This window comes from Columba livia, chromosome 4 (assembly GCF_036013475.1).
Source record: "Columba livia isolate bColLiv1 breed racing homer chromosome 4, bColLiv1.pat.W.v2, whole genome shotgun sequence".
NCBI lineage: Eukaryota > Metazoa > Chordata > Aves > Columbiformes > Columbidae > Columba > Columba livia.
The window spans coordinates 22,043,363-22,187,541 of record NC_088605.1 but is presented as its reverse complement, the minus strand read 5'-3'; the positions used below and the strand labels follow the sequence as shown (position 1 = coordinate 22,187,541).

At 37.4% G+C, this 144,179-nt stretch overlaps 1 long non-coding RNA gene across 1 annotated transcript; it reads left to right on the top strand.

Moving 5' to 3' along the window:
• Positions 1–56,970: 56,970 nt before the first annotated feature.
• Positions 56,971–127,488, top strand: LOC110357999 (uncharacterized). Its single transcript, XR_010472187.1, has 4 exons — positions 56,971–57,272; positions 70,297–70,325; positions 114,484–114,534; positions 124,371–127,488. It is a non-coding gene; the product is annotated as an uncharacterized LOC110357999 (long non-coding RNA).
• The last annotated feature ends 16,691 nt before the right edge of the window (positions 127,489–144,179 follow it).

Genomic DNA, 144,179 nt, shown 5'->3' with positions numbered 1-144,179 from the left:
TTTTTTATTAGTTTTAGTTGCTGAGAGAAGATATGTATGCGTAAGTATTAATAAAACATATATGTGCACAAGTGTGTGCTGTTAATTAGTGAATTCAAATGAGATGAGAACAACATAGTACCAAATCCAAATCACAGGAGGATGCCAGGAGTTTATATTGTATATCATAAAATTTTTGTTATGAATTGGCTTGTTCTATTAAATGAGAGAATAGGTTTTTCACCTTCTGAGTGTTGTACCATGGGTCTCATCAGCACTGTTCAGAGAAAACCCCCTTCTGGTTTGTCATCTTTGATTTTTGAGTGCCTACATTCTCAGTCCAGCTTTGAGATGACAGATTAGGTCTTTTCTTTCTTCTGCTAGCAAAAGGCATCAAGAGAATAGAGCTTCAATTAGGTAGATATTCAAAAGTTTCAGGCTTTAAAAGTGCTTGGATTAATAAGCCAACAATCAAACAAGTTTTAGAGTCCAATGAGAAAACAAATGCAGCATGGGGTAGAAGCAAAGATTTGTTGCTGATTTTAAGCCTATGCAATAATTGCACAGAAATATTAATAAGATTAGAACAAATTCTGCATTTCTGAAGACCCTGAAATGAGACTTCGTGAATACTTCATATCAGTTAATTTCTTAAATTGCATGACCATGCCATTCCTCAAACCCAATATCATCTCAAAATTTTTTACTTTACCTGAGTCTGGTCAAGAAGATGAACTGGAAGCTCATGTATAATGGCTGTCCATTTTCTAACACAATTAATTTGAACAAGAAATCACTAGGACTAAATATATTCTCCTTACAATCAGAAAGAAATTGAGTTCTTCAGCTGAACATCTTTAAACTCAAATCCCCTGTGGATTGCTAGACAAAGTGAGTTTTAGAATATAAAATATTAAAATTATCTGTCGGTGAATGTCATACGATTTCCAGCAGAAAAATGTTGGAGGAAGACATATTCAGTACGTGTGCTGAAGGTTAAATTTCACTAAAGTTGATATTGAGATTGTATTAACTGTTTACCCATCCCTCTCCAAGCTGAGAAACTCTGACCATGAAACTGGTACTTCCTGCAGGTAACTTTTCACTGGAATTCTCTAAGAAATAGAATTGTATTGGACCTACAATACCAAGAAGCAAGAATGGGAACAGAAACGTATTTGAAATGCAGCATTTCTTTGAAATTGCCCGTGTGTTCTGAAAAAATTGATAAACGTTAATTCTGGAGACAAGCCAGTATCTCTTTCATGAGAGAATCACTTCTGTTAGTACTAAGATAAATTTTTCAAGTGAGTTGATATTTGCATTTGAATAAACCACTTCACTTTTAGCACCAGTGTCACCAGGACCTTACTCATATGAATTAATTGTCTGCAAAGCAATCTGAAGGTATAAAATGAGGGTTATTCAAACCATTAGTAATTTTCATTATTTTCAGTTTTGTACGTAATATACAAATTTGCTTTTAGAAGAAGTATTAATAGTTATTTTTTATTTCTATATGGAAACATTGTGAAATAGTATTTTATTAGCATTATACACACATGCACACTTATTTTAAACAATTGCAGATTAACAGTGCTAGGAATTATGTTAACCCTATGAAGTGAGACTACTTTTGCTAAGAAAAAAGCAGAAAGAAGAAACTCGGCCTAGGGCAGTTCCTAGGGATTAATGAATTAATTGCCATTTGGGAGAGCTAGTTGCTTGAGGCAAAGCTGTTCATTAAATCCTTAGGAAATATGCTGGGTCGTTTTAATTCTACTTTTTTTTTTTTTAATTCATTCACAGAGCAAACTCTTGCAACTTTCCCTGGGAGAAGCTTTATTTTTCCATTCTGCCAGGAGCATGTTAAGTTTGAATGGATGGTACTCCTATATTGGGTATTCATGCAATATTTATAGCAAGCACAGCAGTACGACAATTTTTATTTTAATTCTGAGTATTCTGTCAGGAATTATAATGCTAATATATTATGTTCATAGTCCTTCGCTGACAAAACATTTAGAACACATTAAATAATTCCATGATTCATTATACTGAATCCACTGTGCAATGTAGTAAGACTAAATAAAGTGGATTCCAGGACAAAACCACATGGCTCATCTGAGAAGGTGCCAAAGGATTCACAATTAAATTTGTTATTTTAACAAAATTAAAGGCCAGTTGCTGCAACTAAACCAAAAATATTTGTGACAGCACATTTCCTGTATAGCAGAAGGGTATCACTCAGATATTCAGAAGCATGGGTAACACAGGAAATTGTACTCAGCAGGAGCTAAACATAAATGATTCATAATTTAAATCTCTACCTCTAACCTGCAAAATTATTCTGTTTTAGGAAAGGTTAGAAATCATATTGAATGAGATCAAGTTTATTTGCCTTCTAAATAAAAGTAAAAAGTAAATAGAAAGCAATCATCATTATATATCTACATATATATGTTAGGCAGACGTGTTTTTCTTATAAACTAGATAAATTAATATGAACATCTTATGAAACAAAGTTTTCATCTAACAGTTGTGGTTGCTTTACAGCACTATGACAACAAGCAAAAGTCACTCTGCTGGAAGATTTTGTATTTTGGTTGGGAAAAGCGTTCACATTTCACTATTTATTCAGTTTACCTTAACTGTTTGGAGTTTTTTTATGTCTTACCATAAGTTACATGCAATTTTAGTGAAGTTGTACTGCTTTAGTCCCTGCTGTGAACATCTGAACATAGGAAATTTTAGGGAAAATAAAAGAGAAAGTGTTCTTATGCAGATCAGATTACACCTAATAAAATAAACTATCACTCAGTTATTTCATTATCATGTCCTGTTTCACAGTTTTGCGTAGAGGTTTGGAGGGAAAAAAATAAAATTAAAAAAAAAAAAAAAGGCCAGAACTAATCATGTATTTTATATTGCAATGTCTTTTGGTGATATATGCTGACTTGAAAGTAAAGAGAGAACACCACAGCATGATCACCATGATTTTAGGAATATATTGAAAAAATACCTTATAAGAAAGTAGAATCATAGAATCATTTGGCTTTGAAAAAACCTTTAAGATCATCACGTCCAACTGTTAAACTAGCACTGCCAAGTCCACCACTAAGCCACGTCCCTTGCAACCTCATCTACACATCTTTTAAATACTTCTAGGGATAGTGGCTCTACCGCTTCCCTGGGCAGCATGTTTCAATTCCTGATAACACCTTCAGTGAAGAAATTTTTCTTTATATCCAATCTAAACCTCCCCTGGCACAACTTGAGGCTATTTCCTCTTGTCCTATCACTTGTTACTTGGGAGAAGACAATGACACCCACCTTGCTATGATCTCCTTTCAAGTAGTTGTAGGGAGCAAGTACTTTCACATGTTTTGAAAAAGTTTTCTTTTTTTTTTCTTCTCACTTCAGAACTCTGTAATCATTAGACTGTTGTGGGAGCAGATACTAACCTTTTCAGATATTTTGGCAATTTTTCATCCTTAATACTTTGAATTATGAGGTAAATCTTCAATGCAGCCTAACCACTAATAATGCACACACTTAAAAATCAATACAGATTATTTGTTTATGGTTTACTAAAGAAATTCTACACAGACAAAAACAACATACTGCTCAATTTGAAGACCAGGTCATCTGTCTTTGGCCAGGTGGTGAACAAACAGAGTCTCTAATGCAATATGCAAGTGTCCACACTTCTAAAAAGCTGCCAAGACCCTGATAAGAAAGCTTCTCTGCTGGTGATGACTTTTAATTATGTTTCAATTGAGTGCAATAGAGATATTGAAATGATTATATTTCATAATTTTGGCTTCTGGCCCTTTTATTGTCCATTCCTGGATATTTCCTGCTGCCCTCAGAGAACCCATCTGGACATAGTCTTAAGAAATAATTAAGAAGTGTGGAAGTATTTTTTTGCAACATTGTGAGAGGAATAGAAACCTAAACTCACATAGTCCTCTTTAATTACATCTCTAATAGGTAAGTTTTAGTAGAATTATATTTTGTCCTAGAACAAGGAGACCATGTCATTAGTAAATGTTCCCTTTGTTTATCTGGAATATTTTAATAAGACTCTTAGGTTGATAAGCCATCTGAAAGTTTAAGTCAAACCACTGTCAAAAAGAAAACTAATCACTAGTAATATTTTCATTCTTCAGAAAATTTGAACATAAACCAGTTTATTTGCTGTTGAAAAAATTCCACAGTTTTGAAAAGATGAAATCAATAGGAGGCTACAGAAACGGGTTGGGGGGGATGATGAAATTTTTATATATTTTTATATATACATATATATGTATATATATATGGGAATTTCTCTAAACGCCAGCAGAAAATAACAGAGAACATCAGCCTTTCTGCGTGTTTTATTTATTCATCCTGTAAGATCATATAAAAAGATTGTAATTCACTGGAAAGCTTATATTATGCTAGTCACAACAACTGAGCAATATAAGCTAACAAGGATCAACCACCAAATGAGCTGGTATTGTATATTCAGAACTCAGTACCATTGCACTGGAACTAGTTAAATGCTCAGAAGATAAGAGCAGGAAATGGACATTTACTTCTTCTTTCACAGATTAAATTAATTGAAAACCTGCATTTACCATTGGTTTACTTGAAGAACATCTGCTCCCCTATTTTCCTAAAAAAAATAATTAAAAGCTACTGCGTTTTGCTTGCTTTTTTTATAGTAATGTTAGACATCATGTCCATTTGAATGTGGATCCATATTACTTAGCATATGACTGATTTAATCAGGCATTGCCTACACAGAAAAAATGGATAAATCAGTGTCCCATAAGCACACACACATTCTACCTGTACAACTCCAGATTTGACATTTCAACACAAAAGTATAATTTTTGGCTCAACATCAAACTTTAAACAGCTCACTTCTGGAATAGCAGTATTAAAACAGCTTCAGTTAATACTATAAGAAAGAAAAATTAATTCCACAGTATTCAACACCTCTTGAGAAGAACATTCTATAGTGAATGACAATTTCACTGACATAAGTCATGTATAGAAATGTGTCAATAAAGGTGTGGAGATAAATGATTAAATAAGGACAAGAAAGGTGTGGAATCCACAAAGGTGCAGTAATCAGACTTTAAAACATTGGCATTAAAAGACTTTTCAGGTCACTGGACTCCAGCCCAAGTCCCTGGGCTTCAATAAGAATAACAAGAATAGAGAATGTATATAATAATTACTAAAAGATCAGGAGTAAGAAACTGGATGGTAACACCTCTTGCATAGTACTAAGTCAGACACTTTTATGTCTAATTAGCAGAACAACCACTAAAAGAATAGTAGAAAGAAAAAGAAGTGGTCCTTAATTTAGAATAAGTTGAGCTAGAGAGAAGGGAGAAAATTGAAAGATGTTACAAGAAAGGAAATTATTTAAATATAATTATAGTAATTAAAAACACACTGTGGAGGAACTGTTTATAGTATTTGTCACTCTCTATTCTTTTTTTTTTATTATTATGAGTTAAGAAGACCATGATGAATTTTTATAGATTGCTTTTTGATAGTATTGATGGTATTTTTGAATTTCTGGAACAGTTCTGGAACTTCCTCTTCATCAGGTTTAATATCACTGTGTAATTTGCTTTACTTGAATTACTCCACCTGAGTGGAGGGCAGATTTTCAACATTGTTCACAACTAGTTATGTAGTGTTGGTACCTGATGAGTGCTGCGTGTTTTTGAAATTCCATTCTCAGCTCTAGGCTCTGACAATCTGTCTCTGAGCTTTTCTTTGTTGTTTTGTTTTGTTTGAGTTTCTGTTTTTGTTTTTCCCCTTTTGCTGTTGTTATTAATCTGGACCATGCAATAAAAATAGTGTGATAACCATAGTTGAACTCCTGTAAAACACACTCATTTTCCTGATTAGAAAAAAGCTTGGTCAAAAGGTATTTCCTTTAGAATTTTTCATTGTGTTTACTTAAAGTATCACAGTATCACAGTATGTTTGGGATTGGAAGGGACCTCAAAAGATCATCTAGTCCAATCCCCCTGCTGGAGCAGGAACACCTAAGTGAGGTCGCACAGGAACATGTCCAGGCGGGTTTTGAATGTCTCCAGAGAAGGAGACTCCACAACCTCCCTGGGCAGCCTGTTCCAGTGCTCTGTCACCCTCACCGAGAAGAAGTTTCTTCTCAAATTTAAGTGGAATCTCTTGTGTTCCAGCTTGATCCCATTACCCCTTGTCCTATCATTTTTTGCCACCGAGAACAGCCTGGCTCCATCTTCATGGCACTCACCCTTTATATATTTATAAACATTGATGAGGTCCCCCCTTAGTCTCCTCTTCTCCAAACTAAAGAGACCCAGCTCCTTCAGCCATTCTTCATAAGGGAGGTGCTCCACTCCCTTAATCATCTTCGTTGCCCTACGCTGGACCCTCTCCAGCAGTTCCCTGTCATTCTTGAACTGAGGGGCCCAGAACTGGACACAATATTCCAGATGTGGTCTCACCAGGGCGGAGTAGAGGGGAAGGAGGACCTCTCTCGATCTACTAGCCACCCCCCTTGTAATACACCCCAGGGTGCCATTGGCCTTCCTGGCCACAAGGGCACAGTGCTGGCTCATGGTCATCCTGTTGTCCACCAGGACCCCCAGGTCCCTTTCCCCTACACTGCTCTCTAAGATGTAATTTTCCAACCTATACTGGAACCTGGGGTTGTTCCTGCCCAGATGCAGGACTCTACACTTTCCCTTGTTAAATTTCATCAGGTTATTCCCCGCCCAACTCTCCAGCCTGTCCAGGTCCCGCTGGATGGCAGCAGAGCCTTCTGGCGTGTCAGCCACTCCTCCCAGCTTGGTGTCATCAGCAAACTTGCTGATAGTACACTCTATTCTCTCGTCTAAATTGTTAATCAATATATTGAATAATATTGGCCCCAGTACTGACCGCTGAGGCACTCCACTAGATACTGGCCTCCAACTAGACTCCGCACCATTGACTACCACTCTCTGGCTTCCCTCCTTAAGCCAGTTTGCAACCCACCTCACTACTCTATTGTCTGGACCACACCTCTTCAACTTAACTGTGAGGATGCTGTGGGAGACTGTGTCAAAGGCTTTACTGAAGTCAAGGTAGACCACATCCACCGCTCTGCCATCATACATCCACCTTGTTACATTCTCATAAAAGGCTATGAGTTTGGTCAAGAATGACTTACCCTTGGTAAAGCCATGCTGACTGCCCCTAATAACCCTCTTATCCTTGATATGCCTTGAGATGGCAGCAAGGATAAGCTGTTCCATTACTTTCCCAGGGACAGAGGTGAGGCTGACTGGTCTATAATTACCCGGGTCCTCCTTCTTGCCCTTTTTGAAGACTGGAGTGACATTTGTTTTCCTCCAATCCTCGGGCACCTCCCCCGTTTCCCAAGACTTGGCAAAGATGATGGAGAGCGGTCCAGCAATTACTTCAGCCAGCTCCCTCAGCACCCGTGGATGCATCCCATCTGGACCCGTGGATTTATGGATGTCCAGACTATTTAATTGCTCCCTAACCCAGTCCTCATCAACTAAAGCAAACTCCTCCATTGACCTGGCTTCATCCGGGGTCTCAGGGGTACAGGGCTCCCCAGGAAAGCCTCCAGCAGAGTAGACAGAGACAAAGAAGGCATTCAGTAATTCTGCCTTCTCTGTATCTTCTGCCACCAGGGCACCCGCCCCGTTCACCAGTGGGCCTACATTGCCTCTGGTATTAGTTTTATCTGCTATGTATTTGAAAAAGTTCTTTATGCTGTCCTTGACCCCTCTCGCCAGCTGTAATTCTAAGGAGGCCTTGGCTATCCTAGCTGCCTTCCTACATCCTCTAACAGCAGCCTTATATTCTTCCCAAGTGGCCAGCCCCTGCTTCCACAACCTGTAAACTCTCCTTTTCTGCTTGAGCATAGCCAACAGATCCCTCTTCAACCACGCAGGCCTCCTGGCTCCCTTCCTTGACTTTCTTCGTATGGGGATGCTCTGACCCTGAGCGTGGAAGAAGCAATCTCTGAATGCAATCCAGCTATCTTGGGCCCCTTTTCCTTCAAGCAGTCTTGCCCATGGGATTTCCCCCAGCAATTGCTTGAAAAGGCCAAAGTTAGCCCTGCTAAAGTCCAGGGTTGCAATTCTACTTGCTATTCTGTTCCTGCCACCCAAGTTGCTGAACTCCACCATCTCGTGGTCACTGCAACCCAGGCAGCCCTCAACCTTTACTGCTTCAACCAGACCCTCCTTGTTAGTGAGATCCAGCACCTCTCCCAGTCGGCTCCTCCACCATCTGCATGAGGAAGTTATCATCAATGCACTGGAGGAACCTCCTGGACTGTGGCTGGCTGGCTGAATGGTCCTTCCAGCAAACATCAGGGAAGTTAAAATCCCCCACAACAACCAGGGCCTGTGACTGTTAGGCCACTCTCAACTGCCCATAGAAGGCCTCATCAACTTCCTCAGCCTGATCTGGTGGCCTGCAACAGACGCCCACAACAGTGTCACCCCTGCCAGCCTGTCCCTTGATCCTGACCCATACACTCTCAACTCGCTCGTCATCCACTCCTGGGCAGAATTTAGTACATTGTAGTTGCTCTCTCACATAGAGAGCAACTCCACCACCACGTCTGGCTGGCCTGTCTTTCCTGAAAAGGGCATAGCCATCCATGACCACATTCCAGTCATGTGAACTGTCCCACCATGTTTCTGTAATTGCCACCAGATCATAATCTCCCGAGCGAACACAGAATTCTAACTCCTCCTGCTTATTCCCCATGCTGCGCGCATTGGTGTACAGGCATTTCAGGGAGCGAGCAGAGCACACCAATTTCTCCCTAGGGGCATAGGAGGCCACCTGGTCCTCATCAGTTTTAGAATGCTGCCCCACTGGGACAAGCCCAGCTACAACTCCATCCCCCTTCGAGCCTAGTTTAAAGCTCTCCAAATGAGCCCAGCTAATTCCTGCCCCAGCATCCTTTTCCCCTGCGAGATAAACCTTTCCCACTTGACACTGTCCGGACTGCTGACTTATAAAACCAACCATTATCAAAAAATCCAAAGCCCTGTCTGTAGCACCAGTCTTGGAGCCAACCATTAAGAGACTGAATTTTCCTATTCCATCCCACATCGTCCCTTGAAGATGGAAGGAGTGAAGAGAAGATCACTTGAGCCCCTTTATTGTTATTACACAACAGTGTGAGCAGGAGATGGATAATAGAAAAAGTGACATGTGAGTCTAAGCCATGTTCAACTTTTCTGCTTCTCTTTTATTCCCTTCACACAGATTGCATACCATGAGGATTATCTTCTGAGAGCTCAAACTTCCAAATTTAGTTCAGTGATCATAGCTTATTTGAAAGTATTACTGTCACGGAGGCACCCCGAGGTTAGTTCAAGGGACAACAGGGTCCAAAACAACTTTTATTAAACTGGTGAGAAACAGGGTTTTAACACTCCAAAAGTGACTTTAAAGGTTCAGATATCAGTTGAGGAAAATTATTAAGGGGCAGCAACTAATACAACAGGCGGTCCACAGAATGCATGCACGTGGCTTCACCAAAACAATGCTGGAGCCGTCCCTGAGTCCGAGACGAATACACACTTGACTGAACACGGTGCGGGATTATTTTTAAAGAGATACACGTACTCGTAGTGAGTATGGGAAGTGTACACTCGTGATTCCGCGAGGGTAAATTTATAATACACTCACAATCCTGTGAGGGTTAATTTGCTTACATGTGCAAATGTGCACGGAATACTACACATGCTTATGTGGAAGCACGGGAGGAAAATACACTCACGATTGTGCGAGGAAATAATTTATACACGTGCTCGTATTGAGCATGGAAAGTTACACGTGCAAATGTGCACGGAAAGTACACGTGCTTGTATTAAGCACGGAAAGTAAGTGTGCAAATGTGCATGGAAAGTTACACGTGCAAATGTGCACGGAAGGAAAATACACCCGTGATTCTACAAGGATTAATTTTACACGGGCTCATATTGAGCACGGAAAGTTACACGTGCATATGTGCACGAAAAGTATAAATACACTCGCTATCCTGCGAGAAGTTTTACTCACACCCGTGGCAGCAAGGCAAGTGGAGTCTCCATCCCGGGGACGGGGGCTCTCAGCGGCAGCATCTTGCTCGTGCTCCGAGAGACCTGCGACAATGGGCGGAGTCTCGACGAGAATCCCCTTTTTATATTGGCCTGATCAGATCTGACTGTAGGCATTCTAGAAGCTTCTCTGCACCCCCACACTGGCTGTGGGTGCCCCTGAAGCCTCCAAACTTCCTCCACACTGGCCGCAGGTGCCCAGCGGCTCAGTGGTGCCTCGGCACTCCCTTCTCCTAATGGCCCTGGCCAGGGTGCTCTGGGGCCAAACAAAAGAAGCTGTTAGCCTCAAGTAGCAGAGAGAGAGGGAGATGTGCCTACTCCTTCCATACTGAAGGAGGGAGGGGGAGAGAGGGGGGTTTGCATTCTGCCACAATTACCATTGATAAGTAAAGGCCATGCATTTCATAAAGGAACTACATGTACTCTTCTTACTTGTTTTTCAACAAAAACTTCTGCAGAAAATTATTAATTTCTGGTTGTTTTAATTATTTCAGTGACAACTATTATTTGCAGATATTTGAATTTCTTTTAAATAATGATAATTTCAGTCTTCTTTTACTTGGTAAAGGTTGAGTTATTTATGAGAAAGTGACATAATAACAAGCTACTCCTTATCAGCTTTGTCCTGGTGGTATCCGAACCTTATATTATCCTTGATGTTACCCTATTAGACTGCTGCATTCAAAATAAAATGTTCTTGATTTAAACAGTGTGATTTGGCAGGTATAAAAGAAAAATACAGCATCTTAAAAGAAAATAACAATGCAAAAAGAAACTTTCCAGTAAAAATATTTGTGGAGCTAAACAAAGCTTCTTATGCTCTGTTCTGTTCTTATGTGCGTAGTGAATAACCAAGAAAATTATGTATAAATTCATTGTCGAAATTGCATTCACTTTCTTATGGGTACCTGCAATGAATGTATTTAATACAACATTCACTAAAAAAGTAGCAAATGAAATTCCATGTCTGAAATGGAATGAGGTAACCTAGAAGAGGAAAGGGATGTGGCATAAAGTTAAAAGATAACATAAAAAATAAACATTCAAAGTAGTTTCACCAGTTTATACCCAACAGGCTAATGGTACGGTACCAGCCATATGTTGGTACAGTATAATAAGTCATAGGCTCAATTGCAAAAGGCAGCTATGTTAATTTGATCTGCATTTGTGTATAGCAAAGAAAAATGAAGATGCATAATTTTGTTTAGAATGTACATTTAATGTTGACAGACAATTAAAAAGAATCCTGTAAATGTCAATGTCATCTTGTTTACATCTCCCTATATGCTTGACTTTATGCTCATACTCTCTTCAAAACTTTATGTGATTTAAAACCGAAAAATATAACTCATTAAATTTTCTATTTTTTTTTTTTTTTTTAATTTTGAGATATTTAGATATAATTTAGGCAGTTGTCTGTCTAAATCTGAATTGCAATGAAAATCTAGACTGGAGAACAAGCTGCTCAGGACACACATAGCACTTAGGAATCTTGGAAACTAGAAATCCAAGAGGACTCCCTGATGGGTTTGGAAGTAGAGAATTCTGTAACATAAAACTGAGATCTTTCTTTGGGCTTCAAATGAGGTTCAGATGCCTATATCTATATCTCCATTAGGTGAACTATATCCCATCTTAATTATCTATGATGCCCTAAGCATTTGATAGAAGGTACCCTCCTGGCTTACTAAAAAAACAAACAAAAACAAACAAAACCACAAAAACAAACAAACAAACAAACAAAACCCACCACAGCCGACTTGCATTGAAAGCAAATTTCTCCAATGGATTTTGTAAGTTTTAGGTGTTTATTTCAAATGGTTGAACCAATCTAGTTTTTCATTTCAGTATTGCTTTAAGTTAGTTCTGACTGAAGCAGACCTGGGTGATTTCTGTTCCGCATCAGTAACATATCTTTAAAGTGCTTTGACAAGTCTGTTCTGGAGTTTTACTCCATTAAAATGTGGGGGAACACTAGTGCTGGAGTACAGGTACTCTTTGTTTCTCAGAACAATATTTCAACTTCTCTCCAGTTTCCTAAACCCAGAACATGGGAGACAGGGACATAAAGGTAACTGAAGTGTAGCGCTACGTGTCTATCAATGCCATAATAGTGATCAACAAAAGTGAAGGGAACACATATGGGGACTCTCTTTTTATACTCTGCAGTTTCCACAGCACATGAATATGGTAATGCATACACATGCACAGAGTGTTGTTCACCACTGTGAGAGCTAGGACAAACCTTGGAATGACTGAGTCTTAGCAGGATCTTCTGACAGAAACAAAGGTAGTTGCCCACTGCAGAAGAATGAGAACACACTTGGAATACTTTACCTAAAGATCTTCTAAGGAACAAAACCAAGACAATACCAGGCTAAGGTAAAGAAAGATAAGGTACAAACTGCATACAGTGACAAATCTGACTGTGAGACAGAGAATTATGTTTGGATGAAAAGGCAGATGTTGCATGAAGCTGCTCTGCAGGCTTTAGTAAACACAGAGACTTCATGCTGACTCAGATCCTGCCAGAAGATGTCAGTTTTTAGTTGAATCACTAACTGGACAAGCGAGTTATGTTGATCTCTGATTTCGATTCAGCAACGACTTCAAAATATCTCTTAACCTTCTTTTTGACTCAAGAAAAAATAATTATTCAAGTAGATTTCTAGTTGACACACATGTTATTTCAAATCAGTTTTCCTTCTAACAATACTTCTTCTAACCACTGAGCTGGAGAGAGGCAGGCGAATGGCACAAAGGACTAGATTAATGTGTGAATAGTTTGAGAACTGTTTAAAAGTTCAGTAAAACTGCTTTTATTTTTTTAGCTTATTTATTTAACGTCTCACTTCTACATTTTTGTTTCACTGAAAGGGTATTTTCCAGCATGGAGTGGCTGGTGCTTCACTTAAGCCGATGTACCCCTTCTTAGAACAATAAACTCGTACCCAAACAGTTTCAGAGATTTCAAAAAAAAAAACAAAACCAAAATCATACAAATAAACAAAACTTCAAGGCTAAAATAGTTTATTTTTTTTAGTTTATATTTAGTTGAGTTATAAGCTGGTATATTCCATATCTTAGAATTAATTATGAAAATATGAGAACATTCTCTTAAAAGAGAACTCAGTATTTCCAATTGGCCTTCTAGGCATGTTACTATTTGTTCATAACAATGAATTTGCCACAGCAAGTGTCCTTAGCTGCGAGTTACTGTGATTATAGCACTAACTGCTGTCTCCTAAGACTGTAGAATATTCACCATGGAAATGTTAGCATGTTAACATTCACAGCTTTAGCTACATAGAATGTTGAAATACTTGTGGTGTACTTCGTGAATTCAGTTAAAAATGCTTTAATTATTTCAGGGATGCTGGTTTATAGGATTTCAGCATTTAAAAAAGCATAAATATGACTTTTAATGGTAGTGCATATTTTAGTATTCAGTTATTCCTTTTAAGTGCTATTTCTATCTTAATCAAAAGAATTAAAGGGACAGCATTATATGTTATCAAGATTTTAATTTAAAGATAGCTTTCTTTCAAAACCTTAAAAGCAGTATTTGAACAGTCTCAGAAAATTTGCTCTGAAAACAAAAAACCCACTACAATGTTCACTGTAGCATGAAAAATTATGTTCTCAAGTGTATTAAAATATAGTTAGATCTTTAAAAGTACTCAGTTTAATGTTTTAAACTACATAGTTTAAAATCTTTCTTCTGTGTGTTTGAAGAACATTCCAAAAAGGAAATTTTCTCTTTTCCATTGCCCTCTGTTTAGGTACAATATCTTGGATGGCATTTGTATTGGAACTATATATTTCCAAATGGACTGTGAGATTTACAGGAGATAGTAAAGTTGTCTTTTACTAGTTAAGAGTTTGTTTCATTTAACTACTAAATAAATGAGCAGTTAACCCCCTGACAAGTGTATGCAGATAATTAATAACCACCCAAAGAAACCACCACTAGGCAGCCAGGTCAACTCTTAAATAAGGGTTTGAGATTACTTTCTGGATAACATGTTTCTTTTCAATGTAGTTTTTTCTGAAGAAGTTTGATTGTGCATGTTCCCATTGTCAGCCATTGGGTGAACAGTTGTTCCTTCAGCTATCTTAGAAGCACTTTAAGTTAGCATCCTAGAAATTCCCAGTCAAGAGAGAGCAACTTTATTTTCCTTTGCTTGCATGTTTGTTGTACCTTGTGTAGAAAGCCCAAGCATTCACAATTTTTCAATACAAAATTATTATGATAATCTAGTCTTAACTGCACTTTAACACAGGCTACACTTCAGTAACGTCTGTATGTCTCTGTATGTTTACAAAAGGGTACTAGGTGAATATTTTTGAGAAATACAACATTGATTTAAATTTCTCCTGTATAGGAGGTGCCATATCTTCTATTATACATTTGCAAAGAAATTTACCACGAATATGAGGAAGTTTGGTATAGTGTTCCTTTTCCTGTGCAACAAAGAGAACTTTTGTAATGAGTCGCTGATAAATTATGTGCAACTGTCAGTTTAAAAACACAATTTCCATTAGATTCTTTCATTTTACTTATGCATGCAAATGCATTACATAAAATATACGTACATATAAAGTTAAAACTCAAACTGCTTCTAAGGGAAAATCTTTCCTATTTAATTTAAGCAGTGACTTTGGACAAAGGTCATTCAAGTATGTATGTGATTTCAGTTATTTGGTGTGGGTTTGTTTACATTTTTGAATTTTGGTGATGTTATTTAACACAGTTTTGAAAAACTTCATGCTACACCCTATCTTGACGGAAGATATTAAATTTATTCCCTATATTCTCTCTTGTTTTATTAGCTCATCATATTGTTAAAGGTTACGTTGATTTTAGGTGGTGTGTTTGTTTGAAAACAGTAGACTTCAGAAAGATTTGTTTGAACACTGGATATCTATTTGCAATAAATTTGCTGTTTAAGCAAATAAACATATTGCAGATCTATCTGGAGAGTAATGTTTCGCCCTTTGTTGGAATTTGTAACAAATATTGACTTAAGTTTAAGATTTGAGAGGGGGGATATCTGACATGGTAATGTTTATTTTTATTTAAAACTATGCTTCTGTTGAGAAACTGGAGTATGACTTGGTCAGACCACATGTACCATAATGTTGCATGATAATGTAACCTAAGAAACATAAACCTGAGGTTTGGATGTTTTAGATATTAGTATTATTGAAAAAAATGAGTAAGATATAAACCTAAATAGTGAGTTTAATAGTCAAGAATTTGTGTGTATCAATTGAAATTGAGCACATGAATTAATATCTGAAACATATCAATCTCTGTGCCAGTTACCATCTTTGAAGTTATCTTTAGCAGCTTGAAAAGTAGACAGTTTACATACAAAAATAAAGGAGGCTGAGGGGAGACCTTATCACTCTCTACAACTACCAGAAAGGAGGTTGTACTATGGTGTCACTCTCTTCTCCTAAAGACCAAGAAATAGCCTAAATAGAGGAAATAGCCTAAAGTTGCATGAGGGGAGGTATAAATTGGGTATTAGAAAAAATTTCTTCACTGAAAAGGCTGTCAGGCATTGGAACAGGGAAGTGGTTTAATCACCATCCCTAGAGGTATTTAAAAGACATGTAGGTAAAGTGCTTGGGGACATGGTTTAGTGGTGGACTTTGCAGGGTTAGGTTAACAGTTGAACTTTATGATCTTAAAGGTCTTTTCCAACCTAAACAATTCTATGAATCTGTGATTCTTTGAAATGTACTAGAAGTTATCTTTTGTTTCTGTCACAGCTAGATTGTTTGAAGATATGTTTGTAGTTCTCATTTTCATACATATACGGCCACATTAGACAAGTACAAACGAGACAAATTGCCTATTTCTTGAAATTATGGTCAGTAGATATAATACACTTCAGAGGAATACATTTGATTCCTTGTCATCTAGAATATTAGTTGATTTATTTTTCATGCACTAAACTGGCTAGTGAGTTTGCTTTACCTGAATTTGAATTTGTACATTCCAGGTTATCATAATAGTTTTACATTTACTGTCATCAAAAAACACTATAAATTTATAATACATATTTTTTTTCAGTTGAATTCTTTTAATTAAGCATAAAACTGTTAAGTTGTATCTATACACTGAGTATTGTACTTTTAAAAGTCTTCAGAATTAGTGGTGAATATGTTACTGTTACAAATGCATATAATATATAAATGTAAGAAAATGAGAGAAGTCTATGAAATATTTTGCACTTTTCAATGATCACATGATCTTCTTGTTTGTAATATGGAAAAACACACAAACAAAAACTGGAGGAAGTACGATTTGAGAAATTAAAAGACAACATAAAAGATAAGAAGATGGAATGAAGAAAAAAATCAATTTTCTAAACCACTGTCTGAGAAAAGAATATGTGCAAAACCCACTATGCAATTTTACAAACTGTACTGTACCCTGCAGAGGGCCAGATTTTTTGGAACACAACAGAAAACTAATTTGTTCTTGGATTTAGTTCAGAGAGAATCATGAGAACAATTTACTTCTGATGCAGTTCCAGTAAAAAGCTATTATGTTGGTTACCATAAAGTTCATCAGTTTAAATATGTAACTTTTATTCCTGACTCATTATTTAGGTAAAAATACTCATTCACTATGATAAAAATGTCCAAAATAAAGGCAACAATTATTTGAAGATCTGCCTTCCAGTTGTCTACTTGTATTAGCCAAGTAAAGGATGTGAAATACAGCTCATAAAATCTGATGTCTCTTAAAATGAGAGTGGTTTCAGAATTCCTGTACTTTCAAACAATCAATCTCATTTCATTAATATAACTGGCAATACTTTAGTCTTCTGTCCAGTTATCATCACCTCATCTCTTCAGATCTTTCTCTGATATTATTTCCTATTATTCAGGTGATCAGTGATTGATGTGTTATCATTTTAAATCCTGTGACAACTCTTTCATTACCCAAGTCATGATCTGCAGAAAATACTGGCGGTCAAGTAATCCCACTCTGAATCCACATGGGATAGAAATAGGGTATTATGCCAACCCTCTCACATAGTTGAAGGCAGATAAAAATGGCACAAGAATCTCTAACAAAATCATTATGAAATTTCTAGTTGTTTGTTATCAGATTCCAAGGACTATCCGTAGTTCAGTAGGGCATAGATAATACACAGCGAATCACTGGCTAACACCATAAAGAGTATAGGGTATTCTCTGGATAACCACTAGTCCAGAAGGAGATGGAGTAACTAACCTTTTTTGGAAAATACTTTCTGCAAACCATCCAAAATTATTTTGTTAGAACATTTCCAGCAGTTTGATTCTTGCTTTCTGATTACACTACTGACTGATCACAGCACAAACAAGCTTATAGACTGCAACTATATATTGGACTTGAAGTTACATCTCTCTAGAGCTCTGTATTAGGAAACAGGACATCATAACCAGGTGGATTAAAGTGATTGTAAGGTTTTATAAAGACTTAAAGTATAGAAATATCAGCAATGCTATAATCTACATAGGGTAATTTTTTAAAATGCAAGATTGTGTCTGAGAGGGGGTTTGGATTGTTTAGCCTGGAGAAGAGAAGGCTCCAAGGAGAGCTTATTTCATACTTTTAGTACTTAAAAGGGGCCTATAAGAAAGACAGAGACTTTTTACCAAGCCTTGTAGTGACAGGACAAGTGGCAGTAATTTTTAAACAGAAAGAAGCTAGATAGATATAAGGAAGAAATATTTTACAATAAGGCTGGTGAGAGACTGAAACAGGCTACCCAGAAAAGTGGTGGATGCCTCATCCCTGCAAGTCTTTAAGGTCAGGTTGGATGAGGCTTTGAGCAGCCTGATCTAATTCATTACTGTATTCTGATTGCACAATTTCTAATAGTATGTGAATAATTCAGGGTAAGAAATCAATGAGGTGATGCATGTTCAAAAATATACATGTAATTGAATGCTGTGCTGGAGAATAACATACTTTCCCAGGAATGTGCAGGATGTTGAAAGGTCCCTAAGCACATACCCATGGAGATTTGGCTTACAGGGATGGGGGCCAGCTCAATGACAGCATGGCTGAAGGTAGCCCTATCCTGCTGGTAGCTGTGATGAGAGAGCCTCTTGGGCACCCTGTGGGGAAGCTGCTGCCAGAGCCAGCTCCCTGGTCATGGCTTCTGCTTTTGGCCAAGGTACTGGTGCTGTGGCTCTGACTCAGGGTAATGCAGTGCCAATAATAATCTTTCTTCCTTTAGCATTTGGCTAACCATTCTGTGAAAACCTCTTTGCTTGCCTACATTCTGTACTGTAGCTAATTTAACACTGTAATTTTTCTCATCATTATTTTCCCTTTGTGAAGAACAGTTATGCTGGTAGATTGATATCTATCTGACAAAATACTTTGGAAACAGAAGTGTTTACCAGTAAGTAACTATGTGTTTCTGAATTTGTGTGTTTATTATTTACAAAGATTGTCAATGGATTTGACGGCCTAATATTCAGAGCAAATTAAGTAAGCTCTTCCATTCTAGTAACAGTTCGTCATAGGACAGAGATAAGTGGGACAACATAAACTTTCATATGCTGGAAAAATAATTCCAAATCATGGCAGACAGTGAGTATTTGGAACACTTCAATTTTTCTATGAAATATATTTGAGACTGCTAAAATTATCAAGTGTTGTAATCAATAATAGTATTGTCTAAATATCAATGGATATTAATAGCTTTAAGTTAATTAATAATATACAAATAGTTCCTTATGTCTGAATATATTTTTCTGCAGTTATTGAGGCAGTGTTAATGTGACCACATAGTGTAAATACCTAAGGCACATTAAAGAGAAAAGGAAACCTATGATAAGTTCCTGTCAGTTTCAGTACTTGCTTTTAAAACTTTCACTTTTGGGTTTGTTCTCTATACAGCCATAGTTGACATCCATCAAATAAACTATTTATTTTCATTCCGGTTTAAATTTTTTTCTTAATATATCTGTAGTTCGTAGAGATAATGAAAGGTTCATATGGCAATAACAAGAATGCCTAGCTGTTATAAGGTAAGATTTATTACTGAAAGTTATCTGCAGTGGGATGTTTTGTTTTACTGTAGGCATAAAGAACCTTTCATGCTGCATGAAGCAATGAATTAGGTACAGTATTGCATTGAATTGCATTGTTAAGTGCTACAGTCATTAAATGCTCAACAATAGCCCACACATGCCTTCAAACAGTACAGTCTGCTTTATTAAGAAACAGAATATTATTAGGACACCTCACTTAACCACTACAGGAAGTTCCTTGGACGTTAAAAGATCCAGTAGAAAAGAAACATGTCATAGTTCAATGTCTTTCAATTGCACTGCAATGCCAGCACTGGACCTGTGCCCAGGTCTCAGTAAGTGTTCTCTAAAATGCACCATAAACTATATTTTAGTTTAAAGTACACACTTCCAGTGTTATTGAAATGTTATTACGCTCAAACAAGGTTTTTTAGTAAGGGTAGAAAAATGTGTCAGAATACAAAAAAAAATACAGGGACAAATTCCACCTCATTTTTTGTACTCTGTAATTTTATTTGTGTCTTTGCTTTGAATGAGATAGAAGTCAAGGCAGTATTTGTCAATGTTTCTTTAAATGTACTAGTAAAACCTGATATTCCAAAATCTACAGACCTCATTTTAGAAATTATTTCAAACTCCATCATCTGATCCTTCTCTCATTTGAACTGTTTAGTCAGATACAGAGTTCCCTGCTTATCCCCCCACCTAGTATCTTTAAAATTACTTCGGAAGGCTCTGCCACAGTCAAAAACAATAGATTGAAGCAATATATTAAAAAGAACAACTTTGTATTTCAAAGAATGTCACTATATTAGAACCTATTGTTTTCATTAAGACTTCTGACATAATGTTGGCAGTCACCTAAATTTTGCTGTCTTTTCAAAAAATATTATTCCTTCCACTTTAGGACATGCCATTGAAATGTCATTAGGATCCTAATATTCTTTTTTCTATATATCTACATTATCTTAAATTATATTTCTAACCCCCCACCACCACCAAAACAACAAAAACAACAAAGAAACACAAAAAAACCCCACACAGAAACATTTACATGTGGAATGTAAAAACTATCACTTGGTGACACAGTATATCAGCTGATTCTACTAATTATTTCATATGCAAAAATCAGAAATAAAAAGAAATTCATGTTTCACATCAACTCTCTTTTACTGAAGAAATCTAGTAGAACATATAAAAATCTTTGTAAATAAAAGCAATAATTCCCTGAATTAAAAAATGCTCTTATTTGTCATTACTTTTGTAGGATGCAGGATAGGATGCAGGAGAATGAGTAGATGAAGGAAGGAGTATGAAAGTTTGGTATGGAAAAATATAGTGTCCTGTGAACATATTTGCTCATCTCTCTTGTGATGGATGAGAATTTTTAATAGTGATTTATTGACACTTTATTTTGATCTGGTTATTGTGGAGTTCTGAAGTAAAGACTAGAATCAGCTGAAAATGTAAAAAGAAATTACATTATCTAGCAAGATCCATTGTAAATACTTGGGAATTTATACCAGGCAAGTTTACAGGCAGTAAAGAACTTAAACACTTCAGCTACAAAAATGGCTTAGTCAAGGAGGAAGAGAAAAAGAACAGTTTCTGATGTCTGGATTGATGCAAAGGTTTCTTAAGAGAAACTGTTGAGATCTAATAACCTAAAAAGTTCAGGCCTGCTTAGATTATTATCAGTAGACAGTCTGTAACACCTATAGCATTCTACTTTAGACTGAAAATGTCACCTGATCACATACCTTGTCAAGAATCAGAAAGAAAAATCCAACCCTCTCTGCAATAATAACATCCCAAATCCATCTGGATGATTACAGCACTACTCCTGGGCATCTTTCATTCCATTCTCTTTGGTTTTTTTCACCCAAATCACACTAAAGCAATTCTTGCTATACTGTAGTGTTAAAAATTACAGGTGATTCCTGCAATGCATGACACGGGATTTTAAATTTCTATCTGATCCTATAACTATTATTACACTGTTATAAGGTAAGATAGATCCCTTTACAGATTGCTTTGTGCATGCACACAGTGCTATTCATCTAGCGATGCCTGCAATATATCCCCTCTGTCTTTTGTAATTAGAGCAGGACTGTGTTTGCTTAGAACTTATTTAGCTCTTCCATTTGTTATCATGGTTTACACTTGCATGTCTAAAATTTACTAACATTACATAGGATTTCTAGAACAACTGTTTTAATCAACAATGTTTGAAGTGATGAGGGGGAAAGATGAAACAACTGACTCATTTATAGAATATTTGTTTTCTACTGTCATTTGTGAATCACATTTAATCAACAAGTGAAGAAGTGAGATAATTGGTTTGATCTATTATTGCCCCTGTGTAATAAACTATAGTCTGAGTACACGTTTTTTAAATTACTTAGGTCTGTTATATTCACATTGATTCATATACTTTTCTGATTATTTGGAAAATCACTTACTTGGTTCAAACAAGCAAATTAAATATACTGTGGCTCTTAACAAATTTGAATGTAAGTATGATTATGCCTGTGGCAATTCATATGTAGTTTATACAAAAATCTGATAAGAAGAATCAAAATGAAATCAAGAATCTTAGATTTTGATATAATTTGATTCCTTCCGAAAACATTGCAGGTAAAAAAACCATATGAAAAATGAAAATTGTTTTAAAAATAAAATAAAAATATCTGCAATACTGATTTTGTAAAGCTGTTATACAAATTAACATATATAAAAATTAAACTTCTTTAAAATACTATAATTTTAGATGTTGGTGTGGACATTCAAAAATAAGATAAATATCCATTGGAAATGTATCATCTTTCACTCAAAAAAATCTTCCATATATTCTACAACTCTATCATAATTCTTTTTTTAAAGAAACTCATAATTTATATGGACATGTTAAAAACAGTAATTAGAAAAACTAAAGTTCAAAAACACATTTTAAAGAAGTATTACAATATTTTCTGACACTGATTAATATGTAATAATTTCTTGGATCTTATCTAGAACACCTATTAAAAAAACTCATAAAACAAACCAAACAAAAAACAAACACACATTAACAAACCATGGAATAGCAGTTTTTTCTTAATTGAGAATGTATGCACTAAAATAAATTGGGGGGGAGGGAGGATTAAATGACATAAAAATTATGTTTCTTATAACTATTTTTCTACTTCATACTTCTAGTACCTATGGTAACAAATCTCTGGAGAAATATGATTAAAGGCAATTAGATCGAATGTGAATCTGACCATAACTTAATAACATTATGCACCAAAGAAATTATAAACGTTTTTAATGTATATGTATTAATATTATGCCATTGATTTTAAACAAAAAAGAAATTTTGCCCATCGATTCTTTTTGTTTTGTTTTGCTTTGTTTTATTTTTTTACTTTTCATCACCCTTAAATAAACAAAACAAAACAAAACACAAAACAAACACTTGGTAGTTTGTGCTTGTAGGAAGTCATTGGAAAGACACTTGCTGTCAGTGACCTTTTCTATAATTGCTGACTGAATGTTGGATATTTTTTACAATTGTTGTGGAAGAAATATACGAAACCAAAAAGAAGATCCCCATGAGGGTTATTAGCCAATATTAATCATATTTCTCGAGTTCTGAAGCTGAAAAAGTTCTTTAGTTGAGTTATTCTTTACAATATTCTTTTACAGTCTTTTGAGCCTGAAGACAGCTGACTTTCCACCATATCTAAAATCACTTACTTTTCATCATGAAAAAAAATATTTTATACTCTGATTTTACAGCATATTAAAAAGCCTTCTCTGATTAATACTTAATAATAATATTTTCTTAACAGATTATCGTAGCTAACCACAATCTGTATATATTTAGCTAATCTTTTAATTATTTATGCATATACGTTCTAGTTTCTGTAGAGACTCACATATTTATGGTATGTAAAAAAGAAACTCCAAAATTATTATTGTTAAAATAGTTCAACTGAAATAGTTCAATAGTTCAATACCCTTGGAAGACTGATATGTAAGACTAATTTCAGGCTAATTAAGAGGGTGGATTATATTTGCAGTTACAAGACTCTCTAAATCTTTTTTTATGTCATTGAGAAAAAGTAGAAAACATGTTTGTGAAAACTGTGAAGAAAGGATAAGAGGTCTGCGAAAATATGAATATCATGTGCTTTAGATTCAGTGTAGTTGTTGTGAAGAGTTCAATAGAGAAAGCAAACAAAAACATGGGGAAAAATGCAAAATGCTAGCTTTGTGATGCTGTTTTAGAAGAAATGTGTTTGAAGACTATTTAAATAGAAGTGTACACAGAGAATTAAGGAACAGTTTGATAAAGGCAAGAGATCGAATATATGAAACTTAGTTCACAGTATCACAGAATGTTTGGGGTTGGAAGGGACCTCAAAAGATCATCTAGTCCAATCCCCCTGCTGGAGCAGGAACACCTAGGTGAGGTTGCACAGGAACATGTCCAGGTGGGTTTTGAATGTCTGCAGAGAAGGAGACTCCACAACCTCCCTGGGCAGCCTGTTCCAGTGCTCTGTCACCCTCACTGAGAATAAGTTTCTTCTCAAATTTAAGTGGAACCTCTTGTGTTCCAGCTTGATCCCATTACCCCTTGTCCTACCATTGTTTGCCACCGATAAGAGCCTGGCTCCATCCTCGTGACACTCACCCTTTATATATTTATAAGCATTAATAAGGTCACCCCTCAGTCTACTCTTCTCCAAACTAAACAGACCCAGCTCCCTCAGCCTTTCTTTATAAGGGAGGTGCTCCACTCCCTTAATCATCTTCATGGCTCTGCACTGGACTCTCTCAAGCAGTTCCCTGTCCTTCTTGAACTGAGGGGCCCAGAACTGGACACAATATTCCAGACGTGGTCTCACCAGGGTGGAGTAGAGGGGAAGGAGGACCTTTCTCGATCTACTAACCACACCCCTTGTAATACACCCCAGGATGCCATTGGCCTTCCTGGCCACAAAGGCACAGTGCTGGCTCATGATCATCCTGCTGTCCACCAGAATCCCCAGGTCCCTTTCCCCTGCACTGCTCTCTAATATGTAATTTCCCAACCTATACTGGAACCTGGGGTTGTTCCTGCCCAGATGCAGGACTCTACACTTTCCCTTGTTAAATTTCATCAGGTTATTCCCCGCCCAACTGTCCAGCCTGTCCAGGTCCCGCTGGATGGCAGCACAGCCTTCTGGTGTGTCAGCCACACCTCCCAGCTTAGTGTCATCAGCAAACTTGCTGATAGTACACTCTATTCCCTCGTCTAAATCGTTAATGAATATATTGAATAATATTGGCCCCAGTACTGACCCCTGAGGCACTCCACTAGATACTGGCCTCCATCTACACTCCGCACCATTAACTACCACTCTCTGGCTTCTCTCCTTAAGCCAGTTTGCAACCCACCTCACTACTCTATTGTCTAGACCACACCTCTTCAACTTAGCTGTGAGGATGCTGTGGGAGACTGTGTCAAAGGCTTTACTGAAGTCAAGGTAGACCACATCCACCGCTCTGCCATCATACATCCACCTTGTTACATTCTCATAAAAGGCTATGAGTTTGGTCAAGAATGACTTACCCTTGGTAAAGCCATGCTGACTGCCCCTAATACCCCTCTTATCCTTGATATGTCTTGAGATGGCAGCAAGGATAAGCTGTTCCATTACTTTCCCAGGGACAGAGGTGAGGCTGACTGGTCTATAATTACCTGGGTCCTCCTTCTTGGCCTTTTTGAAGACTGGAGTGACATTTGTTTTCCTCCAATCCTCGGGCACCTCTCCCATTTCCCAAGACTTGGCAAAGATGATGGAGAGCGGTCCAGCAATGACTTCAGCCAGCTCCCTCAGCACCCGTGGATGCACCCCATTTGGACCCATGGATTTATGGATGTCCAGACTATTTAATTGCTCCCTAACCCAGTCCTCATCAACTAAAGCAAACTCCTCCATTGACCCGGCTTCATCCGGGGTCTCAGGGATACAGGGCTCCCCAGGAAAGCCTCCAGCAGAGTAGACAGAGACAAAGAAGGCATTCAGTAATTCTGCCTTCTCTGTATCTTCTGCCACCAGGGCATCCACCCCATTCATCAGTGGGCCTACATTGCCTCTGGTATTAGTTTTATCTGCTATGTATTTGAAAAAGTTCTTTTTGCTGTCCTTGACCCCTCTCGCCAGCTGTAATTCTAAGGAGGCCTTGGCTATCCTAGCTGCCTTCCTACATCCTCTAACAGCAGCCTTATATTCTTCCCAAGTGGCCAGCCCCTGCTTCCACGACCTGTAAACTCTCCTTTTCTGCTTGAGCATACCCAACAGATCCCTATTCAACCACGCAGGCCTCCTGGCTCCCTTCCTTGACTTTCTTCGTATGGGGATGCTCTGACCCTGAGCGTGGAAGAAGCAATCTCTGAATGCAATCCAGCTATCTTGGGCCCCTTTTCCTTCAAGCAGTCTTGCCCATGTTTCAACAGAATATTTTTTGTGACTCTTATCTAAAACCATATAGCCAATTCCATTTTTTGTTTGAAGTGACTGATTTTTTTTAGTTTGTATTGATTATAATGATTCACAGTCATTACAGATTAAGGCTGAATGGCGATAGTGCCCTTCATTGCCAGTTTTCTAAGAGAAAAAAAATCTTTTATTTTATTATCTAAATTGATTATTAATAATAATTATTCTGGGTCTTGACCTTCAACAATATCAGAAATACATGAGTTTTCTAAATACCAGTTCTCCCTATTTAAAATAAATCATTTGAAGCATTCAGAACCCTGGAAAAAAATGTGGAGCTCATCATTAAAGCTGGTCAGGTATGGACATGTACTGCTTCCAATATCTCCTATAACATCCTGAATTTAAGTTGCTTAATATCACTTCCTTAAAAATCTATAATTTGTTTCCTAATATTCTGTGAACAGGTAGAGACTGCTGGCAGAAATAAGTTTTGAATGGCTTAAGGAAGAATTGTTTTTGGTCTTAATGGGCAGAATTTTATCTGCCTGCAACATCAGAAAATGTTAGAGTTGTATCCGTTGTGCATGTTGTCATTATGGATGTCCTAGTAAATATTAACTACTTTATTAAGATTGTCTTTGCAGGCAATGGGACACTTGGATAAAATTTCATTTGCAGCACAGGTTTATCCATGAGAATATAGGTCTATTTGCTGCAGGTGGGGTGATAAGTTGAAAGCGCTACAAACTAATGAAGATTATGAGACCCCTTTTCATGTCTGAAATGCTTAAACAAGATACCAGAATGCAAGTTACCATTACAGCAGAGTTATGAACCAATTAGGGAGCTCATGAGAAAAGCTGGGGAATTATTGCTTTTCATGAATTTCAAAACCTTCAATTTCGTAGCCAGAATGGTGCCCTCAGTGGATATTTTGCAGCTATCAGTCTTCTGCCTTCTCCCTCAATTTATCATCAAAGTCTAATTAAAATCAAAAAGTCATACCGAGTACTGTGCAAATCTTCAGTTAGTGCAACAGCCTCTTATTCAACAGAAAATATGGGATGCTAGATTCAGACATGGTGATTAACAGACATACACTGGGGATCATGCAGACTTACTGGATCAAAGGAGATAATAAAACTGTGCAGAAGATCTCCTGTCTGCATGGCTGATATTACTTGCAGAAAGAAAGAGGAACAATAGAGGAGACACGGAAAACAGTTACTGCATTGAAATGTATCTGGATACATAGTAAATCATATGTGAGACCAGAAATGAAACTCATAACTTGACACTAAAATCAAATATATAATTATTACTGAGAATATAGGATCCCTTCACTTCAATAAGAAGTTTAGAAGGAAATTATTTAGACAGACTTTTGTAATTTAGGGGTCTCTTATACAAAGTACAAAATATTAAAGGTATGAGCTCTTTGAGTTTCAAATAAAGGAATAAATAAAATAGATATAAAAATATATATGGTATTACAGACCATTTACCAGACAAAGCGATATAGAGCCACTCTCTGTCATAGTACCTTGTCTGTATCTATCAGTTTGTTTTTTTGTTTTTTTTTTCCTAGATAAAATTCAATATTTGGAATTATCTCAGAATAAGAGATTTCCAGCTATGGCAATGTCACAGAACTTGTATTTCTGAGGGATTTCTGAAGTTCAGAATGAGAATTCATTCAAGATACAATGGTGATGACATTTGACTGAATTCAAAGGTTCCTGCTGGAAGAATAGTTTATAATTTTATTCTTGGGAAGGAAGCTGTCAGCCATTCCTTCACTAATATCAGTGGCACAGGAGAAGATAACAGTTGTTGATATACAGACAGAATGTTGTGGCCACAGTGTAAACCCAAATCGGACTGGTTTCAAAGATGGTGCAGCTCAGTGTTGAGTGGTCATGGAAGTGAGCAAGGAAAAGAGCTAAAATTGGATCTGGATTGATGCTCTCAGAAAGCACATATCAAGGTTCAGTGCTGTGTGTGCTTATTGAAGAAGACTGAAGTTGGAACAGGGAAAGATCCAGGAATCTGCCACCCGAGATTATAAATACATTTGTCTTTCTACCTGAAAAAATATGTAGAATCTTGTTAAAGGTTTCACTTAATCATCAGGGTACCGAAAATTTAAATAAGATCCAAAACTTGTCCTCAAGATCGCAATCAATTACAGTAGATGTTATAGCTGGCAACATTAAGAGTGCAAGGAGGAGAATGAATTATAGGGAATGGGAGAGCTACTAATTATCCACAAAATTATTATACTGAGTAATGAGTTTTTTTTCACTTAACCAAGTGGGAAATTTAATATTTTAGACAGTGAAACACATAACTTTCTGGAAAACTGGCAGGTGTCCAAGCTTACTGTAGATGGTACTTTCTGGTAACAGATGTTTTGTGAAAGATTTTGTCCTGTGAGAATAAGTCCAAATTTTAGCAATACTGAAAAGTGAATTGTCATCAAAACCAGAAGCTACAGAAGCTGAGGAACAGGGAAGAGTTCAAAGTTTTCAGGTTAGCAAGAATACAAACTTTTTTACCTCTTTTATTTGGACAAAGTGATGGGCTACCAGCAACAATGAGTTTGGTAGAAAAGGGACATGTTGAACGGCCTTCACAAATTGACTGCATAACTGAAGAATTAATACTAACATAACTAACATATACTATATCAATTATTACTAGCTAGTTCTCACCATGATAAAGTTACAGATCTTTGTGTAAGGTCTTGCCACTCTTCCCATTTGTCTGAGATAGCATTTCTTATTACTTTTGTATCAGTTCTTCTTTCATTTTTTTTTCTATTAGTCTTACAGGTATAATGGTTGTTCTGTCATATTTTCAATTAATATAGTGAGAGAGTTTTCATTCTAGAAATGACAGTGACAACAGTTTATTACTGCAGGTCTAAAGGTTTCTTTCTTTCTTGAAAAGGAACATTAAACAGGTATTACAGTGGAGATTCTGACTCCTTATTCAAATTTGGATTTCTTGTTTTTTTAGAAGGATCACTGTTATACTTCCTTTAAATATGTGAGCTGTAGACAAACATCAGGTTTCTACCTTGAACCCTGACCAGTCCAGGATTTATGTCTTGCTGATAAATCCTTTTCAGTCACATATTTGTCTGTGGGGTGTATGAAGCATAACATAAGCAAATGCTCAGCAGTATTATTCACTTGCGCTGTTCTATATACCTGTCTGGGCCTGTTGATGGTTCTTTAAAAGGGATCAGTAAAATGTGTTTCAAATTATCTGGGAGAATTTGTGTTTTACTACCCTAGCAACTTGAGAGGAAAATAGTGTTATTACTTAAAATCATTGTTATATTTCACAAGTTTCTAGCTTGGATTTAGTTATGGAAATATCAGTGTAGGTGTTTGATATTGACATAAAATAAATTAACGAGTATACTCATTAAAAATTTGAGGACAAGGACATATAGAAGGAACAGTAAGCGGAATGCCAAATCCTTAATCACAGAAAGAAATAGTACTGTTTTGAAGACAGATACAAAGAAAGTAATTCATGGATTGTCTAGGGAAGGGGTATCAAACTCATTTTCACTGGGGACCACATCAGCTTCACGGTTGCCTTCAAAGGGCCAAATGTGATCTTAGGACTGTATAAATGTAGAGATAGTTGCATTCCTACATTCCTGGTCTAGGGTATCTGAAAGATGCTGAAGATTATGTGCCATGGAGGTTGCTGTATGACAACATGACAGGCACAGTCAACACGGGTTCACAAAGTCCTATTTAACTAATTTGATATCCTTCTGTAACAGAGTCACCTGTCTAGTGGATAAAGGGAAGGTGGTGGATGCCATTTTTCTGGATTTTAGTAAGGCTTTTGATACTGTCCCTCACAGCATCCTTCTGGACAAGTTGTCCAACTGTGGAATGAGCAGGTACATGATGTGCTGGGTGAAGAATCATTTGAATGGCAGGGCTCAAAGGGTTGTGCATGAGACAAGGATCATTCCAACTTACTTCTCAGAAAAAATAAGGTATTGCTACAATAAAGAGAGCAAAGCATTCATGTGCACAATCTATTTTGTACAGTTGTCCTCCAAAGACCATGTCAAACATGGCAAATGATAAAAAACACCAGCTATTCACTTCAACCTGTAGGATAACAACACAAGAAACAGGAGTCAGGTATCTTATGGAAGGCCACAACAATGAAGATACGTGCTGGTTTTGGCCAGGACAGAGTTAATTTTATTCATAGCAGCTCATATGGTGCTGTCATGGATTTGTGACAAAAACAGTGTTGATAACACACTGATGTTTAGCTCTTCCTGAACAGTATACACAATGTCAAGGCCAACTGTTTCTTGTACTGCCCTACCAGCAGGTATGCTGGGGGTGCACAAGATCGTAGGAGAGTACAGAATCAGGATAGCTGGCTCAGGTTGACCAAAGAGATATTCCATATTATATGATGTCATGCTCAGCAATAAAAGCTGGGGAAAAAGAAGAGGAAGCAGAAGGAGAAATTCTGAATGAAGATGTTTAGAATGATGGTGTCTGTGTTTCCAGGCAACCATTACTCATGATGGAGTTCTGTGTTACTGCAAAAGGCTAAAAATCTGCCTGCTGATGGGATGGAGTGAATTCCTTATTTTGTTTTGCTTATGCATGCAGCTTTTGCTTTACCTGTTAAACTGTCTCTATCTCAATCCCCAAGTTTTCACACTTCTACCCTTCCAGTTCTCTCCTCAGTCCCACTGAGGAGGAGTGAACAAGTGGCTGTGCTTCCTACTGGGGTTAACTTAAAACTTCACAGAAGGTAGAAGTTTATGGTAGACTAAGATATTTGGGAATAGATCTTGGATTCAGACCTGTGCTTTGGTGTTTTTTCTCACCAATCTCATTATAGAACCCATTTGGGAAAGCAAGTAACCATAAGAGATTCAAGATTGCTTCATTAATTCTCAAGTTGTACTACTGACACAACACAAAATCTTATACAGTTATTTTGAGTTCTGAGAAAACAATAAAAACAGAACATGCATTCTTCTGGCTTTTTCATAATAGTCACTGTAAATTCTCAAAATTTGTATCCACCATGTCCTGAACTCCTGCTTCTGTTAACCACATTTTTTCATGCTTATTTTGAAATCAAATAATTTGTTATTTTCCTTATTTTCCTTGATTTCTTTTGTTTCTCGGGTGAACACAGAATCACAGAATCACACGGAATTACAGAATGTTAGGGATTGGAAGGGACCTCAAAAGATCAGCTAGTCCAATTCCCCTGGCAGAGCAGGAACACCTAGATGAGGTTACACAGGAAGGCATCCAGGTGGATTTTGAAAGTTTCCAGAGAAGAAGACTCTACAGTCTCCCTGGGCAGGCTGTTCCAGTGTTCTGTCACACTCACTGAGAAGTTTCTTTTCATATTGAAGTGGAACCTCCTGCATTCCCGTTTGTACCCGTTGAGCCTTGTCCTATCATTGGTTGTCACCGAGAAGAACCTGGCTCCGTCCTCGTGACACTCACCCTTTAAGTATTTATAAACATTAATGAGGTCACCCCTCAGTCTCCAACTCTCCAAGTTAAAGAGACCCAGTTCCCTCAGCCTTTCCTCATAAGGGAGATGCTCCACTCCCTTAATCATCTTCATGACTCTGCACTGGACTCTCTCAAGCAGTTCCCTGTCCTTCTTGAACTGAAAGGCCCAGAACTCGACACAATATTCCAGATGTGGTCTCACCAGGGCAGAGTAGAGGGGAAGGAGAACCTCTCTTGACCTACTAACCACACCCCTTCTAATACACCCCAGGATGCCATTGGCCTTCTTGGTCACAAGGGCACAGTGCTGGCTCATGGTCATCCTGCTGTCCACCAGGACCCCCAAGTCCCTTTCCCCTACACTGCTCTCTGATAGGTCCTTCCCCAGCTTATACTGGAACCTGGAGTTGTTCCTGCCCAGATGTAAGACTCTACGTTTGTCCTTGTTGTATTTCATTACATTTTTCCCCACCCAACTCTCCAGCCTATCCAGGTCTCGCTGGATGGCAGCACAGCCTTCTGGCATGTCAGCCACTCCTCCCAGCTTAGTGTCATCAGCAAACTTGCTGATAGTACACTCCATTCCCTCATCCAAGTCGTTGATGAGTACTGGTCCTAGTACTGACCCTTGAGACTCCACTAGATACAGGCCTCCAACTGGACTCTGCCGCATTGACCACGACTCTCTGGCTTCTTTCCTTCAGCCAGTTCACAGTCCACCTCACTACCTGATTGTTCAGACAACACTCCCTCGGTTTAGCTGTGGGGATGCTGTGGGAGACTGTATCAAATGCTTTACTCAAATCAAGATAGACCACATCCACTGCTTTGCCATCATCTGTGCACCTGGTTATGTCCTCATAAAAGTCTACAAGGTTGGTTAAGAATGACATCCCCTTGATGAAGCCATGTTGACTGCCCCCAATTACCTTCTTATCCTTGATATGCCTTGAGTTGGTACCAAGAATAAGTTGTTCCATCACCTTTCCAGTGATGCAGATGAGGCTGACTGGTCTATAGTTACCTGGGTCCTCTTTCCTGCCCTTTTTGAAGACTGGAGTGACATTCACTTTCCTCCAGTCCTCGGGCACCTCTTCTGTTTCCCATGACTTAGAAAAGATGATGGAGAGTGGCCCAGCAATAACTTCAGCCAGCTCCCTCAGCACCCATGGGTGCATCCCATCTGGATCCATGGATTTACGGATGTTCAGATTGCTTATTTGGCCCCTAACCCAGTCCTCATCAACCAAGGCAAACTCCTCCATTGTCCTGACTTCCCATGGGACTTCAGGGGTACTGGGCTCCTCAGGACAGCCTCTGGCAGTGTAGACAGAGACAAGGAAGGCATTCAGTAACTCTGCCTTCTCTGCATCTTCTGTCACCAGGGCACCCAGCCCATTCATCAGTGGGCCTACATTGCCTCTAGTGTTAGTTTTATCTGCCATGTATTTGAAGAAGCTGGAAGAACGAGAAAGATCAGACAGCATGTAAATTCTATGTCTTCCTCTGTCACATGTTCAAAGTTGTTTCTCATAAGGAAATAATGAATGGTTTGGACACAACAAAGTAAAATCTGACAATTATTCTCTGTCTGATATATGTTACTATATCCCAGCTACACTGTCCTCATGGACTAATAACGAGACCTTGTTTAACAATCAGTGCAACTCAGTCATGTTTTATGTCCTCCCTGGAGGACCAATTCCTTATCTCATCAAAAGGATTATAATTCCCTCTGTCTGTCAGTTGATATGATCTTTATCTGGACACAAACTACATCAGCGGACTGAGCTGAGCTTCCAGCCTTGCTTGTGGTAAAGGGATTCAAAATCTGTGTTTATCATATGTAGAAGATAGATGCAGTAGCTAGCTGAAGGCATTGCATTAGCACTAAAGCCCATTAATTCTAATTATGTTTTGCATATATAGAATATTAAAATGTTTAAATTAATAAAGGAGAAGGGCCATCCCCTTAGCACAATTTCTATATATTAATACAGTTTTCTGCGCACAAGGTGATCTGCACACGTAAAGGGCATTCCTCAGGTCACTGGAGATGGAGAACATAAAGCTATTTAGGGAACGTGTGCCCAACACAACCATCTCATAGCATCTCTGTTCATTAGTCCATGGAGTTTTATTTTTATAGGTTTTGGATAAGAATGAGATCATCAGCTTCTTGAATGAAAGTAGGATGAAAGTGATGCAGTTCAACTGTGCATGTCATGAATGGTTATGCATATGAAGACAACATAAAACAAATGCTACCCTTACTTTGTGTCTTTCATGTAAGGAAATTAGTTGTTTCAATGGTAATTCAGCTCTTACACGGGAACAGGGAATGGCCCAGAATGATTGGAGTAAATCCCTTGTAGTGATTGAATAATTTGCTTACATTTAATTTTAGAATTTTAGAATTTTTCATTATCTTTCCTGATGTAATTTTGTTTGAACCTACAAAATCACCCTGCAACATTTTTTCCCCTTTGTTGTCTTTACTGAGTCTATTTATTTACCTTCTATCTCTGAAAAGTATAAATCCTCTACTCTCAGACTTTACTTTCATTATTTAATTAAATAATAGAAATGTGTGAATGTTCAGATCTTATTAAATAATAATGGATGACAAAGTCACTTTCCTGCTATACGCTGCCAACAATATCAGGGAAGAAGTAAGAATGAACGGATTAACTATCACTGGAGCCTCTAATCCTAGCCCTAAAGAAATTCACAAAAAATAAACAACAACTTTTAACCATGTTCTAAAATATTAAGGTAAGGAATGTGGTACTAATACTAGTCGTGGTACTAATACTAATGGAAACAGCAGCATATGGTTTTAGAGCTCTATCAGGAAGTCCTAAAAAGTCCTAATAAATTCTTAAGTGTTATTAATATATCCAGCTCTTTTTAAAGCAAATGAACCAATATATGTGATATCAGGCTTGGGCCTTTTATTAAAGCAGTGAGGTGTAACTGCTAAAACTTAACAGTAGGTCACCATGGTAAAATTACATTTGTACAGATCACCTGGAAATTTCAGACAGTCTTCAGATCCCTTCAGGAATTGTTGGGATTTAACACTTTTTTGTTTGTTTGTTTGTTTGTTTGTTTTGTTATTTTCAACTGTTAATGATATTTTCATACAGTTTTCTGAAAGCGAAATAAAACCTTGTTCTGCTTCTCTCTTGATAGATGGAGAACTATGCAACACTCCTCAATATGTTATCATACGTGATCTAGTAATCCCTGATGAGAGACAAGTACATTAACTTGCACTCTGTATTGTGATAATGTAGCGGTTACCCTGTTCTGCTGGAACCACAGGCCAAACTGAAGTGTTGGCAGAGGTCACTAATATCTGCATACAAAAGCCTTTTTAGATTATCTAAATGATCTGGATGCTCTGTGGTATGTTGAAAAGTTAACAGCCTATCTTGTCACTCCATTACAGCATCCTTTTTCCAGCTGTTTTATCTTTTTAAGCTCTCTGTATGAGTATGTTTTTCTTCCTGTGTAGCATGAAGAATACAGGTTAATTAGTCTGCAACCTCTCCTCACATATTATTTGCCAGCCAGGGCTCCTCAGACAAGAGACGTCCCTAAAAACCTCCTTCAGCTGGTTGCTCATCATGAAGATAAATGAGGTTCATATACAGTGTTCAACAAAAATGTTGTGGTTTGTTTTTGTTTTTTTTTTTTCTGGGGAAAAAGTACTGAAGCATTCTTTTTCTCCATCATCAAGACCTTGGAAAATTTACAGTTACCTTTGGTGCTGTTTGTCATGCAGACTGCTTGCCTGGTTTTTACTGAAAGACTGAGTAGTCCTTGATGCAGAAAAAGCCCACAAAAAATATACAAGTGGTTTGCTTTGTATAGGACTTCATTGTACTGTCTCTGTCACAATACAGCACTTTGTCCTTAGAGGATATGACTTCATTCTCTTGCTATACAGATTCTTTATTTTCTTATATTGTAAAAATAATGTATTTTTCAAAATTATTTATTTTACCTCCTTTTCCCCAGTCTGCCAAATCTCTTACTCTTCTAGCACCTCACCAGCCTCTCACTGCTGTTCCTGTGTACCTTTTTCATGTTGTACTCCAGTCAGGCCTGGACAAATGGAGGGAGAAACTAAATGTCCAGTTTAATAAGTGAGTGCTGGTATACTTAAGGAGAATAAATATGGAAACATGAAACTAGAAATACTATTGGGTATTAGAGCCTGTTTGTTGGCAGTATGCTCAATAATAATGCTACATGAATGTACTTCTTGGTTTAGTTTTATATAGTTGAGAATTTGATAAGTGAGAGGTACAAATTCAATACTTCTAATGACTTGTTTTGTCAAGAATTGGCAAATATTACTCTTTCACAACACCATAACCCTAGAGAAAAAGTATTTGAAGGAGATATGGTAAGTTACCAAAGACTGATTACAACTTCCAACTAAATTTAACATTATTACAGTAAGAATGGCATGCATCATGGTAAGCATTACATGCTCTATGTCAAAATGAAACCTGCATTGCAAAGTAACTAAAGTAGGCCTTTCACAGTGTTTTAAAGATATGTTCCCAAGATGTACACCCAAATGTAAGTGTTGGGCTGCACATCTCCCATTTTCTTTCTATAGTCACTGGAAATGAGCATTTTAACTCCAGCCAAATTGAACAAGATATTTTTGGCTTGTATTATTCAAAAACACCCTAGAGGAAAATACTATGGCAGATATACAGCTCATCTACATATTAAAGTAGGAATTTGGCACTTAATTTTAAGAACTGCTATGTATACTAGCAAAAAATGCTAGCATTAGGGAAGCTAAAGATTGGGCTAACCAAGTAAAAAAAAAATAATATATATATATACACATATGAAGTAATTCAACAGGATAATACTATTTACAGAATAATCTATGCTTGAGCATGGTGTAAAATAACAAAAGCCTTTTTAAAAATTTCATATCTCAGCTATCAAAATACCTAAAAGGAAATACAGTTAAATATTTTTATTTAGAAAACTCTGGGGAATGACAAGAAAATGCAGAAAGACCTAAGCTTTTTTTCAGATGAAAAACAAAACAAAACAAAACAAAACAGTAAATAAAATGTCTCTCTCTCTAGTAACAGTGGCTCAAAAATGAGGCTTCCAGCTGTTAAAATAGCTTGCAGAAGCATTACACTGCATCACTTCATTTATATAAGTAGTTACCTTATTTTAGTGTCTTTAAAGGCATGCAGTCATACAGTATCAACCTTATAATGGAAAACAATTTTAAATTTTGACTAATGCAAGAACTCGAACATTGACTGTGTTCTTACAGACATTTTACCTACAAATCTCTAAAACTACTAATAAGCAGGAAGTGGGAGGTGGGGAGGAAAGTTGTATTCCAGACATTTAACACAGTTTATCATAAGACCTTGCTGTTTAGGGAGCTGAAACTAATTGAGGGGTGGATAAATAATACAAGAGACTGAACAATATTGATGTACAAGAGAAATGAGACAGAATTTTAAACCTTTTCCTTTTATGTTTTTTTACAGAATCACCATTTACTGAAGAAAAAAGAGACGTGCTATATGACCACACACAACTGAATAAGATTCAGAAACACTGAAAGAGTTTTTCTTCTGTTCCAAATGGTGTTTTGTTTCTGAAATTGGTACACCTTTTATGCAATTAATTTCAATTAAAATGGAAAAATTAGTTTTGGAGTCACTCAAGCTCATGAAGTAATAGCAGAAGATTCCAATAATCTGCCCTGGCTAAGGACCAAAATTGATTTAATGCTGTGATTTCATTTCTGTGTGGAAGCTAAGACCAAATTTGGCTGTAGCACTGAAAAAAAAAAAATAAAAATCTTTGTAGGACTCTATGGAAAAACAAAAAAAAATACTAGATAGAATTAAAAAAAAGTACTTTTTATTTTCTTCAGACTAATTAAATGAAAACCAAGAATTTGTTGCATTATATGATCATCACAGAGGCACCCTAAAATAAGTTAAGGTGGACAACAAGTTCCAAAACAGACTTAATTCTAGCCAAAAGAGTATAGCAAATAAACCAACTAGAAAGAGGGTTTATACAAATAATTTAGCACTTTGACAACATAAAACAAATTTGGATATCAGCTGAGGAGATTGTAGGGGTATAACCACATAAGAATAGTGAGGATCCTCAGTGCACATGCATACACTCAAAAGAAACAAAACTAGTGGCCTCTCACTCAAGGGTACACAAAACAAATAATCACTTGCCTGTGTTAGGCAAGGGCTCACTCAAGGATATATCCAGCAGAGAAAAACAACCACTTGCCCAAACGAGCAGATGAGGTGCACTCAATCCTGGAAGTCTCCTTAGACAGTTGTCAGAGACTGATAAGGATAACCGTTCAAACATTGTGGCAAAACCAGTTCATCCATAAGGTGAATTGCGGTTTATGTAACGACAAGCTAACGAGCCACAGACAAGGCCAGCTGGCTGATACAGGAGGTGGGGAATGTGCCAGAGGGCACATAGCTCCACCTTCTGATGTGCCCAGCGTGTCACAAAGGGAAAAGCTGAGACCCTTCAAGATAGCCTGAGACTCGTCTATCTTTTGCAATCACCCCCTCCCCACCCCCACCCAGACTTTTCTGTTTTTTGTAATAACATCTCAACAAAAGACCAAAAATTACACAACCGGGCAACCCGGAGGGCAATAAAGGCTTACCTTGTGCAAGCACCGACGGCACCCGCCCACCATCCTGAGGGCCACTCCACCCACCAGTCTCACCATAGAAACTGAAAAAGACACAGGAGGACATCGCACATCGCTGGATCGAGGCTGCGAACTCCATCATACATAAAGCAGAGCCATAAGGATGATGAAATCTTTCTCTCTCCTTTCTTTCTCATACATCTACTTTTTTTTTTTTCTTTCCTTTTCATAAGTAGCATAGTAACATAAGATTTACAGCCCTGCATATGCTGCAAGCTTTTTTATGTTCACCAATTGAACCTACAATAATGTAAATCCTTCTACCACCAAACCATATACAAATTGGGCCAAGCTACAACATAAAAGCCTTTTGTTTATGCACCTTAAGTACTGTGCATACTGTTTTCCAACCAACGGGACCCACCAACCTGAGTCACTACTCCCCCGCATTCACAACCCTGGACGGGACATGACAGCAGTGTCCAAATCTAAGGGGAGGGCTACAGTTCACAGTCCCACTGCTTCGAGAAGACCACTCAAAGTAAAGCATTTGATACAGTCTCCCACAGCATCCTTAAAGCTAAACTGAGGCAGTGCGGTCTGGACGATTGATTGAGTAGTGAGGTGGACTGCAAACTGGCTGAATGAAAGAAGACAAAGAGTTGTGGTCAATGGGGCAGAGTCCAGTTGGAGGCCTGTATCTAGTGGAGTCCCTCAAGGGTCAGTACTGGGGCCTGTATTATTCAATATATTCATCAATGATTTGGATGAGGGAATAGAGTGCACTATCAGCAAGTTTGCTGATGACACTAAGCTGGGAGGAGTGGCTGACACGCCAGAAGGCTGTGCTGCCATCCAGTGAGACCTGGACAGGCTGGAGAACTGGGTGGGGTTGAGTCCTGCATCTGGCTTGGAACAACTCCAGAAGCTGGGGAAGGACCTATTAGAGAGCAGTGCAGGAGAAAGGGACCTGGGGATGCTGGTGGACAGCAGGATGACCATGAGCCAGCACTGTGCCCTTGTGGCCAGGAAGGCCAATGGCATCCTGGGGTGTATTACAAGGGGTGTGGTTAGTAGGTCAAGAGAGGTTCTCCCTGCCTTCTACTCTGCCCTGGTGAGACCACATCTGGAATATTGTGTCCAGTTCTGGGCCCCTCAGTTCAAGAAGGACAGGGAACTGCTTGAGAGAGTCCAGCACAAAGCCACAAAGATGATTAAGGGAGTGGAGCATCTCCCTTATGAGGAAAGGCTGAGTGAGCTGGGTCTGTTTAGTTTGGAGAAGAGGAGACTGACGGGTGACCTCACTAATGTTTACAAATATATATAAAGGGTAAGTGTCACAAGGACGAAGCCAGGCTCTTCTTGGTGATAAGCAATGGTAGGACAAGGGGTAGTGGGTTCAAACTGGAACACAAGAGGTTCCACTTAAATTTGAGAAGAAACTTCTTCTCAGTGAGGGTGATAGAACACTGGAACAGGCTGCCCAGGGGGATTGTGGAGTCTCCTACTCTGGAGACATTCAAAACCCGCCTGGACACATTCCTGTGTAACCCCATCTAGGTGTTCCTGCTCCGCCAGGGGGATTGGACTAGATGATCTTTTGAGGTCCCTTCCAATCCCCAACATTCTATGATTCTGTGTGAAAGGGGGTCTTCAGCATGGACCACGTTTTATAGCCAGGTCAGATATGGCTGTGGTCATTACATCTGGGTTCAAAAGCTTGTCAGCTTCAGTGGAAACCTCCTTTGTTGAGGACTCTGTCAATCAGCTGAGGGTCCCACTCCTCCTGCCCTGCCTCCAGCTGGGTAGCAGTAAAGTCAGGTTCACCTAGAGTAGATTGCACAGGAATAGGTCCAGGCAGGTCATAAGTATCTCTGGAGAAGGAAACTCTGCAACCTCTCTGGGCAGCCTGTTCCAGGGCTCTGGCACCCTCAAAGAAAAGAAGCTTTTCCACATATTCAGATGGAACCTCCTATTATTCCGTCTGTGCCCATTGCCCCTCATCCATGTCATTGAACACCACTGAAAGGAGTCTGGTCCCGTTGTCTAAACATCCACCCTTAAGAAATTTTAAACATTGATGAGATCCCCTCTCAGCCTTCTCTTCTCCAGGCTGAACAGACCCAGCTCCCCTCATAAGAAAGGTGCTGTAGGCTCCTAATCATCTTTGTAGCCTGTCCTTGGACTCCCTCCAGTAATTACTCATCCTTTCTAAACTGGGGAGCCCAGAAGTGGTTGCAGTACTCCAGATGAGGCCTCACCAGGGCAGAGTAGAAGAGGAGGATAACCTCGCTTGATCTGCTGGTCACACTCTTCGTAAGGCATCACAGGATACCATTGGCCTTCTTGGTGTGTCAGCGCTTTTTCCCAGTTTGCGTTCATCAGCAAAATTGCTCAGAGTGCACTCGGTCTCTTCATCCAGGTCATTGATGAACAGGTTGAACAGGACCAGACCTAATACTCCACTAACTACAGCCTCCAACCAGACTCTGCACCATTGACTACAACGCTCTGAGCTCTGTCATCCAGCCGGTTCATGATCCGTCTCACCATGCATTCATCCAGCCTGTACTTTCTGAGCTTGCCTATGAAGATGTTGTGAGAGACAGTGTCAAAAAGCCTTGCTGAAATCAAGGAAGACATCCACCGTACTTCCTTCATCTACCCAGTCCGTCATACCATCATAGAAGGCTATCAGATTGGTCAAACATGATTTCCCTTTGGTGAACCCATGTTGACTATTCCTGATAAACTTCTTTTCCTCTACATATTTGGAGAAGACATCCAGAATAAGTCATTCCATCACTTTTCCAGGGATGGAGGTGAGGCTGACTGGCCTGTAGTTTCCTAGGTCATCCTTCTTGTCCTTTTTAAAGACTGGAGTGACACTGGCTTTCCTTCTGTTCTCAGGCACCTCTCCTGTTCTCCAAGACATTTCAGAGATGATGGAGAGTGGTTTTGCAATAACATCTGTCAACTCTCTCAGCACTGATGGGTGCAGCCCATCTGGGTGCACGGATTTGTGGATGGCCAGTTTGTGTAAACAACCTTTAAGGTGATCTTCCTCAATCACAGGAAAGTCTTCCTTTTGCCAGATTTTCCCTCCTAACTCTAGGGTCTGGGATACCTGACGGCCAGTTTTAGCACTAAAGACGGAAGTGAAGAAAGCATTCAGTAACTCTGCCTTCTCTGTATCATCCATCACCAGGGCACCCTCCTCATTCAGCAGCGGACCTACATTTTCCCTAACCTTCCTTTTGCTGCTGATATACTTGAAGAAGCCCTTCTTGTTGCCCTTGACATTCTTGGCCAAATTTGTTTCCAAGTGGAGTTCGGCCTTCCTCACCGCATCCCTGCATACTCTAACAGCCTCCTTGTATTCCTCCCAGGTGGTCTGTCCCTTTTTCCACATTACAAAAACATCCTTCTTCCACCTAAGTTTTGACTGGAATTCCTTACTAGTCATTGTTGATCTCTTACTCCCTTTACTTGATTTCTGCCTCATAGGGTTGCATTGGTCTTGGCCTTGGAAGAAGTGATGTTTGTATATTAGCCAGCTCTATTGGACACCCTTACCTCCCTGGGGTTCTTCCAAACAGGACCTTGAAAAGGCCAAAGTTCACCCTGCTGAAGTCCATGGTTTTAGTTCTACTTATTGTCCTGCTTCCTCCATGCAGGATCCTGAACTCTACCATCTCATGGTCTTTGCAGCCAAGGCTGCCCCCAACCGTGACTTCTCCAACCAGTTCCGGGTGTGGACTTGTTTCCATTAACCCCTTTTCCTTGACCTATTGTCTTCAGTGAGTCAGGGAGAGAGAATGGACTCTCTTGGTCTTGGTTACTTGGTGGTGGCCTTTTGTGTCTCAGGGTGTCCAGAGCTTGATCCCACAAGTCTATTTCCTTCTCCACCTTCCAGATGCTTTGCAACGTCTCTACCTCCTCTTTTAGCTCCACCACCAGGCTGAGAATGTCATCAACCTGCTCACACCTCACACAGCTGTTCTCTCTTACCATTCCATGCCAGTGAGAAACTCTGGCATTGCCTGCAGCCTGAGGTCTGGATGGCTACATGTTTCCTTGGCAGCTCTGTCTGTGTTGCTGCCTCCTTCACGGCAAATGCAGGGGACTTCCCTTTCTTCTGAGTGGCTGCCATAGTTAAATTCCTCCTGCATGGCTGATAACCACTAACTACACTTATCTCTTGATCTGGCAGAGCTTCATTGCCCTTCCATGTGAACTGCCATGCTAAATGCCTCACCCCTGTTTGCTGGCCCTGTCCACTGTGCTTCTGGCCACCTGTGCTCCCTAGGGACCATTTAAATCTCCTGGCAATGCCCCCTCCATTTTAGCTTCTCTGGAGAGATCTGCCGCTTCAGTGCAAATGCCAGAAACGCTTCTTTCTCAGGTTTCCCTGCCTCTAGGAAGCCTGTTGTCCACTCCATTCTAGCACTCAGATGTGGGAACTAGCTGATCTGGTGCTCAGCCACAGGAATTAGACACTGCCACTGCTGAGTGCCTTGCTGACCGACTGCTAATAATAAATGTCTATGAAAAAGGACGAGAAGTGAATAAGCACTGAAAATTAGAAGAACACAGCAAATAAAATGATGATTTCAAAGGAATATGGCATGCTTCAAATATGTCAAGTAAGTTTGATTCTTCCTTCTGTAGTCTAATGCAAACGCCACCATGTATTTTAAATGGTGCAAAACAAGAACTTCACTAATTATTCCAGAGTACAGAGCAAGTTAAGTATTTCCCTCAGTTAATGTTTTCATATCAATAGTTTCTGCTGTATACAGGAGCTGTAAAAAATAATATTTCTCCACATTTTTGTTTTGAAACAGTCTACAAAACCACTTTACCACAATATACACAATATATTGCAAATAACCAAAGCAAAAACTATTAAATCTGTTTTTAGGAAGGGAATTATGTCTTCTACCTGCCTCTTCAATGACAATGGTTTGTAGTCAGTTTCATAAAACAGCGACATCTTAAAAAAAAATGTTACACACACACACATTCGTTTTTTCGAGACCCCCATGCTACCTGCCCAAAGGTTTGCTCATTTCTTAGGAAGAACTTTGTATTTTAAGGCATTGGGAGCAAATTGCCTTTCTGTTGCCTCTACAGTCACAAGGCTGGGCTCTTCAATTCAGTTTTCTTTAACCTGTCCTCTTATCCATTGTGCAATTTTGCATGGTAATACTCTCATATTCTTTTCTCAAGCAGCTAGACAAGCCATGTTCTCAACCCATCAATTTTGTATATTCCTTTAGCAAGAAGAAAAGCTAATCACTATAATCCTCAAGATTTGCCCATTTACCTTCTCTAATCTTTGGCTTTCCAGTATTTCTGGTAATACATTGGTTTGTGCACAGGACTCAAAAGTAATTGCTTTTGCTCCAGTTGCTTTTATGAAAGTACTATATTCATCTTGTGTTACAGTATTGTCTATTTTTCCAACAAATAACTCACCTTTTAAAACTTTATGTGCATTCTGTTCTGCTCTTCTCTGTGTGAGATGAAGTGGCAAGCTGACTAGTTCTTAAGATCTGTTGACTGTCTGTCTATAAAGGCATTAATAATGAATGCCCAGCTGTGACGGGCTGGGTACATGGTTAACATAAGAAATAGATTAATGCCCAAGTAATTATTCTACGGTTAAATAGGGTATAGAAAAAACACAGTGCATCTGCCTATAAAGACACTTTGAGGATACTTTTGATCACACTTGGTTTAGTGCCAAAGTTTTTTATGTCCTATCTTCAAGTAAACATGATTGAAATACCATAATAACAAGACATTTTAAACAGCATCCCTTGAGCAGTAATCTATTCAAGACAGAGGGAGGAGATGGCTGCAGACTAGCTCACTACATTGCCAGACTGTGTGCTGAAAGCACATGAGATTAAAAGTACTTAACATGTGGAACCCATCTAAGCATCAACCAAGTATAACTCAGCAATCAGACTGTCATTTATAAAATGACTAGAAAGAATGCCATCATATTCTATTGCTTTTTAGAGCTTCTTACAATATTATTTAATTAATTGTATTCTTGCAGCCTTTTTCTAGATATTACATAAAATCTACTAGCTAGTATAATGTGCGAAGCTTTTTGTATCTGATGTGAATGATTCTAGTTCACTTGCCTTTATCCCTCAGTTTCTATTCTCAGTCCTGTTCTCTATGTCAGATTATTTTTTCTTTTCTGTCAGATTCTGTTTGGACCCTATGACCTCTGCTTAGAAAATGTTAAGTGCTTCTTCACAGGTCCATTTCTGTGATCTCTTCCTGACTTTTCCATTTCATGTCATGTGCTCATTTTAGGGATTTTATACCTTAATGTTCCAAAATTGACTCAGCAGTTCAAATCAGGCACAATCTCTTTAAAATGTTTACTTTGTTAGAATCCAGTTCTGACACCTTTAAAGTGTTATCACTGTGCTGCAAGTGAAACTCCCTTGTCATCCTTAGGTTGCAGGGGCCTAGAGTGTAAGTTCCCTATTCACTACTGAAGTATGTAGTGTAATGATCAGATTCAATGTAAAAGTAATGTTTACCGTTCCTTCAGCTACATTTTCTGAAGCAGGGTGGCTATGGCTGCTGTGATTTATATTCTATAGGGAATGCTGATGCATGTTAAGCATGCTCCAGTGTGCTATGACAGATGTTATCTGTTTTGTTTGTGGGTAGCTTAACGTACAGACACTGTATACTTTGTTTAAAAGACAGTTTCTGGACAAAGGAAAATAAGACTGACTTTGTCTTGTCTTAGCAGCTGTGCACTGTATGATGAGAATCATAGTGCAGGAGGAAAATATTTTCCCTGAAAATAATTGAGCACGTTCAGAAAGTGAAATATTCTAGATTGTGAGAAATGAGGGCACCCAGATAAAAGACATAGCAGGTAGTGAAACTGCAACATGTGCAGAAATCCAGATGCTCCACCGGTGTATTTCTATGAAAAGACTGAACTTGGTAACCATGAATGTGGCAAACATGTTGTAAGGGCAGGCTTCAGCATAACCAAGAGATATTTTCTTTCAGTACGGTGATGAGTTTAGTTCATGTTTAAGTAAGTTCACACTGTTAATTCACAGAAATTGTTACAGGCAGCCATGTAGGGTACATAAATGAAGCACATAGTCTTTTGTTAGTCTGTTCTTTACACTACCATAAAGATTTCTCCTGGGATCTGGAAAGAATTGTGTGAAGTTACTTCTAACCTAAAAAGTGATTGAAAGTTGCTTGATGTTGAACAAGCCAGAAGAAACTACCTACTCCATATAGAAACATTGAATAAGAGAAAGCTGGGTTTACAAGCACTTTATTTAAACTCCAGCTTTCTCACAGATCTGAGTCTTCTCTATTTCAAAGGCCACTTTTTTTCTGTGTCTTAACATAACATAATGCTATCTTTTTTTAATTTGAACTTTGTATGAAACAGTTGCTAGTAGTTTCACTTTAATTTTCACACATACAACCAGAGGTTTTATACTGGTCAGTCTTTCTTTTGGATTGTTGTAAAAGTTATTTTCTCACATTTTGGTGCTTTCATATATGAACTGAACACCCATTGTCTCTAAATATTAATGTATGAGCATCAAATTAATATAAGTGCCTAATGGCTTTACAGATAGAGGAATGAGAGCTTTCTGGGCCTTTTTTGCACTGCCTGAATGATTTCTGCAAATTCATTAAACTACTTGAAGGTCACTTTCTGAGTGTCACCGTTAATAACTGTTATTAACGATTAATCTAGTTTTTTACTACCTGCAGAACTTAATAATATTGAAATGTAAATGAATAGCTGTCTTTAAACACAAATAAAGATATTCAGTTTTTCACTTTGATCATCTGATAATGTAGGGCTCCTGGACAACCAGACAGCTGCATGCTGGTAGTATTTCCTCTGTGCATTTACTCTTATGAACTGATTCCATGAATCTCTACCACTAGTAGTTTCAAGTATTCCCATTCGCTTTTTTCCTCAAAGTTAATCTTCTTTAAATTTGAATTTTGTTAGAAAATAAATTTAGAGCTTTAAGCTGCAACCAGTTCAATCTTTCAAGTTACAGTTTAGTTGGATTGGACTTCGCAGGAGATTGCTCCTTTTCTTACTATCGCTTCTCCAGCAGAGGTTCAAAGAGAAATTAGAAATTTCTTTCTTCCTCCTTGCATGTTCTACTCATTTTTTGAACAGTCTTGAACTACTTTTCCCTGAGCAGGCTTTCACTGTTACACACTGAAATCTGGAAACTAACAACGACAAGAAAAAAAAAAAAAAGCTCTTTGAGATCTGAAAGAAGAAACAAACTTCAACACTAAGAGTAAACTGAGATTCAGGCATGAGTGTTGCTTTGTTAATTGTTTTAGCTGTTATATTAGGAATCAACTACTAACTGCTGTGGTTTTTTTCTTTTGTTGTTGTTGTTTGGGTGTTCTTTGGTGTTTTTCTTACCTTATACTTCCTAAGATCAATTAAGCAGGTGGAAATCAATTAGTATCAGACACAAGGTACATTATACCTCAAAAAGGGATAATCATTACTTACTTTACTTTTTTATACAGAAAAATTAATCAGTTTCAGCTATGGTTTTTCTACAAATTGCAGTATAAAGGTGATGTTTTACAAAAATAAACATTTCACACTCAGCTGAAACTGAAACAATAACCTCTTAATATTTAGAAAAAAAAATACAGTTTTCATAAAACACAATGACTTACAAATATTTTCTATATTTACACATATTGGTAGCAACAATCTATGCAAGTCATAATCTTTTATTAAATAACAATTTTTATTTAATCATGCAAAGAAAAACATATGTTCTCCTATCAACTTAAGTCTTTTGGCCAGGAAAGTTTGACATTAATTCATCCTAAAATAATATTAATGCAAAGAACAGGAAGTAATGCAAGGGAAGGTATATATTTGCCAGTATTTTAGTTACACGTTTTTATATGCTGTTAAAGGGTTAATACAGTCGATCATTTGCATGCTACATCCAAGAATAATGGAAATATTTTAGTGAAGTTTATTTATGTGCTATTATCTAAACTAATATATTTATTGGGAAAAAAATTCTGCTTGACATTTTATGTTTTGACTGGCATTTGCCAGTTGCCAGCTGTCATAAGGAAAGGACTGCAATGCATGCCATTAGCAGCATATGCTTTTTTGGGCCCTGAATAGTGTTTTCATACAAAAAAATCAAATGATCCATAACATATTATGCTGTCATTTAAAAACCGCATCAGAACTGAAACATTTTTCATGCTCACAATAAATTTTGTTCCCTAAGGCTCAATCTAGCATTTTCTCACTATGTGTAGGGATGTAATGAGGAAAACATTTATTCTATTAGTTTGCACTACATTTTTTTCAGTATGTTAATGATTTTCTCAGAATGGAGACTTCTTGCAACTGTTTTTAGAAGACTTTGATTTCTGTGTTTTACAACTCTGTGTCAGATGGATCTGTCTGTTTTTTCCTACCACACTATCTTCTCCATCATTCATCACTGGCAAGTACTTATCAGATGAAATAAATATTTTATAACCAAGACAGTTTTTCTTTCCCCAGTCATTGGTTTGTTTTTCTATGATAAACTCTTGCAGAGATTTTTTAAAATGTGTGGGTAAATGAGATATTGATTAATAATTTTCTGATAAAAATGCATATTTACTGTACTAATTATATTACTCTTTAACCTTATTTTGCTGAGGAAACAAGCATCTCACTTTCCCTCAAAGAAAAAAAAAAGAAAACTAAACAGTTTGCTTCCTGGGAAGAGAAATTGTAATTCCTGACTAATATAGAGTCTCACCGGTATCTGGATTTCTTAATCAAATATTTGGCTCCTGATATGCTTAATCTAGGAGAAAAGCTACTGTAAATCCCCTAAACAGTCAAAAGGGAAAAATCATTATTCTCTTGGTGGGTGATTCAATATATTTATCTTACTCCCAGGACTGTTTGAGAAGCTATTCAAATCATGAAGCTAACCTGAACAAACAGATATTGAAAGAAGATGAATGTATTCTTGAATAATTAGGAGCAATAGATCACTGTTTTCTGAGAAATAATTTACTATTATTACTTACTGAATATTACTGAATTTCTCCAAAACCACAGAATCAGAGAATCAGAGAATCACAGAATGTTTGGGGTTGGAAGGGACCTCAAAAGATCATCTAGTCCAATCCCCCTGCTGGAGCAGGAACACCTAGGTGAGGTTGCACAGGAACATGTCCAGGTGGGTTTTGAATGTCTCCAGAGAAGGAGACTCCACAACCTCCCTGGGCAGCCTGTTCCAGTGCTCTGTCACCCTCACTGAGAAGAAGTTTCTTCTCAAATTTAAGTGGAACAGTGTTCCACTTTGGAACTATGTTCCAGTTTGAACCCATTACCCCTTGTCCTATCATTGGTTGTCACCAAGAAGAGCCTGGCTCCATCCTCCTGACATTCACCCTTTATATATTTGTAAACATTAATGAGGCCACCCCTCAGTCTCCTCTTCTCCAAGCTAAAGAGACCCAGCTCCCTCAGCCTTTCCTCATAAGGGAGATGCTCCACTCCCTTAATCATCTTTGTGGCTTTGTGCTAGACTCTCTCCAGCAGTTCCCTGTCCTTCTTGAACTGAGGGGCCCAGAACTGGACACAATGCTCCAGATGTGGTCTCACCAGGGCAGAGTAGAGGGGAAGGAGAACCTCTCTCAACCTACTAACCACACCCCTTCTAATAGACTCCAGGATGCCATTGGCATTCCTGGACACAAGAGCACAGTGCTGGCTCATGGTCATCCTGTTGTCCACCAGGACCCCCAGGTCCCTTTCCCCTTTTCCTTTCTCCTTTCCCCACTGGAATTATCTATTTTTCCCCTTGAAATTAGTGAAATCAAAAGAATCTTTGTCTTCTGCTATATTCTGACTTATCTAGGTTCATTATTTACTGATCCTACAAAGGCAAATTAATATTCATCAGAAATCTAAGTTATTGAATTTAATAGCACACTAATGCTTTATGCAGTGTACCAGATTTGTGGCCACACTGTTCTTAATCTTTGCTCTGCTCATGGTTTAGATGACAGAAAGATTATTTTCAATAGTATAGCCGGTATATTTCAGAAGCTTTGATACTTATGTTGACCCTAGGTTATTTATACATCCATATAAGTATGTTACACACAGAGAAAGAGAAAAAGTAATAGATTTCTATAGTTTGAAAATGGTTAGTTTAAACATATTTTGCTGTAAGATTTTTTACATAAAACCAGTACCTATAAAATTAATACAATGTTGAAAACAAACAAACATCATAACTTCAAAAATGTGTTTTCTAGTGATACGTCTGAGCTTTAGAAGAAACACAAGGAAAAAAATATTGTTTCATTAGAAATTTGACCAAAAAAAAAAAAAAAGTCTAGATACTATTTAGTCTAGACACTCCTGTTTAAATTAATTATCAAGTTTAAAAACAATACACAAACAATAATATGATGAAAAATTAAGGTGAAAAGAGTTCCTATATGCATGTTAAGCATATACATACATACTAATAATGCATAGGCAGAGAAAGTTATCCGTATTTAAGTCCAGATAGGAGAAAAACTGATGGGTGTGATTCAGAAGGATGTCAGTTAAATTGCTGATGGTATCTGACTTCTTTACCTATAAGACAGAATTTCAAGGGAGGAGTATGTGAGGAATCAGCTATGGAGGTCACATTTCAAAGTCAGGTTTCCTAACCTGTTTCTCTCTAAAGATAGAAAACTAGCTGCACAGAAATATAACTTACAGAAGGAATATTTTCACTGTTCTAGGTCCTCTCTGAATCTGAAGTCATAAAGAAGTCCGAAATGAAAAAAAGTGTAGCCATCTGGTATAAATCAAGTCACATGTGTTTTGTTTAATCTATACCGTTGCTAAAATTCCTACTAGTTACTAGATGTCAAGGTTTAAGACAAGGTGACAATAAACCATGGCAGACCCTCTCTGTTACCCCCTCACCTTCCCTCCACCCTCTCCTTTAGATCAGGAAGATGATAAGGAAGATAAGAAGGAAGGGAGACTTAGACTTCAAGTCGGAAGGTTTTAAAGGGTTTTGCTAATGCTACTAATAAATAGAGGACATATACAAAATACACAAAACCAATCTTGAATGCTTGATATGGAGTTGGCGTCACTCCAATGGCAGTGGAGCAGGTTGGGTGGAGCTGGCATGGCTCCAGCAGCTGTAAGCCTGGGTGTGTGGAATTCTTGGCTGTCATAGCAATAAATCTAAACATGAGGCTTCTTCAGCATTCCGTTGGTCTTGACCTTGGCAATATCAACACCAAACACAGTGTCTGAGAAAAACATGCAGGCAAAAAATTCGGAAAAGTACGGTTACTTAGAAGGCACTTAGCTGAAAGGAAAATTCACTGAAAGAGCAACTGGTCTTGTTTTTAACAAAATCAGGACACTAGTCAATCCTTAACTACTAGTGTTCAACTGCTGTAGCAATTATCTGCATATGTAGTATGTAACAGACATTTTTGACACAGTATCTTTCAAAAACTAGCTAATTAAATAGTTCTTTTTAGATTTTTTTTTTTTTAATATGTAATTTGCCACTGTGTGTATATTTTCCTACTCTCTGGCTCAGATGCCTGAGATTTTTGGTCTATTTTTTTATGTACCACAGGAAGCCAGTAGATCACCAACTAAAACTTAAGATGACATAAAAAACTATCGCCTCTATCCCTGTATATTACCATTCATATTTTTAATTAAAAAAAGACAAAATAAGTAGTAAAATTTTGATGTAAACATAATCTAACTTTGAATTTTGTTATAAATGTGTTATTGAAAAAAGTATGAAACATGATTTAATACTATTATAGCAATTTTTCACATCTATTCAAGTCTATTATTTCTTCTGCCTGACTGAGCAGCTCTAAATGTAACTGATTGCTTAATAAGTATAGTTTTGTTTTTATCATGTTTAACCTTTGTATCAGCTGTATAATGAAACAGGCAAATATTCTGTGTTTAGCTCATTTCAGGCATTTGAAAATGTGTTCCTTTACACTTTACTTTCCTTCTTATATATTGAATTTATAAGAAATAATGCTAATTATGTGCTAAGTATTTTTGTGTAGTCTTTCCTTTGTGAAAGAATAATTAGAAAAAAACCTACACAGATTTAGAATAACATTTGAGACAGAATGAAGGAGCAGTGAATGGGAAGCCTTCTCTGGAAGCTTTATTTTTCTCTCTAAAAATATGGGAGGTTGTGGGTTTGTGGGCTTTTTTGTTTTGTTTTTTCCTTTGGATGGCCTGATTTGCTGAAGCAGAAGTTCCTTACAGATTCTTAATTGCCTTTGCATAAATTTCAGTGGGAGTATTTCTTAGTTGCAACATTGAGTTTCTAGTGCGAAGAACAAAATAGCAAAAATAACAGGCAATTCACACTATGTTGAGGGTAGCAAATTATCACTATAGAGACCCATGTTTGTTTTTTTTTTCAAGTAAGATGTAGTTTTTGTTCCCGAACAAAAACCAGATGCTGAATAATCAATATTTTGTGACAATTTCTAGTAAATTATGTACTATATAGTGAAAAATTTCATTTTAAGGGTTTATTATGTGAAAATAGAGGTATTTCTATTTCATAAAATGAACTTATGTTTGAAATAGAGTTCATTAGTATTTACTTTACAAATATCATTAACATTAACAGCAAAAAATCCACAGTATGAGAATGATGTTAACAGCTCATCTTTTCACATGAACATTGTGGAACAGAATATAAAAACTTAATAAAGATGCACTATGTACCAAATTAGCTTTCAGCTGAGAGATGCAAATTCTATCTAGAAACTCACTGGAATGAGAAATACCTCTGTTTTTCAGCCAGTTAAAAATGTCTTTACTACATTGCCTGTCATCTTGAGTCTTCTACAAGGATTCTTTAGAGATTATTTGGTTTTGGGTTAAGAAACTGGAATCAAAAGAGACCAGTAAGACCATGAAGAGTATCAATGTGGACAGCTGAATGAATAACTGTTATTTGAACCCACGCATAATAAACATGAATAAAGATCTACAGTTCATGAAACAATCTCTGTCAGTTGGGAAGATAATGTGAGGAAAAGACCAGTAATTAAGCAAAGATGTTATCACAAATCCTGATGACAGTCACACAACAAGAAGCCACATCTTGCTCAAATGTGGAAGTTTGTCTAATCTGATAGAGTCAGAAGGACTCATTGGAGCATAATAACCACATGCATGCAAGATTTAAACTCTGCTTGACAACTTGATCACTACTAAGTTAGTAGTCATTTCTGCAGTTCTGCAGAAATTTTCACACTTCTTTTAGAAATTCATTTTCGTGTCATTAAACATGGCTGTTTTCCTGTTCTATGCAATGTTAAATATCGACATTAGTGTTTCATTGCAATACATTGTAGCAGTTTATATAGCACTAAATATTATTTTCTTCTGGAAAAGTTCCATATTCTATATTCCAAAGAGAATCACATTATTTTCTATTCACAAGTGAGGGAAACAAAGTTCATAATTTTTTTTCCATGTCTCATATTTCAGAAATAATAACACAAAGTAAAATTCATCTGAGAATCTTTATCAGGATTATCTGACTTTCAGCAATTTCGCTTTTAAAATGCTTCAGTCAACTAATTGGAAATCTTTCATCTTTGTAGTGATAAAGGAAACATAATATTTGACCTAACTGTCCCATTTATGAATATGTCTACTGAATAATAAAAATAAGTGTCTGGAACATTTTAAATAGTCTCTAAATAATTATATCAAGGGTTTTTTTTTTAAATGATAATGCATAAATATAAAATTAAGCAATGAAACTCTGATGACTAGCTATTTTTGACTAATACGTTCCTTAAACATCCTGCTCACATAATAGAATACTCACAGAACAACAAAAATGACATAATTGTGTAGGTCTTTTGAAGTATCTATCCCAGGCCACCTGGTCAAATGGGGTCAGCTAGAGAAGGTTGCCCAGGACTATGTCCAGTTGGCTTTCGAGTATCTTCAAGAGCAAAGACCCCACAAACTCTCTAGGAAACCTGTTCCAGTGTTTGACCATCCTCAAAGCAGACAAGTATTTTCTTGTATTCAGCTGGAATTGCATGTATTTGAATTTGCGTCTATTGCTTCCTTCCCTTTTACTGGGTACCACTGAGAACAGCCTGGCTCCATATTCTTTTTACTATCCCTTCAGATACTTATACATGTTGATTATATCCCTCCACATTTTTCTCCAGGCTGAAGAATCCCACCATCTCCCATTCACTGCAGCCAAGGTTGCCTCCAACTTTCACACTTCTGATCAGTTCTTCCCTGTTCATAAGTGTTAAGTTCAGTAAAACACCTTTCTTTGTTGGCTTCTCAAATACCTATGCCAAGAAACTGTCATCAATGCACTCAAGAAATCTCCTATATTTCTTAAGCGCAGCTGACACCATGGTGGTTAAAATCATCATAAGGACAAAGAATGCACAGCTTCTTCCAGTTGTTTAAGTTATTCCTCTGCTTCTTATTCCTAATCAGGATGTCTGTAGTAGACACTCAGTGCAACAGCACCCATGTAGGTGTGCCTTCTAATTTTCACCCATAAGCTCTCAACTGCCTCCTGACTCCTTATCCATTGCAAGGCAGAGTTCCCTTCAATCCGTTACAATAAGATGTATATTTAAATCCTGGATCCATAAAAATAAATGATGCTTTTGTCTTCAAATGATGGTTTTACATTAATTGCTTCCTGTGATCCAGAAGTACATCCTAAATATACAGTGCTACATTATTGAGTGGGAAAGAATCACAAATAAGTTAATTTTGCTAAACACATTTTAACTAACTAGTGTCTAGCATTTAGAATGAATGTATATTTGGTTTTCAAGTGAAACCACAAACTAAAGATGTTATTTTTCAACATAAAATAAATTTTTTAGTCTATTCTTGGGCTATCAGATATGTAATGGTTTTCAGCTACCTGTATACAGATAAAAATATCTGTAAATCAAATATATCTTTTTTTCTTTACACACATTACATTGTAGAAGAAGCGCTAATTCTCATGTTTAAAGTAAAGCATTTTTTATTGACAGGTTGGGACACTGGACTGTAAATACCTTTTTTGTGAATTAGAATGTCAGTTCTTGTATGTGAATATATAGCTTTGTCCCAAACAGGCTTAGCAGGCTCACTAAGAAAACTGCAAATAAATTTGAATGCATGCATTCTTTTAAGCTACAGGTGATATAAAACTTAAGTTTATACCTGTATGTAAAAATTTCAATTTAATGTACAGTGCCATACAATAACTTCAGTATCTCTATGTAAGTGTCATACTGCTATTTAATCTGGAAGGATTTATTTTGTCATTTGGTCAGCTACAACAATATTCTGAGAGGGTGACAAGAAAAAAACAGAAGGTTTACCATGTATTTACTTATTTTATAATACATAATCCATAATTTTTATTATCTCTGAGGGTTACAAGTACACTGTGTTTTCATAAGACATGCAGAGAAATAACACATTCATCTAGTGATTGGTTAGTGTCTTTAATTTGTTGTCTGCTTCTAATGATAAAGGCAAAAAGGTTGCGTTCAGATCTCACTCATTTACTGGTTTTGTTATTTTGGTTGTTTCCCAGAAACATTGTTTGCCAAGGGCTTGTTGGTGTACAAAATGCCTGGACTTTCATTCTGATATCCCATATGGTTGCTTTGGTTTCCCAAATGCCTACTACAGTGAAACCTATTTTCCTGGCATCCACAAAGGCCTTTAAGAGTCTGTTCTACCCATTTTCCATTGTTCAGGGATGGTCTGCATTTTTCTTATTATTTTGGCATATAATTTTGAACAGGTGTCATTAGGTGCAAGGAGGCATGTGGTGTTAGTATAGCAGGGCTGTCACAGAAGATGGACTTCCCTCCTCTTTTCCTGTAGAACAGATGTCCTTTGCAATGTTCAGCAGGCCTTCCTATCTCAATCCCATTGATACCTGGCATCTCTGCTTAGTGGCAAGGGCTCTACCAACTTCTGAATGGGCACCCAGCCATCCAAACAGATGGTCCTAGACTCAGGCAGCCAAAAAAATTTGTGTAGATGTAATATGTTTTTAAAGGCCATAATCCCAGCTGTCCACACTGAAATGGTTGTCTTTTTTCTGCTCCTCTGATTATTACTCAGACAATGTGCTACTGCTACTTTGTTTTTGATCTGGATTACTATTACAAATTGCATTGTATAAATTTCATTAAACATTTATTTTTCTCGTATATACATAAATATATACATATATATGCATACTCAGAGTCAAATGAAATTAGTATTTATACCTGTAGCATTTAGCAAGAGTGAGTGACTTACTACTTATTTAGGTGACAATACTTAGCAGTTATACAATAATTTTACATTCAAAATCCTTAGCACATTCAGCTCACATACTCAGTAATTCATATTCAATGCATATAATCCATCACGGTCAAGGTAATCGATGTAAAAACATACAGCAGAATAAGTAAAATCAATATGTGCCAAAATCTATGAAAAGTTTCATTTGAAAGCTCATTTGAACTATAACAGAATTTGTTGCCTTCTTCATATTCTAATCATCAAACAGAACATATGACATGAGATTCTGTATAAACCTTTCTAAGGAAAAGAGCATTAGATTCATCTGAAAGCACCAGCATCTAAAAAAAAAAAATAATCAAACAAACCACAGTTTGAGTAATTCAGTGCAGTGTCCTGTAGAAACTTGCCAAGTTATCTTAAGAAAATAAGTGATTGTTTCATAGAATTAAAACATTATTATTGTGTTACTGATTTCCATATTTTGTTTTAATTGCAGGTAAATGTCCTCAAAAATTTTAAATAAAATATCTGAAATAACTTTGGATAGGTCTTTTAGATAATAAAAATTATTACATAAAAAGGATCCATCATGAGAATCTCATATTTGTCTCTGAGTAGCTTGTTTTCATATTCCTATTTAAATATTGTTCATCTCTGAAGACATAATAGAACAGCTATTTTATAGATTTTTGCAAACAATATTCCTCCATTCACCTCTAATCCAAATCTTAAGAGGAATTGTTGCTACATGGAATGAAAAGAGGTTTCCTTGCTATTATTTAATCATCATATCTGCTATCCATTATCTGCAGTAATAAGAGCAAAGTTCAAAGTCTGTAACCCTCTCTTTAAATTAAATATCGGTAGCTTTAGCCCCACATAAGATTTTCTAAAAATATCCAAAAATAAATGTCTTCCTTGGATATCTTCAATAGGCAATTAATTCTCATTTGCAAGTACTGACTCTGAAATAAAGCACTATGCATGAAACAAGGAAAACTGCAGTATAATCATGCAGAAATATTGCATCCTTTGTGAGACAAAAAGAATCATTTCTAATTGTGTTTTTGGAAATTGATTATTAATGCATTTTCTTCCACCTTTCTTATATGAATGCTAAGATCACTTCTTTTCCAATCTCTTCAAATCCTATACCTTCCTGATTTAACTTCCTCAGAGTCTTGAAGTGCCTGCCTGTCCCCAGCTCCTCAATAAGGAGTATCGGTTAGTGCTACAAGACATCAGCATTCCTTCTTTACTGGAAACTTGAGACATATTCCCAGATGCTATTCATTCACTCAGTTTCACGTTATTAAGTGATTTTGTAAAATAAATTATTAATATTTTTTTCTCCAAATTCTGGCCAATCTATGGTTAACCTTGATGCATGCATTACTGAAATATTAAAACCTGACAGTGTCTTAGAAAAAGGGAAAAGCTCTGATTCGTCCAAAGGTGCCAAGTAGTACATTGCAATAGCAGGCAGAAAGTGCCTCCAGCAAAGTTATCTAACACTGATGAGCTATCAGAGATGGAACTTGGCTGTGATGCAACTCACCAGTGTGCACTGACAAAGATACCCTGAGCTATATCCATAAAACAGTAGAGGCTGTCCAGGTTATTCTATAATACTTTGATATTACACCTTCTAAAGGTGTAACATCCCTGGGCATTACTATTTGGATCAGTCAGCTGATCGGAGCCAGCCCAGCGAGAGCCGAGCCGGCGGGGTTCAGCCGACCACGAGGTTCAGCCGAGATTAGGAAGCTCAGAGGGAAACGTACAGGGACAGCGTGATTCCCGTCGAGTCCCAATCCCTGCAGCCCCGGCAGCCATTGCGAGAGAGTGGCTGACGTGACGGGGGGCGTTCCCACGGTGACGGCGGCCACACCCTCTCCCCTTGCCTTGAAACATCCTTTGGGAGGGCAGCGACTGGTGTAAGGCAGCCCACCAGGTGTAAGGAGGAGCAACCAGCTTGTGTAGCGGGTGAGTCCCACCCACACTGTGCTGCAGCAGCAGGTGTGGTAGCTTGTGTAGCAGGGTGCAGAGAGCACTTGTCGCTTGTCAGCCCCTCTAACTTATTGCCAGCATCCCAGTGTGCTGACGACCATGGTTGCCTCCAGGAAGAGAGCTTGTCTCAAACAGACTGTGGCTACGCAGACTGAGGAGGTTCTGTCCCGAACGGTGGCTGTTCAGGTCTCCGGCTGCAGGGGGTGCCAGAGCCTGCTGCTGCCGGGGGAGGGAGGCCAGCAGTCCACCTGTGTGAGGTGTGAGCAGGTGCAAGACCTGCTCGACATGGTTGTGAAACTTAAGGAGGAGGTTGAGATGTTGAGGACCATCAGGGAGTGCGAAAGGGAGATCGACTGGTGGAGTAACACACTGACGTGCCAGTCGGAAAGGTCCCAGGGAGGTACCCCCCAAAAAGAGATGGACCTCCTGCCCTCTCGGACAGAGGCGGAAGTCCGGAGACGGCCCTGCCCTTGTTGCTGTCGGGCAGAGGTAGGGGACCTAAAAGACGACGAGGGTTGGAAGTGTATTCCGGTTCGGTGTCACGGGCAGCCCCCCTCCCTGCCTGCTTTGTCTCCCCAGGTGCCCCTCCGTAATAGGTTTGAGGCCCTGGATCTTGAAGAAGAGGTAGGTGAGGAGGTGGTGCCAAGCCTGCCTACAAGATCACATAGGAAGAGGCGGTTGACTTCACAACTTAAGACTGCCTCTGATAAGAAAGAGAGAAGGGTGATTGTAATAGGAAATTCCCTTCTGAAAGGAACAGAGGGCCCAATATGCAGGGTTGACCCTCATCTTAGGGAAGTTTGTAGTCTACCTGGAGCCCGGATCAAGGATATTGCTAGAGAGCTCCCCAAACTGGTGCACCCGACAGACTACTACCCGCTGCTGGTCTTCCAGACAGATGGGGAGGAAGCTGCTTCCCGTAGTCTGAGGGGAATGAAGAACGATTCCAAGGTCTTGGGAAGGATGGTGAAAGACTCAGGGGCTCAAGTGATCTTCTCTTCACTCCTTCCATCTTTAAGTAACGATGTGGGATGCAATAGGAAAGTTCAGTGTCTAAATGATTGGCTCCAAGACTGGTGCTACAGGCAGGACTTGGGATTTTTTGATAATGGTTGGTTTTATAAGTCACCAGTCCGGACAGTGTCAAGTGGGAAAGGTTTATCTCGCAGGGGCAAAAGGATGCTGGGGCAGGAATTAGCTGGGCTCATTTGGAGAGCTTTAAACTAGGCTCGAAGGGGGATGGGGTTGTAGCTGGGCTTGTCCCAGTGGGGCAGCATTCTAAAACTGATGAGGACCGGGTGGCCTCCTGTGCCCCTAGGGAGAAATTGGTGTGCTCTGCTCGCTCCCTGAAATGCCTGTACACCAATGCACGCAGCATGGGGAATAAGCAGGAGGAGTTAGAATCCTATGTTCGGTCGGGAGATTATGATCTGGTGGCAATTACAGAAACATGGTGGGACAGTTCACATGACTGGAATGTGGTCATGGATGGCTATTCCCTTTTCAGGAAAGACAGGCCAGCCAGACGTGGTGGTGGAGTTGCTCTCTATGTGAGAGAGCAACTACAATGTACTAAATTCTGCCCAGGAGTGGATGACGAGCGAGTTGAGAGTGTATGGGTCAGGATCAAGGGGCAGGCTGGCAGGGGTGACACTGTTGTGGGCGTCTGTTGCAGGCCACCAGATCAGGCTGAGGAAGTTGATGAGGCCTTCTATGGGCAGTTGAGAGTGGCCTCACAGTCACAGGCCCTGGTTGTTGTGGGGAATTTTAATTTCCCTGATGTTTGCTGGAAGGACCATTCAGCCAGCCAGCCACAGTCCAGGAGGTTCCTCCAGTGCATTGATGATAACTTCCTCATGCAGATGGTGGAGGAGCTGACTAGGAGAGGTGCACTGCTGGATCTCATCCTCACTAACAAGGAGGGTCTGGTTGAAGCAGTAAAGGTTGAGGGCTGCCTGGGTTGCAGTGACCACGAGATGGTGGAGTTCAGCATCTTGGGTGGCAGGAACAGAATAGCAAGTAGAATTGCAACCCTGGACTTTAGCAGGGCTAACTTTGGCCTTTTCAAGCAATTGCTGGGGGAAATCCCATGGGCAAGACTGCTTGAAGGAAAAGGGGCCCAAGATAGCTGGATTGCATTCAGAGATTGCTTCTTCCACGCTCAGGGTCAGAGCATACCCACACGAAGGAAGTCAAGGAAGGGAGCCAGGAGGCCTGTGTGGTTGAATAGGGATCTGTTGGGTATGCTCAAGCAGAAAAGGAGAGTTTACAGGTCGTGGAAGCAGGGGCTGGCCACTTGGGAAGAATATAAGGCTGCTGTTAGAGGATGTAGGAAGGCAGCTAGGATAGCCAAGGCCTCCTTAGAATTACAGCTGGCGAGAGGGGTCAAGGACAGCAAAAAGAACTTTTACAAATACATAGCAGATAAAACTAATACCAGAGGCAATGTAGGCCCACTGGTGAACGGGGCGGGTGCCCTGGTGGCAGAAGATACAGAGAAGGCAGAATTACTGAATGCCTTCTTTGTCTCTGTCTACTCTGCCGGAGGCTTTCCTGGGGAGCCCTGTACCCCTGAGACCCCGGATGAAGCCAGGTCAATGGAGGAGTTTGCTTTAGTTGATGAGGACTGGGTTAGGGAGCAATTAAATAGTCTGGACATCCATAAATCCATGGGTCCAGATGGGATGCATCCACGGGTGCTGAGGGAGCTGGCTGAAGTCATTGCTGGACCGCTCTCCATCATCTTTGCCAAGTCTTGGGAAACGGGGGAGGTGCCCGAGGATTGGAGGAAAGCAAATGTCACTCCAGTCTTCAAAAAGGACAAGAAGGAGGACCCAGGTAATTATAGACCAGTCAGCCTCACCTCTGTCCCTGGGAAAGTAATGGAACAGCTAATCCTTGGTGCCATCTGAAGGCATATCAAGGATAAGAGGGTTATTAGGGGCAGTCAGCATGGCTTTACCAAGGGTAAGTCATGCTTGACCAACCTCATAGCCTTTTAATGAGAATGTAACAAGGTGGATGGATGATGGCAGAGAGGTGGATGTGGTCTACCTTGACTTCAGTAAAGCCTTTGACACAGTCTCCCACAGCATCCTCACAGCTAAGTTGAGGAAGTGTGGTCTAGACAATAGAGTAGTGAGGTGGGTTGCAAACTGGCTTAAGGAGAGAAGCCAGAGAGTGGTAGTCAATGGTGCGGAGTCTAGTTGGAGGCCAGTATCTAGTGGAGTGCCTCAGGGGTCAGTACTGGGGCCAATATTATTCAATATATGCATTAGCGATTTAGACGAGGGAATAAAGTGTACTATCAGCAAGTTTGCTGATGACACCAAGCTGGGAGGTGTGCCTGACATGCCAGAAGGCTGTGCTGCCATCCAGCAGGACCTGGACAGGCTGGAGAGTTGGGCGGGGAATAACCTGATGAAATTTAACAAGGGAAAGTGTAGAGTCCTGCATCTGGGCAGGAACAACCCCAGGTTCCAGTATAGGTTGGGAAATTACATCTTAGAGAGCAGTGTAGGGGAAAGGGACCTGGGGGTCCTGGTGGACAACAGGATGACCATGAGCCAGCACTGTGCCCTTGTGGCCAGGAAGGCCAATGGCATCCTGGGGTGTATTAGAAGGTGGGTGGCTAGTAGATCGAGAGAGGTTTTCCTTCCCCTCTATTCTGCCCTGGTGAGACCACATCTGGAATATTGTGTCCAGTTCTGGGCCCCTCAGTTCAAGAAGGACAGGGAACTGCTGGAGAGGGTCCAGCGTAGGGCAACCAAGATGATTAAGAGAGTGGAGCACCTCCCTTATGAAGAAAGGCTGAGGGAGCTGGGGCTCTTTAGTTTGGAGAAGAGGAGACTGAGGGGGGACCTCATTAATGTTTATAAATATATAAAGGGTGAGTGCCATGAGGATGGAGCCAGGCTCTTCTCGGTGGCCAACAATGATAGGACAAGGGGTAATGGGATCAAGCTGGAACACAAGAGGTTCCACTTAAATTTGAGAAAAAACTTCTTCTCAGTGAGGGTGACAGAGCACTGGAACAGGCTGCCCAGGGAGGTTGTGGAGTCTCCATCTCTGGAGACATTCAAAACCCGCCTGGACATGTTCCTGTGCGACCTCACCTAGGCGTTCCTGCTCAACAGGGGGATTGGACTAGATGATCTTTTGAGGTCCCTTCCAATCCCAAACATACTGTGATACTGTGATATTATGTGACCTTTCCTTCCTTGTAAATCTCTGACTTCTAAAGAGCAAAGCAGATGTCATCTACAACAGTTTTGTTGGCTTCTAAATCTCCTATTGCAAGACAATGTAAAAAATATGGGAAAATAAAATGCCTCTTATTCTGATTATTATCTATTATACTTATTATTCATACACAAAAAAAGAAAGTAAAAAAAAAAAAAGGAAATTACTAATCTACTCTCTTTTAAAGGAAATTTTAACCAGCTAACTCCTGCACATTTTCAGATATTCACATTCCTCAATATTCCATGTGCTTGATTGCACATGGAAGACATTGTTGATTATATTCCCTACCAAGGATCAAAAGTCTGGGAAAACTATAGCCCAGTGTAGCTGGAAAAAAATTCAGTGAAACTGCCATTCAGTTCCAGGAACATAGATTCTAACATTTTGACTGTGTGGTCACTTCTACCACAAACAACAGTTCCTCTGAGCCTGGTGAAGCTAGAATAATTTGAATCAGGTCTGTTCAGTTCATTTGAGCATAACTTCTGCAGAGTTTGGTGTGCTGTTCGTTTTTTTTTTTTGTGGGTTTTTTTTTTGTTTGTTCGTTTTTTTTTGTCTTAGCTTTAGATTAGATTCTCAGAGACATTGATGTGTATACATTTCAGAGTAGGACAACTTTTTTTTTTTTTTGCTTATATCTCTAATTCTTCTACATGACATTTAGTTTTTGTAATATACACATAAATTACCTTGACAAAACATCCTTATATCATTAAATTCTTAATGTTCACTTATTATTCTTTTGGAGGATGCCAAAGACTCTAAGGCAACTTCCAACAATGAAACTGAGTATAATTAGTTCACCTAAATCCCATGGAAACCTTCCAATCAATCATTTTTTGTTTATAACAAATAACTATTGCAAATTATTTAAATCTCTCTGAATTTATTAATAGATTTATTAATAGATTGAAATATATGACTACCTTTATATTAATTTAAAACAATAAAATACTTTCTGCATGTAAACATTGATACTAGTTCTGCTTTGTTGGATTGTTGATTAATAATTGTTTTCGATGTCGTGGTACACAATAGAAGAATGTTTTTGAATCTGAATTCTTACTACTCAAGAACAGGAAACAAAATATTTCAATTTCTGAGTCTTGCATCTCTATGATGAAGTTCACCTTCAACACTTGCTGTACATCCACTTGCAAACTTATGTTCTTAGAGATCTCCTGGTAATTTGAGGGAGCTTTTGAAAACATAAACAGCACAACTCTCACACAACAACACACACCTAAGCATTTAAAAATAATATTATCAATACTTATTAGCACACCTAAAACACTTATTAGTATACTTATCTAAAAAGGTATCTGAGTCACCACACAAAGATTACAAAGCTGACAATTTAGAACAAACATAAAATTAAATTGGCATTGAGGATTTTGTGTATAGATTAACTACACAGAGATATACTATGACACAACTACTATTTTGTAAATAATTATTTCACTCAGCCTTTCCTTTAGACTTACTTTAAACAAATTGTACCATGCCAGTCTTTGCTATTTCACTATCAAGGAACTAGTTTATTTCCAACATTCTTTGTGGTCATCTGACACCTGGGAGAAATTAAAAAATAATTTTTAAAAAAGTTATTTACATTGCCCCATTCTCCATGACACTTTGCTAACTTTGCCTCTGAGGTCCTTTCACTCTGAAAAATCAATTTAATCTGGGCAGACTTGTTACAATCTGTCTATGACTCTGAAATATTCCAGTGATAAACAATATCTATGAAACCCATAAAACAGGTTTGCATGTTTGACAGTCATTTGTATAAAGGTCTTTTACTAAATATCCTTATGCATGATAGAATTCCCCCTTTTGTGAAGTTGTTATTAGTATAATGGATAAAAACAACTGTTAACAGAGAGCAAGTGTTAAGGTTTAAGGCAAGGAGGCAATAAACCGTGGCAGATACTTCCCATTACCCCCCTACCTCACACCACCCCTTTCCTCTAGATCAGAAAGAGGATAGGGATGATAAGAGGAAAGGAAGAAAGACTTAGACTTCAAGTTGGAAGGTTTTAAAAGGTTTTATTAATGTTACTAATAAATAGAAAATATATACAAAATATACCAAACCAATCATGAATGCCCAAGATGGAGTTGCTGTCACTCCAGCAGCGGCGGAGCTGGGTGTACAGAGCTGGCGCAGCTCCAGGTTAGGCCCCCAGAAGTCATGGACAGGACTTCACAGCAAACCAGAAACTGGTTGCAGAGATGCAGGACCTGAGGCCTGTAGAATCTCAGACAGACAGGCAGGGTCCTTTCTAGATGTCAGCCATGGTCAAAGAGAACTTGACCCTTGTGATCAGCCTCATATATAGGGAATATGGCAATTATGGGATGGAATGCCCATTTGGTCAATTTAAGTCACCTGTTCTATTTACCACTCCCTAAACACACCCCTCTAACAATGGAATGTGGGAAAACCCATCAGTCTTTCTTGGCCACCATAGCAATAAATCTAAACATAATCTTCTTCAGCATTCTATTGGTCTTCTTGTCAGCACCGAGTACAGCATCTGAGACAAAAACTGCAGGCAAAAACTCAGAAAAGTACAGCCACCTAGAAGAACATAGCTGAAGGGAAAAAAAAAAAAAAATCACTTAAAGAGAACTGGTCTTGTTTTTAACAAAACCAGGACAGCAAGCAATGATACTTATGCATTTATACTTCAGCAATTTACATCACGAGTAGTTTTTGGTCTCAGGTTTTGCTTTGCCATTTGCAATGGCGACTATGAGGAAGCTTTTTAATCACGTCTATAGTCTGTTAATCTCCTGAAATGTTGCAGTCTACATTGGAAGTTAACAATCGTTAAAGTCATGAGACATTAAGCTAAAATTTTACTTTAATTATGAATTGTACCAGATAACAATTAACGAGGTAATTACCAGTTAACCAGGTAATTTGTGGGTAACAGAGTAAAAATTACACTTGTGGTTTATCAGTTGAGTTAATACACCAGATTTTATGCCTCCCTGGCATAATATCCTCAGACTGCAAGTGAAAGGATTGACACTTTGAACTCATTACACCATTTTGGTAAAGTACAAGTGGAGATGTTTGATGGATCTGAAATAAATAAAGACACTGAAGTAAAACTATTTTAGTATCTCTGTATGTATAGAGGATGTTAAGTTCTGCAGCAAAACTGCTGTACTGCCTTAAGAAAAAGTCACAAGTAAATACACCTTACTACTTTTTTTTAAGAGGGAAGGAAAGCCACTGGAGATGTGGTAGCTTGGATCAACTGATGAGAAGGATATCAATAAAGAAGAGAAGAAAAATGTTAAAAAAAAAGATAAAACTAGTGTAACCAGAGAAAATTTGGTTTTAAGAAATTCAGCATTCATGCGAAGGCAGATTCGATGCGGTAGGATAAGAAGGGGAAAAAAAATGTGTAACAATATTCACTGCTGAGAGACAAGACTGCAACTGTTAAGTACTGGAGCTGGGTAAGAGGAGTGTGTTGGTAACATAACTTGGCTCTAAAAAGGAGTTTTGCCTATATGATGCAGCTAACAGAAAAAAAAAAAAAAAAGAAAAAAGTATTACAAAGTGACCTATTCTATAGACATCTCTGGACTGCAAGCTCTCTAGCTCCTCTTTGGTGGTTTACAAAGAGTCCCAAGCTAATATAATTTTGTAATTAAATGCCCACAGTTTGTTTCATATGTATCTATGTTAATGATTTATCCAATCACGTAGTTCTAGTTAACAAAAGAAGCCTGTGTCTTCCCTGACATAGCGCTCTAGGCTCTGTGCTAATTACTCCTTTCTTACATTTTTAACGAGGTGTGTTTGTGTATGTTTTTGGATAGAGTTATATGTCAGATTTGAAGGCACTTGGTACACTTTAAAAAAGCAAAAATTGAAAAGTCTCAGTAAGTGTTCTGAGGCAGTGGATATACATCTTTTAAATTTCAGTGGTAGTCTTTCACACACTAGGTGCAGTGTAGAATAGCACTGGATAGTACTGCTGTGAAGTGGAAAGATTCAGAATGGTATAATAAACATTGTTAGAATAATGTACAATTGAATAAATTGGGAAATATACTATGATCATCCAGGAAATAAATCATTAAAGACAGTATTGAAAAGCATTTAGTCTTTATCAAGCATTTTCATTTTGGAACTGATTCGGGGCTTCACTATAATATTATTGGATCTTTAAATCTATGGTCCACCAGACACTGATGTGCCAATGCTTATTTAAAATGCTGTTGTCAGAATAAGCTTACTTTGTTATTAAGGAAAAAAAAAACAACCTTGTTTGTATGAAACAACAACAAAACCCCATAGCACGAAATTTCTTTAAACTGGTAGTACTATGTAGTGTATACAACTGGCTGTATCAGGTCATGTTGCACAAAGCTATCAAATTCAAAAGCTATTTTTGAACACTTGCTGCCAGTGGGTTGTTACCTACAAGCAGTGAGTCTTTTACTGTTATCCACAGGAAAAAGTCAGTGGCAGGTGTTCAGCTTCTGGCACATTTTTGCTTTAGAATTGATGGGATACTTTCTTTTTCCAAGGAAGCTTTAGTTAAATGCTGTTATAGCCCTCTATGCATAGTCAACAACAATAGAATTGAAATATAAAAGAAGAAAAGTATTCCTTCTCACTGCAGATTCTGAACAAAAGGAAGATATTATCCTAACGCTTATTGCAGGGAAGAATGATGCCCTATACAATACTATTAATGGTTATAATAAAGAATGGGTCTCTGATAAGACAAGCCGTTCATTAGAATGCCATTGGCAATAACAGCAAGAAGTACATAACTAGATGTTCCTGACAGCCTTAAAGACATTCTGTGCTCATGGACAGCCCTTAGGATATCCTTTCAATAAACTGACAGCTGGTTTTTTTTGGTTTTTTTTGTTTTTTTTTTTCCTAAGGAAAGTGTAGGTATCCTGTACACTAAATTTGTGATGTGAAGAAATTTATCTCAGGAGTACCCTAAACACAGAAATCAAAGCGTAATTATTCTGGTGTGTATCTTTCAGCCTCCATAAATTTCATTTATAGTCGTAGTCATTTATCTGAAATTAGGAAAAAATGTATTCCATTTTTTCTTTTATTTTCTTTTTTTTTTTTTCCTATTCTATCAGCAAAACTTAGCTCCAGTTTTATAATCTTCGTGTTGTATTCTTCATGTTGTATGTCTATTTGACATACATAATCTTAATCTAACTGAATGATGGGAATAACATCAGGTTAGTCCATCATAGCAATAAAATTACATTCATTATCACACATGAAATTGATAACTCTTTGTTAGCAGTTGAGAATAAGTGTGAAATTTAATTAAGATAATAACGTGATGTCATGATAATGACAAATAAATTTAGGAAAATGAAGTACTAATGGAATTTTGCTGTAATATGATTTCTGTAATGGGTGTTTATTTGCTTTATAGGTTTGATAAACATTAAAAATAGTGGATTTTTTTTTTTTTAGGGAAATGTCAATATAAATATTGAACTCTATGATTAGAAACAGAACCCAAAAGCTGCCTGTGTGAACTTAGCAAGCAATTTAAAAGAAAAAAACTGAGTCAATTTATTTCTTAGTCATGATGCTAAGCCAGGTAAGTTCATCCAGCTAGTCATACGAGCATAACTCTAGGAAGCGATAGTTGGAAAAACAATTTTATGTGTAACAAAGCTTATGTGGGCCAAAATTCAAGTCTAGTCATTCACGAATGCTGGTTGGTTTTCTGTTTTCTTATTGTAGTATGTGTGAACTAAACCATACTGTGTGTCATAGCTATTCTCAAACACACATTGCAGTAGAAACAAACATTTTATTAATTTATCTCTGTTAAGTATATTTAAGTATTGTTTAGCTCAGTTGTTTATCACAGAAGAGGAATAATTTTATTGATAACAGATTATTCCACCTTTACCTACAAATATATGAACTGGTTCATACTAATTATGATTGACCTAATTAAGGTATACAAAAACTTCTTTGAATGATTTTATTTCTTTATTAGTGCCTCTTCATAGTCTTAGTCCACCCATTTCTAGTAAAAAAAAGCCTTTTCATTTTAAGAAATCGACTGCTGACCTAAAGTGAGTTTACCACTGACAGCATTGCGTTTTCTTTTGAAAGACAGTATCTTAAATAAAGCCAAGCCTTTCTTCCAATATGTTTAAACTATTTATAGCAACTAGCAAGTTAACTTTCTCAGTTTATTCAAACAGGAAAATGTATACTTAGTGAAATTTCTTGTACTTTAAGCAGGAGCTCATTAGGCTTGTGGTGGTCCTATGGGCATGCGTTTTACGGTCTTAAAATGGCTCTTGTAGAGGTCTGTCTTATGCATAGATGAGCTTTACCTATATTGTAAAGAAGTTCCGTCTTGTTGGAGGAGCAAAGCTGTCAGTTTCATCTAAAAGGTTCAGTTACACCCTTTTTTCATCTGTGCTAAGCTATGCAGACTCCTATAGTCTAATGCATAGCTGCATATAAAACTACTTTCTGCTAGAGTGTGATACAACCATGAAAATCCTTGATCACCATAAAAGCCGATACAATTCTAAAGTTCATGTTTCATTGTTGACCCAACTATTATATTGCATTCTTACAAAATTCTGCTGAGGTAGTCATTAATTCCTTCAAGTCCGTTACAGGTGTGCTAAAATGTGCAACAGAATTTATGTAATCTCATAGACTATTAAATGATTGATAATATTTATTATCAATGCATGATTCATAGCACTATGGATAGGGAATACTAACATGAAAATACAGGGAAATTAAACACTAAAATGAGTAGAAAAATATTGTCCAGTCTAATACAGCTATTGGAAGATAATAGAAACAATACAGGTCTCCCAATGACCATTCTTAAGCTGAATTAAAAAAAAAAAAAAAAAAATGGGACAGGAAGGAAAATATAACTTGCTTTAAAATAAGATCATTCTCAGATTTATATCAATGATGTTTATTGTTGCTACTGATATCTAGACTGTTGAAAACATTTCCTCTAGGGGTTTTTTTGTGGCTTTTTGTTTTGTTTTGTTTTTATTTCTAATGGTGACTTTGATCTAGGAGATCTCAATAGCCTTTTTATTGAGAGTGGCTTTGTGCTGAAGCAGAGAAGGGAATCAATAATGGTAGATAACAAATTGCCAAAACAGGCAAAGGGAAATGGACATTCCCATTGAGCAAAAAAGTCCTTTAAAATAATGTTTCACCTTTACTTTAAAGTTATTTCTTCATATGTGAATAGTTCACCTTGATCTTATTTTCATACAGAACTGGAGGACAGCCAGTTGCAGATGTGTGAAATGTAAAATCACTTGAAGAAACATGGTTTTGCATTTATTATAAACTGAAAAACTGTTCCCCAGAGTGATGGAGGAGAAGGAGATGGGGAAGAGGTTGGTTCTAATCAGTATTAGTCCAGATACAATTATTATCCAATATAAAAAGAGAGACAAATAATAGAGGAAAAATAGTTTCACACAGTTTTCATTCCTTTTCTTGTTGTTGTGCTTCCCCTTCCCTTGAGCCTCTAGGTCCTCAATATAGTGGCTTCATTCTGGTCATGAAGATGTGGAGGCATTTACAGCAAGTCATCAACATCTAGAGTCCTTTGCTGGGAGGAATTTGTTAAACATTAATGGTTTCTTCTTCCTCCCTCTAGGGTCCAGTTGGAGTCAATTATCTATGTCTGTTGACACGCTTTTAATTTTCTGTATTAGTCTATAGATTCATGTTAAATACATGTTTGCTTCATACAGTGCCTTTCAAATAGTTAAATATTAATACTATTTTTCTTCTCTTTCCTATCCCTAAAACCAGTTTCATTCAGTTCCAGGACTGCATTTCCTTAACTGACCGTAGGTGAGCCGTTCATGGCCACAGGGTCTCCAATGCCAGGCTTGTGCTACATCCCTTACCCATGACCGTGCTCCTCTGTGTCACATCTGCATCTCCACTTCCCAAGGCCTCTGCTATCAGACGATGTCTGTACTTTGCTATACTACATAGTTCTGTTACCATTGTAAAACTCTAGTGATATCATACAAAGATAATAAAAGATGAAACATATACATATATGTACTCTCTACTTAGTATCATGCACGTTATACCTTCTCCAGATTCAGAAATCTCTTTGAATTATTATGAGTCAGTTTACATGTGACTCCTTTCAGATCCGTAAGCATCAGTTACAAGAACATAAAATGAATCTTCTTGGCCATGGTGCCCATATAAGAAGCAAGCTGCAGCATGACACAGAAGAGCCATTGCTCCTCTGTGTAAGAAATTGAGAGAAAAAACACTTGTCCTGCTTCTCAGTCAAGAGCAGTTCCATAAAATCTAAAAGGGGAAAGTTTATATAGCAGACTACATTTCAAAAGGTGCAAGGGAAAAAATACGCATCTGAGGATATTACTTTTTGACATTTTGTTCTTGTCTATTTTGCAAGTTACCTTCTTTAAATTCTTGAATATATTTTCTAGGATGTTTGTGCAGCCCCTGTTTTTTCCATAAACATATTTTTTGACACTTAAAAAAGTACTGGACAAGTAAAAATTTTCTTTATAATTTAACTTTAACATTCTTGTAAGTTTGCTTCCACACCACTGTGCCTTTTCATATTGTTTATTCTTCCATATCTAAAGAAACTGACATGAATTATTACTGTACTTCTCTACCTCCTAGACCACTTCTTAATTTGATTAAGTTTTTGTTTTTTTTTTTTTTTTTCCACAGGGAAAGGATCTTGAAACTTACAGCAGGGGGTATGTGTTTTTCTATTTTTATTTTTTTTCTGTCATCAGTTCACACTGTTACACACCATATTTTGTAGCATAACCATCTGCTTCTTTACCCATTTTTGATTATTCTCCAAGATCTTTAAATGTCTTGAATTTGTGTTTATCCCATAAGTAGTGTTGTTCAAAGCAGCTGTCTTAATGGTAAAGCAGTGCCATTTTGTTGGCAAAGACTACCTTTTAACACCATTTCCACAGGAAGTTCAAAGAAAATAAATGATTTATTGTATTCAATACTGGGCAAAATGTTCATTAAATATATATAGAGACCTAGATTCTGTCTGGAGATGACTTCAGCAATGAACTTGAGGTGTGCCAGTTATGAATAACTGACTTGGCTTGCAACCCATATCCAGTATTTTCTATGTAATTGGCTTTTTTTCCTTTAACTTGTTTGAGGGAATATATAAGAAGAGCTTTTCAGATTAAAATCAAAACAACACCACAACTAAACAGTATTCCTTTTGATATTCAAGGAATTTGAAACAATGCAAAGCTTCCTTATTTAAAAACAAAACTGTAATGCAGCAATACAAAATCTAAAGTTAAATGCCAAAGTAATTTGCTGCAACTAGAAATGGATCAGATCATAACATACTGATCCAATTATTCTTGTATTTGAAGCTTCTTACTGTAAAACCGAAACTGAATGTCTTGGCCCCTATTTTTGTTTTAAAAGCAGAACTTTGCCATGAAGGAAAGGAGTGGTAAAGAAGAAAAATCTATCATGGTGTGTACATGACATGTCTACATGAGTTCTTCTGCTTAATGATTCTGTTTACAGTTCATCGGTTCAGATACTTCAAATTCTGGCATCTGCAAGCATTCCAAAGAATAGCTTAGAAGTATGAAGAATTTGCAGTAAGGGTAGGAGATAATAAGTTATTGATACTGACCAAATGATGATAGTGAATTAGGTTGTAGTAGATATGAGACTTTAGTCAGGTCATTTACATTAAAACTTGTCATCTTCTTTGCATGCATTTGGATAGCATTAAAGGTATGTCTTGCTACTAGGATGGAAGGGACAGGCAAGAGGAGTTAGTTGTCTGTGATAGGTACTGTGGTCTCAGCAAAAATCTGGGGTCTTCTTGAGCAAGAGAAAACTTGAAGTAGCTTTGAAGAGAATTCCTTTCTCTTCCTGAAAAGAATCCCTCCTCACAGAAGGGTTATTCTCTGTGCTTCATAAGATGCCATAGTCAAAGGTAACACCGTACAACTCATCTCCGTCCCCACCAGAAAAAAAAAAAAAAAAAAAAATGATTATTTCAATATTAAAGCAAGGGAAGAACACATTTAATAAACAATTACTCCTTCAATTACAATCTTTTCTTCGTATCTCTCTGTGGAGAGCTTTTGAGAAATGTTATGCCTTTGGGAGTTGCTCCAAACTTAGTGAGGCCTAGCATATTTTATTCATACACACAAAGCGAGTCTTCTCTTTGTCTTTCATATGCAAATACAACAGTTAATTGCATAGTATTTATCACTGATACTTTCATAAGCTTATAAAATGTAATGAAGTCCATTCATTACTGAGAAGTGGTGAGTATCCAGCTCTGCATGGGGGAGCAGGGAACAGTGAGTCCAAGTTCAACAGTCAGAGGAAGGAGCTGAAGGTCAGACTTGGGCAAAAAGGCAGAGGAACAACAGCTATAAAAACCAGAAGTATTAAGGATAGGTAGGAGTGGCAAATTATGACACGTGGTTCAAGGCATTGTGGACACAACCCAAGCTGAGCAAACCTGAAAAGCTGAGGATTGCTGAGAGGTGGACAGCGAAGTTGCATCTGCATTTCAAAAAGTTATCATTGCTCTCTCCCAACTTCATTGAAAACCTTTATCTGAAGACTTGCCTAGATTTTAAATGTGCTGCTACTATCATCTCACTGGTTCAGCTTCATCACAAGTTGCCTTTGTTAACAATTTCAGCTCATGAGCAGCACACACAAAGTAGCATTGTATTTTTCTGAACTTAAGAGTTGTAGTGGTTTTATTTTTGTTGCCAAAAGTTACCTAAATATTTAAAAGTGTTAATTCTTTCTACTACTGACTTTTAAAGAAATATGCTTTCACTTTCATCAAAAAGGCTGGTAGATCATGACATTAACTTTTAAAATAGTCCAGACTTTTGTACTCTACAAAACATTTGCAAAGTCTGCAAAATAAACTTTAAAAAATAATTACTTCTTTAAAATATCTTTAAGTCATAGTAGCTACTTCATTTATTAGTAATAGTATTAGTGTAATACTTGGGTTCACATACTAGTAATCAGTTTTAACAAATGCTTAAACTGAACAGAAAGCTACTTCCTGAGTTTCTCAGAGATTTCTGTTGCAGATTTGGAGACTAAGTGTGAATTTACGAAGCTTCTAAGTTTCCATGGGCATGCAGCTAGGGTGTTTATGTGGGTTTTCTACCCTGAATATCCTGCCTCATTCTTAATGCTCCCAAGCCAGCATATCAGGACATTCATCACTCTTACTTCTCTGACAAGCTTATCTGAAAACCTAAGTGAAGTGAGATAACTCTGCCTTACACTCAGAAAATGTCAAAGTCAAGATATTTGAAACAGAATATTTGGGGCTCAATGTCTTTACATTAAAATTTGTTTAATAAGAAGATGTCTAGTAATTTCAATAGTTTAAGTCATTATCATGGAAACTGAGTCATGCTAAAATAATCAACATTTTCTAGTTGTTAGATTTCACTTAATGTTTGAATGCCTTAAAGTTCTAATAAAAGTAACTTTTTTTTTATTATTTTTTTTTATTTTTTTTTTACTGATATGAAGTGATACTTCTTTTCTGAAGAAAGAAATCTGCTTTGACAGCTCTGCTTTATGGTGTCTGATAAAATCTCTTATGCAGGCTCCTGTTTGAAGTAACATGAACAGCGCCTCTTCTTATTTCCATTTCAAGTCAGGACTGTTCTGTAACATAAATATCTTATAAATATAAAAGGTTTCCACACCACCATCCTTCCAGCTGTAAGGTCATATTAAAATCAACTAGTATTTTTACAAGATGTTTCTTGCTTTTTGTAAGACTATTGATTGTTACTCTGCAGGGGAAAAAATGTCTTTGAAGTTAAAACACACTGCTCTGTGTGTATCTGTCTTACCACTGAAGGAATATATTATGTATTTTGTGTAAAGAATTAATCATAGCAGCCATTGTTCATACATCTTTTTTTTCGAAGTATAGGGTAAAGTATAGCATAGTTATATTAAAAAGTTCAGCCAGGCTAGAAATTATACAAAGAGACTGTGTAAGCACGCAGTATGTAATTAATATCATTTTAGAATCAAAAAAGTGTTATCCTTCCTAATACTTATCTTGTATCCAGCTAACAAATTTCAGAAATTGGCAACAATTTTGTTGTTATTAATTTGTCATTCATATTTCACAGGTTTAGCCCATCTAAGCTGAAGTAAAACTAAACATAACAGATAAATCTACCAGACACGTTTTTACTCTGTCCTTTCTCCTGATGTTCCCCCTTCCTGGTACACCCATGATCACATATTGTGTGTGACTTACAGGTGATGACTGACTTAATTAGAAAGTCAAGATATATCCCAAGGCAGAATGTTTGTTTCTTCAGTGATAAAAAGGGTTCTAATCACCATTATAGAGCAAACTGCATTTGTGAAATTAGTCACTTTTGCATGCTGATGAGAGCAAACCAGCTTGTTAGTCTTTACAAGGGACAAACAAACTAATGTTTTTCACTCTAACAGTACAGCTACTTTGAAATATTCTGATGTGAAACTGATAATCTCCTAAACATCCACCCCCACACATGTGTAAGCTAGGATACAAGATACTACAAAAAATAAAATAAGTATTCAGCACTAACCTCTTGGCCGCTTGCTGGACATGCAATAAGGCTTTGCTGCAAGATACCGAGAATATAGTTTTGGTTTTCTCGTGCAAAACAGCATGAGTGTCATAAAGTGAATTACATTTCAGCACCAAAACAAATAAAGGATCCTGGCTAAAGTGGGAATATTTGACAACAGAATAGCAAATAGCAGATTTCCATTTCTTCCTACTATTCCTTCATGAACTCCTGTATGCTATTATTGTTTCAGTCTGCTGGAATTTTGAGTGTATTTGAGACTAGTAAGGTCTGTCAATACTGAACATGTCAGCAGGTGAAAACATTATTGTTGTCTCCTTATACATATTTCAATAACTTAAAAAATTAACAGTAATCCATTAGCATGTATTATACTCAAGGTCAGCAAATGCAAATAACCAGCTCATATAGAAGACATTTTATTAAATAACATTTAATGGTAATTTTTTAGTTATTAGGGCTGAGCAGAGATCTTAAAATACTGTTCTAATTGATTCCTTAAAACTGTCACAATAAAAACCCATGTTTCTTGTATAAAAAATTATAAATGCACTATAAAATTCACTACAGTAAGTAGAACAACATTACTGTGATTGTTCACAAACAGAAAACACAAACAAAATTGTTTCTATTTGTTTTCATATTTCACAGACAAACATTTTAAGTGTCATTGTGACACTGCCACTTGCCACTGTGTTTGCTCTGTGGCTTGCTCAGGTTTAATTAAAAAATACTTAACAGTCACACCAACTTATTATCTGGTTTTATTTATTTTACATTTTCAAAAAGGTGTAGATTTTACTTGTAACATTTGTCATTTGCTGCTTTAAAATCAGACATTTTTTAAAGTTACTGTAGATGGATTTCTTAGAAATAAAGGGTAAGAAGCTGTTTAATCACATTTACACCTGTAATATTGTAGTGATTAATTCAGTTCTTTTAAATGCGAAACTGGACAAAGCATTGACTAATACAGAGTCTTTATCAGGTTTTGCAACTTCATATTCTTTTAATTATGCTCACGAACTCAAGATATGCCTTTTATCAGCCAAAAGCCAAAATAACCACATCAGGATGAAAAGGAATATTTGAGAGTTATTGTTTAATAGTGTAAAGAGGGAGAGACTGAATTGTTTTAACTGGAAGTGAAGCCACATAAAAAAGGGGAAAAAATGCTGAAAACCTAGTTCAAAACTTGCCCATTGAGCTCAGCTTTCTGGTGTCTAATGCCTTTCCCGATGAGGAGAAAGGAGTAACAACAATGTTCCCACATGCGCAGGCAGTCACTTTCAGCCAACATTTTCTATTTCATTGCATGCACACAAGAGAAACCCTCTGATGACAATTTCTTTCATCATTTTGTTCATTGATTTTCCTCAAGATCTTGTGATTACATTCTCAGGATAAGAAACGAGATGCCTCTGTCACAGTAATTTGTATTAAGACTTCCAAAATCTCTCTATTTCTTTTTCTCTTTTCTTTTTCTCGATATTAACTAAACAGTTCCAGTATTTTTTTCCTGAAGCTTCATAATATTTACCATCTAAGAAAACTAACAATGAGACCACTGGAATTACATATGGTTTTGCTTGGAAAAGCTGCATATTTCTTGAGGGGGAGAAAAAAAAAAAAAAAAAAAAAGGAGAAAAAAAGTCTACAACAGCAGCCAATAGAAGCAGCACCCAGCACCAAGTTCAACTATTTGTATTAGTGCTATTCCATAACTTTCCTATACACAAAATAACAACTGTGTATTTAATCAGCTATTAAAATCATGTAGCTTAACAGTGTCTATAAATCATAACTGAGGCAAACTAAGAAAACTGCAGCTAATTTCTTGTCACCCTTGATTTCTTGAGCTTTTATTAGTTGCATTAGAAAACCTAAGAATAATACAAGGGATGAAAATTACAGTTGTATGTGAATAGACTTCTTAATACCTTCTTAGAGTCGAAACTAATGATACCATAGACTTGATTTTGCATGGATTTTTCTCTGAGTACGCATTATGGAACAGTTCAATAATGATTACTTTCTTCTGTTGTGTTAGAAGCAGTGCTTTATAGGCCAATTTTATTAGCATGATGCTACACCTCCATTACATTATACTAAAAGTTGAAAGGAATGTTCTTCAATACAAATAGGCCTGTTGCTACAACAAACACACATCTCAGTTGAAATCTCCAGAACTGTGCAACCGGACACACATTTCCCATTGCATATCAATACTAGCTAGTTTGGGCATTTTTGGTCACATCTTTGAAGATGCAGTAGTGTATATGTTATATACATTTCTTATAGGATCTGTAGCTTGAAGATCAGCTACCTATATACAAAAAAAAAAACTATCTGGAAGAGCTCATTCCTGAAGGTGCTTAACCCTCACTTGGCACTTAACTTTAATAAATTCTCAGAATTACCAGTGCTCTCCAGGTGTTTCAACTGAGCTATCACATCAAAACAAGGCACAATAGTTGCTAGAGTCAGATACTTAATAACCAAGACAGATGATTAATCTTCTCCGCAGTTGGAAGGACTTGGTATCTAATCACTATCCAAACGCAGTTCTCATGCAGTTACTGAGTAACTACCGTACTAGTCAGGGACAACTGTAAGAAATACAGCCAAATGGAAAAACATCACCACTTTGCCCTAGTTTTCCCTGATTCTTCCACTTGCTTAAATATATTCCTCATTACTTTATGCTTAACGCCACTTGCTATTGTCTTGGCATTCTATTTAAAAATCAATCTTTTCTGCCCTGGCTTTTGAATTTTCTGTTCAAAATACCAAATCATATTCAATGTTAATATTATCTTATTTCCCATTTGTCATGGCAGTTGACCTTGAATACTTTTATTCTTTTCTGCCTTCTCATATGGTATAAGTTACACTGTGTACTTTTACTATATTTTCGTTAGGAAATTAGAATTTGATCTCTATGACACACAGAATAGCTGTGGTTTAGAATGTTCTTCATGAACTATAGCTATTGTAAGAGTGGCGAGTTCAAACACACATTCAAACTTCATCAAAAATAAATTTTGCATATTTTGAACCTCTCCTCAGAGAATGGAAAACAATATCTTCTTTGTTGTTTGTCCTGGGTTTTTTTGTTTGTTTGTTTGGGGTTTTGTGTGTGTGTGGTTTTTGTTGGTTTTGGTTTGGTTTGTTTTTTTGTCTTGAAAACAGAAGTAAATAATGATCAATAAAGAACTATAATGTAAACATATGTTGAACTTAAAAGAAATTAAATTTAAGTTTACTTTTACACAAACCTGATTGCTGATATTAGGCCTAGAACATTTACAGATTTTGCTCCCCATCTTTTAGCAAAATATTTATTTTTCTTGAAGACCTATTCTATTTTGTAAAAAAAATCCCAAAATTAGTACAATAACTAGAATTCAAGATAATTTACTTTCTATTCTAACATTATTCTATGTTTTCAGTTAAAATTGAGAATATTGCATATTCTACACTTCTTCTGTCCAAAACAAACACCACTGTATCAGTTATTTGACATCCTTTCAATGAACAACTGTAGGGAAAAGAGTGATGGGAAAAAAAAAAGGAAAAAAAGAGACAGAATCTCTTAAATAACACCAGTTTGAAACATCTGAAGCTTGAAAACCTAAGAATATCTGTGAGTGGGAAGGTGCATCAGGTAAAGAGTGTTGAAGTTTCAGTGTCATCCACAGCTGACATTTATCATTCTTGTTGCAGTAAGGCAAGAAATATTAAGGACCCCTGAGAGAGTAGAAGATATTGATTAGAGCTTTGTAAGCTCTAAAATCTTGTACTTGACTCTGGAGTAACTCCTTTAAAAGAGCTGCATAAGCTCGAAACTTGGCTTTGTTTGAACACATGAACAAAAACTAAGACAGTGTAATCTGGGCTTTCTGGTGAAAAAAAAAAAGTGCTGTAAGGGCACATTTGAAGTACAGTTACAGATCTCCTGTGACAAAATTGTGCAAGCTTTCCCTTTTTAATTTAACCTAAACTTTGATCTCTTACATTATGAAGTAGCTAATATTATAGGTCTGCTGTTTGTCTGTTGATGTCAGCCAGACTATTCATGATAGTAATAATTTAGAGATTGAATTAAGGAATTTACAGTTTTACCCTTCAACGTGATCCATCAGACAAGGGAATTTCATAAAATTATTTGTGTAGGAATATGTGTATTTGCAAATTTGACTGGAGGAAAAAAGCTTTCATCTGTCAAAAGCTTTTATAAGGAGAACAATTATACTTAATATTGGGACAAAACCCCAAGTAGACAAATATACACAGAGCACTGGAGTCAGAGAGCTTCTATACAATTTAAGTACCTATACATAATGTTTCTTAATAGCTGTTTTTAGACAGTTTGTTCATCATGACCAGCAAAATGTTCTCCAAAGAAATTCAGATGTAACTTAGGCCATATGAACTTTATTTTTCAAAAACAAATTCTGGAGCCCTGATTTCTGTTTATTTTCATATAAAAATGGTTGTGTTGTTTCTATTAAGAACTTAAGACAGAAAACAATCAACAAAAACTATTTACATTTTCACTGCTTTTGTCAGCAGGAGTTTTATTAGCTCTCTGAAGTAAACACAACTTAGTGTGTTTGTTTTTCATCTAAGATGTTCAAAAAGTCTGATATGATTACTGAAATGGGTAATTTTTTAAGCATTTTCAGAAAATATATGCTATTAGGCTCTTATGAGGAAATGCTTAAAAATAATTCAAAAAAAAAGAAAAAGATGAAGTGTTTCTGTAGTAAATCCTAATTTTTTATGAAACAATATATGTTAATATACTTACTTCATTACCTGTTTTTAACTTAATATTCCATATATTTGAATGTCCAGGGTATAGAACGCACAGTAAATAGGTCACTAGTACCAGAATGTCTTGGATACTTCAGTTCTCAGTAAGGTAACAAGAACCTGCACTAGCTACCAGTTTATGAACCTAGTCAGCACATTACATCAGGATAAGACCAAGGAAGCTTGCCTGCTAAGCAGAGTTAGCTAATTGAAAAACATAGCGGTTAGGGCAAGGTGCAAAATTCTCCCCTTTGTAGAGCTAGAATATTCTCCACTGAAATTTTGAGAATACAATCTTCATACTCTCATTGTTGTGCAGGATTCTCCTGAGTGTATGTCTTGAACCTAGTGACCTAGGCTGTTCACTATCAAAATATGAATATAAAGTTCTAACAGCTAGATCACCACTGATGGGCTCTTCCAGTTGATTAAAGAGTTTTCACGTAACCACAAGTAGCTACATGCTCAGGAATGGTTTCTCTCTGAGCTCTACTCTTTCAAGTGTTATTGATGAAGGAATACCTGATTTCTATATCCAGGGGAAGTCTATGTCTGAATTGACTTTGAACTAGTTGTACTCTGGAACACTGGAGATGTGCACAGAAACAATAGTGACTTGCTGAAGAACCTAAAAAAGAAGCTGGGAGGTATCTAGGTAGCTTGTATGTTCTAAGATTAAATGATAGCTAGAAGGAAAGTATTTTGGGGGTTTTTTTGTTTTATTTTTAATATCTCAGTGATGCCTCACATCCAAAATAACACTGCTTTAGGTAGTTCTGTACTAAACTTAAGAACCTAGTTTTGAAGTAAGAAAACCTGTTTCAAATTGTTAAATGTCTTTCCTACAAAGAAATAAAAATGCTTAAGAGGCCACAAAAAAAATTGAGAAAATATAAGAGATAGTTGCTGTCGTTCGAAAAATTATTACTAGGTGTCTGTAGGAAAATTAATTTACACTTTTAAAACAAATTAAATATTTTTGTACTTCGCTAAATTCCAGAGCAGGTTTCTATCATTCGAAAGAAAAACAAACAAATGAAAATGTAATGGGCTAATTCTAAGCATATTATAATTAAAAACAAACAAACAAACAAACAAAAAACAAACAAACAAACAAAAAACCAACCACCACTTAGCCCAAACAAATAATAATCTAAAAGCAACAACATTTTAAACAATTAAAACATCTCTGCATATTTGAAATGTAGTTTACAGATGTGATTTTTTTTTCTTCAGTAAAATTGATACTCATTTACTTTTCATTGTCAAATCATATTTGTTTTTATTTGAGATTTTTGGAGGACCACTTTAGAATTTTCTAAAAGGTGTCCTGATGAACAATCACTCAGTCTGTGGAAAGGACTGTGAAAATATATGATATCCATCAAAGTCAATACTAAACAAAGAAAAATGAAATCTAAAACATAAGATTGATTAATCGGTGACTTGAAGGGCTTAGCAACCACTTCCCACACAGGAAAAATAAAATGGTTTTATTTCATGCTATACGATGACTTTGTGGATTTTCATGCAGTATCCCTAAGAAATACAAAATAAAAAAGATGGTCAAGCTCATTCAGATAAAATACCTGGACTAGTAGTGTTCTGAAGTACCTCATGTTGTCTGTAAACAAACGTTACGTTTTGTGAAATCATCTTGGTTTTCTATTCTGCATAGAATTTTGAATAACTTAGAAAACTGCAGAGACAGAAAGATAGTTTGCCCTTTGTTTTCAGTCAATTTTCAAAAAAAAAAAAAAAAAAAACATAATTGGATTTTTTAAATTATTCAAGTCTGAACAACTCCGTGTTCTTTCTTGTTCCAACTTAAACATACAAACATCATGGGAGATGTTAGATGTCTAACCATAAGAAAAATAAGAGCAAGCTTAGAGCAAGAAGAGCAAGAAAAGGAAAAAAAAATACAGCAACTTAGTTCTTATTACAGTTTGGATATATTCATCGTTATGTCATTAAGAGTTGATGTAATTTCCAAAGAGTTAGTGCAGTTTCCACTCATTTAAGAACTTATATCATTAACACTTGAAACTAGTGTATTAGGTTGATCTTAAGGGTGTCATTGCATTTGCAAATAAATCCTAAATCACATAAAATTGCATTAAAAGGATACAGAGGTTTCATAGTTAATATATAACAAATTAAGACGTACCATAAACACTACTTTTTTTTTTGTATCATACCAATTATTATAAATTGGAATGTTAATTCTATAAAAATATTCAAGAAATGTTATGTACCTCAAATTAGCTGTTTTCTAAAAATAGCAACTATTCACAAGGTTTAGTAGGTCCACAATCAGTTCACTCTGCAGAATAAAACTATATAATCTGTGTTGATGTTAACGATACCAAAGTGCTGGGCTTATATCCTTCCAAACACCTCCTTCATTTGTAATGTCACCTACAATTTCAGCAGAGTCATCAAAAACAGCTGGTGAAATAGCATTAAGGGATAGATTGCTATGTGTTGTAACAGGGCTGATGTACTTTAGCAAACAAAGGCTGTGCTTCAGTTGAATCTTTCTTTTTTTTCCCCTGGCATTACTTAAAAATACCATGAAAATATTTTTGTGGGGGGAAAATGCCTAAAGAATATACTTAAAACTGACCTCTCTTTCTGAGTCTGTGGGAATGCTCTTGCTCAGCCTTGGAACACAAGCTAATATATTATATGTTTACCATTTTCTAAAACAGACATTTTCATAGCGGTCCATATAAAAAAAAAAAATCCCAACCTTCTGTTTTAGCCTGTCTCAGGTGGGTTGTATGTGCTTGGAGTCACATGTACCACCAGCAGAGCCCTATCCTTCCACTGACTTGTACAGCTCCTCCTGTCCCTGCTCAATCCTGCTGCAGTTTATACATCCCTTGCTTCCTGGAAAGTGAGTTCAGGATTGATCCTCTCCAGTTGGGACTTCCTGAACTGAGATGCAGGACCCAGGTCAGGCAAACTTCAATTATTTCCTTGGCTGCTTTGCATTCAGTTTTCTATTTGATCTTTCTGGGTGAGGTCTGAGAAACAGTTTTTCCAGCCCTACTCATCTCCTGGCTAGACAAGGTTGACTACTCACAGGAAAATGTAGAAGTAGTTTATTGGCTTCTGTTGAGACATAATCCACCATACCAATTCTGACAGCTACTGTAGTCCCCCTACTCAATGTGTGATTTGGTTTATTTTTTTCTCTGTCTGTACTTCACTTTTGATAAGTCTTTTCACTTTTTTTTGTGCGTACTCTGTAGAGTTGAAACTTATTTCTGTGTCTGTGATTTCAAAGTGTGCAGGAAATTTAGCTGCCAAGGCCTGCACATCTACAATAAAAAGGGCTAACAAGCTCAGACTTACAGCTTGTGAAGCTAGGACATAAAAAGTCTGCAAGGCCTAGGCTGACAGGGTTGCAGAGCAGAGCAGGAAGGACTTCTGTGTTAGATATGTAAAGGTTGAGAGTCTAAAAACTTCAGATGCTGGGGCACATGGAGCTGGAACAGATGAAACTGGATGAAAGCAGAAATCAGGAAGAAAAATATAGTCACATTATTTGTTTTTTTCTTTGGAATTACAGATATTTACTACAGGTAATAGAATCATAAAAACTTACTCTGCTTGCAAAAAGTGACTAATATGTACCCTTTAGTGCTAGTGTCACCATTTAGGTGACATGCTCCCAGAATCCCTCAGGTTTTGTGGACATTGCACAGGAGCATAAGCAAATGTAATTAGCTACAGAGAATCATGAATATGTCAGCACCTTTCTCTACAATGTCTGTTTCCTGTATCCTGCCTTATCGCAAAATACGTGTATTTTGCAAAACAAGGGTTCTAAGTAACTTTGATTAGCAGAGAGACGTAATAACTCTATCTCCTCTTAGTCGGCCTAACTGCCAGAGAGAAGAGACACGTTTTAAAACTAATGTTTCAATCACATTGCAAACATCTTGGAAAAAAAAAAATCCTAAAAATAGAGCAATTCTTCTTTTATTTGTTTGTTTGGTTTTGGTTTTTTTTAATAGGTTTCTTGTTATCTTTCGGCATATTCAAATTTTAAGGCTTTACAATAACTAACTTCAAAATAATGCAAAGTTTGAATGTCCCTCAAGTAGGCAATAGAACAGTTGCACTAGATGACAAGATGACAACTGTTAAAATAACTATTAGAGAATACAGCTTTTGAGACAGCAAGGACCAGTACAAAAGCTAACAAAGTTGAGATAAATTCCTAACTATTATACCCAGTTATTTAAAAAAAAAAAAAAAAAAAAAAAAAAATATAAATTAAAAATATGTTATATGAATTAACAAATGTTATTACAAATAGTCATAAATAAGAAAGTTACAATAAATACCACTGCAATATTCCATAAAGTAATATCTAGAAATATCAGCAAATATTTGTAAAGGAATGGATTTGAAATACTCCTTGCAAATTCCACTGTTGCCTTCTGTTGGTTTGTGAGAAGATAATGAGTCCTTTGAGATTAACACAAGGTAAACCAGGAGGAGAGGATGCTTCAGAGGACAAAGTCACTTTTTTTTTTCTGCTGACCTAGTTCAAGTTTACTTCTCAGAAAATAGATCTGTTCCCTAACACTTGCATAACTCTCAATATGAAGTAAAAGACAAACAGATTCTGTAAAATGGGGAAATGGATTTAGTACGTGTTCTGCTTTGTTCTTTGTAATGCACATGGGGGAAGAAACTAAGAATTCTCTTATTTCAGATAAGAAAAATGAGAAATTGCAATATTGCTTTCATAGAGTCTTCATAATATGAATCAATCTCTCTTTCAAGTGAAGTGCATAAAAGATTTGGGAATAGGGATTTAAACTTTTTGAAAAGACTTTTAAGAACCACAGATGAAGTTTTCTCTAAGCTTCAACTGAACTTGCTTAGATCTACTAGCCTTAGTTGAGACTGTACGTCTTTCTCTACCAATGTAAAACATACACAAAGTGGATAAAAAATGCAACCAAATCAAACACGGCATTTTATATCTAATTTGCACTCATTCTGTTCTAGCACAGCTGACAACAATAAGAAGCCTTATTCTCTTCTATATTAAGAACACTTTCCATGTGGTGCTGGTGCAAAAAGATTTTTTAATTACCGCATATTTTCATTTTTGCTGTCTTTAAAGCACCAGTCATGAGGACTTAAGCAAAAAGAGACTATATACTGAGACAGGTTTCTTCAGAGAAATTAGTTTCATTTTGCTGTGTTGTACACTTAGTTAAGTGTTCTGCTTTTGATCAGCCAATAAGCCCCTACAGTGAAAGCATTAAATGGAAAATTATTTGGAGAATAAAAATGTGGGAGACCAATTAACAATAAAATCTGGCCAAAAAGATGATGAGAACATCTGTTCAGGATGAGTTTCATCTAGACATTTAGCCTTCTGATGTCAGAGACAAGAGAAATTAAGCTTTTCCCTGAGGGAAGGTTAGCCCTTAACAGGGTGACTTCAACACAGGCCGTGACCATGGTGGACAGAGCCAGCTGCTGGTATCAGGCTTCAATATTTCCAGACAGGGGAAAGTAAAAAAAACAGAACTGAGGTACAATTTATAGGGTCTAGTCAGGAGCAGCAAGAGACAGGCCCAAAGGAGCAGAAATGAGTTGCACCATATCTCTGAAAAATCCACCCAGGAGACAGAGTAACTGCAAAGATGGACATGAAATCCAAGTAGGAAGCAGAAGCAAGACTGGAGACAGGCACACCTTAGACTTAGCTCAAGTAAGAAGTGGCTGCCCTGGACTCAAGTTATCTGGGGCTCTTGGGCCCATGGGTGTGGGTGAATGCCCCAGGTGAGATCGATTTGAGTCATTAAAGCCTGTTAGTGCCCTCATGACTTTGAGAGCCAAAAGAATTAAAAAAAAAAACAGAATTTTAGAAGTTTGGGGTTAATATTTAAAAACAAACAAACAAAACCCAAACAACAACAAAAAAAAACCAGCAAAACACAGCAACAAAACAACCAACTCCTGCCCCCATCAAAAAATCCAAACCCTTAAATATTTTCATTTAGTCTTACTTGATATATTAAAATGTAACTGATCAAATAATGAATTCAAGTAATAGGCTTTGGATTAGAGGGACTGTTCCAGTTAGAAGCGATCCTTGAGGTTTTTTCCTCATGATGTAGAGAAACAATCTAAAAATATTTTCTTATTTCAACAAAATTTGAACTTCTTACAATATTTTGTTTAACCAAAAGAATGAAAAAACAAATTTACACCAAGTTTTAGCTAATAGAGCTTGGTTCCAAAGAAAGTTTATCGATATGGTGATAGGCGCTTTATATATATAAATATAAATATATATATATAATCATGGATGGGAGATCTTTCTTTCCTGAAGTTATTTTATTCATAAAACTTAAGTGAAGTGACATCTATACTGCTTTTTGAACATAGAACTCAGCCCACGTTTGAGCACAAGTTAGTCTTACATCCCATCTACAATTTCCTACTCTGCGATTCAGTGACTGGCACATAGAATGAAGTGCACTCTCAGCAAGTTTGTGAACAATGCCAGGCCAAGAGAAGCAATCAGTTTGCTGGAGGGCAGGGCTGCTCTTCTGAGTGACCTGTACAGGCTGGAGCGTGGACTCGCAGGAAACTCTTGAAGTTCAATAAAAGCACATGCAAGTTTCTTCATCTTGGGTGGAATAAACCCAGGCAACAGTATAAGCTGGGGGCCAGTTGTCTATGAAGCAGTTCTGTGGAAAGAAATCTGGGATCCACATGGACATTAAGTTGAAAATTAGCCAGAAATGTGCCCTCGCAGCAAGGTAGGTCAAACACATCCCAGCCTCTATTATTAAGAATGTAGTCAGCAGATCCAGGAGAATGATGTTTCCCCTCATCTCTGGTGTTTGCAAGGCAATAACAGAGTGTGGCAGATGCTCCCTGTTAACCACCACCCTCACTAGCAGAGAAAGGGAAAAAGAGGAAAAAGAGGAAAAGGAAGAGAGACTTACAAATTGGAAAATTAAAACGGGTCTATCAATAATAAGAGAAATAATGTAAAGCAATGTACAAAAGCAATGTATAGTCTATCAGATGATCATGGAATCGCTTACTGTGGAGGCTAGTGTTGTACCAACAGCTGCAGGACAGACAGCAGAATGCCCTGGACTGGACTCAGTAGTAGACAGGAACTGGATTTGGAAGTGCACAAGCTGGAACTGGGGTCAGGATCACATGTAGGACCAGGGCCAGGGTCTTCTTCAGAAATCAGCCATAGATGAAAGGAGATCCTTGTGTTCCCTCAACTTGAAACAGAATATGGCATCTATGGCATGGAATACCTTCTTGATCAATTTGAGTTACTTGTTCTGTCTGACCCTCCCTGTAAGTACTACTCTCTGTGACCCCTTAGTTGTGGAACATCAGAAGACCTCGGCCACTATAGAAATAAGTGTAAACATAAGCATTTTCTGCATACCATTCCTACACTTAGCTTAGTAAAACTGTAAACAGCAGGTGTCATCAGCTCTGGAGTGGACACTGGAAAGCTTTCAGCCAATTTCAGAAAAATGCAGTTACCTTGAAGAACTTAACTGAAAGAAAATATCTCTAAAGAGGATGGTACTATACTCCTCTCAAAGGTGCACAGTCCTCTTTTCCTTGGTTACTCCGTTCCTGAAAAATTCTGACAAGATAGTAAGGTGGGTTTGTGGGTTTGTTTTGTGGGTTTTTTTTGTTGTTTTAAATTTTTGTATTTTATTTATTTGTTTGGGTTTTTTAATCAGAAGGGTGGTTAAACACTCAATGTTCTTAAATCCTCATCTTTGTATAAATGTCTGACCAACCAACCTACTCAGAGCTTTTCGAAGTGGGGGGCTGGATTAAAAGACCTCCACCAGTCCCTTCCAATTTAAATAATGGTTAAATGATTCTATGTGTAATACTTTTAATCTGACTATGTGGAAAAAATGGCAATTTGATGTAGAGATAAAAAGTAAAGATCTGAAGACATAAGAAATACTGTATGAAGACACTATTCCTTTGCTATTTATCCTTAAGAAATCTTAGTCGATATCATATCTGAAGTGACATTTGTTATACAGTTGAAATGCTAATGCTATGATTTATGACTTCTGAACCTGAAAAGAGAGGAAAGAATCGTTCACCATGAGGTATGTATATATGTACAATTGTATATATTTTCATTATTTTAGATACACACAGAAATGAACACATAGCAAAGAGAAATCACGATCTTTATGTACATACATGCCCACTATTGCTATTGTAAGTGTGAAAGTCTAAATACAGCCACAGCAATCTTTAACACAATGTGAATAAGTCTTAATGCACATACAGGCAAAAAGGACAATCAGAGAATATTAAGAAAAGAGCACGGCAAGATTCTAACACTGATAGATCAAAAAGAATATTAAAAATGCATAGTCTCAAAAAAGATAACAAGAGCTGCTAAACAGGAAACCAACATTATGCTGAAGACTTGAGCTGACTTGTAACAAGTTTAAGATGATAATGTATCCTGAAATATAATAAGAAAAATACCATTTTCACCTTTTATCTGTGTGTTTTAAGGGAGTTTCTCTTGATCACTGGCAAGATTAGCATCTTTCTGAGCCTACAAATCATATATTTTTTCACATCAATCAAATGAAGAAAATCCCCCAATGAATAGTTCTTGTATTACAATGCTAATATATTAGCTTAAATCATGAAAACCGTGAAAACATTATGTGCCAGCAAAGTTGCTTGCTTTAGCATCACTGCCTGAAATATCAGAAGTGACACCCAGAAGGTGTCACAAGATATGTGTCCCAGTACCAAATAAGTAACAGAACTCTTAATGGCATTTTTGCATTTTTGTTAATCATGAGCATATGAGTACTCACAAAATTCACAAAAAATTAGGCAATAAATGTTAGCTTGATGAGTCTGTTGCTGAACTATTCTGAGGTAGGAAAAGAAAAAAAAAGAACAAGAACTCAAATGCGCACATATTTGGCATATCTGATAAGGTTTGCAAAATCATACCCAAACTGATACGCTACAAATTGAACTGCAAACATTTTTGGCAGCTGACATCTTTTTCAGTATTAAACAAGGTCAGAGAATGCCCACTTCATGCTTTAGGCATCTGAGAGATGTGATTCACCAAATTAGTTTCCACACCTAGTCTACATTAAAAAATAACAGTATTTCTCTCCATGACTCATTCACTAGATATGTACACTAAGGTACATATAATATTTTTCCATTTACAAAAACATGTACTGGATTTTATATTTAAAATCACTCCAGTATATTATACTGAAATTTTACTAGCAAAATTTTATGCATTGTGAAAAGGAGCATAACCTGAATTATTCTACAATTATTCTACAATTTCCAACAGTATTTTTTTCCATTATTAAACCACTCCATTTTCTGCAGTTTATACTCTGGCACACTTCAATCTGTAACAGGTTATTCCCAGTAGATTGTCCTTGGAAGGAGCGACAAGATTAACAGTCTTGATAACGGTGCTGAAAAATAAAATTGTTGCTTATCATAAATAAGGTGATCAGTACCCTGCTCATATGATATGAGTGACCCCAAAGCCTTGAAAATCATTATCTCTTAAAACCCAGTTTATAGCTTTGTGTCTATTGACAATAGGATATAACTCTTTCCTCCTGTTTAAGATATATGACAGCTATTAGAAAGCACTTCAGATTAAACAAGGAATTGAACATGTGTACATCTTCCATCTGCACAACTTTGAATGCCTCTCTGAATGCAAAATTCCTTTATGAACTTTGCTGTATGTTGGTGCGTAATTCAGGAGGTAACAAACACATCACAGGAGTTTTTGGTGGGGTAAAAACCGATAGCGAAGTAAACAGAACAGATCAGAGACACTAAACCTTTAAGGTCAGAGACCTTAATGAAATCTTCTTACCTTACGACAAACATCTTTGTACATGATATCTGCCAGTTTCTGTGAATTAATTCCCTGCCTAGCATTGGAATAGGAGTACTTCCCCAAAGTAGTGTGGATTTTTTTTTTAATTTTAAAAATGTTTTATGCCATTAAAAAGCTTTGGTTCAACAAATTACCACAAACTCAGCAGAAGGAGCCTTACATACAGTTATAAGATGTCCTTGCAGAATTCCTGATACTCTGCCTCAGCAAGGTCAAGTAAGGATCTTCATATTTAAACACCAGCTAATATTCAGAGAGAGGGTTTTGCATCATATTTTCCAGATCTAATTAATAACATCTGGACATCTGGGAACAGATTTAGAAGCACTAAATGTGCAACAGCTAAGAAACTCCTGTGCCAGAGGAGAGAAGGAGGGAATGGAATACAAGTACTCAGGAGAATAAGAGAGATTTTTCAGTAAAGTACTTCATGCTTTGTTTCATCCCACAAATGTGAGAGAGCAGAAAAGGGAAATTTAGTAAAACTAAGGGAAGATTTAGATCCTGATCCTTCCCTGACACCTAACAATCAGGCCAAGTATCCTCAGTAAAGACACAAGTAACAGACAACTACACAACTGCTAAGTTAGAGAATAAAAAACTTAGATTAGGTAGGGAGAGCACAAGGTTTGATTAAAATGAAAACTTAGAGCTATTCATAATGAAGTTCAACTAAGGTCTGCAGGGACAGACGAGAGTGGGGTGAGGAAAAATCAATTTTGTAAAATATCAAAAGAGCAAAACATGGAGTGAAACCCATCCCATGATTTCATACATCCATAGAACACTTTCACAGATTTATTGAGTCTTTTTACAGAGCTAAAGTTGAGTCACTTTCCTTTTTCTACCATCCTTCTCACAGTTTACCTGGCAGGTCAAATGAACCATCTGAACCTTGTGGAGAAACTATTCTGATCACCTACCACATCGATGAATTCACACAAGGAAAATAATAATACCGGTAGCATTGTGAAACTGCTGCTGATATAACATCAAGTTATTTCACAGAGAAAGGAAAGGCTTACTGTGGTTTTGCAAGAGTTGACAAAAACAAACAAACAAACAAACAAAAAACAAGCAAACAAAAAAAGTAGGCTTATCTCAGGTTACAGAAACAAAAATTAGCCAGGAACTTTATTTAAAAAAACTAAAACCTGAGACCTAAAAATTTGAATCTAACATAGAAGATAATGATGTCTCTTATTTCAGAGGTGTATTGTTTAATTACGTTATTGCCTAGCTACATATAAAAACAAGAACTGCAAAAGCTATGTGGAGCTCAATAATTTAGATGCAGACCACAAGTATAAAAGAGCTAGTGCTGCATCTCAAAAGAAAAGCCACTGTCAAACAAATAGTCATTTCATTTCCAAAACTGACAAGGAGGGTCATGAGTTTTAACGTTCTGTGACTGTGAGCTATACCTGTCCAGAATAAAAATGCCATTATTGCCTTTCTCACACACCCCATAAAATGTTTGGAAATGGATAACAAGCAAAAGCTTGCAGATTTTGGGTGTCTACAGATGTAAGTACACAAAGAGTTAACCTGCCGGGATTAGTATTTATATAATCAGCATAAATTCAGCCATGCAGAGGAATGGAATCTCTACAAAAGGGAATATTATGACTAAAGAGAGAAAATCCATTACTAGACTGGATTGCAAAGAATGGGAAACTAAAAATGAAGGGGAAAATGAGCATTTAAATAAAAATTGTCACAGGGGACACAAGTCTTGAAAGGGATGAGATAAATGATAGTACACTTATTCAAATAAAATGAACCTGTAAATGTTCTACTGATCATAAATGTGAAAAGGAAATATGTAGTCCAGTACAAGAGAAATTTATCTATACAACTAACAGAATCGAAGGCAGGATCTTTAGTAGCGTGATGGTGACAGGTGGTTTCCTTTTTATTCACAGTAGCTTCAGTATTGAGATACACAGTCCTAAAACACTGTAAAGTACAATGTATCTTGCTGTCTTGTGGTAAATGGTTCCTAGATTTGATCTTTAGCCACAGCTAGTGCCATCTCAAAGTTTCTGCTTTATGGATCTGCACAGCTTTTATATGAGAAATAGAAAAAATAAAGAAACAAATAGAAAACATAAAGAAACAAAAGGCAGTTCACTTATTACAGGAAAAGGGAACCACACCCCAAAGAAAAATAGTTAGCCCTATATATATCATAGTCACAGCAGAACAGACCAAATACTGTAGAATACTGTAACAATACTGTAACAAGTTATGACATTTTTCTAAATTATATTACACCAGAAAGCATGTATTTCAATATAATTAATGTAGCAGGTGTACTCAAAGTAAATTACTTTATCCAGGGAACAGTTTCAGTTATACTTTATATAGCCAACAACAACGTTACCTTTCTCCAAGGGATCTAATATATTTAAACCCAATAAGACATATATATTACCAACATTTCAGAAATGACATTTTGAATAGAGGGGGACAGGAGGTTGAAATACTCCGGTGGTATCAATTAACTGATGATAACTTAAGATGTGTTTTTGTAGTGCTATCTCAGTATTCTCTACTTAAGAAGAAGATTATGAAAAGGAGAGATGACACAGGTGGAGAATAGTGGCACTTGTGCATTAGTCAATAGAATTTTTTCCTTTATAGGGTATGAGTATGTTTGGTAAGGGGAGAAAGGGAGTCTTTCATATTTTGAAGTCATTTTTCTTTTAACCACAGTACTGATTCTTTTTGTCAGTATATATTTTTACAGTACCACGTGACATGATACTTTATCAAACTCTTTCCTTCACCTTTTACTATGAAGTCTGTGCCTTACATAATTTTTAACATTGTGGGCTGAAACTACAGTATGTTTCCTGAGAGTACAATTTTCAAATGCCTTGAGAAAATTAAAATGGCCTTTCTATGTCTAAGAGTTTGTTTCTCTACAATATTTGCAAAAGTATATTTCTGTGTATTAGTTTGTCCACATTTTTCGAAAGATCCTTTTCCAAATTGAAATCACAGCAAATGAAATTTTAGCAGATTTTAGCAGATTAAATGCATAAATGCAGAGACTTTTCTAGTTTCATTCATACAGCTATAAACCAATGCTATTTATTTGCTGAGGCATAAACAATATTCGCACAATTTTCCACTGAAAATTACTAATATGCTAATATACTTTGAAACAAAAAGTACAACCTTAGATGTTAGAGGTAAACACAGGAGAAAAAACAGTTCTGTTGCATATAATATATTCATGGTAGTATAAAACAAGTTTTGCTAGATTTTCTGTCTAGTTCACTATACAAAACTGATCTTTCAAACTGAACTCGTAATTCTGTAAACAATCTAAGACAGCCCTGCCTCTGAGAGATACAGTTCTCTGCTCCCTATTCTCCATTATACCCTATCCATTCTGTTCTTCATCAGAGTAGGAAACTGATTAGAAATAAGTTTTTTCATCTGTGTTAGTTTCATTTGGAGCTATTCCTCTGGTCAGCTTAAAGAAAGTTTATAAAGATACAAGGAAGAGAGCTGGAAGGAGAAGGAATGGTTTTCCATTTATTGCAGTTGTGTTTTATAGTACCTTAAAATGCATGGCAACTACTTTCTTAGACATACAGTCACACAGAAGGAACACCTTGGAATTGTGTAAGACATAACACAAGTAAAGATTTACTGTATTGGACCATGAACAGTAAGTGCAAAGAGCTAAAATTTGAGGATAGACTATTTCAGTTTAAAACAAGTACAGCATTGGAACCAATCTTGGAAAGTGACGCTGCATTCTTATCAACCTGATAAACTTCTGTGATGGTATGACTGGCTGGGTAGATGAGGGATGAGCAATGAATGTTGTTTACCTTGAATTCAGCGATGCTTTTGACACCTTCTCTCACAACATCCTCATAGGCAATCTCAGAAAGTGTGAGCTGGATGAATGCATGGTGAGATGGAGCATGAACTGGCTGGATGACAGAGATGAGAGGGTAGTGATCAACAGTGCAAAGTCTGGTTGGAGGCCTGTAGTTAGCTGGGTTCCCCAGTCCTGTCCTATTAGGTCCAGTCCCGTTCAACCTGTTCATCAATTATCTGGATGAAGAAACTGAGTGCACCCTCAGCAAGTTTGCTGATTATATGAAAATGGGAGGAAGGACTGACACACCAGAAGCCTGCACTGCCATTCAGCAAGACCTGGACAGGCTGGAAGACTGAGCAGAGAAGAACCTAATGAAGTTTAACAAAGACAAGTATAGGCTCCTGCAACTGGGGAGGAATAACCCCAGGAACCAGAACAGGTTAGGGGTGGACCTGCTGGAAAGCAGCATTGCAGAGAAGGACTTGGGAGTTCTAGCCAACAACAGGTTGACCATGAGTCAACAATGTACCCTTGTGGCCAAGAAGGCTGACAGTATCCTGGGGTGCATTATGAAAAGTATCAACAGCAGGTCAAGGGAGGTTATCTTCCCCCTCTGCTCTGCCCTGGTGAGGCTGCACCTGGAGTACTGCATCCAGTTTTGGGCTTCCCATTTTAAGAAGGATAAAGAATTACTAGAGGGAGTCCAGTGGTGGGCTATGAAGATGATTAGGGGCCTGGAGTATCTTTCTTATGAGGAGAGACTGAGAGAGTTATGTCTGTTCAGCCTGGAGAAGAGAAGGCTGAGAGAGGAACTCATCAATGTTTATATATATATATATCTGAAGAATGGATGTCAAGAGGATGGGACTAGACTCCTTTCAGTGGTGCCCAATGATAGGATATGGGGCAACGGGCACAGACTGAAGAATAGGAGGTTCCATTTGAATATGAGGAGAAACTTCTTTACCTTGAAGGTGACAGAGCACTGGAACAGGCTACCCAGATTGGCTGTGGAGTCTCCTTCTCTGGAGACATTCAAGACCTGCCTGGACACATTCCTGTGCAATCTACTCTACGTGAACCTGTTTTAGCAGGTGGGTTGGACTAGATGATCTCCAGAGGTCCCTTCCAATACCAACCATTCTGTGATTTTGAAGGATCCTAAGGACTTGAAATGCCCTTTTAAATTGTAAGAGAAACATGCAATAAGCACTCCACATCATTAGGTTCTGACCTTATGCATTTAAGAAGGTGTCAAAAGCCTACTGCAGTGGGACTTTGAATAGTAGGGCTTTTTATTTCTGCTTCCTTCACCCCACACACAAGGACTCTTGAATCACATGCAGGGATATGTATCACAAAATCCTCCCTTAATTAAAGGGGAAGGATATGTAGTATCTAGCTTTCCAGACATCAGAAAGTCCAGGCACTGTAGAATTTTTATGACATTAATATATCATTTACCCAACTTCAGATTGTGTGTCATTCTAGCAAAAAGGGAAAAAGTGAACTGAGAAGGGGAGTAGAAAAGATAAATGTGCCAAGGTCATAAAGCAGCTTATGCTAGGTCAGAGAACTGAATGACAAAAAAAAAACAAAGTGAATTGGACAAGACAATATGAATGTGAAGCTAAATGTAATTTATCATGTAAGGAACTGTCTGTAGAACACCATGAACACTACTGTGATATCGAAATTACAGGCAGATCAGAAGATGTAAATAAATACTACCTGCAACAGTGAGGTCAAAAGATTATTTTGTCAAGACACCTTCGTCCTTATGGCACACTTTGTGTTTTGTTAGGGGAAAATTCTGATTTACAGCCTCTGCCATTGTACATTTGGGAGGTGAAGGAGAGCACAGGAGTGCAGATTAATTTGACTTTGTGTTTTCCTTCCTGTGAGATGAAAATGCATTAGTTCCCAAAACTGTTTAAATCTGGTGCTGCAATTGCTTAATCAGAAAAGCTTTTTCCTCTGATGAACTGCTTGTTAGAAGTAATACTTCCAAACAGTCAATAAAAAAATGGAGCCAAGTCCCTCTGTAGTGATGTTAATCCTTGGCTCTCACACTATGTCCCTACAGTAAAGTGCCTTGCAACTAATTACAGTCTGCAACCCCTACAGCAGACCCAAGGCATCAGGGATTATTGGAATTGTGTACTGGAGCTCTCATTAGGTTATGTGCTTCTGCTGTCTGCACCACCACCCTATGTAGCTATTCAAAAGCTACAACCTTGTCTTTACAAAGACACGTACTATTAGGCATAATACAGAACTGTTATACAATTCTGCATATTTGTGGCACAAATGCTTGTCTACAAGAGCATTGAAAAAATACTATACCCCAAGAAGAAAAAATAGTGTATCTGCCTAGACAGAGGATTCTGCTAGACTCTCCCTTGAATGTAGGAAGGAGTCATCAACTGTCTTCTTCAAGTTGGAGCACCCTAAAACTCCCAGTGGTGATGGCTTAGGTATATGAACTGGTGACCAGTAGGAGAGGCAGATCTTTACCTGCAGTACTCCTTTGCTTGTATTAATACCATGGAACTTGAAAAAAAATGGAGAATACTTCTACTCTGGCAGCCCCACACAACCATAGAGCAGGAGGGGAGGGGAAGATGACAATTCTTGTTTATCCTTACAATTTGAGTTCCTCCTCAGGACTTCATGCTAAAAAACATGGAGAACAATAGATTTTATTTTAAAGAAGCAAAGATTATTCTCTTCTACTATTAATAATTAAATCCAAAGAACATTCCACTTCTGTCTACACATTGAGTTAGAAGCAATGCTAAATAATGTGTTGTGGGTTGCCAAAGAGCAACACCCCACTGTGCAAGGCATCACACAAACAACGAACAAAAATACTGCCTTGGTGCCAAAGAATGTTTCAGCTAAACATTGTAGTACAGAGCAAAGGAAACAGCAGCCAAATGTAAAGTTCAGTTATAACAGTAAGCACTATCTCAGCTAGTTCCCATGCCCCTTCTGTATGTCCTGTTTCATCTTTCTTCTGGTTTTCAGCTTTGCAGTGCACCTTGTCATTTCACAGCAGAATCACAGTGATCTGAAGAAATGTGAATAAAAGCAGAAAAAAATCCTTGGCAATGCCTGTTTATGTCATATTAGATCTTTTTCAAATAAACCACAAGATTATAAATAAAGTTCAGAGAAAAAAAAATGTCTCCACCAAAAGGGGTGTCTTTAGTGATTTTCCATATATCTGACAAAAATTAGGAAGTTACATTGAAGTAATTAGCAACAGACATGATGCTCATCTCCTACTCATTTTTTTCAGTAGGTAAGCATCATTGCACTGAAAGATGTCTCCATGCTTATACAATATCTGACATCAATGAAACCAGCACAAAAGAACTGAAGTGGGCCTGGAACTACGTTGACCAAATATGTCACGGTCAAGAGCAGAGGGTGGACTGTGAAGAGAGAGCAGCAGTTATTGCTACGTTCTCCAAACAGCTCACTTGTGCTCTGCGGCCTTCAGCAGGGATTCTGTGTTCTCTAAAACTTAGCTATGAATAGCTATGAACAAGGACAATGTAGAGAATGAAGGGTAAATACCTGTGTTGCCAAATTGTGTATAATTTTAAGGCAGGCAGGAGATTTATGTATCATTTAAGTGTATTCTGTGGTATACTCATACTTGTAGAACTGCACTAATTCTCATGGGGATAGTTGTGATATGCTATGGTTTATGAGGAAGGTAAAACAAGCCATCTGCTATTAATGATACATTCAGTGTTCCGGTTTGGGGCAGTAGGGTTGGGGTTTTTTTGTTGTTTGTTCGGGTTTAAGACGCATACATAAATACCAGTCATAGTAATCACTGGGTGAGTCACTATCCCTAATTTTCTGAGTAAGAAACCAATAATGTGAATGAAACTTTCATAAACCAGGCCTAGGGGTGAGCTATAACATCAATGGTTAGCTACATGGTGGTTGTACATCCCCCTGAGATCCAGTGCCTTCAATAAGGCAACTGATAGCTCATTAGCACCTTTCATGCTCCATTATGCCTGTCCCCATGTACACACCTAGGGTAGTGCCAAGGTGCTGACACTCACATCCTCCCCTACCCCAGGGCATGGTGACTTAATCTCCACCCAAATGGGGGGAGCCAGGAGAGGTGAGACCCTCAGTCGATTGACAGGGTCCTCAACAAAGGAGGTGCCCACAGAAGCTGAGAAGCTTCTGGACTATGTTGTAATGCCCACAGCCAGATCTGACCAGGCTATGAAATGGGGTCCCTGACAAAGACCCTCTTAGAGTGGTCTTCTAGGAGCAGTGGGTCTGTGAAATGGAGCCCTCCCCTTAGACTGGAACGCCATCTAAGGAGACTTCCCAGGATTGAGAGCGCCTCACCTCTTCCTGTGGTGAGTGGTTGGATATATCCTTGAGCAAGCCCTTGTCTAACCCAGGTGAGTGTGAGCCCTTGCCTAACCCAGGCAAGTGATTATTTCTTGTGGGTACCTTAGAGTGAGAGGCCTCTGGTTTTTGTTTCTTGTGAGTGTATGTATGAATGCGCATTGTGGATCCTCATTATTCTTATGTTGTCATTCCCAAATAATTTACTCAACTGATATCCAAACCCCATTTTATGTTGTCAGAGTGCTAAATGATTGTATAAACCCTGTTCCTAATTGGTTTATTTGCTACATTTTTCCAGCTAAAATAAAGTCCGTTTTAGAACTTATTGTCCATCTAAAACTGACTTTGTGGTGCCTCCATGACAAACTACTACTAGCAATGCTGGTTCTGTTTCTTCATCAGATTTCCTGCTCCCTGTTAGCCATATCATTAACCTGATCCCCAGTGCATGAGTTCAGGGAACCGAACTGAAAAATAGAAAGCTGAAATCCAAAAGGAGAGCTGGCAGAAGGGGAGGAGTAGGAATACACATTGGACTTGCAGGCAAACCTGTGTTTACACACACAATATCAGGGAACAGTGTGAGCTGGGCTGCTCCCCAGGGGAGCTGGTAGGAGAGTTAGGCTACAAACCAGGAGAGCACAGAGTTCATGTGCAGAAAAGCAGGTCATGTCAAGAGTCCAGTGGTCATCAGGTGAAAGCATGGTAGCAAGTAAGGTTTGAGATCCAGACAGGAAATACAGGCAACAGTTCAGGGACAGGAATGGGGTCCTATGGCATTACTGGAGGAGGGACTGATGGCCTTGGGCTGGGCTGAAACGATAACCTGGGCCATAAGCAGTGCTGGGGTGAGCTTTGGGAAGGCTGGGTAAGGACAGTCAGACTTAGTAATGCCCTGACATATTTAAGTGGTGAACATTTCCTTTCAAACTTGATTTACAGCTCAGAATCTTTTCACAGTGAATGAACAAAAAAAGAAGGAGCAAATAGCGTGATCTTTCATATATTTCATGAAACAATATTTTTGTTTGGTTGAGTTTTTTTGTTTGGTTTTGTTTGTTTGCTTGTTTTTAAATCTCAACCTCCTCAATTCATTTCTTGGCTTTGGATAATCCCTGGTATCCATACTTGGCACTGGTGAGGCTGCATCTTGAATGCTGTGTTTAGTTTTGGACTCCTCATTACAAGAAAGACTTTGAGGTATCGGAGAGAGTTCTGACGAGGGTGACAAGGCTAGTGAGGGGTCTGGAGCACAAGTCTGATGAGGAGCATTTGAGGGAAATGGGGCTGTTTAGTCTGGAAAAAACAAGGCAGAGAGGAGAATTTATCACTCTCTACAACTACCTGAAAGGAGGTTGTAGCATGGAGGGTGTTGGTCCCTTCTCCCAAGTAGCAAGTGATAGGATGAAAGGAAAGGGCCTCAGATTGCAACAGGGAAGATTCAGATTAGATATTAGGTAACATTTCTTCACAGAAATGGTTGTGAAGCAGTGGAACAAGCTGCCCAGGGAAGCGATGGAGTCATCATTCCTGGAGGTGTTTAAAAGACATATAGATGAGGCTCTTAGGGACATGACTTAGTGCTGGATTTAGGTTATGGTTGGACTCAATGATCTCAAGGACCTCTTCTAAACAAAATGATTCTTTGATTCTATCATCTTGATTTGAAAGAATATCCTCAGACATTGATGTTGTACCCCCTGTTAAGCATCTACACTTTCTTCTTAAACATTTCACATACAGATCTGGCTGGATCAGTGATTTGTATGAACCCATGCCCTCCTTCCTCTCCTACATTTTTTTAAGATGTTTTGTCTATATGATTGCGACGATGAGGAACAATTCATACAGACACAGACAGAGATGCACAGGCACAGAGTTCTTGTTAGCAGCGAGAGCAGAGCCAAGCAGAGATGAGCTCTCTTCTGTTAGCAGTTCTCAATTTATAGGTTTACAGATACAGGGCTGGACCAAGAGGTTAGACATTTTTTTTTCAAAAAATGTTATTCTAAACACACCACGCTCATGTTGTGACTGTTTTCAGTCATGTTCCCATGCATATCTTGTGGGCCATGTACCGACCCATTCATTCACACGTCCAGGCCCAACATTGACACGTCATATGTATGGGGGCGTTTTTTTGACCTGAGATATCATTCTCACTGGCCTGGGCTATCACTTCTTACACTCATAAAAAACATACTTCTGTACAATCTGTCCAAGGCCCTTTAGCTGGAACTGCACATCCTGCCATTCCCACATATGATTGCACCACAAATTCAGGATTTGGACTATCTGGGGAATACAGGACCATTTCCTCTGGAGAATAAGAAACAGTTCACATTACAGGCCTGATTCAAAGAACAACTCTTTATGTTTTAAAGCAAATGTAGACATTTTAAACAACTTTCTCACAATACCTTTGGTATGGCTATACTGAAAATGTAGTTCTGTTTTTCTGTGGCTATTGCCTGAAGGAACATTATAATATTGTGCAGAAAATAAGGTTCAAGTCAAAATGAAATTGTGAGACTGAAAATGTTTTACAGATAATGCCTTGATCTGCAGTTTTACTACTCTGCAAGATGTCACCCATTATATACCTTTGTGATATAATGTTTAAGGTCTATTTTCCTTTTAATAGGTACAGTTCATACCTGCATTATTGCTCTATTAAAACGAACTGAAAATTAAATCAAACAAATATGCTTGTTTGCACTAAAATTCACCCCTGTAATCCAAGTTATGCTGGTATAAAACATATACAGAAAAAGGGTGGAAATACTTCTTATTAGTAGTACTTATCGTGCAGTAAACACTGAAATAACTTTTGGGTTAATCTATAGAATTTAAGTTGAAGAAAAATTCCAAAATGTTTAGTGATGAACAGACAGAGAAATTAGTTGCATGTTGTGTGACATTATTTCTACTTATAATTTAAAGGTTAATTATTAATGAAAATTATTAAAATAACAAGCAATGGAAAATTAAATTGCATTATTCTAACTGAAGATTTTCTTAGTTGTATTTGTTAGCTTTTGCTTTCTATTGCCCTGAGCTAATTAAAAAAATACATATATATAGATATTAAACTCTTGTGAGTTTATAGTAATTGAAACTGGTAAAATGAAACCTATTAAGTAATTTCATTAAGTTCATTTGTACAAGCCATATAAGGCATATTGTAAGTGTTGGTCTAAATGACAATGGCAATATGATCCCAAGAAAACATAAGATACTAGTATCAACCATTAGCACACTCTTACCAATGAGAACATTAGCTACTGGATATCTTGGGACACATTCATGCATAAAAATTTTCTTACTATCTACTTCATATTATACCAAGCAATGAATCAAACCAATTGTAGAGAATGTAGTAGACACTGCAGTATTGTAGTTTTATGTAGGCAAACTTAATATGAAAGGTATTGTATGGTTTACAGTTACAAATATCAACAACAGATACCTTACATGTTAATGACTGCATAACCCCAAGGTTAAAAAAACAAAATGTGAATGGAAATAATGAAAAGTGTTAGAGGTGTTTTTTTTGTTTTGTTTTTGTTTGTTTGTTTGCTTGTGGTTTTTGGGTTTTTTTTGAATGTATCTAAAGAATAAATCATGAATTTTGAACACAGATAACATCTATCCGTCCATTTTGTAATTCTTCCATGTGATTAATAGTTTGACACAGAAACTTACAAAATTCAGGCAGGATATCAGATACTATTTCCTGAAATAGGAGAATCTGGAGTCTCCTGTAGGCATCAGAAAGGATTCTGAGTCAAGAAGGTACAAAAAGCTGTGTCTGGGAACAGTTTCCAAACCTAAAAAACAGATATGCAGACATTCACCTTTATGTATACTCAGACTGTCCCTTGTCTTTAGAAACAAGTCACCAGTTTGGCATAAAACAGTGTCTGCAAGATGTTGGTGACAGTTCAGAGGTCGTGGGAAGCCCTTCAAAATATAAAAGAAAAAAAAAATCCAGAAAATTTAAAAAATCCAAAATTTTAAAATCTTTTTTGCCTACTCTATTTGAGAAGGATGAAAAATCCCAGAACTCAATTTTCCTGTATGCCATAATATTAACGATGTTTCATAAAAGTTTCTCACTTATATGATCTGAATCTCTGCTGTACACTGGGTGATGTTTCTGAGGCACATCCAAAGTGTTTTACCTTTATCTCATTTTCATTTTTTCCCATGTGTGGAATAGGAAATAGGGTGGAAGCATGCCCTGAGTTATAACCTAATGTAGCAAATCATGATCTAGTTTAAACAGGTTGTTTGGGTACAACATGCACCTTAGCTGCATCCTAGACATTGCTTTATGATGATTCTCTAAAAGGTAAATAACCAGCATAACTCTGTATTGCAACAGCTATAGTGCTTTTGGAGTCCACGCTAACTACATTTGTTCAGCCACACTCTGGCACTGGCCGAGATCTTCTTAAAAATATTCACAGGTTTACAGAAATTTCCACCTCATATGGGCAAAATGTTTTGTCTGTCTTTTTGATGGCATAAATTTTAGCAAGGCCATGTCAGCCAGAAATAAGATATTATGTTCCCTCTTTTTTAATTCATCCATTTATCTGACATAAAAAGAAAAGAACCCACTCTCAAGTTTCTCCCCTCATAGTCATTGATCCTTGCTATTTTTTCACAAATATAATAATATTTAATATTTTTCACTAAGTCTGGTGCTTGAAGAAAACCAACTACACGACAATCTGAGCTTTCATGAAAAATGTATTTCCAGTTCTCATACCATCAAGAAGTTTAGTCGGACAAAACCAGATAATGCTTGGATATGCATATCATCTGCATGAGACTTCCTGAAAGAGAATGAGGCCAAAAACAGAGGTTAGCAATACATTTGTATCTTTTTCTATGTTTTTTTTTCCAATAACTACAAGAGGTTGAAAACTTGTCTATCAGTTCATAGTTAATAACCCTGTGAAAGCTATTTATACAAGCATAGAAGCTACTATCTAAGCCATAAAACAAGTATTGAAAAGGGATTGAGAGATCAGATTATAAACTATTTGCAATCATGTCATGTTCCAGTAGACATAATGCAAAACACATGCATATAGTCGAAAAGATGACCAAGTTGAGGGTATATTTATGAAGAGATAGACTGATTTAAAAAAATACCCCAAGGTTTAGTCAGCAAAATATCATCTATACTTTAAGAGAAATATTACCTTTTATATAGTGCACATAATCAAAAACTTAAGGACTTTCACAAGTGAAATAAAATAAGGAATTTTTTTTTTTTTTTAGGAGCACTATATACATTAAAAAGTTCTCATGCCTATTGCTACCAGATAAGTATTGTGATATTCAGAGGTTTGAAATTGTCATCATTTACTTCAGAGCAACAATAAACCGTGGCAGATACTCTCTGTTAACCCCCTGCCCTCTCCACTAGGACAGATAAGAGGAGGAAAAGGGAGAGAGACTTAAAAGTTGTAAAGTTAAAAATGCTTTAATAATGCTACTAATAAATGGAGAAAATAATACAAAATATATAAAACCGATTTTGAATTTCCTGGGGTAGCGTAGTGTTGCCCGTTGTGGAGCTGGTTGCTCCAATGGCTGCAGGGCAGTTACCCAGAAGTCCTGGGCTGGACTCCCCAGTAAACCAGAACTGGATTCAGGGATGCAGGGCCTGCAACTAGGCCTAGGATCAGAAGCAGAACTGGCAGCGTCCACTTCAGATGCTGGCTGTGGTTGAAGAGAGCGAGACCCTCGTGATCTCCCACTTTTATAGGGTGTATAATGTGTATGAGATGGAATACTTACTTGGTCAATTTTAGTCATCAGTTCTGTCCGCTCCTCCTTGCAAGTACACCTCTCTCACTTATGGGATGTGCAACATTTATCAGTAACCTTGGCTGTCACAGCAATAAGTCTAAGTCTGGGCCTCTTCTGCATATCATTGTCACAGTTATCAGCTCCTTAGCGAACAGTGTCTGAGAAACATGCAGCCAAATTCAGAAAAGTACAGTTAATTAGAAGAACTGAGCTGAAAGGAAAATCTACTAAAAGAGAACTGGTTTTGTTTTAAACAAAACCAGGACAGAAATCTAACCTACCAGCAATACTGGCAGCAGCAGCGTATTGTAGAAACAGCAGTTCCGGCTAAAGGGCCTTGGACAGATTATAGAGAAGTATGGTTTTTATGAGTGTAAGAAGTGACAGCCCAGGCCAGTGAGAATGATATCTTGGGTTGGAAAACTGCCCCCATATGTATGATGTGTAAATGTCCTTGGGCCTGGTCTGTGCATTAATGGGAATGTAACTGAAACAAAGATAACTTCAGTGTGGTGTGTTTTTAATAACAATTATTGGAAAACATCTTATGTAACATCTTAGTCCAGGTCCGTATCTGTAAATCCTATAAATTGTCACTGACTAATAAAGAAGGCGGCATCCTGGCTCAGCTCTCTGCTCTGCCCGGCTCTGTGCTCCTTCCTGAACAAGATCTCTGTCTGTGCGTGAATCTTTGTCTGTGTCCCGGTCTGCGTCATTTCTAATCACCACAAATGGTGCCCCGTGTGAGTGTGTGACCCTTGGAGGCTCTTCATCTAGCAGTGTGTTCGACAGAGACCACACAATCCAACAGGTGAGTAAATTTTATTTGTGTCCATGTTAATCCCTATGGCATAAATAGGGACAAGCAGTCCTCGTGGAACGAGAGAGCTATGGGATTGCGTTAGTATGGGGCAAGCAGCTTCTCAGGAACATAAATTGTATTTGCAGGTTTTACTGCAGATATTACATTTTTCTGGGTATCGTATTTCTGAGAAGCAGGTCGCTTCACTCCTGGTATGGGTGAGAGAATTGTGCTTGATTTCCGAGTGAGGGGACGTTTGACAGTAAAATTCGGAAACAGGTCGGGGAATATCTACACGCTAAAGAATTCAGGTTTTTCAGTCCCTGGTGGTTGGCACGTAACTTGGAGATTTGTGTACTCTGTGCTATTGCAGTTGCAATTGGCAGAGCAAATAATGCAAGGGCAAACAGGGGAGGATGTACAAAACAACACAAATGAGCAAGTTGCTAATGATTTGAGTCTTGACAGCACTAATCCTTTCGAGTCAAGCTCTGCAGATCTTGAAAAAGAGTCAGTTTTACATCCATCATTAATGCTATCACAGCTGTGTAAAGATAAGGCAGAAATTTGTGAAGAGCTGGGTCAGGAGTCTAAAACTCTGCCCTCAGCACCTCCTTTGCCTGATTTTAATGATGCTTATACAGCACACAGTAACCCCTTTGTGACTAAGACAGCAGAACACAAAGGGGTGATGTAAAAATGCTGTGAGCACGGTGATTTTTCTTTCACCTTTCCAGTTATTCACAAACCACAACAACCACTGGAACATGATGGACTACCTTATACAATGGTTAAGGAGTTAAAAAAATCTGTGCAAGACAATGGGTTACACAGTCCTTTTACAGTGGGAATTATTGAAGGTATTGGTGCCACGTATGTGATGACTCCGTGGGATTGGAAATTGCTTGCTAAAACAATTTTGACACCAGCACAATATTCTGTGTGGCAATTAGAGAATAAAGATCTTGTGACTGAATAGGTCTTGGAAAATTTGTCATCAGGAGCAGGGGTAAATCAGGATATGTTGCTAGGAACCAGACAGTATATCTCTCTACAGATGCAGGCTGGGCTTTCGCGGCAGGTTTTTGAACAGGCTAGTACATCTTGCTATTACAGCATGGCATTGGGTCCCGGAGGCAGGGCAGCGTGTAAGCTCATTCGCAACAATAAGACAGGGGCCGCAAGAGTCTTATATAAAGTTCATTGGCAAATTGCAAACTGCCATAGCAAAGCAGGTTGAAAATGAAGACACAGCAAAACTTTTACTGCTTCAACTGGCATATCACAATGCTAACTCTGACTGCCAGGCTGCTTTGTTGTTGCTGAAAGGTAAAGCCACTGATATCGTGCAGTATGTTAAGGTTTGTCAGAATATAGGGACTAAAACATATCAGGCTTCAGTGTTAGCAGCCACGTTGTCTCAGCTCAGTGTAAATCAAGAGAGTCTTAAGTGCTTTATTTGAGGGTCATGTCAGTAAACACTGTCCTCAACAGTGCTATATAACGCAGCAGTCACAGATGTCTTCCTTATTAACCTGTATTCTTTGTAGGTATCTGTTTAAGCATACTGCAGTTTAATAAGTCTTTGCCTGTTATATGGTACAGTAAATTCACAGACTGCTAAATCATGAGAATCTGTTGACTCAAAATGTACATTTTGTGATTATACAGAAGACCGTGAGTAATTAAGTTCTTTACTCGGTGAATGTGATGATAAGATTATGTGTCTAACAGCTCTTACTCTTTATTTTCTTTTTCAGTTTTAAAATATATCCTAATTAATTTTCCTAATAAAATTTTTTCTTACATGATTTTTGTGCCTTTTTTTTTTTTTTTTCAGATTTTTGCCCAGGTGCTTGTACTGTAAATAGAATGTGTGCAGATCATGAAATGGGTACTAAAATTTCTTCAAATTTTCTCATGAAAGAATGAGGTTGACCTTGCCAAGAGAAGGGACAGGGGTGCTTTCAAACTGTTCTGTTGCCCTCCAGATTATTGTTTTCTCCCCTAAAAATTAATAAATCGTTAAAGCTGTGAACATTTCTCAGTGCACATCATAGGCTATAATTATAGGCAAACCTGTAAAACTAAGAACAAGTAATGACAGTTCTATTATTTCTGTTTGGTGAGGATTCAGTACTTCATTTGTTCCCATTATTATACATGTATGATAAAACTCCTAATAGAACTCCAGAAAATCTTTATATTTTCTTTTCTTTTTTTTCTTTTTTTTTTCAATCAGAAAAATATATCTGAATTGTAAATAGGCCAATTCTATTCAGAATTACTATTTTTCTCTTGATTGTGTTATTGTAAACTTTCTAAACCGAGTTGGTGGGAAACCTGTGATAATTAGGGGTAACTTCCTGGCCTCAGCTGTGTTACAGTGCAGGTTTTCCAGAAGTCAAAGATGAAGATCTCTACAGAATCTTGAGTTTGTGATCATGTAAACCTCATATTCAAATTGATGGCATTTAGGGACTTGGTAGTACAAGACCACTTCCTCTCTCTTTAGAAGGGGAGAAGAAAGAGGTATTAACTGCACTGATCAAAGCTGTTTCCAATGTTTGAATATTGTGTGGCAGCTCTATGACACCCTACAACTTCAGCAGGTTATTTTCTATCCACTGGGATAAAGAAGTCCTACATTTAGAATTCGAAGAAGTCTGTAATTGTAATTGTGTCATTTAAAATACATTGTAACTCCCATATAGCTTTAATAATTACTTTTTGTTGTGGTTTGATACCATAAAGTATCAAAAAGCAGGGAGTAAAGAACAGTTCTTGTAGTTTCAATTATTCATCTGTTATACCTACTGTTGTGTAATACGTGACAATTCCTTTGCTCTTTCCACAGTTTTTCTGCTCACAATGCAAGGTATCCCTACTAATCATATCTAGAGAGAGAGAGAGGGAAAAAAAAGAAAAAAAAAAAAAAAAAGAGGAAAAAAAAAAAGGTAAACCACATTCTTTTCTTGTAGATACCAAGTTCTGGATAGCAGATACAAAATGTTATTGTCCCAAACAACTAGCAAAGAGAGGTTACCTAGATATAAGTTCTCTTCCTTGTGAACAATATACACATCTATATTCACTCTCAGCTTTGAGTTACTGATGCATTTTGGTTTTGAATTTCTCGGACTTTTTAAATAACACAGCACAGGTGCATGGTTCAGGGAAAAAGTCAGTTTCTGCTGTTTTCCTTAGAAACTGGAGGTATCTTCTCATCCTGAACCTAAGAAATGGAGTGTAATGATAATTTATGTTTGATATATATACAATAGACTCTAGTAAAACTCATTGCAAACACAGTCTTTCCAATTAGAGATCCTGAATTAATATCTTGGATTTTAAGAGGCTTCACTGGAAGCTTCTGTTTCAGCCTGTCCGTTCCCCCATTGTAATGTCTGCCTAACATGATGTTTCTCCAACCTAATTGTCTAGCTTCACAATCCACTGTGCAACCACTACCATCCTAATTCTCTCCTTCTTTGTTTTCTCAAACTAGAGAAAAACAAAAGAGCATTTGAAAATAATGCAGTTGTTTGAAGTTCCATTTTCCCCTTCCATTTTAATGGTATTAATTAAAAAAAATATATATTTTCTTCAGTTTTGGTTGATTGATTTATTTATCATTACAGTCTTCCTTCAATGAGTATAGTCTTCTTTCTCTTTCTTTTTTTTTTTTAAATGCATATCTTTAAGGAAAAAAGAGCTAATTTTTTTTTATTATTATTTTTACTATTTCTTTGATTTCTTCAGGCTTTTGTCAGCCCAGTTTCACCATAGCTAGCAAATAATTTGCTTTTCCAATTAAGACATTAGCAAGCTTTAAAATAAAAATTAAGACAGCCAATCTTGTCACTGTAAATAAACTGGATGTGTATAGTAAACTGAGTTTATCTCCTGCCTTCTTTGCATATTCTAGATTAATGTACTAAAAATGTAGAAACTATTTTGGTTTTAATAAATACCTATGACAAAAATCTGATCAACAAATTCATGTTAGCTGACGACCAAATTCCTGACAAAAGACTGAGATGATATTTAGGACTTCTGATGGCTAAAGAGAATGTCTAAAGGCACATTCAAATAATTTGTCTATCATATCAAACACATGCACAGTGGACAAGAGCTTTTTCAGATCTCAGTCCAATTTAATTCTTAGTAGGCAAATGATAAGCTTGGTAGAACACACTCCGCATTGAAATGAAATGAAAAGCAGGCCATTGCTTTTAGATAAGGAGAAAATAACAGAATTTATAAATCATAAGAGAGCCCCCAGTGAACCACTGGTTGTAAGAAAGATGAGCCACATATGTCATCAAGCTTCTGCATTTTCTTTTTTCATTCTGAACTGCCGAAAATGATCGAAGAACAGATACCTGAATTGTGCCTCTTTCTGCTTCCTGGGCTGTTAGGTGACTTTGGAGCATGCCTCGTTAAGAACCGGCAAAGCAATCTTTCCTTTTCAGACTCATGATCTCTTGGGAAAGTTATTTTATTAAGCAAAAAAATTGTCTGAGAAATGACGCATTTTCTGTTCAGAAAAAGTAACAGAGAAAAAAACTTTTTTTGTAATTAGCCTTTAGTGGTTTATTTTAAACTAAGATGGAAGCAAGAAGGCAAAGCCCAGCTAAAACCCACTGTGCTTTACATTCTGACTCAGAGCTATACAGAGCTCATATAAGCTATAAACTGCACAAAGCCCCGTAATTATCACAGTATGTTAATTTTAAATTTGCCATGCTTCAGCAACCTATTGATTCAATTTCAGACATTCCCTGTGGATACTAAAACTGAGATTATTTTGTTTATGAACGCTACAAGAAAAGGTTGAAATTGGATTTATAATAAAATTTAAGATTAATCAGAAGTTATACTTTGGCTTAATCAGCAGAAGAGTCTACCTCAAGATACTATCAGTTCAGTTACTCTGTAAATTCAAAGGGAATCAACAAAATAAACTATTTGATAATAATTACTGCAAGTTGCATTATTAGAAAATTAATTGCTTAAATCATGTTTATCAAAAGTTAAAGTTTCTGAGTCTAGAAAATTCAGTAAGTTAAATTAGAAAGTGAATACTTGTAATTTCTTCACTTACTGGGGGAAAATATAAACTTAGTTTGTTGCAAGTCAGCTTAAAATATTTCACTATAATTCCAAGGCACGCAATAGAAGAGGAGAAAACAAAGATATACTTCTTGCAGTATATCCATATCCCTACTCATGTTTAAAAGGATTTTAATTAAAGGGACAGTATTAGGGTTTAGTGACCAGTCATACTTGTCGTTGATACTGGAATTCAAGAAAACTAAATTTGAAGTCCAAATGGAGTAAAAAACTTCACATTAGTAAAACCCCTTTTAATTTTATGACGTCTTTTCAAATATTCATTCTTGCAAATATCCGAAATGTGTTAACAATACTCAGAGTAATATGTCTGGTGATAACTGTTCATACAAATAACTACATGAAATATTAATTTTATGTTTTTACCCTATATTTTCAGTACTTAAATCAGTGAAATACACCAGTGTTTGCATGCACTCATGTTATAAAATACAGTGTGACTGCTAATATACTATAATTTTAAACTAAATTTCTAATTAAATTATCCAAAATAGGACCATTTTTCATCAAAGTGAAGGATTATCTTTCCCCAAAGATCCACTCAGATGCAACTAGTCCATTATTTATCATTTTCATCTTAAAAAGCAGTACAGAAAACAGTGCTAGCTCACACCTACAATGTGCCAACCAAGCAAAGTATTTTTGTCTGCCTTCATGATAACAATCATAAAGACAACATTACAGCAAACCATCAAAATTCAAATTATATCATGAGTCTGACAACGTGTTGAAAAACGTTTCTTTTGCCTATAGCAACTAGTAGTCTTATTAAGTCCTATGTTGCCTTGGGAACACACAAACACAAAAATTTAAGTACAAGAACTATAAATTAGAAGTTAACTAAATGGCAAAAAAGAAAAAGAAATATATCAAAAGCCAAATCTAATTTAACTTGTAGGTGCCTATGCAATAGGTGCAACACTAACCTAAATTCCAAGTTCTTTGTCACCAAAAATGTCAGATGAGTATCTACATTTCTGGAGCAGTCCACAGTGAACCTTAGAAATCTGATTTATAAAACTCACAAAATGATGAAGATTTGCAGAAAACAAGTCAAGTAACACTAAGCATATGGATCCAAGTTTTGCCAAAGATGCAATACAGGGAATTAGAGTCTAAGGAATACAAATCCAGGATCAGCCTCAGAAATATACAGCATTTACTGAGGTTAGCTTCTGATTAGTGTGAATGCTGCAGTCACACAGACATGCAAAAGAGAAACAATATTTAACTTATAGAAAAAAAAAAAAACATGCTCTCACCTTTCATTAACGTTTCCTGAACACCAAGCCACAAGCTAGTTATGGTGAAGCCTCTTTCAAAGCTTTCACAAGAGTTAAAAGAGAGTTTTTGTCCATATTGGCAGAAAGCCAAACAGGAACTATATGAAACCAGAACATGATAATTAATGTATGCATTTGAGAATTGGAAGTTGTTACCGCTCAAATTATATATGTGTGCGTTGTTAAGTGCAGTTAGAGAACAGAGACTAAGACTTTCCAGGGCTGTAATTGGTATCCTTGTTTATTCTTTTTCTGTTAAAAATGTCAGTGCTGTTATTACCTTCCACAGCTGCAATTTCATTTTGTGATGTGGCAGTTTCAAGATGTATCAAATCAAGTGGTTTCAGCATTACTCAGCCTTTCTTTTATACACAAATGGAATTTGGGAGCTAGACATTTTGTTGCTTAGGGTAAACAAGAGCAAAGTGATGGAGTACTGGAACTTTCAGGTCAACAGACGAAGCATGTTGTGAGATACTCAGGATATGGCAGATGCTCAGAAGTACTTCTATAAATAGTAATTTAGGAAGTGGGTGTGTAAAGAAGTGGGCATCTAAAGTCATCTAAGCTCAACAGATCTTACCAGGCAGAAAACCTAAATGTCATCACTTGTTATTTTAGAAACATCATTGCTAACTGAAAACAAAACAAAACAAAACAAACAACTTTGTTATTGCACACATTCTGGGCAATAATCAGTGGTTCACCTCCTCTTTGAAACAGATTTAAGAATAAGTAGGATTTTTCTTGACCAATACAGTATGAATTTCAGGACATATTTTCACTTTCCAGAAAACATCTATAAATCAATGGAAATATAGACTGATCTGCATTTGTTTCTTCCTCCTGTCATTTAATTTCTGCCATTGTCTCTGGATCCACCTAGGTAACATGACAGTAAAAAACATGGAAGTTCCAAGTCTTAAGAGACGCATCAAAATAAGAATAAACATACATCAGGCAAGGAAGATAATTCAGATCCTGATTTAGCAAACATTTAATAACTTCAGAATCAATATCATTAATTAATTTGTTATCTATTTTATAGAAATACTTCTTGGAAGTAAAAATATTTATTGGAAGATTACAGTCAGCCAGAAAGCAAAAAAAATTAAATATCAGAAATATAGAGAAAGTATCTCTTCACAAGTAGGTATTTAATGATCCTCATGTTGCATAGGGGATGAAGTTCAAAAAGGCCAAGTGCTGGGTGCTGCACTTGGGTCACAAGAACCCCCTGCAGTGCTACAGGCTGGGCGCAGAGTGGCTGGAGAGCAGTCAGACAGAAAGGGACCTGGGGGTACTAATTGACAGGAAGCTCAACATGAGCCAACAGTGTGCTCAGGCGGCCAAGAAGGCCAACGGTATCCTGTCCTGTATCAAAAATGGAGCTGGGGTTGTTTAGTCTAGAGAGGAGGAGGCTTTGAGGTGACCTCATCACTCTCTATAACTACCTGAAGGGAAGTTATAGCCAGGTGGGGATTGGTCTCTTCTCCCAGGCAGTTAGCAATAGGACAAGGGGGCATGGGCTTCAACTCTGCCAGGGGAAATTTAGGCTGGATATTAGAAAGAAATTCTTTACAGAGAGAGTGGTCAGGCATTGGAATGGCCTGCCCAGGGAGGTGGTGGACTCACCTTCCCTGGAGGTTTTTAAACTGAGATTGGATATGACACTTGGTGCCATGATCTAGTAAACGGACTAGAGTTGGACCAAAGGTTGGACTCGATGATCTCTGAGGTCTTTTCCAACCCAGTCGATTCTATGATTCTGTGATACGTTTCTGTAAAGTAGGAACAAGCAGAAAAATACTGCAGACTCTTATTTTTTTTATTTTTTTTTATATTGCATCACTTTTTATTGTATACCTAATGACTTTTAAATAGAAAATATAGTCTTGAATTCCATTTCACAAGTTTATAGAATCAGAGAATGTCCAGGGTTGGAAGGGGCTCACAAGGATCATCAAGTCTAACTCCTGTCCCTGCATATGATAACTCCATAGTTCACATCATGTGTCTGAAGGCGTTGTACAGTCTCTTCTTGAATACTATCAGGCTTGGTGCCATGACACCTCCCTAGGGAGCCTGTTCTAGTGCTCCACCACCCTCTGGGTCAAGAACCTTTTCCTAATGTCCAACCTAAACCTTCCCTGGCACATGTTCCTGCTATTCCCTTGGGTTGTGTCACTGATCACCAGAGAGAAGATATCAGTGTCTGCCCTTGTTCCTTCCCTTGTGAGGAAGCTGTAGACTATGATGAGGTCTCCCGTTAGTCTCCTCCTGGCTGAACAAACAAAGTGACTTTAGCCGCTCCTCATATGGCTTCCTTTCCAAACCCTTCACCAACTTTGTAGCCCTCTTCTGGATACTCTCTGGTAGCTTAACATCTTTTTAATAATGTGGCGCCCAGAACTGCACACAGTGCTCCAGGTGAGGCTGCACTAGTGCAGAGTAGAGCAGAACAATCACCCCCTTCACCCATCTGGCAATGTTGTGCTTGATGCACCCGAGGATATGGTTGGCCCTCTTGGCTGCCAGGCCCCACTGTTGTCTCGTGTTCAGCTTGCCATCCACCAGAACCCCCAGAACCCTCTCAACAGAGCTGCCTTCCAACATTTAATTCCCCAGTCTTTATGTACAGCCAGGGTAGCCATGTTCCATGTGCAAAATCTGGTGCTTGCTCTTGTTGAACTTCATGTGGTTGGTGATTATCCAGTTCTCTAATTTTTCCAGATCCCTCTGCATGGCCTCTCTGCCCTTGAGAGTGCAAACAGCACCTCCCACTTCAGTGTCGTTGGTGAAATTCCTTAGTATTCCTCCAAGTCCAGAGTCTAAGTCATTTATGAAGACATTGAAGAATGCTGGCCCTAAAATGGATCGCTGTGGAACCCCGCTAGTGACTGGTCACCAGACTAGCATAACCTCATTTACTAGAACCCTTTGAGCCCGGCCTATCAGCCAATTGCTCACCCACTGGGGTCTTAACTATGTGACTGTAAATTGATGGAAAATGCATCTCTAGGATAGCATATCACAACAGAGTTGAAGTTTGAAGCTAAGCCTTTTTGTAATTCTACGCTGAACCACTTAGACTATACTGCAATTATCAGTACTGTGTTGCATACAAAGTTAAACAGCTGTAACTCAAGAAACTCAAATAACAGCCAGGACAACTCCAGAGCTGTCTTAATCTGCTGAAGAATGATGCCCAGGTGTCCAGGTGAGCACTGAGGGGACAGCCCTCACACTTCCTGAGTATAAGCCATTGCCTAAGTTGGGAGATGGACCTTGTAATGTTGGAAATTGTGTCTTGAAATACACCAGCTGAGTATTAGGTATATGAGGTTATAAACAGCAAGTAGGTAACTCTTTGGTTATACAGTTCTGCATATTCAGCTGTACATAAGAAAGTCTAGTTATAATAGAAATGGGAAGCTGGCATTATGATGGCTGAGTGATTGCAAGTACTGCAATCTGGTCCTATAGAATGGATGAAACCAGTATTGAAAAACATGGATGTGGACTGCAGATGTTTGACCCATAGCAAATACCCATCTGATAAATAAAAGGCATTGTAGGGAGATGGGAACTCTATTTAGTTTTCCTTGGGAAAGTATGCTTGTAAGAACTTTTAAACACAAAGGGACTGTAACAAAAATATGATCTGCTATTTAAAGTGCAATTAAGGTATCTGTGGAAAAAGGCAAGGTATCTAGACCTCTGGAAGACTTCCACAGTCTCTGTAGAAACCTATGAAATCAAGTTTAAATTACCTTTTAAAATATCATAGTATAAAATAAACAAATTTAAACACAATAGATCACAGCATTGTACTTCTATTTTTAACTCAAACACAGCTTGGATGTTTTCCCAGCTTTACTTCAACATTGCAGGTTTTTAAACAGCCACTTTTTCAGATTAGATATTTTGATTTCTTTTCCTGTAGCCTGCAAGAGAAATTTTTATCTAGAAATATTAACTAAAAAAGATTCTGTACTATCCCATGCGTAAGAGGTATAGGCAAAGTCTTAACTGTAAAAGCATAAGATAAGCATATTCTGAATCCTTTCCAGATATGATTTTTCATTGTTAAATTCTGGCCTTAACTTTAACATAACTAATCTTTTATTTATTGACCTTGACATCCTTTAAAAATACCTATAACAATTTATCTTTTTTATTGGTTTCAGGGGAATATCTCATGTTATCTACCTTCTGCTCCAGGACTCCATGACCTTACTGTGAGTTAACTTTAGTTATTTTTCCTTTGTTTTTATTTCTTGTCAAAAGCTCAGTTAAATAGCTCATGTAAATTATTCACATATAATTTGCTTAGAGCACTTTTCTTCTGCTCCGACGTATAAGTATGTGTATATAAAACTATTTGCTTTTTACTATGACAAAACCATTTTAATTAGAACTAATTTGAATTGGTTGTTATTCCTCAAGCACTAGGAAATGTAGAAGGAAAAATAGCTAACAGTCTGAAACAAAGTTATCTTGTTCAGATTATGTGGTTTCTTTCAAATTTCCTTTGATTATCCATTTTTAATTTGTTCCTTCTCTATAATCCTTCTTTCTTTATTTTCTTTCCCCTTGCTGACTTTACTTCTTTTTTTTTTTTGCTTGTGGATTTGTTTATTTTTTTAACTCTGTTTAACATCATTAAACTGGGAAGCTCCTTCTTCCATTAATCCAAAGACTTGTGTATGTTATTTCCTTCCTTGTCAAGGTAAAACTAAGAACAGAAGACAGATGTCCATGGTCAATGTATATTGTGTATTGGAGGTAGTGCCTATTTGTTTCTATAGATCTATTTTTTTATTAAATTAAGCAAGTTTTATTGTTTGTTGGTTGGTTGGTTGGTTGGTTGGTTGGTTGGTTGGTTTGGTTTGGTTTGTTTTTTTCACAAAGCCAAATAAATTTGGCTTTTTCATCTGAGCAAGCTAAAAAAACCCACCATTCAGCAGATCTGAAAAGCTTTATAGTGTGGTATGAAATACGTGTCAGGAGCGTAAATTTATGTGCACAACACATGTTAAATTACACATTGGTACCAGTAGTTATATAAATCAACATTTTTCACAAAGCATTTTCTAAAGCATTTCAGCTATGCTTGTGGCAATGCTTTTGAATTTATCTGAATTATAATGTAAACTCTGAATGGGACAATAATGGGGGAAAAACTGTGTGTTGTTTTCCTCTTGATGCATTTTTTTTTCACATGTAACTATTTCTGCTTAGTGATGTGATCTCTAGTCAGGAACATAAAAGAATGGTGACTCTAAGAAAAATGGAATATGAAAAATCTTCTGTGCCATTTTCTGGTTGTTTCAGACAATCTGAAGATGTGCATGTCAGAACTGAAAGAGAAAAGCAAGAAGATAAGAAAAGTATGCAAATTCTGTGTACATATCCTCTATAGGCTATATTTTGATTTCCCATTTTAGATTTGAATTATTAAAATACATAGTGTTCATTTAAAAACGCAGTATTAAGTTCCAGTGTGTGTTATGAATTAAAAGCTTTCAATTTGTTTTTCTACTGCATTCAGTAAACATGAGGCTAGTTTGCAATTACAGAATTGGGAAAACAGGACCTGCTATAAATCTCTTGTTACTGCGTTATTAATGCAAAATGACATGTGCATGTGTTGAAAATCTAGATATTTTTCTTCTTGAAGCAGACTTGGTATTCACTTTGTATCAGAATTAACGCCAGGGTAACAGAAGGCCTCAAAAAAAGCTTTTACAGCAATTTTCATTTTAACTATTGCTATACATCTGATTGAAATTTTCCATAGTTATTATATTCTTGGCTACGGTTCTTCAAACTGCACCACTATAATTATTTAGCATGTTTCACACACAGGCTTTCCCTCTCTCTCAAAGGTACTTGTTCAGTTTTATTGTTCTCTGTGGCTCATACAACATACAGATATAAAAGAGTAAAGCAAGCCACATGGGGATTAGCGGTGGGTTTGAGTGTTAATACTTCATAACACTCCATATTCTGAGAAATTCACATTAAAATTCTGAGAGTGGCTTAAACAATGTGAAGAGTGTTTGAAGAAAGACACTGTTTAAGCAGGGGGCTGGGGAAGTTATCTAGAAGTGAAAAGTGCAGCCAAGAAAGTGTGTTCTGAACAGAACTTTTCTAGTATGACCAAAAAACTACATAATGAATTCAGCTTCAGTAAGTAGAAGTACACTAAGCCTGTGTCTGATAATCACTGTGTAAAGAATTTTTAATTATTTCTTCCATGTTCCTGGTTTTGTTTTTATTTTGTACCACTAGCAAGTATGATGATATTCGTTGTGGTTTTTAACTTTCAATTTAAAGTATAGGTTTACAATCGTGTAATGGTATGTCATATTTCCATTCATATTTCAATTTTCACAGTAGAAGAACTACTGATTCATTAAATTGTGAAAATGCCTGAAATAAGTTTCTGCCCACTTTCCTCTAACCTCTTCTTCACAAAATCTGCTGTTAATTTCACTGATGTTTCCATGAACATAAAAACCCAGACTGAGATTGCAAAATCTGTGAGATTTCCTTCCTAGAATCATGAAACACAAGACATTTCACTGTCCAGAGTCTCAAATTATTACTTGCTAAGTTTTCCTCTGTTCCTGCTTCCAGAAGTTGCTGACCTCGATCCTTTGTGATACTTATTTCCCTGAGAGGAAATTAAATAATTATTTTCTTAAAAACACTTCTCTGTGCTACAGCGATCGGCAAGGTAACTCACAGCAGATGGTAGCACCAAAATCAGATATCCATTACAGGAAAAATCAAAGAAAAACAAAATCATGAATCAATGTCTGACTTACTGTCTGATCCCTGTTTCCTTACTGTTCCAGACCCAGGTTTTTTGGCTGAGCCTCTGATGCGCTAATCCTCAGTGCTGAATTTTTCAGGGCTGGAGCCCAAACTACCTTTTCTCTTAGCTCTTCAAGAAGCATTATCTCAATACAGTGCTGATAACATGCAGGGATGTATAAAACTTAGCATATTTAGAAAACCCAGATTTCCCATTTCTGGTAGTGCTCTAATCACAAAGATCTGAAATAATATTTCTTTCTTTTTTTTTTTTTTTTTTTTGATTGTCAGGCCAGTACTTGACTGTCACTGTGAAATTATTTTATGTTAGAAATGAGACTTTTTTCTGTGTTCATCCTAGTGCAGATTGTCTGTCCTTTTCTATATCACCTGCAGTATGATCAAAAGACTGTTAAAAACATCTTTCCTTAGCTGTATGAGAAAGTCATTAAGCACACTTTTTGTAAAGCAAAACGGAGCAGACAGCACAAATGTAATTGGTTAACATTTCCCTTCTCTGATCTGGCAGCTTGTTGAAAGCAAACTAATTTTGACTATGTCATTAAATACTTTGGCCTCACTCAAGTTAGCAGTAAAACTCCCACTTGCTGGACCAGAATAAAAATGACATCAATAGGGAAAATGGTTAATCATCATTGTGCAACAGTTATATATATTTTGCATATAAGGATTACTAGATACTCTAATTGCACAAAAGTGGTGACATGATTGTGTGGAAGTTCCAGACCAGTACACACAACAGAACCCACACCAATTAACTAAAAGGATTACTACTGAAAGATGAACATGTACACTCTAGGCTTTATACTGTTATCAATGAACGGTGGCTGAGATATTCAAAACTAACTCCAAAATTCTGTGCTCATTTATAAGGAGTACTGTGGACAGTATTTTCAGACAGTGTGACATTTTCTCTCAACGGTGTCTGATTTGGTTATATTTAGATGTTTCTCATCTAAAAATCTGACAATCACAATTTATGATTATATAACACTGATATTTTTCATATTCTGTTTTTTTTCTTCATACTGTCCTGCCAACTGGTATGACCTTTCCTTTTGGTAGTCTGTAATTTAACTATTGTCCCATCTCAACAGATGGGATGAGGGATGAGTTAACTCTGAACGCGACACGCACCCTGATTCAACAGATGAGACCAGGTGTGAGTTAACTCTGGGTTAATTCTGTGCAGTTATGTGAAGTGAATGACAGACAAGCACTCCAGGGGTTCAATTCGGCTATGAGCTTTATTAAAAGCAAGTGGTAGAAATACTAATTACAGAGATTAGTGACTTGGCAAAAGTATTTTATGATATCACAGAACTTATCAATACAATAATAGTCAAAGCTTCTCTACAAGCGATATATTGGCAACCATTAATAGCTATAATACAAAACTTAACAAGAATCCAACAGCAGAGTTTAAGATGATGTTACTCTTATATGTTCAAAAAGAAAAGAGAGAAAGAGAGTGATAGAGAGGAAAGAAAACTAGGGTATAAGAGAGAGAGAGAGTAAGATATCACTCACAGAAGGAGAGACAAAGAAATAGGGATATAGAAGAAAAAAGAGAGAAGGAAAGAGCAGAGAGAAAGGAAGAAAAAAAAGGGTGAGGGATCAAGCCACTCTTACGGCTTCACAGCGTGGATGACGAGACTTGTATGATGATGTATGGCCTATGGTGTCCCACGGCGAGGGTGCTGGGGTTTGTAGTTCAGGAGTGCAGCATCCTCTGGTGTCTGGTCCATTTCCCGTGTAGAGGCTGGTGGGCTGAAGGTCCTCAGGGTGGTGGATTCTCTACCAGTGCTGTTGTAGGTGAGCTTTTTCATAGAACTCCAAGTAGTGGAAAGTCTGGGGGGAAGAGGTGATTGCAAAAGATCGACAAATCTCGACAAGTCCCGGGCCATGTCGAAGGTTCCCAGCTTTTCCCCTTTGTGTGCCAAGCTGGGCATATCAGAAGGTGGAGCTATGTGCCCTCCGGCACGTCCCTCACCGCCGGTATCGGCCAGCCGGTATGGGCTGTGGCTCATTAGCTTGTCGTTGATATGTAAATCGCAGTTCACCCTAAACTGGATGTATCATCTCCTGTGGCTGGATGAACTGGTTTTGCCACAATGTTTCAGCCATTATCCTTATCAGTACACGACAACTATGCATGCAGGTGATCATCATTTAAAATCTGGCAGTCGCTGTGATTTTCATTGTAGTATTATCCTACTATTTGCAGCAGTTCATGTCATTTGTACTTTTTAGTCTCTTTTAATAAGGAACAAGTAAATTAAAGAGGAAAAATTATTCACTAAATGGAGCATTAGGTTTTTGTACTTCAATCACTGAACAGTACCAAAGAAATATTATTCTTCTTCTTTCGGAACAAAAAATACCTTGGTTTTCTTGTTAAATGTTTTTTAATTATTTTTTTAAGATAGGCATCATTCTAATTGAAGATGCTCTCAATATCAAAAGGTGAAATGGAAAGGCAGGTCTTTACCAAAAATATAAGTCAAAATTTTGGAATGTTGTACAAGGACATTTTTGTAATACACTTACAAGAGCAAACAACAATTTTCTCCAATTTATTTTCTTATGGAAGGATGAACAGTTCCAGGGTTTGCCCAAACAGTTCATTTGCACTCTTCTAGAAGCCCTTTTTCCACTATCTAATACAATTCTAAAATAAAGAAAATAAAACACTGTACATCAGATGACACAAGGTAATATCATATTTTACATATCTAGCATTTACTTATTGTCTGATCTGCCTGCTTATTTAGCCTTTTATAGGTAAAAGCTCTCTGGGACAGTCACTGATTCTCGTTCATTCATTTTACCACGGCCCATTATACTAAATAATGGAGAGAAATGTGTGCTAACACTGGTGTACGTGTTCTAAAGCTGTTTTTAACAAATTGTGAAAACATAACAAGCCTTAGAAAAACCTGGATGAAAATTTCAGTAACAGTTTCTTGACAAAACAAGGTTCTATTTTGATATACAAAGTCTCCCTCCTCTCTGGTGAGTGTATTGGCAAAAAGCTGCATGTGCATAAGAGGAGCAGGTGGAAAACATGACAGCACTGCAGTACACCTAATACTTTAATTTCATTATGTGCATCTACAACTATTTTTTTTTTAATTGTTTTTGTCTGACTTCCACTTTCAGAAAAAAAAAAAAAAGGCATCATTGATATGAATAACTTAGCTCATTTAATCAGTGGCTTTGTGAAGAACAGATTTGCTAATTAGTTTGAAATGCATGTCCCTGAGGTAGCAAGGCAGGCAGGTGCTTCTGTATTGGGAGCTATTGAACTTCCCTGAACCCAGTCAGCTCGCTTCTGGAACACATCCATGCTCTAATAGATACTAGAGCTGAAAAGGATCTATTTAAGTAATCCGTCCTTCTCTTTCCAATATGAGTAGCTATCTTGTACAGTAGATATAACTGATCAAGCATAGATTTTAAAGACCTGGGCCACAAAGGTTTCATTTTCCAATGAGAAACTATTCTTCAGTTTTTCCATTGAGTTTGTGTTAGACTTTATGCAGAATTGAAATGTTTTTTCTCTTGCTATGTGCTACTGCATCTGACCATTGTAACTTTCCTCCAGATTCGAAAATCATTGCATTTCTAAACTCAGTGGCAAAAGTCTCCTTGATTTAAAAATGATGACATCTTTACCTTCAATTTAGTCTGCTAAGTGACTTATTCCTCTTACTCACTGTATCAAATCACACAACCAGAGAAACCAGTTTTCCTCATTGCTGGAATAGTAGATAGGTCCCATTACCAAGAAAATCTTCTAGTGTTGGGGTTAGGTCTTTCTTCTTCAATTTAATATATTCTCACCTGAGTATCCCTAGCTGCCCCGTCACTGGTGGTTGTTTCTTCACAGTAGATAAAGTGTATTGAAATGAAAATCAAGTAAATTATGTCATTTGGGTTATGATGGGCACTCTACAGCCTATCATAACCCAAGTACTTAAAACCACATACATGAAAAATACAGGGATGGGGAGGATGAGTGTGGGAATTACCTAAAAACCTGCTGTGATTTACAAAAGAGATTCCACAGCTAATATTACGCACAGCTTCTTGGCACCCTTGAAAGTTTTGGGAGTTAATAGTGATTTCTCTCTACTCCTTGGGGCATCACATGGTGAGATCTTTATAACATATTAAAGGTTTGTTATTCCGTACTATTAGGGTTAAGAATTAGCATGACAAACTTTTCTTTTACTGAGTTAATAATATGGATTAAATATAAAAATTTAATGATGCAGTGTTAACATGTGTTTGGTTAACAGGTAAAGCTATCAGTCTGTACACCATGAGCTGTCTCAAACATGTTCAAAACACAGAAATTTGAAAAGACAGTGTTCATTTAATGATCACATTTTTGAAGGAATATATTTATTTCATTTGTTTATCAAATGTTTTTAAATTATTATGGCAATGGGAAAACAAAATGCTGCACAAATTAACCAAAATTGGTAGCAGATAAAAATCATGGGTACTTCTGAAATAAATACGTCTGTAATATGCCTGCATGTGTATATTAAACACTCTTTTATACTTGGGCATATTTTAATAATACTTTACATGTTTGTTTGTTTGGTTGGTTTTTTTAAATGACTTCTCGCAGTATCAGGGAAAAGAGTGGAAATTTTTCAAGTCCTCTTAAAAGGTATATGAAAATTTGTGGTCTGTGGTGTATAAACTCATTCTGTTCTTTTTTATTTTGGGGTTTTGGTTTTGTTTTGTTTTGTTTTCCTCACTTCTATAGTTCCAAGAAAGATCTCTTTAATTTTCTTTTTCTGCAGGTTTGTATGAGGAAAGGTAATCAAAAGGCAGCACCAGGATTTTCATTTTTCTTGCTAACATAATTCTCACTTGATCCATGTTCTGGGCTCCAGATCTGAGAAGTTAATAGAGGAAAGATGGGCTCTATGCTGCAAACAAAAACACAGACTGAATCTTTATCTTATGTTTGGAACAAGTAAATGTCTATTCACTATCAATCCATGCAGTGGTTTCAGCCGTTTGTAAAGACAAATACAATTGACGCCAAAAATGAGAATTACTTCTTGAAAACTAATTCACCATTTTACAGATTTTTAAAATCAATTTTATTTCATAACCATTGAGAAATGTCTTGAAAAAGAAAAATGAAAAAAATAGCACATTTATGCCATTAAAGACATCATTTTTAGGAGACTTATGACTTAGAAACCATTTGTTTGTCTAGAAAAGACTACTAATGCACAGACAGCTCTGAAGTGTTTGTTGTAAAACATTTAGTCAGTCAATACATTGCTTACTAAGTCGATTAGCGTATTATTTCCTTGAAAAGACAGTGGATAGGGCAAACTCAGCCATTCTGCTTTCCACTTGCAAGCAGAAGTCTGTTTTATAAAGTGCAGCTAACTCACAGTACTTCTGAAATATAGCCCCAGTGTATTTACCACTCCCCCTAGATGGGCAATGTCCCTTGAATTTTATAAGTTCTCCATCTTAGTGTCTAGATCACTAATGAAGATGCTGAAAAGTATTTTTCTCAGTATCAACCTTAGAAAAAATATCATTAGCGCTTAGTTGTTAGCTGAACTTTGTGGAACTGGTCACAACCATTTCAGCCCAGTAGTCTAACTATTCAGCTGTTGTGTATTTCATCCAGTCAATCTTTATCTTGTCCAATTTGGCCATAATGACATTAGAGAAGACCATGTTGAAAGTCTTCTTAAAGTGAAATAAACAACATCAACTGTTGTTTCCTCTTCAGTTGAAACAGTAATTTTGTCATAGAGGGTTAGACACAATTTTGCCTTTATAAATCTATGACAATTATTCCCAATAACCCTCTTTTCTTCATATGCCTATGTAGGACTTCCATAAGGACTGAGCTGAGGCTGACCAGTGCAGAGTTCTTCTCTTCTTAAAAATGAATATGGTATTTGTGGTTTTGAAATAATGTCACCTAATCATCACAACCTTTAAAAAGTTACAGAGAGCATCTTTTCAGTGACATCAGAAAGGTTCCCTGCACACTCTTGTATGCATCCTATTAATCTCGTGGACTTTTATATGTCCCATGTGCCCAAGCATTCCCTAATTCTTTGTTCCTTTGCTGTGAGTCATACTTCAGTCTCCTAGACTCTACGACTTCCCTCAAGAAACTGGGTAGCCCAAGAATAGGTGTTACTAAGAAATACAGAATGTAGGAAAACATTGAATACATCAGATTAGATTCTTCCACTACATAGAGTAATAGGTTTACATTTTCCTTAGTTTTTCTTTTGCTGCCTAAGTACTTACAAAATCCTTTCATGACCCTCTCTAATTTTAACAACAACAGAGTTGTGGTTTTCCTAATTTCACTCCCAGATTTCGAGGCTCCTGGAAATCTTATTCCTACTTCCCATACCTTGTACATGTCTCCTTTATTAGCATTTACCTTTGATCTTGGCTAAGGATTTTCCTTTACAACCAACCTAGCTGGATTTTCTTTTTTGGGTTCTACAGATAAAAGTGAACAAATCAGGAGAGGAATTAATAATGGAAAATTAATACTTGCACAGATGTTATGATTCAACTTAAGTTTTTAAATATATATATACAAAAATATATTTTATGCAATATACATGTATATGTGTATATATACATGACATTTATTTGTTATGATTTAAAAGCTGGTTATTACTAGAATATTCAGACAGGCAGATACTAGGTAGTCATGTGCAAAAATCCTGCCATAGCTGCTAAAAAAAATCCCTCTAAAAATCTTGCCCTGAAAGATTTCAAGTGTGAAGATTTGTGTCATAAAGACATAAAAAGACAGCTGAAGTAACTTCTAAAAATCATTACATACCCACCCATTGACCCACAGGTAAAAGTTTATAGTGAGTATTACTTCTGTATTAAGGTGGAAAATTCAGTTCTATTTGAAAATTCCTGTTAACATTTAAGTGATTAAACAAAAGAAATTCAGCACATCACTTTTATGGACAGATGTTAACCTTCACAGATCACTGAGTGCATCCAGATTCTACAAGTAAGTGTGTTTGCTAAAAACAGAGTCTCAAAGCTGCTTTCAGATGACTCAGCAGAAATGTATGTTTTAATGGCACTATATTGATCTTAACTGTATATCCTTCAAGAAATCTAGGTGTCAGGAAGTTTTGACCTGAATTTCCAATGACAGCAGAAAAATTCTTTTATTTTTTTGTCCTCCCAGGTTTAAAAAGAGCTTTAGAAGGCTGTTTCTGATACAAGTCTGGTTGCTGTTGGCCCTCTTGGCCACCTGGACACACTGCTGGCTCATATCCATTTGGCTGAATGAGACAAGAGAAGGAAGACAGCAAGAGAGAGTAAACCTTTAGTCTAGCAAAGAAGAGTGAAGACAATGCCTGTATATCTCTGATACACAAACTTTCGTTGGTTTTCTGGAACAACTAAACCATCATATTACCCATACCCCAATATTGGAGTCTGGTTTATCTTCCAGAATTAACAGAAATTCAATGTTATTATATTTTTAAAAACATCATTCCACATGTTGATGTACATTCTCTCAGCATGTTTCACCTACAGAAAATGAAAAAAAAAACATGTAAAATCTCACTTATCTTCATGCACAGAACCCTACCACAAACCAGCCATTAAAACTGATTTAGATAATTATTTCCATAAAATCACAACTGATTTTATGTCAGGCTGAAGTAATTATGCCAGCAAAAAGTCATCTTTGATTTACCTTTAATAAAATTACTACAGAAACAAATGTGTATTTTCAGGTACTCAGCCACATGGAATTATTTTATTTATTTATTTATTTATTTATTTATTTATTTATTCTCCTGTTTAATGTCAAGGAACAATTGGCATGAGAGATATGATGTGCTAAGGTCAGAGAGATCTGACTATGCTGAGCATAACTGTTCATCTCAGTTACAGCCAGTAGTCAAAAATGGAAGAATATTTTTAAGTGTTTCTCCTTGATCCTGGCTCTCTCCATCACATATTCCTGTTGCATCCTGCTATCTAGCATCTGGTTAGTGTCTCAGTAGTCACCTATACTTAAGATATGAATAAATTAGCTATGCAAAGAATCTGCATAAATAGCTTCAGTCCTGTATCCAAAATTCCAGGCAACATTCCAAAAACATTAAATGAAGGATGTCATTAGAGATTTCCAAGTTAGACTATGGATACATCATTTTATTTGGAAAGAAAAACAGTAACATCTTTCTGCATTCCAGCTCACAGCAAAAGTTTGCTTTCAATTCAACAGTGTTTAATCAAAGAAGTTTCAAATAAAAATAATATATCCTGCACTGTACATTAGCCGAATTTTTAGAGCATCTAAGAGATTCACAGTATTCTTGAAACATCCCTTTCATTAAGGTAGGAAAGCTGAAAAATAAAAATTTCACCCAATTAAAAAAAAAATCTGTATATTACAGTGAGTGTGTTCATATTTGGTGTTTAATAGTAACATATTTTTTCCATTTACCTATTTAGTATATGATCTGTTAGGTCAATTTAAAAGTGTACCTTCTACTGAATGAAATGGTAAGATAATTGCATTACATTTGTTTGGTTCTGAACTTGTAAGGCTTAACAATGAACAAACATTTTTCCTTTCTGAACTCACTCAGATTTCTGACAATAGAAATACCCTATAGGTTCTAACCAGGGTTTCATCTAATCCAGTCTTCTATAGCAAAGTTACTGCTGTTTAGGAATAGTCTATGATTTTGGCTGTTATCTGCAGTCTACTCCTGTTGTACTTTTATCAGTATCAGGAATTCCTGTATTATGGATGTCAGAAGGCATTTCTGACAGACAGGCATTTCTGACTCACCTCCATCTGAAGACACACTGTTAAGCCTGAGCAACTGCTTTTTACTTTTTAAACTAGGTTTTAGTCTCTAAAAGAACCTTTTGTTCAGTCATGTGGCAATTTAGTTTCTTCAGTCAGCTGTCATGTGGAACTCAGTCAAAGGAGTTTGGAAAATATATTAAGTCTACAGGATTCCCTTCATAAACATGCTTATCAACCATAATACAACCTTCAACAGGTTAGTGAGACAGAATTTTTTTTTAAAGAAGATGTGCTGACACCTTCACAAAAACTGTGATTACCTGTGTCATTAGTAATTTCACTGCCATATTAATAGACTTTCTGACTGACTATTCTCAGAATCTCCTCCAGAGCTTTTTAGGTTTGTAGGAGTTAAATTAGGAACCCGACAACCCTCTGCCAAGTTTCTTGTGATATTTTCACCACCTTGACTGGCAATTCTGTGAGTTCACATCTGAAACACTGTGATGAATGACCTCTGAATTTAGTGAATTAATGGTTTCCAATTTATCTATTTGCTCTAATATTTCCTGCATACTTGCCTCCAACTGTTTTTACTTTTTTGATCTCTCTGTTATAGAGAATGCATGAACTCTCAGATCCTCCCAAAACAATCACTTAATTAATTTAACTTATCCTTTAAAGCTTTATCATTATTGAGTACCTCCCCTATATGTTCTGAAATTCTTTTACTGCTTGTGTTTTTCATTTTCACTGGTAATATATTTGTAGAATAAGGCTCTTTAATTAATATGGTCCTTTTATCCAATAACATATCTGTTAAAAGGAGGTTAAACCACCACGAAACAAAATGTCTAAGGAATTGTTTTTTTCATATTGCCCATAAAGTTTCTCAGGCCTTTAGTAAAATTATGAAACAATTACCTAAATTATCTAGATATTTCTCATTTTGAAATACACTGAAGATCATAAAAAATACCAAAAAAAGGTGCATGTTATTTTGTCAATTTATTATATGTGAGGAAGTAATTTTGAGGCTATTTGTCATAAGATTTCAACTATTTTAACTATTAAAAAAATGAGAACACCACTGTCTGAAAATTATAAATATTTTAAAATTTGTAATTTAACTTTTCAATTTAAACCATGACATTATATATTTGACAGAACACTGAACAATTAGCCATATATAGAAGACTGAGCCTAATTTAGTTTGAAAACCTCTTCTATTAAGTAATGATTAAAAGTGGACCCACAATATATAAAAATATACTTGTTTCTCTTTAAAATTTAAAATCAGTTTCAAATAACCCTGACTGTGTCAACCAGTTAAATAGAACAGTTATGTTTTTTTAAAAGACACTGTTTAGTCAAGAGAGGAATGGTTTTGAAAGAGACAGAACAACTTCAGAATGTTTAAAGTCTGAGTTATATTAAGTACATATTTTGGAGGCTCCCTGAATCCAAGGAACCTAACTAGAGACTGTACTAGCCATTAATTAAGGAGACAGGGGTTCAAATATGTTGATTCAGCTAAAAAGTTTTGTGGTTTTTTTTTACTGAAAATCATGTGTTAGGATAGAAAATTCTGATCTAGTAGAAATCACATATAAGTCCTCAGACATGAGATGAAAGTCAAAGGAAAGTGAGACATCCCTTTAACAAAGCAGAATAAATGACTAATAAATACCTTGACTAAATTAGAAGAGAAGGAAATACTTCAATTCTGATGGACAGTATTACATTGGAGCCTGCAACTAATCCTACTCAGCCTCTTCAAAATCAGATGCAAATTTCTACGCAACTATAGCAATGAGCTTTTTGTATCTGTATATCTTTAGAAGACAGTGAATATGTCAACTTCTTGGAGGCTATCCAAAGTTTTAGAATATTTTCTCTAATGTGAATATTTCCCAAAATGTGAAAAGCTGAACCCAAAGTATTACAACAGAGAACTCTTAATCTTATTATTAGAATAGGCTTTAAAATAGAGTTGGTTATGTTTGTTGGCTTTTTTCTTCTTAAAAATAAAATAAAATAAAATAAAATAAAATAAAATAAAATAAAATAGAGCCAATTCAAAGACCTTTAGAAAGTTAGAGTTTAGTTCTACAGTAGTCCTAAACTATCCAGCAGGACCATAAAAAGGATAAGGGGTAAGGAAAAGGGGCTTTAAACTAGATTTAATTGGGGGGATGAGGACAGGATGTAATATGGTCATGGTAAATCTTTCTTTACCCCTTACGAGAAACCTGCATGCTTGAGTACTTCGCCAAAGTGTCTATACGCCAACACGCTTAGTATGGGGAATAAACAGAAAGAATTAGAGATCTATGTGTGTTCACAGGGCCACCATCTCATTGCTATTACAGAGATGTGGTGGGACAACTCACATGACTGGAATATTGCCATGGAAGGCTATGTACTTTTCAGGAAAGACAGACCAGCAAGGCGAGGTGGACAAATTATAGAATCTTAGAGTGTCCTGAGTTGGAAGTGAACCACAAGGATCACCAAGTCCAACTTGAAGGAGTTGCACTTTATGTGAGAAAGCAACTCAAATGTTTTGAACTTTGCCTAGGAGGGGATGATGAGCGAGTTGAGTCCTTAGGGGTAAATGAAGAATCTCCCCTATGAGGAAAGGCAGAGGGAGCTGGGTCTCTTTAGCATGGAGAGGTGGAGACTGAGGGGTGACCTCATTAATGTTTATAAATATGTAAAGAATGAGTGTCACAAGGCTGGAACCAGGCTCTTCCCAGTGACAACTAATGACAAGACAAGGGGTAATGGGTACAAACTGGAACACAAGAGGTTCCAGTTAAATATGAGAAGAAACTTCTTCACAGTGAGGGTGACAGAACACTGAAACAGGCTGCCCAGGGACATTGTGGAATCTCCTTCTCTGGAGACATTGAAAACCTACCTGGACACATTCCTGTGTAACGTCATCTAGGTGTTCCTGCTCTGGCAGGGGGATTGGACTAGATGATCTTTCAAGGTGCCTTCCAATCCCTAACATTCTTTGATTCTGTGAAAAACTCAGGGACAAGCTAACAAGAAAGACACTGTTGTGAGTGTTTACTACAGGCCACCTGATCAGGTGGAGGAAGTTGATGAGGCTTTCTACAGACAGCTGGAAATAGCCTCACAATCACATGCCCTGGTTGTCATGGGAGACTTCAATCACCCTGACATCGGCTGAGTGGGCGAAAGAACTAAGCATGTACAGTCCAGGAGATTCCTACAGGTCATTAAAGGCAACTTTTTGACACAGATGGTGGAGGAACCAAAGAGGAGAGGTGTGCTGCTGGACTTTATCCTAACAAACCAAGAAGAACTGGTTGAAATTGTTTGGGACAGCCTTGGCTGCAGCAGCCATGAGATTACAGTAGAGTTCAGGATCCTGCATGGAAGAAGCAGGACAATAAGCAGGACTAAAACCATGGAATTCAGCAGGGTGAATGTTGGCCTCTTCAAGGTCCTGCTTGGAAGAATCCCATGGAATAGGTCTTTAGAAGGCGTGGGTGTCAAAGAGAGATGGCTAATATTAAAACATTCACTTCCTACAAGCCCAAGACCGATGCATCCCTATGAGGAAGAAATCAAGTAAAGGGAGGAAGAGGCCAGCAAGGATGAAAAAGAAGCTCCGGTCAAAACTCAGGTAGAAGAAGAATGTTTACGTAATGTGGCAAAAGGGACAGACTACCTGGGAGGAATACAATGAGGCTGTTAGAGTATTCAGGGATGCAGTGAGGAAGGCCAAGCTCCACTTGGAAGCAAATCTAACCAGGAATGTCAAAGACAACAAGAAGGGCTTCTTCAAGCACATCTGCAGCAAAAAGAAAGTTGGGGGAAATGGAGGCCCACTGCTGAATGAGGAGGGTGCCCTGGTGACAGAGAAGGCAGAGTTACTGAATGCCTTCTTTGCTTCCATCTTTACTGCTAAGACTGGCCCTCACATATCCCAGACTCTAGGGAAAAGAAAATCTGGTGAAAGGAAGATTTTCCCTTGGTTGAGGAAGATCAGGTTGGAGATCATTTACAGAAAGTAGACATCCATAAACCCATGGGCCCTGATGGGATTGCACCTACGAGTGCTGAGAGGGTTGGCAGATGTTATTGCAAAACCATTCTTCATCATCTTTGAAAGGTCTTGGAGAACAGGAGAGGTCCCTGAGGACTAAAGGAAAACCAACATCACTCAGGTCTTCAAAAAGGGCAAGGATGACCCAGGAAACTGCAGCTCAGTTAGCCCCACCTGCATCCCTGGAAAGGTGATGGAACAGCTTATTCTGAAAGTCATCTCCAAGCACATGGAGGAAAAGAAGGTTATCAGGAGTAGTCAGCATGGGTTCATCAAAGGGAAATACTGTTTAACCAGTCTGATAGCCTTCTACAATGTTATAACTGGCTGGGTAGATGAGGGAAGAGCAGTGAACGTAGTCTACCTTGACTTCAGCAAGGCTTTTTTCCCTGTCTCTTACAACATCTTCATAGGCAAGCTCAGGAAGTAAGGACTAGATGAATTCACGGTGAGAGGGATCGTGAGGGTTGCGATCAATGGTGCAAAGTCTGGTTGGAGGCCTGTAGTTAGTGGGATTCCCCAGGGTTCAGTATTAAGTCCAGTCCTGTTCAACCTGTCCATCAGTTATCTGGATGAAGAAACTGAGTGCAGCCTCAGCAAGTTTGCTGATGATACGAAAATGGGAGGAAGGGCTGACACACCAGAAGGCTGTGGCTGCCATTCAGTGAGAACTGGACAGGCTGGAGGACTGGGCAGAGAAGAACCTAATGAAGTTTAACAAGGCAAGTGTAGGGTCCCGCACCTGGGGAGGAATAACCCCAGGAACCAGAACAGGTTAGGGGTGGACCTGCTGGAAAGCAGCATTGCAGAGAAGGACTTGGGAGTTCTAGCCAACAACAGGTTGACCATGAGTCAACAATGTGCTCTTGTGGCCAAGAAGGCTGACAGTATCCTGTGGTGCATTAAGAAAATATGAACAGCAGGTCAAGGAAGGTTATCTTCCCCCTCTGCTCCGCCCTGGTGAGGCCTCACCTGGAGTACTGTGCCCAGTTCCGGGCTCCCCAGTTTAAGAAGAATAAGGAATTACTGGAGGGAGTTCAGCGGTGGGCTACGAAGATGATTAGGGGCCTAGAGCACCTTTCTTATGAGGAGAGACAGAGAGCTGTTCAGCCTGGAGAAGAGAAGGCTGAGAGAGGAACTCATCAATGTTTATAAATATCTCAAAGGTGGATGTCAAGAGGATGGGACTAGATTCCTTTCAGTGGTGCCCAATGATAGGATGAGGGGCAATGGGCACAGACTGAAGATTAGGAGGTTCCATCTGAATATGAAGAAAAACTTCTTTCCTTTGAGTGTGACAGAGCATTAGAACAGGCTGCCCAGAGACGTTGTGGAGTTTTCTTCTTTAGAGGCATTCAAGACCCAACTGGACACATTCCTGTGCAATCTACGCTATGTGTACCTGCTTTAGTAGGTGGGTTGGACCAGGTCATCTGCAGATGTCCCTTCCAACCCTAACCATTCTCTGATTCTGTGATTAGCTGCTTCATCACCTTGCCAGATATTGAGGTGAGGCTGTCTGACCCATAGTTCCCTGAGTCCTCATTCTTGCCCATCTTGATAGGAATTACTGTTACATTAGTCAGCCTCTTCAGCACCCATACGTGCAGCCTGTTAGGACCTATGTATTCACATATGTCCAGTTCGCTGAAGAAACGTCTGATACTCCAGTCCTCTGCCACCAAAGATAAGTCTTCCATGTTCCAAACTTTCATTCTGGTCTCTGGGATCTGGGAATCCTGAAGAACAGTCTTACAAGCAAAGACTGAAAGGAAGAAGGCAGTTAGTACCTCAGCCTTTTCCATGTTCTGTGTCACTGTGGTCCCTGCCCCACTCAGCAGCAGGTCCATATTTTTCTTAGCCTTCTTTTGCCACTTAGGTACATATAAAAGCCTTTCTTGTTGCCTTTTACATTCCTTACCAGATGCAGCTACAGGTGGATTTTGACTTCCCTACCCTAATCTCTGCCTGGTCAGGCAGTGTATCTATATTTCTGCCAGACTACCTGTCCTTTCCACCTTCTTTATACTTCCTTTTTGTGCAAATTGCAGAGCTGTATGTATCATCTGAAGCTCTGTCTCGGTCAAAGCTTCTGCACTGGCAGGAACAGGGACAGCTGCTCCAGCATCTGCTGGGAAATGTACCCTGTGGTGCATCACCACCATTTTTTTGCAGATTTCATTGTTGCTAGTGAATTAGCTCAAAATTACCATGAAATTAGAAAATATTTCATTGACCTTCATCAGTGTTTTTTGATGAAAAATGTAGGACATTTTTCTCCATATTTTTAACATTCCTTTTCTGAGAGATTCCCTAGTGAACTATAATAAAAACATTTACAGACTTTTTACATTTCATGAAGATTTATGCTAAAGATAATCCTCTATCAGACCTAAGCTTATTTAAGCCTTTCACAGAAAATGTCCTGTGAGTTGCTGTTATTTTTAAACATATTTCAAAGCTCTTAAGCCAAACTTTACACCGTACTCTGGTTGTACAAGTATCCTTGGAAAAACTGGCTATATTTAAATCCATATTATTTTATTCTAACACTTTTATAATGCTTGAGAAATATAAAAGTTATGTCATTACATGCAAAATGAAGAAATTATCAACATTTATGTTCACATTTGATACAAAGGAGAAGTTACGTAGAGTGAAATTCACTTGCTCTTGTTCTATAACTTTTAAACATGACTTACTCATTCACTAAAGTTATTCAATAAAGGTCACAGGTGCATTTTAATTTCTGAACAAGCCCCTGTGGACTAAAAAAGAAGTGGCACACAAGGTAAGTTTGCTCAAGTAGAGCAAGAAAAAATCAGCTGAAACAGTAAAAAAGATAGAAGATTAGCATTATTTATCTTTCAGGCACAAACTTAGTGGAACTCATGTTTTTTACTTAGTAAAATGTCATGGAAAAAGATAGAATGAAAGCATAAAAATTACTGTTGAAATGTTGTTCAAATTTTACTGAGTCAATGCACAAATGATACTATAAATTAATAAATTAATGGAACTGAAGAACTGAATTTCATTATCTGTGCTGTAGAATCTCTGATATCGGATGGAAAGCACATGCATTTGGAGATATGCTACCATTGACTGTTTACGTAGAAGGATAACTGAGTATCTGAAGAATGGAATACCTCCTGTAAGAGAACAGACATAAAGAATCCTGTGAGTCCTCAGTCTGAAAAAGAGAAAACTGAAATACTGCTCATAAAAACTTGGAGAAGTGGGCATTTCTCTCACTACCATGATCTAATGAAACTATCAAACATGTTAAATAAGAATAAACATTTCTTCATGGATGCTTTACAGAACACGTTGCTGTGGCATGATGTGTAAGACTGAATCCTGTATAGAGGAATGATTCATTAAACAGTATGTAGTGTGACTGTTTAAGTGCAGTCTCCTTCAGAAAGATATTTGCTCTTGCACTCTCTTTCTTCACATTTACTGCTATAAATATAGAAGCTATTGCAAAGAGGATATCAATTTATTTAATGCCTTTTTGAGATTTTGATGATTTACACAACACTATTCACTTTCAACATTCAGAAGTGAACCAGAATTCACATTAATTAGTTAAAAACCATGGGAGTTTACAAATTTAATGTAGCTGCCATATTTTTTTTTAACAAAACGTTCCGTAAATGGAATACAGATAAAAATGGTATTATGATATCTATGGATGAAAAAATAACACATTACCTAAAAAATAAAGTCTGAAAACCTAGAAATTCAGAAGTAGCACGTGTATTTTGAAGGAAATATCCTCTCTTGTGCACACATACTTTTCCAGTAACAGCCTATTTAGTTCTCTGTACCTTCTTCCACTGAGGAATTTAGTCCCTTAAGTGCAATATTTTCACCAGAAACAAAGAAACTTAAATAATCATGACCTATAACAAAACTGTCATTTGCTATATTGAAGTCCCATTATTGCCTTCATTATGTATAGATTTTTTCATTGACCAACTTTTAATTTTTTTCATAGTCACCAAGAAAAAGAAAAAATTGCAAGATTAGTACTCTATATTATGTCAATATTGTGTCATTCAATTTTGTATTCATCAAACCTATTCTAGACTAAATCTGAACATAAAAGCTACAAAAAGCAATTAATTATGTTTCTCTGACTGAGAACAGCCAATTAACTTTTCTATTTAATATTGATTTGAAGAACTCTGTGTTATGTTAACCCTTAGATTTTATTTGTCCTGTATTATAAATGATGTTCACATAATTTTATTGAGTCTTTCTACAGTTGAAGGGCAAGAACTCTATTAGAAAGCATGTCCAGAAATGTGTTATAAAAGTGCAAGATAATTACTGAAATAGTAATTATTCAAGAAACATTACCCTGGAACATTTAAAATTAAAATGACCTTAGTAACAGGCCAAATGTTCACTCATATTAATAAGTCACAAGCATGTGTTTCTGAACAACCCTTCACAGTGGCAGGTTGTTTTTTCCCGCTTTAAACATTCTCTGTTAAATCAAAGTGAATAAAATTAAAAGAAATTCCCTGAAAAAGAATGAGGCTATTATCAGTCATTGAGCTCATCTGAGTTCATTGGGGACAACAAATAATGCTATCTAATTAATTAGGATGACAGCAAACTGTGTGACATATTTCTTATGGCTGGCTGGTTTAACATTCTAAAACCTCTTGTTGATTAGAACTTGCATGTTTTAAATAGAAAAGGATGTTAGACATCCCATCTGCTGTGTAACAGAGCTTCAGAAAAAAAAATACACTGTAGTCTTGATAAGTTCACATTACCAGAACAAGACAAATGTGGCATCTTATCTGATAAGCAATGACACAATTCCAATTGTTTCTAAAATTCTATTATTTTAATCAAGATACCAGAAAAAAAAAATCCTACTGTCAACATGATTCCTTGTTCGAAGTCTGATGTCATGTTAGTCAATAAAATGCCTCACTTTCAAATGCCTCTTCTCTTTGAGTGAGCACAAGTAAAATTTTGAAGTGCATATCATGAGATGGCACATCTTGTTTAGAAAGTACTAGTTGGAAAATAATGATATAATACTGAGTGACTGCTATGCAAAGCTGTGACTCTATGCGCATATTCTGAAATAAATCTGTTAGAAAGCAATTTACTTAAAAATGCATGATTTTATTTCACACATGAATACACTTGTATGAAAGTAGTCTACTTCTAGAATATTTCAAATAAATGTAATAAATATATGAAGGGGCAGTATATCATTAGTGAAGTCCAAGTACACCATAATCAAGTTATTTTTTCAATAAATTTATTGTAATTAAACACTTAAGTAGTAGCAACATTGATACTATATATGGTTACTGAAAAAAACTGTATGCAATTGTAAATTCTTGAGTTCTAATGGAAGCAAATTCAAGAACTAAATAGTTGCATACATAGGTGTTTATCATTCTATAGGAAGAGCTATGTTGTTAAAGAGCTATATAGAGGTTACTTTTTCAGATCTCTACCTTGACAGCCTTTTGAGTGTTCTTATTGGAGATAACTGATTCATCCATGCCTATCTTATTTAATTATTAAAACCTGGTTAAAGTTACGGCATCTTAACATCGAGGGCAGGTCAAATGTTTGTGGAGCACAAATGTTGGCCAGAATGAGTGACTATAACTGATGCTAACCATGCAAATCCCATAGAAATTGCAGTTTGACTAGCAACTCATGGGTCATAATAGAAAGCTTTCCTTCACTTAGAAATAAAGAATCATAGAATATCTCAGGTTGGAAAGGACCCTTAAGCATAATTGAGTCCAAATCATTGCTCCCTTACAGGACCATCTAAAACTGTATCATGTGACTAAGAGCATCATCCTGATGTTCTTTGAACTCTAGAAGGCTTGATGCCACGACTACTTCCCTGGAGAGCCTCTTCCAGTGACCAACCACCCCCTAAGTGAAGAATCTTTTCTTAATATCCAATCTAAGCTTCCCTTGATGCAGCTTTACTCCATTTCCTCATGTCCTGTCACTGGTTACCAAAGAGAGGAGATCAGCACCACCCTCTGCCTTTTCCCCCGTTGAGGAAGTTGTAGACTGTGATGAGGTCACCCCTCGGCCTTCTGTTCTCCAAAATGAACAAGTCAAGTGACCTCAGTCGCTCCTTGTAAGTATTGCTCTTGAAACATTTCACCATCTTGGTCATCTTCTCTGGACACACTCTAATAGTTTAATGTCCTTCTGTTGAGGCACCCGAAACTGCATGCAGCACTCGAGGTGGGGCAGTATCAGTGCAGTGCAGAGTGGCACAATCAACTCTCTCGAGTGGCTGGCTATGCTGTTCTTGATGCACCCTGGGACAGGGTTGACCTTTTTTGCCCTTATTTTTCCTATTCAAAGTATTTTTTTTCTAAACTATGGTCAGTTTGTGCATTTCTTGTCAAGTATTTTATATTTAGCATTCAAAAAATAGGGAAAAAAATTCTCAAACCAGAATTGTTCCTCATAACAAATTATTATATCTACAGTTTATGTAAGTTCTAGGCATATTACACATTAGGTTTATATTCCAAATGTTCATGTAGGATGGCTGTAACAGATCTTTAAGTTAAATTATCTTTAATTTTTACACAGGTTACTTGACAGCAGGCGTTTATGTCAGGTTGTTTTCTATTGCTTTAAAATTCCTTTTCTTCTTACAATATAAATAAGAACACAGATTTATTCTTACAAAGCCTTTTTAATCAGAAATATTTTGAATAAGTCTAGCAGGTTTGCATGAAAGTTTCCGTTTTATTGTTGATCCTCCTTGAGTAAGAATGATCATTGTTATGCAAATAGAAACAGACACATTAAAGTTAATATTAGACTGTGTTAAAGAGATACATTTGTATCAGAAGAATGACAATATAGTGTACATGGTAACTATCATCCTAATGAAAAATGAAAGTCTGTACTATTTTTCATTATTCACACCAACAAATAGAATATTTTATTCTAAACACATATTGAAATCTGTTGTAAATGTTACAGCCAGGAAATCTTAAAGATACAAATATCTTAGGAAAATCATAACACAGACTGGGACTCAAGCTGATCCTGTAAAACTCACAATAAAACATAACACTAGGGATAAAAAAAAACAAAAAACAAACCCACTCAAAACTGCCAAAACCAACAAGAACTGCCCCCCAAACACAAAACAAAACAAAAACTGAGAATGAAAAAATCTTAAATAAATATCATTAAAACATTTATTCAAAATTATGTCCTATTTTGTTCATTTTTGTAAGAAAGAATTAGAGATCCTTAAAAGTGGACATCAAATGTCTCTGTACAGTTGATGTAATATATTGTCTTTTTCTATAGTGAGATCAAATCTTTTTAGAGATCAAAATGAAAAGAAAAAATAAAAATATGAGTATCTTTTCCAAAATAATTCAGATATCTAAAAATGTATATATGAGAGACATTATATACATAAAGCATACTTGATAGGAAATGTAATATCAGAAAGGTCCAATAAAACAATAGAAAGTATAAGAGATATAAGGAGCTTCCTTCTATTTAAAATACAGTGTCCCTGACTTTCTTAGGATGAGTTTTCAGTTTGGATCTGTATTCAGTTGACTTTTACACTTTACAGTCATTTATATACAGCTGTTTTGTGGGAACAAAGAATAAACCAGAATGCCTAGGCAAAAGGGCAAGAACGCCTTGCATGATGCCAAAAGAATAATTCTGTATGAGAACTACTATTTTTTTCTGTGATTATTAGCTCACGTCCTTCAATGTGTGTTTGCTCAGAATTTAACAAACCAAATGTCAGTCATGTTTTAAGAAATTATTAGTCAGAAAAAAGTAATTAAGCATCATTAGGGAACACGAAACAATTGTCATAGGTCAGTGAGAAAGAACAGGTTTAGCACACAGAAACACTTTTAACACCTGAAGAGATGAAAATTCATGGAGGAAGGGGAAAGTAACTGGATTTGACATTTTTTTAAGGAAACCCATTTTAAATCTAAATCTTTCCATAAGAGATGCAAAGCAGCAACTTCACTTAAACATGGTATTAAGAAAATAACTACATGAAGATCATGTTTCAGTTAGATCATAGAATCATGAATGCTGAAAGTGACCTCCAGAGGACATATAGTCCAGCCCCTGTTTCTGAGCTGGTCTGGTTAGATCAGGTACTTCAGCGACTTGTACAGTAGTGTTCTGAATACTTTGATCAAATGTTCTTAAAATATTTTTGTGTAAAACCAAAATTATTAGAATTTGTGTTGTGGGTCATGTCTAACAGGTGCTTCATGTTATGGGATTTTCATTTCAATTTTCAAGTCTTTATTTCTTTCTTTTTTTTTTTTCTCTCTGTTGACATTATCTGTTTTGATTAATATTTTTCTTTTCTTCTCTATTTGTTTCACAGGTTCTTCACCCAATTCTGTCCCCATGTTTATACAGTTAATTCCTCTCTTCCTTTCTTGCAATTTTAAGACAAATCTTATTCTTTTTTCAGTTTATTTAAAAAGATTTCTCTGTTATTCATGGTCAACAGATATAATTAGTCAGCTCATCCAAACCCTCTGGTTCTATTGTGAAGGTCTGTAATTTAGAATGCTGCCAATATCATTCATTGATCCAGTAGCATGTGTTACTATAACAAAATAAGGTGAAGGGTAATAATGATATTTTTCTTTTTTCCATGCTGCAGGCACAGCTGCTCAGTTGCGCATCCATGTGTGCCTGAGTGTACTCAGGTTTGAAGTTTCAGCTGGCAGTGCAGCAAGATATCCAGTCCAAGCAACATATCTAAAATTATTCTATATTATGAGACTAAAACAATAATTTCTGTGAACCGTTCTGACAGTGATTTAAAGAGATAGCATGATGGTTATTATACCTCATGAATATTGTTTTCACTTCAGTATATCTGTAGCAAGCAATAACTAATATACTACAGAAACATAAAATAAGCAGAGTTTCCCTTTGCTTACACAAAGGAAATATTGTGCACACATATGCAAAATCCTTTTATGGACAACTGGTTCAGAGTAACTGAATTTAGCAACAGGAAGAAGTCTTTCCCTCTTAGCCCTAACTACATAAAGGCAATCTAGGATCTGACTTGGGAATACTGTCTCTCACACAGGCACTGAAAAATACAGGCAAAATTCTGCTTAACCAGACCCCCTGTGAAATGCTATTGTTTACGAGAGCAGACAGAAACAAGTTCAGAGTTATAGATGATGTTTGAGCAGCCCATAACAGAGATCCTGTTTAAGATCGTGAGACACAACAGAGGATAACACAGTCTCACCTCACAAGCTTCTATGTGCAAGGATTTCAAGGATCTTCAATTGCTTTGGAGTTTAAAGATGTATGACATATAGTTAACCACACTGGAAACTTATCTATTAGACTACAACTTTATTAACTATGACAAACATGAGAGGAGGTTTATAAAAAAGGAGATTTCTGCAATTTTTTCCTGGAGCTGATGAAGGTTAAGAGCCTAATGCACTTAAAGATGGGAGAAGTTTTGAGCCAACAAAAAGAAATACAAAATAGAAGAATTTTAATCTTTACAAAAATAGTATATATAGGTAAAGATCACACAGAATCACAAAGAATCGGCTGGGTTGGAAAAGACCTCAGAGGTCATCAAGTCCAACCCTTGGTCCAACTCCAGTCCATTTACTAGATCATGGCACTAAGTGCCATGTCCAATCTCAGTCTAAAAACTTCCAGGGACGGTGAGTCCACCACCTCCCTGGGCAGGCCATTCCAATGCCTGGTCGCTCTCTCCGTAAAAAATTTCTTTCTCATATCCAGCCTAAATTTCCCCTGGCAGAGTTGAAGCCCATGCCCCCTTGTCCTATTGCTAACTGCCTGGGAGAAGACACCAATCCCCACCTGGCTATAACTTTCCTTCAGGTAGTTATAGAGAGTGATGAGGTCACCTCTAAGCCTCCTCTTCTCCAGACTAAACAACCCCATCTCCCTCAGCCTCTCCCCATAGGTCTTGTGTTCAAGCCCCTTCACCAGTCTTGTTGCTCTTCTCTGGACCCAGTCCATCACTTCAATGTCTTTCCTGAACTGAGGGGCCCAGAACTGGACACAATACTCCAGGTGTGGCCTCACCAATGCAGAGTACAGGGGCAGGATCACTTCCCTTGTCCTGCTGACCATGCTATTTCTGATACAGGACAGGATACCATTGGCCTTCTTGGCCACCTGGGCACACTGTTGGCTCATGTTGAGCTTCCTGTCAATTAGTACCCCCAGGTCCCTTTCTGCCTGACTGCTCTCCAGACATTCTGTGCCCAGCTTGTAGCGCTGCAGGGGATTGTTGTGGCCAAAGTGCAGGACCTGGCACTTGGCCTTGTTGAACTTCATCCCATTGGAATCAGCCCATTTTTCCAGTTTATCCAGATCCCTCTGCAGAGCCCTTCTGCCTTCCAGCAGGTCCACTCCCTCCCAACTTGGTGTCATCAGCAAATTTGCTGATGATGGTCTCAATCCCATCATCTAAATCATCAATAAAGATGTTAACCAGGACTGGACCCAACACTGACCCCTGGGGGACACCACTAGTGACTGGCCACCAGCTAGATGCAGACCCATTCACCAGCATTCTCTGGGCCCAGCTCTCCAGCCAGTTCTTAACCCAGCAGAGAGTGCACTTGTCCAAGCCATGGGCTACCAGCTTTTGCAGGAGTATATTATGGGAGACAGTGTCAAAGGCCTTGCTGAAGTCTAGATAGACCACATCTACAGCTTTCTCCTCATCCACAGGCTGAGTCACCTGATCATAAAAAGAGATCAGGTTGGTCAGACAGGACCTGCCCCTCCTAAACCCATGCTGGCTGGGTCTGATCCCTTGTCTGTCCTGAAGGTGCTGTGTGATTGCATTCAGGATGATCTGCTGAATCAAGAGTGCATCTGCAGTCTTATATAACTTGGGGTTATGCCGAGAGTTGTAACCCTGAGATGGCAGTATTAATTGATTGGAAGAATACATTTCAGAAAGTCTGAGAAGACTTCTTTACAAAGAGCAGTGGATTTGTATGAGATAAAGGACTCCTCTCTTACTTCATCTACAATTTCTTTTTACTCACCAACCCTAGCTGTTTCTGCTGTTTTCTTAATCAAAAATAACATAAGAAACAAACAAAAAAATAACACCCCAAATCCATTGTAATTTATTTACTCAGTGTGTAATAACACAATAGTACTCCTTCAAAAATGCTTAACTAAGGTCTCCCTAGAGTTTTGCAATCATATAAATGCTGAGGAAAAAAAAAAAAAATAATAAAAAAATAAAAGAGGAAGTAACTTTAAGCTTTTTAAATCTACCTTTCATTAAATCACATTAGCTTGTATTCACTGTGAGTTAATAATGTATACAGGGCCAAACAAAACAGTTTAATTTATACCAGTTGTTTGGCTTCAGATTAAGACAACTGAATTAGGCGTCTAGATATGGTATCCAAGCTCCTATCATGATCTGCTAGGCAATACAAGTCATGGGGAGTAAGGAGTTATTTCACAAGTTGGCACTAATACCTGATCAACTGAACTGCACTCTGGTGACTGTATTATTAAACGGCATTGTGCAATCCCTCGAACACAAACATCTAGTACCATCTGAGATGACCAAGGGAAGCCTGCCAATGTGATCTTTTTAGATTTCAGAAAAGCCTTTGATACTGTCTCTCACAGTATCTTCCTGGGCAAGATGGCCAACATACAGCTGAATAAACACACAATGCAGTGGGTGAGCAATTGGCGGCCGGGCTGGGCAGCTAGTAAATGGGGTTATGTCGGGCTGGCAAGCAGTCACTAGTAGGGTTCTGCAGGGATCCATATTAGGGTGAGCACTCCTCAGTGTATTTATAAATGACTGAGACTCAGGACTTGAGGGGTTGCTTAGTAAGCTTGCTGATGACACAAAATTGGGGGAAGCTGTCGACACTCTCAAGGGCAGAGAGGCCCTGCAGAGGGATCTGGACAAATTGGAGAACTGGGCAATCACCAACCACATGAAGTTCAACAAGGGCAAGTGCCAGATTTTGCACCCAGGCCATGGCAACCCTGGCTGTATATACACATGGGGGGATGAGATGCTGGAAAGCAGCTCTGCAGAGAAGGATCTGGGGGTTCTGGTGGATGGCAAGCTGAACATGAATAGTGTGTCCTGGCAGCCAAGAAGGCCAATCATGTCCTGGGGTGCATCAAGCACAGCATTGCCAGCCAGGCAAGGGAGGTGATTGGCACCCTCTAATCTGCACTGCCACGGCCTCACCTTGAGCACTATGTGCAGTTCTGGACACCATGCTATAAAAAAGATATTAAGCTACTAGAAAGTGTCCAACAGAGGGCTACAAAGTTGGTGAAGGGTTTGGAAAGGAAGCCATATGAGGAGCGGCTAAAGTCACTTTGTTTGTTCAGCCTGGAGAAGAGGAGACTGAGGAGAAACCTCATCATGTTCTACAGCTTCCTCACAAAGGGAGGAGGAAGGGCTGGTGCTGAACTCTTCTCTTTAGTGACCAATGACCAAACCCAAGGGAATGGCAGGAAGATGTGCCAGGGAAGGTTTAGGCTAGACATTAGGAAAAGATTCTTGATCCAGAGGGTGGTGGAGCACCAGAACAGGCTCCCCAGGGTGGTAATCATGGCTCCAAGCCTGATAGTATTCAAGAAGAGATTGGACAACGCCCTCAGACATATGGTGTGTACTGTGGGGTTGTCATATGCAGGGACAGGAGCTGGACTCAACAGGAGTTGGTTCCTTCCAAATCAGGACTCGGGATGTTCTATGTTGTACATCACATAACTATGTAATAGTTCAAAAGAGCAAAGATCTTCTGTAGATTTTATACCAGGTGAACCACATTGATGCCTGAAAAACGTTAAGACATCTCAAATTTTAGATCTATGAATAGAATCAACTGCATGGCCTCTCCTGAGACAGATTAATCATGACACATTGGGGTGAAGTAATCAGTAAATTAACCACGTACATGCACCCTGCATGAATTTGATCTATTGTGAGCCAAATTTTCTAAAATGTTTTAAAAATACATTTTTGTACACCTTCAAATATCTGCAATAAGTACATCAGAAAAAAGTCCTTGTTTTCCTCCTTCAAACTGAAATAAAATTATATTTTGATTGTGTAGGATTTATTACCAGAAAGAAGTGGAGAAGGGGAGGTTAGAGAATAATATATAGGATGTGTGTAAACAGTGTAAACAGATTGTAGCAGCTATGTCTAACAACCAATTCCAGAATATCTCTCTAGCAAAACAGAATAGACCTTATCCATAGTACTGAATTCTCTTACCCTCTAAAACAAGATTGTCACAACTGACTGTCCTTGGGAATAGTATCTGTCCTAAACCATGTTGGGAATTAAATGCTACTAAATGGTTTTCCTTTTGCTGAGCTAGTAGAATTCTCTTGTGTGCAGATTTTAGCTCAGATGTCAATTTCTTTTCTCCTCTGTGGGATCTTGCCATGGATAGGTAGGATTTCAGTGGAGAATTCAAAGGCATTGAAATCTATGCAGTTGCTCAAATTTATATTAGCTCAGAGATTTTTGCTTTGCAATTAACCTCATCTTGTTCTCTCTTTATCAGATGTCATGGAAATCTTGCAACAGTCATTGAAAAACAACACTGCTTTATTTGATGTATCCAGCACAGCAGGCTCTGCAGGTTGCTTTTCCAAGTAAATGTGTTATTTTACCCTGTTGGGTATTGATAAGGATCATGGCTGAAAGCATTGTGGCGAAACTAGTTCAGCCAGGAGATGACACATTCAGAGCAGGGGGAACTGAGATCTACATATCAACGATAAGCTAACGAGCCACAAATCAGGCTGGCTGACCGACCAGAGATGAAGGATGTGCTGGAGGGCACATAGCCCCATCTCCTGATATGCCCAGCTCGGCAAACAAAGGGAAAAAATTGAGACCATTTAACACGGCCCGGGGCTTGTCGAAACTTGTTCATCTTTTGCAATCACCACTTCCCCCCGGATTTCTGCATGACACAAAGGGCCAAGGCGGAGACCCCTCAACGTGGCCCAGGACTTGTCCAGACTTTTCCAGCTTTCGCAATCACCACTTCCCCCCGCCCAGACTT